Source organism: Mytilus trossulus, chromosome 7 (assembly GCF_036588685.1).
Source record: "Mytilus trossulus isolate FHL-02 chromosome 7, PNRI_Mtr1.1.1.hap1, whole genome shotgun sequence".
NCBI lineage: Eukaryota > Metazoa > Mollusca > Bivalvia > Mytilida > Mytilidae > Mytilus > Mytilus trossulus.
This window is the reverse complement of record NC_086379.1, coordinates 59,808,903-59,953,081: the sequence shown is the minus strand read 5'-3', so window position 1 is coordinate 59,953,081 and position 144,179 is coordinate 59,808,903. Positions and strand designations below refer to the sequence as shown.

The 144,179-nt window shown below is 33.0% G+C and overlaps 4 protein-coding genes across 8 annotated transcripts; 1 reads left to right on the top strand and 3 right to left on the bottom strand.

Moving 5' to 3' along the window:
- Positions 1–53,649: 53,649 nt before the first annotated feature.
- On the bottom strand, positions 53,650–68,622 carry LOC134726559 (uncharacterized). The gene is made up of 7 exons (XM_063590965.1): positions 68,493–68,622; positions 66,773–66,882; positions 66,129–66,264; positions 63,563–63,715; positions 55,742–55,849; positions 54,964–55,029; positions 53,650–53,735 (listed from the first exon to the last, which is right to left on the bottom strand). The coding sequence occupies exons 1-7, from the start codon at positions 68,620–68,622 to the stop codon at positions 53,656–53,658; spliced, it is 783 nt and encodes a 260-aa protein (XP_063447035.1). The 3' UTR covers positions 53,650–53,655.
- A 1,746-nt stretch (positions 68,623–70,368) lies between these two features.
- LOC134726558 (short-chain collagen C4-like) lies at positions 70,369–75,459 on the bottom strand. The gene is made up of 3 exons (XM_063590964.1): positions 75,285–75,459; positions 74,990–75,064; positions 70,369–70,857 (listed from the first exon to the last, which is right to left on the bottom strand). Exons 1-3 carry the CDS (start codon positions 75,457–75,459, stop codon positions 70,382–70,384), a joined length of 726 nt encoding a protein of 241 aa, XP_063447034.1. The 3' UTR covers positions 70,369–70,381.
- A 2,305-nt stretch (positions 75,460–77,764) lies between these two features.
- Positions 77,765–91,339, bottom strand: LOC134725449 (methylthioribulose-1-phosphate dehydratase-like). 4 transcript variants are annotated; one of them, XM_063589269.1, is made up of 8 exons: positions 91,203–91,339; positions 86,844–86,938; positions 81,815–81,863; positions 81,184–81,304; positions 80,569–80,691; positions 79,280–79,353; positions 78,692–78,798; positions 77,765–77,884 (listed from the first exon to the last, which is right to left on the bottom strand). In XM_063589269.1, exons 2-8 carry the CDS (start codon positions 86,879–86,881, stop codon positions 77,803–77,805), a joined length of 594 nt encoding a protein of 197 aa, XP_063445339.1. In that variant the 5' UTR covers positions 86,882–86,938; positions 91,203–91,339; the 3' UTR covers positions 77,765–77,802. The 4 variants fall into 4 exon arrangements, with proteins under 4 accessions (XP_063445339.1, XP_063445337.1, XP_063445338.1 ...); XM_063589267.1 differs by lacking the exon at positions 91,203–91,339 and adding an exon at positions 87,796–87,912; XM_063589268.1 differs by lacking the exon at positions 91,203–91,339 and adding an exon at positions 87,796–87,883 and having other exon boundaries at positions 86,844–86,949.
- Positions 87,642–125,016, top strand: LOC134725447 (bone morphogenetic protein 2-B-like). Of its 2 annotated transcripts, none has more exons than XM_063589266.1 (5): positions 87,642–87,706; positions 114,384–114,529; positions 116,359–116,518; positions 118,646–118,810; positions 122,696–125,016. In XM_063589266.1, the coding sequence occupies exons 2-5, from the start codon at positions 114,398–114,400 to the stop codon at positions 123,376–123,378; spliced, it is 1,140 nt and encodes a 379-aa protein (XP_063445336.1). In that variant the 5' UTR covers positions 87,642–87,706; positions 114,384–114,397; the 3' UTR covers positions 123,379–125,016. The 2 variants fall into 2 exon arrangements, with proteins under 2 accessions (XP_063445336.1, XP_063445335.1); XM_063589265.1 differs by lacking the exon at positions 87,642–87,706 and adding an exon at positions 105,398–106,450.
- The last annotated feature ends 19,163 nt before the right edge of the window (positions 125,017–144,179 follow it).

The following is a 144,179-nucleotide window of genomic DNA, read 5'->3' as shown; positions in this document are numbered from 1 at the left end:
GTAAAATCATCTAAATATAAAATATAATTTATATTCATAACGTTTCTATAAAGGATCAATAATCCACGGAAGCTTTTAGATAAATATTGATGCACCCGGTGCAACTTAGTTTGACTCTCGGTGCCAATGCAATAAAAGAATGGTTTCTTTTTAATAGAAACACTCAAATAAATATACCTAACAAGGCATAATTATATTTGTAACGAATCGAAAAATGCAAGTGTACAATTAAGGTATGTCCAGGATAAGTATAACGACGAGATGCCAGTGATATAGCATACAAGACGACGAATACAAGTGATGCACCTTCGAAACAGGATTTCCCAATGGATAAAAACTGGTAGCGCCTCCTTAAAGGAAATCCTAGTTACAAGAACAAGGAATACAATAAGTATATCCTTGAAAAATACGGGATCCTTGTGTGGTCTCAATAAACTAGATTGCAGATAAAGACACAAAGTCGCTGATAAATTTCAATACTGTATTAAAAACACATGTAAAGTATATACAACAACATAGTAGATATAACGAACAACCACTAATCGGACTCTCTATTTCTCTCCCTCTCGCACTAACTCTCTCTTTCCTTTTATACCATACTCTGCCCAGTTACATAACTAACATAAAGATATGCCTTACTAGGGCATATTATTGCTGAGTAATCATTTTAGTAGGGCTCTAGGGCACCATTATATAAACTTTACTAGGGCAAATAATTGCTGACTAAGCAGTTACAGGGCAACCGGGCACAATAATAAGGGCTCAGTTGCACCAGCAATTTAGGTTAATAGGTCAACATGTGGTTTAACTTATCATGTTTCCTTGAGAACAAAGAGATCAATCTAAATATAGCAATTACTACTTAATATATCAAATCTAGAATAATTCTGATGAAATTTCACTAGCACTGAATGAGCTTAACACAATTACTATAAAACTGTATAAAAATGAGTATTTCAAATCTATGATAGGGCAAAAACATTACACAGCCCCCCTCTTAACACTGAACCTCCACTGTTCAGTACTTAACACCAAAAATATCATATAAAGCACCTTATAAATCTCATAAAAAAACAAAAACAATATAAAACTTGGTTCACATGCATGTAAATAAAATAAACAACATTTTAATAAATCCTAACTCATGTAGGTAATATTATGCATAGATATACGTAATAAAAAAAAAAAAAAAAAACCTCCATACAGTCATACTTTTAAATGCACATTTAAGATAAATGACCAAAAAGGGCTTTAGTTTTTAGACACCAATAATATTAAGGGTCTTAAACACCAACATTATTAAATTATCAATTAAAATAATACATATAACAATAAGAAAACTGATTGTCCCCAAGGTCAATACAAAATCAATAAAAATAAAACAAAATATAATACTGACTTGTGTATTTTATGACTAGAATCCCATTTAAAAAACTACATATAACATAATGCTACTCTTCATTAACAAGGTACCAAAATGGCACATTTGGGACTCTGAACAAAATTATGGTCCAGGACGGAGCAATATAATATATACATCTGTACGAAAATAAAAGGGCTTGAGATCTCCAAAATTATCAGGGATCAAAGCGTTAAATACCTCCATATTTACCGTTACTAAACAAACTATAAAATAAGAGAAGGGTCTAGCAACACCAAAAATGAAAGGGTTACAGGACACCAAATTCAATAAAAATACATGCCCGAACATATCAAACACTTCTTATAAAATAGAGTATGGAAACAAAAAGAATAATAAAAAAATTACAAACAAACAAACAAAAATTGTCTACATAAAAGTACATTGCAATTCGAAAAGTGTCTTTCTCCTCCCTTGGTAATCCTGTTCTGTGTTACTCGGCCTCAGCATTGTCATCTGATAGTTCCTCCACCTCTGCTTCTCTACGATGATCCTCTTGAGCGTGTTTAATTATTTCCTCTTGCACATCTCCAAAGAAGCGGTCCCAGTCTAAATCTCTTGGGTCGTGATGTAATGACGACCCAAACCTATGCTCTCTTCTTTCTGAAAGTAAATTGCCGGTACTTCCTGGAAAGTGTTTTGTTGTGATTAAGATTATAGATATTGTCTCTACAGTTTCAAAATAGTCACTAATTTCCTCGACCTCTTCATTGTTATCAGCTTCATCTTCACTTTCTGACTGGTACACTTCTCCATATGATAACCCAGACGAGCCAGCAACTTGTTCATCTTCTGGGTGAATACGTACAGATGTGGACGGCCCTGAAGTTATAGGGGTCTCATCAACAGGGTCAGATGTCACGTGACTACTTGAACTGACAATTCCTTTAAACTGTCCAAAAGTTCTAAAAATGTCTCACCCTCTTGTTCAACAGAGTTTACTGACTTTGATTGTTCATCGTCGAATTCAGAACTGTCAGCATGTACTTCAAGAAAATCAACACACTGGACTGATTCAACTGTCACCTTTGACTGTGCTGGCTGTTCACCTCCCACGGCTCCTTCTGTATTGTCGATAGAACTGGGCCCATCAACAGACACCCCTAGTGTTGGGCTAGTGCAAGTAGCGCTCATCTTCCGAACTTTGCGGCGTGGTTCAAGTTCACTCCTGTTGCCTTTCTCCATCTTGGCTTGCTTCACTTTTTCCTTAGCTCCATTGTGGCCGAAACCATGGGCACACTCTAAATGAAGGGCTAGGTATTCTTTTCGGTAATAGAACTTGTTACATCTGAGTTCTGGGCACTTCACATAACTGACCTGTTCGTCATGCACCTGATTCCTGTGCCTCCTTAAATTCCACTTGTTTGCATACTGTTGCCCACAGTCCTCACAAATATGCTTTTCATTATTATTGTTCTCCATCTTTGCTTCGCTTTCCTCTACCAAGTGTATAAAATCTTTGAATCTCGCTGGTATTTTAACTGCTCTTCCTTTGCGTGTTTGTTGTTTATGTTCTGGTTCAGTAATTTCCCCGCGCAAAGGTTTACATAAGTATCGGACACGTGTCCGGAGCACGCCCGGACTCCGGATTGTACTAGGGCTGGTGCCCGAATCGTTTGGACTTATTGCATAATCAACATCTGGAGAATTATTTAACTCAGACTTTTCTTTGTTTTCAATTAATGGACTGGTCGGAATTTCACCTCCTACTTTTTTTTCCGTGTGTTGTTTTCCCGTTTGGTCTACTTTATCCTCGATGAAACGAGATAGGGTTGGAAAAACTGCCGGGACGGGCTTTCTCGGAATTTTTGCAACCCAATCGAGTTTCTTATTTCCTCTATATGGTTTTAAATTGTCTCCATGTATAATAACCGGCGGTGATTTCTGTGAATGTTTAATTTTAAAAATAACTTCGCTAAATTTATCAACAACTGCCCATGGGCCAGTCCATTGTCTAGAAATTTTTAATTTAAGTCCTGGTGTATTCTTTTTCTGGTTCCTCCAAACTAAATCACCTACCTCATAATTTTTAGGTTTCACACGGGCATTGTATAATAATTTCTGTCTTTCTGCCGCAATTTTCAAATGTTGCCTCGCATAGTCATGCGCCTTTCTCAATCTTTCTTCAAGTTCTTGGACGTAATCAGACGCAAATTGGGGTTCTTCCGTATTTTCGTCTATAGGTTCCGTGATTATTTCTAAAGAAAGGCGTTTCTCTTGACCGTAAACTAATTTATGCGGGCTAATCCCGGTGCTCTCATGTGGAGTAGAGTTGTAAGCCATAGTGAGAAAGTCCAAATATAAATCCCAGTCTCTTTGGCATGATTTTATGTATTTGGAGAGCATATCATTGAAACTTCTGTTCATCCGTTCTATCATCCCATCTGAACGAGGATGTAAAGGAGTCGTTCGGGTCTTATTTTTTCCTAGTAGTTGGCACACTTCTTTGAACATTGCACTCTCGTATTGCCTGCCTTGATCGGAATGTATCTCCAATGGACAACCATATCTCTTAACCCAAGTTCGGATGTTCACTAGGATGTCCGCGATAGTTGCGGTTAGCGTATCGGGTATTGCATATGCCTCTGTTAGCTTGGAGAAATAGTCCCCTATGACTAAAATGTATTTGTTCTTATGGTCAGTTATAGGAAAAGGTCCTGCAATATCTGTAGCGATTCTCTCAAAGGGGGAACCGACTACATATGATTTCATGAAATGCCGCTTCTTATTAGGCGGATTTTTGCGTTCTCCACATATCTCACATTTGTTTACATAGTTCCTCACGGACTCTTGCATATTTTGCCAATAAAACTTGCCAAGACAATCCAACTTTTGTCCATTAGCTGCAACATAATTCCCACCCACTGGGTGAATGCTGGCTTATCAACCATCATATCGTAAGTATTCTTAGATATAAAGGTGCTTTTAGCTCCTGTATCAATTTTCCATATAACAAGGGCTCCTTCTATCTGCCCCCGTATCAGCATACATCCAACACCTTTTACACGGACATCTGATGCAACGACCGCCGGATTATCCGAGGCTCCAATTTTAGGGCCAAGTGTTCCAGACGTATTATTATCACTACTACTACTACTACTATTTAAAAGAGGCTTACCCTCTTTAAGCCTCCTCCTCTTCTGTTTTCTCCTTTTACGTTTACCATTAAATCCACCATTCCCATTAGGCCGCTCACGAGTGACCGACACCTGGCCTCCGGTGTCGGCCCCTTCTAGTTTAACGGTCTGGCATCAAAATCTCTACGAGGTTCTTCTCGTCCCCGGAAATTCTGTGAACGGTTATCGTATCTACGGTATCTCCCTCTTCCGCGTGCATTACCTCGGCTGTAGGGTCGCCCTCGGTACCCCCTGCCGGAATCATACGGGTAACTATGGGGGGACTTTTCTATACTTCTATTATTCGCCTCGTGATCTGTTGAACCTATAGTTCGGGAATTCCCATTAGTAGCTACATCTTGTATGTCTCCCCCATCATCTACTTCATAAATTTGTCGATTTACTATCTTGCCGTCCTTAGCAAGATCTTTTTCTCCGGCCCGCAAACACTCTTCCTGCATTGCACTCAAAACGGCATCTTGCAGGGTTTTAGGTCTAGTCCGCTTAACGGCTAGACGAAAATCTTCTGCCTGACCACATTTGTCTAGAAAAGATTTTATAGCGCTTTCTTCTACTATTTCAGGACTACTAGTGTACGCCCTCCTATACAAATCCTCAATTGCCTGGCCAAAGTCTCTTAACGACTCATTAGGTTGCCTTATTCTCAGCTTGGCCTCAGTTACATAGCGTTCTTTCATAGCTGTGTGTCCGAATCTCTCTCCCATCTTTTCTTTTAGTCTATTGTAATCTCTTTGTATCACTAATGGAATTCCATAGGCATAAGTCTCAGCTTGTCCTCTTAGTGTACTTAAAAGGACCCTTCTGGACTTTTCGGCATTCCACCTGTTTAAACCAGCCAGGTTTTCAAAATATTGAAGGAAGTCATTCCACACGTCTGTACTCGTCCCAGAAAAGGTTCTTCGAACAGAGTACTCTTCTGTATGAGGAATATTTTCCAAAACAGGTTCCTTACCCTGGTTACAATACCTATTATCAACCTCTGCAGTTTCAGGTTGGTTAAATAATTGCATCGTTCCACGTCCTTCGTCCTCATGCATGGCTGTGTTCTCCATTTTAGGTTTTATCATGGGCGAGATATAGGTCCGGTTAGAAAAACCTGACTCATCTGTTGCCCTGTGCGAGTTATTACATTGTCCAAAGTTTTGTCCGGGAAGCCCAACAGGAGGTTGCCTGTGCCCGTTCGTGGTGCATCTTGCATTCCATTCCGTCGGACCCTCGGACGTTATCTTAGGACTATATAGTTGCCCACGTATCGAGGAGTTTGCCAGTTCATCTTCCCCAACATTATCCGGGTAACCGCTAAACCCATAATTAGGATCTCGCATGTTCTGGGACCGTGCTGTAGGGGTATCATATATATCATGAGTGCCAAAAACATAATGCCAAATAAGTTTAAAAACAATAGTAAAGACAATAAGTCCAATGATTACTAATAAGCCGGACATCACATATTCTTGTGATCTCTGGACTACTTTATTATTAGGAAAATAGACCCAGGCTACTGCTACCAGCCCACTACAAACAGAGAGCAGACCAACCCAAATTAACCAAAATTTTCTCCAGCTATTCCTTTTATCTATAACTGTCTCCGTCATATGATTATCCTCCTGGACGTCTCTACCTGGAGCATCCCTCGGTGAACTTTGCCCGGCTCTCCGTCTATACGGCATGCCTCGCATTGTTTCCGTGTGGATGTCCCTGGGAGTACCAGTGGCAGGGGATCTGCCAAACCCAGAGTCATCTGGGGAGAATAATCTATTTCTATAATGATAATGTCTTACCTCCGAATTTATTGGAGTCCGAGTAGGTGTTCTTCCTCTAACAATCCTAGGTGTTTCCATTGCAATATCCACAAGAATGAATGTATCTTCTTATTTACAATAAAGTTTTTGAAGTCACACTTATTGAATCCCACCGCTGCCACCAATGTAACGAATCGAAAAATGCAAGTGTACAATTAAGGTATGTCCAGGATAAGTATAACGACGAGATGCCAGTGATATAGCATACAAGACGACGAATACAAGTGATGCACCTTCGAAACAGGATTTCCCAATGGATAAAAACTGGTAGCGCCTCCTTAAAGGAAATCCTGGTTACAAGAACAAGGAATACAATAAGTATATCCTTGAAAAATACGGGATCCTTGTGTAGTCTCAATAAACTAGATTGCAGATAAAGACACAAAGTCGCTGATAAATTTCAATACTGTATTAAAAACACATGTAAAGTATATACAACTACATAGTAGATATAACGAACAACCACTAATCGGACTCTCTATTTCTCTCCCTCTCGCACTAACTCTCTCTTTCCTTTTATACCATACTCTGCCCAGTTACATAACTAACATACTATTGCTGAGTAATCATTTTAGTAGGGCTCTAGGGCACCATTATATAAACTTTACTAGGGCAAATAATTGCTGACTAAGCAGTTACAGGGCAACCGGGCACCATAATAAGGGCTCAGTTGCACCAGCAATTTAGGTTAATAGGTCAACATGTGGTTTAACTTATCATGTTTCCTTGAGAACAAAGAGATCAATCTAAATATAGCAATTACTACTAAATATATCAAATCTAGAATAATTCTGATGAAATTTCACTAGCACTGAATGAGCTTAACACAATTACTATAAAACTATATAAAAAAGAGTATTTCAAATCTATGATAGGGCAAAAACATTACATATTAAACTATTACGCGAACGTACCATAGCTACATCTGATGCAATATTCTGCTGCGACATAATGAGAAATACTTTAAAAGTTAAACTTCAAGCGAATACATTATGAACGTGTCTCAAGAAAGTGAACTGAGAAGAATGACGTCACGAGTACGCTGACGTCGCTTTATATATAGAATAATATTAACCAATCAAATAATTCGGTTGACGATCTCCGGGCAAACGTGCTCATTTGCGCAAAGATGGTGGTTCTAAGTATCCTCCGGGCACTTAAGCACAATATTACAAATAATTCAGACTTCACAAAGGATTCACACCTAACTAGATGGATAAATAAATGTATTAAAAAGTTAGTTATGCAGGATAAAAGTCATGACATAACATAAAGTAAGTGAAATTCCATACTGAAGTGGTTCGGGTCCCGACAAAAATGGACATTCTGAACGACAAGTTAAAAGTGAAAGTAGACTAAAAATAACAGTATGAGAGCTATTACATATATAAATAAGTGTGTAAACTATATAGAAGGACACAATTCTATGATTCCTACAACATCAAGTCATAATTATTACATAACAAGCGTAAACTAATAATTTTGGGGGCCCTTCAACATGTATCAACGACATGTAAACAATCAATTTCCGGTGACATTCCAGAAATGTACTTTAACATCAGAAGTAAACAAACAGCTAACTTACAATGGAACCAGATGGGATTTAACAGGGATGTGAATAACGAAATATCTTAACAACAATAAATAATAACAATATAACATTTAAGACCATTTTAACTCATGAATGGATCATAAAAAGGACATATATGTACATATTGTGATGTACATGTAAAAAGGAACCAATTTCTGGCCGGCACAACACACTACCTTATATGGAAATGCATAAATAAGCATACTTATGTTATCGCACATGTAATTGTTTATTTACATGTGACGCAATTTATTTTTACCTAGGTTTTTGACCAATCCACTAAATGAGTCGCAATGCATGATGGACTACTACGTGTTTACAATCAACCAAGAACACGTGTTATTTACTGAAATACAACACATTTTTTCGTGCAATGCGGGATTCACAATTTCGCTTAGTTTTTCATTTTGTGTATCTTCATTTATCGTTCGTGATATAGAGTATTACTTCCATGCTCAGATTAGCGAAGAGTTGTTTCTATGCGAAGAAAAAGGGGTTTGAATTACCCGATATATAGCCATTAACATGTTTGATGATGGCACAGAGATTTCATGTATTTGTCCACCAGACAGCAACGAAACAACAGAGAAAAAAACACAATTACCCATGAGCAAACTTACTGGTATAAAGTAAGCCGTCGCTGATATTCACGAGTACAGCAATGTTCGAAAAGATAATTAATGTGGGATCCTTGTATTTTGTGTTCGTAAAAAAGGCGAAGAAATATTTACAGACATGGCAGTGTTAACAAAATACATAAGTATTTTTTTGGTCACATTTCAGTATATGGGACTTCCAAACTGTTCCCTTTGTTTTAAAGGTAGTGAAGTCAGCAACTGTAGTTTCAGTTTGTTCGTTTTTTAACGGGCTCGGACATTTGCCAAACTGAATAAAATCATTACAGCTGATTTCTTATACCTGCAAAGTAAAACTTTGGTTGGCTTGCTTGCTTTGTTTGTATAGTTGTTTATACAAGCTTTGAAAATAAGATTGACATCTTTAAACAATGTATATAAAGGCATAGTTTAACTTGTATATTTTATAGTTTGTACAATATACAAACAAAGCAAGCAAGCTAACCAAAGTTTTGCTCTGCATGCATTAGGTAATAAGCTGTAATGATTTTATCCATATGTATGTGCGACAAGGTGGAAAATTTGATATGTTTTGTGAAAATTGCAGAGTTGGACCTATAATAAAAAAGAAGATGTGGTATGATTGCCAATGAGACAGCTGTCCACAAGAGACCAAAATGACACAGAAATTAACATTTATGTATCACCGTACGGCCTTCAACAATGAGCAAAGCCCATATCGCATAGTCAGCTATAAAAGACCCCAATATGAAAATGTAAAACAATTCAAACGAGAAAACTAACGGCCTTAATTATATATAAAAAAATGAACGAAAAACAAATATGTAACACATAAACAAACGACAACTACTGAAATACATGCTCCTATATATACAATATATATTTTTTTGATGGGATACATTTCTTGTTCTTTTATATATCTAATTGGGCCGGGGTTTTTTTGTTTAATTTTGTTTGGATTGTTTTACACAAGTAATTTTTGGGTCATTAATAGCTTACTTTTCAGCATTGAACCTATGACTGCTTACTTTACTAAATTATGTCTTTGTTGGAAAGATGTCTTATTTGGCACTCATTCCTCATCTTCTTATTTCTATATACAAAGCGAGTTTTAGAAAAAAAAAATAATAGGTAATATGGCACCCACTATGATCCAGAGACTTATAATGTTGGAGATATTTTACATATGTCAACAGGACAGTAGACGAACGATAAAAAAAAAACTCTGAGGTATATGTTGTGATAAAATTAGCAACAAACGGATATTATCGATGGATGAAACTATAAAAAAAATGTATTGAGCTATATACCGTACCCGCTCAGTGGCGGATCCAGGAGGCGGGGGATGGACCCCTTTTTTGGACGATAAGTGCATTTGGATTGGCACATGTAGATGTAACCCCCTCCCCTTTTGTCCAGGGTTAGGACCCCCTTTTTAAAATGGATGGATCCGCCCCTGCCGCTTTCATAACACTTATTTTTAGCATACTGAATATTATGATGTTCTTACATATAGTTCAGGTCCTGGTAAAAAAAAATTACACAATCAGTACAGAAAGAAGTGTTTCAATGAAAGTTTTCGTGTTTTTCTAGACAGAAATGATTTTGGAATCACATTATACAGTTTAAACGAGCTCAAATGATTTCTTACTGGACAGTGGTCACTTCATTGGATATCTCACTGTGTCATGTCGAAAAATTAATGCAGGTTCAATTCATAACAAAGCACAAAACCGGTTCAACTACTTTTGCAAGGCGAAAAAGAAAGTCGAGTCGTGAAGCCAATAAACCATTTTTTTTCAATCTGATCATGCAAATTGAAGATTACGTTATATATTTTACATTAAATATGTTTGCAGAATAAAAACTTTGGTAATGAGAGTCCCAGACAATATATTAGTTGACTGTTTTCCCACTAATTCCACGTGTTTTAAGTAGTAGTTTACTCGTAGTAGCCCACAATGCATTGTGGTTCATTTAGTCGATTGGTCGGTTTTTGCAAGGTCATATTGGCCTTGTGTTTTGGAAATTACTATGCAAATATATTCTGACGTCAGAAAATCTAGAGTTCTCGACCTGTTCAATGGTTGTCGACAATAAAGAATTCATGCAATTACAGTAATGATATACATAATTACTATTTAAAACTTGTCCATTCATAATATTTTCTTTTTTGCATTAAAATTTACATGAATTTGTTTTGAACATTTGTATAAACTGAAAGGAACAAAAGTTTCTTATGAAAGATTAAGTATTTTCAGAGGTCATACCTCACAAAGTAATAAACAAAAGTAAGATTTTTTTCTGGCAATAAATGAAAAATTAAGTTGTGTGCCAGTTATATATACAGTCTATGTAGTCAATCACACATTGCAAATAGTTTAGTGAATTGGTCAGTCGCCAAAATAAAACAAACAAGAATGTGTCCATAGTATAAGGATGCCCCATCCGCACTACCATTTTCTATGTTCAATGGACCGTGATAATGGGGGAAATCTCTAATTTGGCATTTGCCATAGGGAACATGTATACTAAGTTTCAAGTTGATTTGACTTCAACTTCATCATTAACTATCTTGACCAAAATCTTTGACCTGCAGCGGGACAGACGGACGAACGGACGCACAGACCAGTAAACATAATGCCCTTAAATTGGAAATCAACATGTATTTGTAAACAAACATTATTTCATGCATTGACGTCATGTTGAAGTATGCTAATTAAGAAATAATTCATGGAAGCCATAGATTATTGGAAATTTACACATGGCCTGGGCCGTGATATTCAAATTTTATCCTGAGCGTTAGCGAGGGATAAAATCAACGAATATCACGGCCCAGGCCATGTGTAAATTTCCAATAATCTATGGCTTCCATGAATTATTTCGATTCTAATAGGACAAATACGATCATTAAAAAAACTGAATCGAGGGTGGGTAAATCTGTGTGTATGGCTGTTCTTTTTTACTCCCTGTTAGATAAAGCTCGTCATTTTAATAGATCCGTAGCTTGCACGGATTATTTCGTGAACAACCGCTGAAAAAAAATATGTTTCATTCTCAAAACCAACAATTGTCATGTTGATTTATATGTTTTTCCCGTGAGCTACCGTCAAATCCAAAGTTGACATTTCGTAACCAATGAGCCGCCATGTTGACTTGCTGAAATCAGTACATATGCGAATAATGCAATAGAATAGAAAATCAAACATAACCTACCTTGATAATCAATTTTAATACAATAGTAAACGACATGTCAATAGTTAACGTAACAGAAAACGTTCAACTCTAGAGTTTTCATTTGTATGACGTCATGTTTTGAAATGACTTAAATGCGCCAAAAACATTAATAGACTTTCGCGGAATTTTATTTTATTTTTATTTTGTTGGTTTCTCCGAGCTCTTATGCATGACTTCTTTTTATTATGCATCCGAATAAGAATAAAAGTGATTTTGTCTTTTCTGAATTGCAATTTTTAAAACAATTAAATCGACAAAGGGTTTGCAAATAGGTTTCAATACATGTGGATTTACGTGGGAAGTATATTGTAACAGCCATTGTTATGTACACCACGGAGTCTGCGCTAAGTATAGATATATCGAGAATTTTATCACAGTGTTGTTTACAAAGCGAAAGAAGCACGTCATATTAGAATGGGTAATAAATACCCGCATAAGAAAATGTGCTCGACCTGGTGTGGATTATAGGCATTTAATTTAGAATTGACATATTTTTCAATTTTATTTGTGCTATAATACGCTCTGAATTAAATATGTTTACAATACGTGAATACTAATCGAGTGTGTCCAGTTTAAAGGTTATTATTACACTGTTACTGTTATGTTGACATAATAGCCTGTAAAATTATCTAGTGTAAGAATTAACCCGTCTAGTCTTGTGCACAAGATTCATAATTCTAAAAAGATGCATTGTAAACATATAATTACATTCATGGATATATATTATATATTGAAACACAAAAACCTAAAAAGAAGTGAGTACAATTTCAAATTTTATGACATGAACATTCATTGTTTTAAATAGTTGACATCTGCTTCTTACATTAAAAAAAAATAGAACAATGTATTTATTTCAATTACCTAAAATCTTTTATTTTCATTTACCTTAAAAAATAAAGATATAGATCCGCAGATACTCATGTAACAATATCGAACCCATATCATACAATGGACCGGGTAAGTGCCGGTCTATAATAAAGGAGGTTGGTTATGCAAGAGGCTCTTGAAATCAGAATGAAAATCAAATGCAAATTAACGTTACTGCAAAATGTGTCCTCAAATAACAACAACAAAATAGTTGAGTAAGACGAAGTTCATCGAAATTACCTGCTTAATTTGTAGTACAACAATAATCATCCGGTAACTTTGGTTACACATGTTCAAGTATAACAAAATCTAAATTAAGGATGTACTTAGGTGAGGTTTAGGAATTTGTGTCAAATGTTCGGACACCTTGGTGTTTTTCCATACAATACAATGTAAAATATTTTGCCCCATAACACCCATTTATTTTTTCATATAAGACTTAAAAGCTTATGAAAGGTCATTTACCAAAATTTCAGAAGATTCTTAATTTTCTTTCTTTTGTTTTAAGACCTAATAATACCAATGCAAATATAAGGTAAAAGTTCGAGTCCGCCTTTTCCCGCCATATTTTAAATCTCAAATATCTCGAAAAGAAGGTCCATGACCTATCAATATTTTTAGCTTATTTTTATCCTTAATTAATGCTCTACCAGCTAACAGTATCAATTCTAACTTCTTAATTTATTATTTTTCACCTTACCTCACCTTAGTACATCCTTAAATATCGATGTTTCTACAAAAGCTACTCTTGACTCCAAAATTCGTACAAGACCGGATTGATATGCTTCTTAATATTTTTACGAGTTTTTTTGTTTTTTGTTTATTTGTAAGAATTATATTTAAATGTTCACGAACAACTGATTGTTACAGTCTTCTAAAGGAATTCAAATTTGTTCCGTGCTTACAATTATGCAGCTCAGGTGACTAAAAGGATTTTTAAAAAGGTCCTGGGTATTTATTACTAACAAAAATAAGTATGAAATATATCGTCGGTTACTCAACATCACATCTTACGAATAACTATATTCTTATTTTTTTTAAGAAACCACAGAAGGTTTGTACAAGAAGAAACTTAGCGTTTCTTTTCCTGAATTACTTGGTGATATCCTTGAATATACTCATTCTGTCAAAAAAAAAATTGTTGTGTTGTGAGTATATAAATATATTCAAAACAAATTTCAACTAACTTTCATACGATTGATGAATGAACATGTGTAAATATAAAAATTATGTATATTTTCATTGATAGATCTGTGACATACTTTAATATCGTGTAGTCTTTGTTGTCGATAGCCAGACATACTAAAAAATTTAATTATTTTCTTAAATGACTTTGTTCATCCGAAAAAAAATCTTTTATGTACTTTTGGCTTCTTATTCTCTGATGACATCCTAATATTAGACCTTTTCAACATCTCTCGACACCTACAGCTGAGAACGACTACGACAGGTAAAATGCGAGGGCTCGTCTCAAAAATAAAAACTGAAATCCTTATTGATTTTATTGCTTTCATTGACAGTGACAGAACTTTCCTACAGAGACCAAATGACATGGATTTTTTTTTTAGATTTATCATAAAAAATATGATAAACTTTAAGTCACATTTCATCTTTTTAGACAAGGAACTTTTACCTAGCTTGGTGGGATTTGGAAAATGAAAAGAACAAAGCAAGTTTGATTGTAGTTGATATTTAATTAAACAATGTTTTATGTCTGTTGATAAGGGCGGCACATATTTCCAACATGTCTGTTAGTTTTGGCTTTGTGTGCCTCCATAATGTACTGACTACTTTGTATATTTTCAATTCACCAATTTGGTGTTCCATTTGAATTCTGTATTCACCAAACACGCGATTAAGGTTTTTGCTCTTTCTCTCAAATGTTTTGGTTTACGATTTATTTGAGGTATTGTAAATGGTGTAACTAAAGGATGACGATTTGGATCAACTTTGTCTCTAAGGAGAACACAGTCCTCCGGGAAATGCAGCGGATTATTTCTCCCTATTGTGATTCGAAACCTCTCTTATATATGGGGATAGATGAGATATAAAAAGATCTTAAATACGAAAAAAACTTGGAAAAAAGTACAAAACTTTGTTCTGGAAATTGCATATAGAGAAATAATTTTGACCCGATGTAAACAAAACAAAATATAGCAAATATGCCATTGTATAAATAAAATTAACGAAATTTGATCCCTTTCTTGTAAGAAACCCATAGGTCATTTTCAGGAACGGGGAAAGGACACTATGACGAAGGGACAAGGTATGTTGTTTTCGGGACACCAAACCCCTGCTTAGCAAAGTCCATATTGATTTTGCAATGGCAATAAGTTCTATAGAATTAACTAACAACTTGAAATATAAATTCCATACGCAGGTACATGTAATACACTGCTTAAGAGTTAACATTAAAACGAGAAATCAATTATATTTTGTTTTCCAAAATTTATCATGAAAAACATCAACGCTAACAAAATATCTTAAAGCGCAGAAGTCCAAAAAAATATAGATTTAATATTTTCCTTAGACCAAACAAAATCAATAAGTGATTATCCCTTCAGAATTTGAATATGTACATCAACTAAGGTGACGATCGATTAAAAATATACCAGTTTCGTCATATTCACAAGTGTGATACGGACAGTCTAGTAATTCTTTTTCATAAATTTTGGAAAATTTCATAAAAGCGTCATGTCATGTCATGCGGCAAACATTTGGTAAAGGACTCACATAATCATAAAATTGAAGAGAAAGCGGATCAGGATGCAGGATGGTTGCTATATTTGTTTTAATCAATTCAACATGAAATGTCGTGTAAAAAAAGGCAGCAGTAGTATACCGCTGTTCAAAACTCATAAATCCATGGACAAAAACCAAAACCGAGGGAAACGCATTAAATATAAAAGGAGAACAACGACACAACACCGAAACGCAACACACACAGAAACGGACCAAGCATCAGACAAAACACCACGAGAATAACAAATATAACATGAAAACCAAATACATGAATTTGGGATAGACAAGTACCGTGCCACGTCTTATCTCAATATCTCAAAAATAAGAGAAAACACAAACGACTCAACGTTAAAATGCAACACACACAGAAACGAACGATAATATAACAATGGCCATCTTCCTGACTTGGTACAGGACACTTTTTAAATACATACAAAATAAGAATATTATATGACAGAAAAATATATTTATTTGTTTATTGATTCATATATATTCTGAAGCTGTAAAGTCAATACGATATATAACCGCCAATCCAATATGTTACGTATTGATAATCATGATGGTTTTTGTCTTTGAGACGACCGATCCATTTTACCTGTAAACTGTAGGTGTCATTTGTCGGTATCGAGAGATGTTGAAAAGGTCCAATACCAACCACGAAAAATAATACGTACGTCTCAAATAGAAACATTCAAATGAAACAAGGTTACAAGTTTCCAAAGACAGATTTTCAATTCTTTGCGTGCATTTCTTCGAATTCCCGTCAATGATAAACATTCAGACATTAACTAATCTATATCTGGGAAAACCTTCAAAAATAATTGGTCCTTGCTGCTCTTCGAATTCGTTCTTTATTTTGGCCTTTTTAACTTTTTTTATTCGAGAATCACTGATGTGTCTTTTGTAACCTAACGCACGTCTGACGTACAAAATGATGATATTGTCTAATACCGGCGTCATACATCAGTGTTAAGCACAGAAGTACGCTGTGCATGGTCAAAAAACATGTACACGCTTCCAATACGCTAGTAATTTTGAACACATTCATCTTGACAATTATATTTGTATCGTGTCAACAACTATAGCTTTAAGCGTGTTCTAAGGTCAAATCTACATTTTCTTTGTCTGATATCTCAGAGGATTCATCTTTGACGCCTTTTTGTTATGGCAGCTGGTCATACAAATCAAATTATCGTTTTGAAATCCCTTGCCGTACATGCTTGTTATTAAATTGCTTCAGCAACCTATTGAATTTATGATGAATTACAAGTTTGACCTTTAAACTCGATTTTGCTAAGATGCGACTACTCTGGGTTTCTACGACCAAAATTTTCTTATTGTACATATTACCCCCTTACCATAAATAGTGTTATGTGTACCTCCGGTAAATTAAAGATTTAAAAAATAAACTCTGGTTGCAGTACTATTAAGACTTGTTGATCTGTTGTTGACTGCCTAGGAATGAATAAAATATGAACCAGATGTTCAAGGCTGGTGATTTCTTTTTTTAACAACGTAATAATTTTATTCATCAAATATTGCTTGTTACATAAAGCATGAAGATTCCAAGCTTCTCTTGACGTACCCTGATACAGTCCATTGACTACCCAGGAAAAGATCAGCTGATTATATTAATTGATTTACTTTACTTTGAATATAATTTTCTTGTTTAACTATGTCAATCCAATTTTGTGGAATAAATTGTTTTAATTTATGAAATTCAGCAACGCAGTTTACTGCCCAATTTAATTTTGTTCAAATTATGTTTTTCTGATAAAGACATAGTATTACTGGTAAATTATTAAACCAGGGATATCGTTACCATAAATTACTTAAAACCTTTTACTAATTTTTTCCATAGATATAAAGATTTGGTTTTGAAGTTTGGTTGTACCTGTAGAAAACTTATTTCAAACGGGATAGCACATCCTCATTTTTACGGAAATGTTGGTAATCGTGCCCGGAAATTTAGAAATGATACATGTTAACTTGTTGCTCCTTTAAATAAACTTATTCTAAAAGATTACCTATTCAACACTGTAATAAGATCATTGAATATTATTTTTATTGGTATAAATATTGATTTTGTTATTAGTAGATTAAAAGCTAGTATGTTATATACATATTCATTTTCATTGATCTACAATCTGTCGATACATGTAACTTGGCATTGCACAAGGTCATGTTTTTCTCTTGCTGTTTATGACGTCTTTACACTAAATCCATTGTATGTTGGATGTGTACGGATTGATTGTTAAGTCTTAGATGCATGATTTTTTAATTAGTTGTTAGCGGCTTTGAACTAGCTGTCAGATAACTGCGAGTAATTTCAGATCTGTTCATTGTGTCTTTTTGTGTCGGGATGTATAAGTACCCGACCACGTCCACTTGTATTTTTTGTCTATCTGATGAGTTAAGCCCTTTTCAACTGATTTTTATAGTTCGTTCTTATGTTGTACTGTTATTCCATTGTCCCAGGTTAGGGGGAGGGTTGGGATCCCGCTAATATGTTTAACCCCGCCACATTATTTGTTACATATTTGTTTTTCGTTTATACTTTACATAAATAAGGCCGTTAGTTTTCTCGTTTGAATTGTTTCACATTGTCTTATCGGGGCCTTTTAAAGCTGACTATGCGGTGTGGGCTTTGCTCATTGATGAAGGCCGTACGGTAACCTTATGTTGTTAATGTTTGTGTCATTTTGGTCGTTTGTGGATAGTTGTCTCATTGACAATTATACCGCATCTTCTTTTTTATATAGTGACATCTAGAATGTCATTTTAGTATATTATATCACTCTTAATCCAGTTTTCAAAGATAATTGGTTTAATATAAAATGCAATAAATTTATTCCCCCATATTGTTTGCTTTCTTACATCAGATATGTGACAGGTTTGTTTTGTTTGCCCATCCCAGTCAAAATCTAGGACTTAATTACTTTTCTATAAAATTCTGGAACACATTTAAAATATTCTAAATGTTTTATATCATCTATATTAATATCAAATTTTAATAAATATTTATTATTAGACACCTTTAGATATTAAAAAGGTATCAGCTTCCAGTTGGCAATCCATTCTCAATTTTAAATTTACCATTACGTCTATATACCCATGATGCATTTAGCGATATAAAATAACTTTTAGAATCGATCATTTGTAAGCCTCCTTTTTTCATATGAACGTGTTATCAGATTTCCTTTTACTTTGTATGGCTTCCTATCCGAAATATCTTAATGCTGTGACTTTTCCCATCTAACTAAATAGTGATTCTTTTTACTTCGTTGCCATTCCTTAACGTTAGAGCTTTAATTTCAACAGCAAAAACAAACAATAATGCCGATAAAGAACAGTCTTTTCGGATTCCCCGTGAATTTTTAAAATTTTCTGATACCCGTCCATTGTTCATGGCACATTTTTGAACGTCTGTATACGTAGTTTTCACCTACTAAGTAAATGATTCATTAAACCTAAAATGTTTCAAAATTCCAAGCATAAAATCTCATTCAAACGAATAAAATGCTTTCGTAAAATCCACAATAACAACTACTTCCTCAATTGTGTATTTTTCTGAGTAGTCTGACTCTATTACATCTTCAGATTAAACTCAATTAATCTTTTTTTAGAATAACCGGTTTAATCCTCATTTATAAATTCTGGAAGTAATCTTTTAACGTGTGCGTAAGAACATATGACAAAATTTTAAAATAAATTAAGAAGGAATATTAGACGATAGTTTTCCAAAAGTAAAGGATCCCCTTTTTGAATATCAAAGTTATATATACTAGTACGTTGTGAATATGAAAGACTGTTTCTGTCGTATCCTGTATTTAAGACATTTACCAGCAGTGATTTCAGTTTATTCCAAAAAACAATCTATAAAATTCTTCCTTAAGTCCGTCAAGACCTAGAGATTTGTTTGATTTCATTCTAAAGATACCATGTGTGCATTCCTCAACTGTGTTTTTCCAATCGCATATTAGTTTATCATTTTCCTCAACTCTATTTTCTAATTCTGTATCGTTAATATAGTTTCTGTTAAATCTTTTTTTAAACTTTTTTAATTATAAAAAATTTCATAATAATCTTTTATTTTGTTTAAAAATTTCTCTTGATTCGAAATTATTTCCCCATTATCTCTCATAATCTTACTTATCGATTGGGTATTCTTCTTTTGTATGGAATTGGGATAATTTCCTTTGCTTAGAAAGCATAGAAATATCATAAAAGGCATGAATAACATAATCTTATCCTGGCAAAGAAGTATACTGGCTTCAGAAACCTGGCATAACTTGACAGCTGAAACAATTGCAAATTTTACAAATATATTTATGTGAAAAAATGAATTATACATGGGCAACAATATCAATGTCATCGAACACTAATAGTTTACAAACAACGAACAAATGCAAGTTTAATTTTGTTCTCAACAAACGAAAATAGAATATTAATATTAAGGTATCAATAGGGGAAATTGAACTCACCATAGGAACCCCATCTGTCTACATACGACCATGGCAGCATTCACATCAAACTTATCATCACATACTGTTCCCCATTTTCTATTTAGAAAAATTTCTAAACGACCATGATCATAATTAGATAGCCGAGCGGCTCCTATAAAATAGCCAATAAATCTGCAAACAATAGTTACATTATATGTCAACACAAATGCACTGATGAAAAGTACATTTAATAAGTATAACAGTATATAATGTCAGCAATGATGTAAATTTATAAAGAAAATATTATGAATAGGTTTAAATCTTTTATATTGGTAAAATGCACTTATGTCTTCCTTTTTGTCTAAAAAAAGGGCATACTAAAATATGTCTATAAAAAACTTTTGTTACAACATAAGTCATGCAAAGTTTGAACATAAATCTAGTTTGAAAAGGTGCGTATTTCGTGTACCCCCAGTTTTTGATGGGCTTCGTATTGATAAGACTTATTTTTCTATGTTGTATTTTGTGTACTATTTTTCATATTTTTGTCTTTTTCTATTTTATCCTTGACGTTGTCGGTTTATTTTCGATTTATTAGTTGGAATGTCCATTTGGGTATCTGATGAATCTACCCTCTTGTTTGATCATTATGTTGATTAGAGGTTGACAAATTATTTACAGAAAATACAATCAAAGTATTGAGTGATCCATACCAATTATTCAAACTTTATAGGAAATATAAAATTCTGGGTACAAAGTTTATCTGGTAGTGATGGAACTTTTTTTCTCCATATAACACATTCTTAATTCGCAGTTTTTTTTCACACAAAAACAAATTGTATTTGCTAATTTAAAATTAAGCTGAATAAAATAATTTAAGACAACAGATAATATAATTCTGTGATACTCGTTTAGTGCTGATAATTAGGCATCAATTGAACAATTTATATATTTATTTACTGTTAATCTATGATGTCTGAGACTCTAGTCTCTTCAACTTGTCCTATCTGATGCAACGAATAATTGTTGAAATGAGATATCTTGTTTTCACGTGCAGAGAAATTTCACTTGACCAGTGAATAACTAGATCATATCTTATATCTTGTATTGGTCAGCACAAGTTAACGTGTAAGTGCATTGTGGTCACTTCCTTTTATCATCTGCATTTGATGTGTTAACTTGTAATTCTTATCAAACTATTTGTGAAAAATTCCCACCCGCCTACATGTACCTTCATTGCATTTATCTTTATAAAAAGATATGTATCTAATTTTAAGCAGATTTTTCTCCGCACGTTTGCTTTTATTTGTCATTAATTTCAAATGATATGATTTTTTTAAATTATATTATAATTTCATATTTAACATGAACTTTCTGTCAAATTTTTACCTGCAAAATATATTTTTTTTTGCATTTCATGATTTTAAATACAATGACCTTTTTTCAACAATTTAGTTTTTATATCGAAAAGCAAAACAAGCTAAGAATCTGGCCTGTGTATACAGAATATGTTTATGGTATCTAGCTGGCTGTCTTTAATAAACTTTACACGTCTGATTTCATGACAAATATATTTATTTTTTTTATTTGTTAACTGCAACTATATGCACAGAATTATTTTTTTACGCAGTTTGATTTTTAATAGAAACCGACATGGTGAGGAAATACAATTATTACACCATTACTAACACAGTTTTCTATTAATATTATTGTTATGGTTAGAACATACGTCAAATAACACCATTGTAGATTTATCTCAATGTTCATAATAATCTATTTTGTGAAATTTACATGTGGCGTCATTTTTTGTGGCGTTGATGCATTCGTGTGACCCACAGATCATTATTATATTATGCTGTATTTCTGCACTGTCTTAAACTAAATTTTGGTGTTCATTGGTAATTTTTATATTGAAATGTACTTGTGTGAGCCAAGGCTCCGTGTTGAAGGCCGTACTTTAACCTATAATGGTTTAATTTTTAAATTGTTATTTGGATGGAGAGTTGTCTCGTTGTCTCGTTGGCACTCACACCACATCTTCCTATATCTATTTTATATTATTCATATACGTATTTGTCTATTCTTAGTGTTCTACTGTATTCTTGTCACATAATGTTGTCGGGTAAGCGGTATTTCTATAAAAATTGCTTTAAAAGCGGGAGAGTTGACCAACCATAAAACTAGGTTGAACGCACTATTTATTTTACAAGCAAGGCATATTATAGTTTTATGAAAGAGTCAGTTTCTATCATAATTTTTGCTGTGCTTATATATATTTTTTATTTATATTTTTGTGTGTGTAACAGCTCAGTGTCTTTGTTTTTACAGGATTTTCCTGTTAAAATCATATGTTTGTCTCAGGTTTGGTTTGTGACCCGTATTATTATCAGTTAATTGATTTATAACTATTGAACAGCTGTACACTGATGTTGCCTTTATAAGCAGGGGACTAAAACAATCGAACAGCTAATGACTCGAAAAATGTTCTTTTTTTATTACTGGCACAAAACCGTTTCGGTAGCATCACTCAAATAAGAAGCCAAAAAATGCTGACATTATTCAAAACGGTCTTATCTAAATATACTGTAATCACAGAATACGATAATATTCAGACAATACTCTGCAACTCCCTCGGGCCTAGTTAAGGTTGGATATAAGATAGGCGAAAGGTACCAGAGAAACATTAAAACTCGTAAGTCGAAAATAAACTGACAACGCATGGTTTAAAGGGAACAAGATAACTGAAAAACAATTGTACATAGAACACAACATTGAAAAGTATAGATTGAGCAACAAAAAAAAACACCAACACTGGGAGTGATCTCAGGTGCTCCAAAAGGGTAGCAGATTCTGCTTCACATGTATCTATTAAATTTTCTAGTTATAAATTACTAGAAGGTTCTAATCTAATTGGATAGCTGCATACTATTCTCCTTTTTAAACCTTGCAATTTAAATTCTTCATCAATTAAAACGCTAAAAATAAACTGTCATTTCGATGTCCCTTCCCATCACTATATAATCACAAGAAACCTTCTTACTAAAAAGGATATCTTGCCAATAAATTTCGTATGCAAGTGACGTTGTATTTCAACTAACTAATGGATATAACACCACCGGTTTTATTTGTCAAATTTATGAAATATTACCTTTACAATTTACACGGATGTCAGCGGCAAAGTGAGTATACGTAATCTCATTCATGCGACATTTTAACACGTTGTCCTCACTGCCATTACATCTGATGTTTTCTAGGTAAATTGATGTCCTCCTAGAGTTGCGACTTCTGACACGTTTGTAGACAATTTCTTCGGCATTTTGCCTAAAACAAGATGTTTGATTTATGCTACAGAGACCATAATAAAGAATACATGATCACCTTGAGTTTATGTTGTAATACCATGGATTGTATTATCAAGACGTCAGTAGTTTACTGATGTTTAAATTATATGGGATGAGTAAATAAATTGATCATGCAATAAAGACAATTCTAAAAAATCTCTGTACAGTCTTATCCTGAATTGATTCTGCATTGTATGCGATAAAATTGCCTGTCCTATTCCGTGATTATAAAAGTTTATAAGCATTTCAATGTGTACCATTAGTCACCTAAATTGAGACATACACTGCACAATATAGACACAATTTTAACTCTAAGACATAGTGTGCTGGAATAAAAGTTAAAAAAAAAAAAAAAAAAAAAAAGAATACGAATTTCGAAGGGAAATTTAAAGCGGAAATTCCTTTATAAGATTGAACTAGAGGCTCTAAAGAGCCTGTGTCGCTCACCTTGGTCTATGTGAATATTAAACAAAGGAAGCAGATGGATTCGTGACAAATTGTGTTGTATGTTCAATTAAAGTGTTGAAATATTATGATTTCATCATATGAATATCAAGCTGTATACCGATGTTCAGTTTATGTTTAATAAATATAGGTGTACAGATAACCGGGCTTGTATCTTACGTTATCGCGTGTTTCATCTACATAATCCTCATATATGCATTTTAGATAAAATATAAAACTGTTGGAACTAAAGGCTATCTTGTATTATTTGTGAAATAACCCTGAATCTTTTCCATTAGTCCTTAACAAAATACCAAAACAATCAACTGAAGAAGTGAAAAACAAATAACCTCAGGCAAACTGAATTTGGGCTCTTAGCACGTAACTTTATCTGCATAACAACGACTTCCGAATTGTGTTCTTTTGATATTCAGGAAACATGAAAATGTTGACACAAAGTCCAAGCAACATATTTTTTTGTCGGTACATTAAGTAATATTCGAAACGTTTTGTTTAGGTCTTAAATTCATAAAAAAAAAAGCAACCTCGTCAAAAGATTAAAAGAATGGAGGTTCTAAATAATCGAGAAATATGATGATCATGTTTCAGTCTGATGTATCCTTTATTTAAATTGAAAGAAAAAAAAACAAATCCCCTTTTTTGGGATACATGAGAATATCATTAAAGGATAACTCATAATACGATTTCCAGTCAAACAAGTATACTCTTATTGAGAAGGTAACCAAACGACAACTTGACAGGTTGACAATGGAAATAATAAGAAGTAAATGTATCTTGCAAAACTGAATTATGTTTTGAACAAACATCATAAAAGTATATATATATGTATCACCGTCAACAAAAAGCTAACCAGCGTCGAAGTAAATTGGCATCTGTTCTTGTATATTTCGAAACAACACAAGCCAATTAATACGAATTTATGCTGTTTGTGAAACAGTCGGTTAAAAAGATACCTCACCATAAAAATCCAAGCTGTCTACAAACTACCATGGCAGCATTAACATCAAATGTGTCGGAAGATACTGTTCTCCAACTTTCATGGATCCATATTATTAATTGACCATGAGGATCGTTAGACAGTCGAATCGGTATGCCGCCTATAAAAAGAGCCAGATCGATATCAAAACAAATTTAATGGTATATGAGAGCACTAATAAATATGCCAGGATTTAGTAATAGAAAGATTTTAAAAGTTTCACCATCAAAAACTTTGAAATTACTTCTTTAATATTGTTTAGTGCTAGAATAACGATAACTTTTTCTGAAAAGACGTTTTTATAACAATACGTTTTCCAAATATTTCTTTGTTACTAATTTTACTATGGGTTTCTTTTAACGGTTTGAGTATTGACACTAAGTATATAAGTCTAGACATAACACCCCAAATATCATACATTTATAACCGGAGTTTGATTCGTTCGTCAATGACTTCAACTTTACTATTATTGCCAGTCAAAACAATTCAGTAAGTTTCGATAGCTTTATTTGTCATGTTAAATTATTCAAGGTTCTATTTTTATACAATGAAACACAAGTATCTTATATATACACAACTAAATCCGAAAACAATCATACTGCCATAACTATTGATCGGTACTACACTGTTTATCTTTCCCATGTTCGCCATTGTATCGAATTAACTAACTGATATTTAGAGAGAAAAATGAAATTTGCCAAAAAAGAGAAGCAACGATTAGACAAATAACATTCACTAAAATAGAAATCTGAAGACTGACCATTTGGAAAATTTTCGCCAAAGATAACACTAGCCTGAGTTGGTTGCACTTTGTAAATACAGCTGTTTCTCAAACTACACCTCTTTTGGGGAGAAATATAATATTCATAGATAATTTATTTTGTTTACATACTGGTTCCCAGTTCTCATCTGTAGTTTTTGTAACTTTGACTTATATTCAAAGTTTAATTAAATGTTTAATATAAATCAAAATTAAACTACATGGGGAATTATTCAGGGTAATCCAACTAAGTTGCACCAAAAAGGGTATCTTACTTTACCGAACTGATCCTTTATTCTTCAAAGTTTAGTTAAGCCATAATACAAAGGAGTAAATAACAGCAATACAATGTCATAAACAGTGCAGAATTGGTCTGTTCACATTTCAGGCAAAATGTATACTGTTGAGATAGTGTCAAGACATATTCGGACATTATTTAGAATGTCAAGAATATGTCAAGACAGATCGAGACAAATTTAAGACAGTCAAGAATTGGTCGAGACTAATCCAGACTCTTATCGAAGATACAGGAAGTGTCGAGAAATGTTAAGACAATGTTCATACTGTCAAGACACTTGTCAAGAAAAATCAAGAACATACTAGACAAATTCAAATTCAAAATGTCAAAAAATTTCAAAATCATTTAGACAAATTAAGAATGTCGGGTAAAAATTCATGCAAATTCCGACAAAAACTGGTCTTTTCAGACTTTGACTTTTGTAGTGAACGTCCTAGGTAGACAGATACAGATGAACATTTAGGTTTTTTGCATTTGTCTTTAAGCTAAATTTTCTGCACACTGTCAGGCGAGCTAATCCATACTGAGGTGTTGAGTTTATTTTGTAAATAATTTATGTACGCTTGAAGTTATGAATTAGAACATAATGTTGACTTTTACAGATACAGTTAGGTCGGCTTCATATCTTGACTTACATCTAGAAATTGACAATGAGGGTCGGTTGAAGACAAAACTTTACGACAAAAGAGCTTTCCAATTGTGAACTTTCTATTTCTAAGTAGCAACATTCCAGCAGCACCTGCATATGGGGTATATATCTCCCAATTGATACGATATTCCCGTGTTTGCATTTCCTATCATGATTTTCTTGATAGAGGGTTACTGCTCACAAGGAAGCTATTAAACCAAGAGTTCCAAATGGTGAAGTTGAAATCATCCCTTCGTAAATTTTACGGACGCCATCACGAGTTGGTTGACCGTTATGGAATAACCGTTTCACAAATGATTTCGGATATGTTCCTTACGTTGTAACTACAATCCCCTTCCCTTTCATGAATTTGACCTACCGAATAAGACTATTTACCGGATTTGTAATCACATAAGCAACACGACGGGTGCCGCATGTGGAGCAGGATCTGCTTACCCTTCCGGAGCACCTGAGATTACCCCTAGTTTTTGGTGGGGTTCGTGTTGTTTATTCTTTAGTTTTCTTTGTTGTGTCATGTGTACTATTGTTTTTCTGTTTGTCTTTTTCATTTTTAGCCATGGCGTTGTCAGTTTGTTTTATATTTAAGAGTTTGACTGTCCCTTTGGTATCTTTCGTCCCTCTTTTATGTGTACGACGATTTTTTAAGTATATATGCATACATTATTTCAGATTTCAAATAGAACAACGGTGATCTATCATACAATGTTTCTCATCATTGATATATTGTGTACCAGGATTAAATTTGTGTATCTTAGACGCGTATTTCATGCACAAAAGTGACGCTCTTAAAGAAGTTAGAAGGTTAAAAAAAAAGTAAGAACCCTGATTTTCTAAATGTTTTGACATAAATATTTTTATGTATTTCTAGGGGAAAACATTCGTAGCATTTCGTGAAATTAAAAAACTAAAATAATTAAAGTTTATGAAACTTCAATTTCACACATGACATCAATTATAATTCAAGTAAATTCAGGTGTATTTACTTCTGATGATAACCTTAGGCGGTATCGACACAGTAGATGTTAATACACTCATCATGTATATCATTGCATTATTTTAACTTTAGACACCAGTTTCGGCTAGGAATGACTCATCAGAAATGCACTAACGAGAGAGGCTTTTTTGATTAAGTTAAGTCTGCCAATTGATATTTTATCGTATGTTTTTTCTATGTTGTGATGTTATGCTATTGTTTCAGAAAAAGGGAGAAGGTTTGGATCCATTAAAACGTTTAATCCCGCTGCAAATGTTTGCACCTGTTCTAAGTCAGGAATCTGATGTACAGTAGTTGTCGTTTGTTTGTGTAATATATACGTGTTTCTCGTTTCTCGTTTTGTTTATATAGATTAGACCGTTGGTTTTCCCGTTTGAATGGTTTCACACAAGTAATTTTGGGGCCCTTTATAGCTTGTTGTTCGGTGTGAGCCAAGGCAGCGTGTTGAAGGCCGTACTTTAACCTATAATGGTTTACTTTTTAAATTGTTATTTGGATGGAGAGTTGTCTCATTGGCACTCACACCACATCTTCCTATATCTATTAAAGGGCTAAAAGTTAAAAGGCCAAGTGTATGAAGTAGAAAGTATTTTCGCAAATTCGGTTTATAGACAGTTAATTTATAGTTTTTATAATATCATGATAACTCGTGTCATCACAGAAGCAATTTGTGTTATCTTGATCATGTTTTGATACTGATAAATAATCAGGAAATACTATTTTGTGTTATGTTCATTAATGTCACTGATTCGTAACAAAAAAAACCTTTGAATAGGAAGAAATAACTTATAGTATCACATAAAGGTTCGAAATGCCTGTGGTGTAAAAACACTGAATCTATAATACATACTGTTATCACAAATAACACCTGCTTCGTATGCACTTTTTTTTCGACGGATACTGTATTTGCAATCATCTATCGAGTCTTCATGACCTGAACATTTCAATTCATAAATGCATGGTTGACTCTCTTCGGGACCGAAAACGTAGCCGGTTACTGGAAGACCTATATTGCTACAAGGAAAAAAATAGTTTTCTTCAATTTAGCACTGCACTGACAGCTTAAAACTATCATGTTAATCAATATACATAATAAGGTTCATGTTTCTGCACGTCAAACATGCAACAATAAATGGCAACGGAACAACTATTAGTAATAAATAAGTATTGGTATTGATAGTATTGATATCGTTGTCATTGGAGTGATTCCATTTACAGGGCTAAATGTAGACATGCTTTGGATAGCTTGCTACAAAAGTGAGGTCTTCCGATGAACTCCATATACCACTTTGTGGACATATTTGTTTGTTGTTAGTTTAATTTAAACATATTTTATTGTTCAAAACAAATGGATTAGACACAAGTTTTTCAACTTAGTCCCGTCTTCTCCATAATATACATGAATATACATTATATTTATATATCACATTACATAAATTTGTATTTTTCTATTAAGCATGAAGGCATGAAAAATAATTAAATAAATCACAAGTATTGTTATTATAATATTTTTACACATAAAATAATAGAAACGGCTCAATAGATATCAAACGTTCTTATTTTGGACAATCAAACACACCCAAACGATCTGTCTATAAGGGAAAACACCTACTGTAACTAGTGTGTTTTTCAAAGACTTTCTATTAAATTTACCTGTATAAGTTGTAAAAGTAACATGCAATCTTGTGAATATATATAATTGTGAAACGGATATTAAATTCTGACGTTAAAAATGCGGATAAAGGGATGACAGGAACATAAATATAATGTAAGTATCGTTTTTTGTATTAATTAACTTCAATAGTTGAAATCCATTGAGGCGAAACATTATATTAACCGTTATGAACAACAAATCGATCATTCGAACTATGCATCGTCTGTACTGTAGACTAATAAATAAAACAATAACCAGCAAGGTTGTTATCAGATTGAGAAACGTTGAGTTTCTTTTATATATTTATGTACTGCAGAAAATATTACAGAATTGGCTTTTGTATCTAAGTTGTCATTACCAAACAATAACAATTCAGTTGTAACAGGAATGTCTAAGTGGGTCAGTTCAGTAAGCAAAACATTTCTTTGCGATGCAAAGTTATTACAATATAATAGATAGTGCTCAACACTTTCACTAGTGTACCCACATGCACAATATGCATCATGTACTATATTTGCCTTGTTTAAATCTGCGTTAAGTGCACTGCACTTGTTGCGTAGCCTAGCATGTAATATAGATAGCAGTTTATCTCCATAGAAATAGTACCTAGGAGGTTTTACATTATGAGAATACAGTTCTTGCAATTGTAGCTTAAAAATAGAAACAGTAGGAATTTGACGAATATTCAAATCTAATTCATTCCACAATATAATAGAAGATGGAAAAAAAGACTGTTGGTAAACTGATAGACGATTCAATGGGATATTAATGTTATGTCTATTTCGCAGGTTATAATTATTAGTATCTGATACATACGGAGGAACTAATACTTGTAAATAATCCGGTGTTTGGTTATTTACAATTTTATAAAACATGGTCAGTTTTTTAACTTCCCTTCTAACACTTAATTTCTCCCATCCCGTCTCTCTATAAATAGAGTTGATACTAGCATAACATGGTAAACCGGTCACTATACGTGCAGCTTCAATCTAAATCTTTTCTAACCTTTCGGAATTAATTTGCCCACAGTTGTCCCAAACTTCAGATGAATATTCCAAAATTGGACGAATAAAAATCATATAAATCTTTTCAAGATATTCCCTTTTTAGTCTAAATTTTAGTTTCCTCAGTACATTTACTTGTTTTGACGTCTTCTCTATCAGTTTATCAGCATGTTTATTCCATTTACAGTCACTACTAAAAATAATACCTAAATGTGTATGTGTATCTACAGGAGCTATTGAGACTCCACCAAAATCAAAAGTAAAGACGTTCTGCATATTCCTAGTATTAAAAATCATAATATCTGTTTTATTAGGATTAAATTTTAGCATCCACTTTTCAGACCAATTTTGCAAATTATCTAAATCAATGTTTATTAAAGTGTTGAGACTTGTAACATCGGGTGCAGTATGGCCAATAGATGTGTCATCAGCAAAAAGTCTACTGAACCCACTTAGATCATCTGCAATGTCATTTATGTAGATCAAAAATAATAATGGACCAAGTACCGACCCCTGGGGCACACCAGCTCTTAAACAGCCCAATGAGGATAGTGAATCTTTCATAACCACTCTTTGTGACCGTCCCGTTAAGTAACTTTTCAACCAACATAATAAATCCCCTTTTATGCCATATTTTTCGAGCTTATATAAAAGACCTTTGATTCAAACTGTATCAAAAGCTTTACTTATGTCCACAAATGTTATACTAGTAAGTTGTTTGTCGTTAAGCGACTTTATAATATGATTATACAACTCAATTAATTGGTGGGTAGTAGAATATCCAGGAATGAATCCTGATTGAAACTTGTATAATAGTTTATGTGATTGCAAATGATTAAAAATATTTTTAAAAACTATTTTTTCCAGAAGTTTGCTCACACAAGATAATAAAGAGAGGTCTATAATTAGAGGGCAAAGATTTATCACCACTTTTAAATAATGAAATAACATGTGCAATTTTCCACTGGTTTGGGAATATTTTATCCCGTAATGACCTATTGAATAACAAACATAATGGTTTTGAAATTTGATTTCTGACAGCAAGTAACATTCTGTTGCTTATAATATCAGGCCCCACCGCTTTATCAACAGCAAGTGTGGAAATCATATCGTGCACTTCTTGTTCACTAACTACAATCGATGACAGGAAATCAGCACAACGATCGTTTAAGGCCGGTAAATCCTTGTCTGGATTCTACTAATTAGCTATAGAACAGAAATATTTGTTCAAAATTTCAGACTTTTCAGAGCTCTCATGTGCAAAATTATAATTTTGATTCGGATCCTTCAAAGGTGGTACGTCATGAACAGGCTTGTCGCTTTTGATGTGCATATTAATAATCTTCCAATACTGTTTCGGATTCGCTTGTCTGGTTTCGTCTAAATTTTCATTTAAACTGGCGTAAAAGTGTTTTTTAGCCTGCTTTTTCATGTTATTTACTTTGTTTCGCTGTTGCTTAAACTTAAGTTCAGCGAAAGATGATTTCAAACGTAGAAATAATTTACGAAATCTGTCGCGCTTGCGCATTTCGCGACGCAAGTTAGAATTATACCAAATTTTGTCATCACTTCGCACTACAACTTCTCGTGTAGGTATACACTCTGATGCTATGTCAAGGAGTGAATTAGTGAAATTAGTGCAAGCAACATTCATGTTATCTGCGTCAGAAATTAAATGCTCCCAATTGGTCCTCGACACCTTTTGATTCATGAGGTCAAAATCCCCATGTTTATAATCCCAAATCTTACGCTTATAAGTACGACTACTTGTAAATCCGCAATTAATTGTGACATATGTTCCATCGTGATCACTGATCCCTCTATCAATAGGTACCGTGTCTTTATCGACAACAGGTATCGAATCTGTCACTAAAATAGGATCAAGCAACGAAGTGTTACCTGTACGTGTATCAAAGTGCGTCGGCTTATCTATAATGTTAATGAGGCCGTTAATGAGAACAATATCTCTTATATTTGTCGATATATCTGACATGAAATTTTTGTTCAGATCACCCAAACAAATTATACTATTATTTTCATCTAAGGCCCTTTTCAACATCATATCAAAATATTGCCAGAAACAAACTGAAGACTGTCGCTCTGATCTATAATTAAAGTCATAAGAAACGAGTGACCGGTGAAAAACTCAATTTTGATCATTCGAAGTGCTATTGTTTGTTTTCTTTAAAGTCATAAGAAACGAGTGACCGGTGAAAAAAAATGTTCTTCCAATTCTTAAACCAATGCATACACACATCATAAACTTAGTCTTTTGTGCTCGAATTTATCATTTTTTTCGTGTAAATTTCGTTTAATCGTCAATTTTTTTGTTCAATCGGTCAGTGTTGTTGTGAAAATATGGCAGGTAATTAAAGTTTGTGTTTTGAAGCCGAAGTTTAACGATTGTCACCTGTTTGTCAACAATTGACGAAAAATAAACAAAAAGCATGGAAATTGAGCACGTGTTTAACATGTAAATTCAGATAATAGTTTATTTTAAGGACATCCATGCGTATTGTGGTCACCGGATTTTTACGAGATGGGTCACACTGAGGTCACCTTGCATACGGAAAATATGTCGGGGGAATTGCTTGCTGGAAGGAAGCAATTCAACTAAAGTAAACTTCTTCTTACCAGCACACTTGGTACAATTGAACACCTTATAATAAATTGTTCAAATAAGGCCTTCGAAAATAGTGGAATAAATTACTTTTGGAGTGTCAAGAACTCGTTGGAAGTACTTGATAAATTGCATGCTCATATTGGTGATTTTGAATCTGTTAAAAGTTTTGATTTTTCTACCCTGTATACCACATTGCCTCACATTCTCATTAAGAAAAAATTCACACACCTAATTAAATGGGCATTCAAAAAATCAGAATGTGAATATATATGTTCAAACTCTTTTAGGTAATTTTTTAGTAGCAATAAACAAAAAAAATATGTTAATTGGACATGCTTTGATACTATATATGCCCTTGAATTTTTACTAGATAACATTTGTGTTCGCTTTGGGGATTCCGTATATCGTCAGATTATCGGAATTCCAATGGGGACTAACTGTGCACCACTTATTGCGGACCTCTTTTTGTATTGTTATGAGTTACAATTTATGACAAAAATAAGCAAAGACCCATCAAAACAACATCTGATAAACAAATTTAATAATACTTTTAGATATTTGGATGATATTTTGGCTCTCAATAATGACGACCTCAGTATGTATATTAATGAAATTTATCCTGCTGAACTTACTTTAAATAAAGCTAATAATAATAATGACCACTGCCCTTTCCTCGATCTTGATATCTATATCACTAACGGAAAGCTGAATACTAAAATTTATGATAAAAGGGATGATTTTTCATTTCCTATCGTTAATTATCCGTTTTTAGATGGTGACGTTCCCTTGTCACCATCTTACGGTGTTTATATATATCAACTTGTACGATTCGCTCGTGTTTGTAACAATGTTTTAGATTTTAACGAGAGAAATTTATGTATTACTGAAAAATTATTACACCAGGGTTTTCGATATCACAAACTAGTCAAAACTTTTACTAAATTTTATCATCGGTATAAAGACATCATTCGTAAATATAGCTCAACATGCAGACTTTTTATACGTTCAGGTATTTCACATCCAATTTTTTATGGAAATATTCTTTATAAAGCACAAAGGTGTCAGTATTCACCTCAGAAACTTACAAAACCTTTAAATAGACTGATTAAGAAGGGATATAATTACGATACTGTTGTCAAGTCATTAAAGATTGCATATTTTGGCGTTAATATTGAGTCACTGATAAGGTCTTTGCGTCGGAACTAAAGACATTTATTTTAAAAACAGTTGTTGGCATGACACGGGTTATGTTCTTCTCATATATGTTATGATGGTATGATACTAAACCCCTAACGGGAAGGATTGTGCCTGATGTTTATATGATGAAATCATAATCTTTCAGTCAGTTTAATTGAAGTCTGGAGCTGGCATGTCAGTTAACTGCTAGTAGTCTGTTGTTATTTATGTATTATTGTCATTTTGTTTATTTTCTTTAGTTACTTCTTCTGACATCAGACTCGGACTTCTCTTGAACTGAATTTTAGTGTGCGTATTGTTATGCGTTAATTTTTCTACATTGGTTAGAGGTATAGGGGGGGGGGGGTTGAGATCTCACAAACATGTTTAATCCCGCCGCATTTTTGCGCCTGTCCCAAGTCAGGAGCCTCTGGCCTTTGTTAGTCTTGTATTATTTTTATATTAGTTTCTTGTGTACAATTTGGAAATTACTATGGCGTTCATTATCACTGAACTAGTATATATTTGTTTAGGGGCCAGCTGAAGGACGCCTCCGGGTGCGGGAATTCTCGCTACATTGAAGACCTGTTGGTGACCTTCTGCTGTTGTTTTTTATTTGGTCGGGTTGTTGTCTCTTTGACACATTCCCCATTTCCATTCTCAATTTTATTTTTTACAGAGTTTGTCTTTAGTGCCGTGTGGAGGCAGTAGAGTGCCTCCCCGTTCTTCAGGTTTATGCTCTTATAATATACTAGATTATGGAGTGTGTGTCCGAGCGAGAACTGCTCTAGTTCATTACTTTAGAAATGTTTATCAAAAAATAGTATTTCAATATTCAGCCCCATTCTACTATTTAGTCAGCCATCAGTCCTACCCTGATAAACACTATCTTTTTCGGGTAATTTATACTGATAGCGTTTGACATTTTCAGCCGAACAAAAATTTATCAATTTTACATAACTTTAATTATTGTATGCTGGTTCATATTCTGGACACCAATCTTTGCTCCTTTATTGTGTAATTCACTAACAAAACAATTATGAAGCTTAGAAACGAAAAAATACTAAAAACTAAACTTGTTCAAAGGGTATCTACACGTCTCAATCTTCAAAATCGGTTATCTAAAAATACTACCATCGCTAACATTTTTAACAATAAAAATCGTGGTTACCCTTCTATCGATAAGTGTCATGCCAAAAAATGACTTACATGTCCCCGTCTTTCCACCAACAATACGGTAAGGTCCACGTTTAATGGTCGCACATTTTCTTTAAATTTTGAAACTGATATAACTTGAAAAACAAACAGTATTATTTATTTACTCACATGAAACAAACCGGGGTGTGGTATTCAGTACGTAGGAGAAACTGGACGATATTTATCTAAACGCACTCAAGAACATCTGTATCGTTTTAAAAGACCAAATAAATTCAAAAGTATCATTTACCAACACCTAAAGAAGCACAACCATCCGTTTAAATATTTAGCAGTTCAATCTTTAGAAGTAGTTAAGAAGCAGCCTGGTGAATCGCATTCAAAGTTTGTACGATCACGGAAAATAATTGAATTAAATTGGATTAACAAATTACAGACAGTTTACCCTCTCGGTCTAAATGATAATATCATGGGAATTGGTAATATATCTAGAACCAATTCCGTTAACATTTTGGATATAGTTTCTAAAACTGTTCGTAAAAACCGTTCTCACGGTCGTAGAACAAATCGCAATCAAAGAATATTTCGGGCCAATCATACCAATATTTTGGACCTAATTTCTATTTCAAAAAACAACGGCAGACATTATGTGTTAACAAAACTCTGTTCGTTACCGGTTAATAAGTTAAATAAAATTTTGGAGGATTGCAACACAATTTCATATAGTAGCCCTAAGTATGAAATTGTTCAAATTATTATGGCATATTGTTATTCTAAATTATTTCCCAAAATTGATCGCCCTGAAGATCATAAAAAACATTTTATTAAAATTAAGTATGTCAATAAAGGCTTTGATTTTGTAAATATTGCCGGTATATTTAACGACCATTCTGTTAAAGAACAAATTCCTGGTTATTTTGACAATACTGAGCTACCTCTTATTTGTTATATTTACAAGAAATCTACCCGGAAATTTGTGTTTAATTATAGTCAATTGTGTAAAGATGTTAATATCAGTGATAATACACCTACTTCGTGTAATTGCAGTAATTCCGCATATATTTATGGACCCATTTCCCATGTTATAACAGGAGATCTTAACATCGTTCAAGACCGAGAGTTAAAATCATTCCTCAGTAAAGGACCTAAATATCGTCCCCCGTCAATTATTAATTGGAATGAGTGTCGTAATATCATCCACGACTCACTCCATACTTACTGTATGAAATGGATAAAACGGGAAAAAGCTGACAAAAAATCTTTGGACTCTTTTTTTAATTCAGTAATGAAGATAGTTGATATACGTATTCAACATTTTAAAGAACATTTTACTATTAACAATAACCACAATAAACCTATTTCTCGTATCAAACATAAACTAAAAGAACTAGCCAAGGAATTTGTTTTTGTCCCGGCCGATAAAGCTGCTAATAATATTATTATTGTTTGACGTAAATTTTACATTGAGGTTCTGAAAAAGGAAATCACCAATTCACCAACATTCCAACTGACTCCATTTTCAGAAAACGAAATCTGTAACAAACATAAACTTTTAGCCACCGCTTTACAAGTAGAGCCAAATACAATGAAAGTCCCAACTATGTATTGGCTTCCGAAGCTACACAAAACCCCTTACAAATATAGATTTATTTCGTCTTCAAGCCATTGTTCAACTACTAAATTGTCTATTCTTCTTACCAGCACACTTGGTACAATTAAACACCTTATAATAAATTGTTCAAATAAGGCCTTCGAAAATAGTGGAATAAATTACTTTTGGAGTGTCAAGAACTCGTTGGAAGTACTTGATAAATTGCATGCTCATATTGGTGATTTTGAATCTGTTCAAAGTTTTGATTTTTCTACCCTGTATACCACATTGCCTCACATTCTCATTAAGAAAAAACTCACACACCTAATTAAATGGGCATTCAAAAAATCAGAATGTGAATATATATGTTCAAACTCTTTTAGGTCATTTTTTAGTAGCAATAAACAAAAAAAATATGTTAATTGGACATGCTTTGATACTATATATGCCCTTGAATTTTTACTAGATAACATTTGTGTTCGCTTTGGGGATTCCGTATATCGTCAGATTATCTGAATTCCAATGGGGACTAACTGTGCACCACTTATTGCGGACCTCTTTTTGTATTGTTATGAGTTACAATTTATGACAAAAATAAGCAAAGACCCATCAAAACAACATCTGATAAACAAATTTAATAATACTTTTAGATATTTGGATGATATTTTGGCTCTCAATAATGACGACTTCAGTATGTATATTAATGAAATTTATCCTGCTGAACTTACTTTAAATAAAGCTAATAATAATAATGACCACTGCCCTTTCCTCGATCTTGATATCTATATCACTAACGGAAAGCTGAATACTAAAATTTATGATAAAAGGGATGATTTTTCATTTCCTATCGTTAATTATCCGTTTTTAGATGGTGACGTTCCCTTGTCACCATCTTACGGTGTTTATATATCTCAACTTGTACGATTCGCTCGTGTTTGTAACAATGTTTTAGATTTTAACGAGAGAAATTTATGTATTACTGAAAAATTATTACACCAGGGTTTTCGATATCACAAACTAGTCAAAACTTTTACTAAATTTTATCATCGGTATAAAGACATCATTCGTAAATATAGCTCAACATGCAGACTTTTTATACGTTCAGGTATTTCACATCCAATTTTTTATGGAAATATTCTTTATAAAGCACAAAGGTGTCAGTATTCACCTCAGAAACTTACAAAACCTTTAAATAGACTGATTAAGAAGGGATATAATTACGATACTGTTGTCAAGTCATTAAAGATTGCATATTTTGGCGTTAATATTGAGTCACTGATAAGGTCTTTGCGTCGGAACTAAAGACATTTATTTTAAAAACAGTTGTTGGCATGACACGGGTTATGTTCTTCTCATATATGTTATGATGGTATGATACTAAACCCCTAACGGGAAGGATTGTGTCTGATGTTCATATGATGAAATCATAATCTTTCAGTCAGTTTAATGGCATTGAAGTCTGGAGCTGGCATGTCAGTTAACTGCTAGTAGTCTGTTGTTATTTATGTATTATTGTCATTTTGTTTATTTTCTTTAGTTACTTCTTCTGACATCAGACTCGGACTTCTCTTGAACTGAATTTTAATGTGCGTATTGTTATGCGTTTATTTTTCTACATTGGTTAGAGGTATAGGGGGAGGGTTGAGATCTCACAATAGATATAGGAAGATGTGGTGTGAGTGCCAATGAGACAACTCTCCATCCAAATAACAATTTAAAAATTAAACCATTATAGGTTAAAGTACGGCCTTCAACACGGAGCCTTAGCTCACACCGAACAACAAGCTATAAAGGGCCCCAAAATTACTAGTGTAAAACCATTCAAACGGGAAAACCAACGGTCTAATCTATATAAACAAAACGAACATGTTTAATCCCGCGGCATTTTTGCGCCTGTCCCAATTCAGGAGCCTCTGGCCTTTGTTAGTCTTGTATTATTTTTATATTAGTTTCTTGTGTACAATTTGGAAATTAGTATGGCGTTCATTATCACTGAACTAGTATATATTTGTATAGGGGCCAGCTGAAGGACGCCTCCGGGTGCGGGAATTCTCGCTACATTGAAGACCTGTTGGTGACCTTCTGCTGTTGTTTTTTATTTGGTCGGGTTGTTGTCTCTTTGACACATTCCCCATTTCCATTCTCAATTTTATTCTTCTAAATATGAATAAATTGAAGAATTTTCTTCAGAAAAAAGTATATGTACATAAGTTTTATAATCAAAACTATCCATTGAAGTATAAAAAACATATGCATTATTGTTTTTTGATTTGAGGTTTCTTATGACTTTAATATTAATCAGTACTGACCGAAGTTTCGTCTTTAATTCGAACCACATACTTTCAATTTCATCATGTTCTAAATCAACACGACAAGCAATATGAATTAAACTTTTATAATACATAATTATGCCTCCGCCGTTGGCATTGCGGTCTTTTTGAACTGGTGTCTCAAAACCAAATAATGATACATCGAAATCAGTAACTTTAACATCTAAATGTGATTCGGTAAAAAATACTATATCGAAATCTTCAATTATGTCAGTAATATAATTCAGTTTGTTTCTTAGACTTCTAATATAACCGTGGAAAATTGACAATGTTCTTTCGGGCGGGTCTGGTGTGCCACTTGGACCGGGATTACTTTCTATATCGCCACATATTAACAATAAGCTATATAACAACATATAAAATGATACAATATCGGAATATGATTTTGTGTTTACTTAGTATCCACAACTTACATTTTTCCAAATTAACACATATTTCAAAAAGTACATCATTAAAACTAACAGTATGTTTAACAACTGTTTTTACACAACCAGAGCTCAGTTTGCAATAAAACAGTCCTATTGATATTCTGTGTGCAACAATATCACTACCCATTATCGAATACAAAGTATTCTAATATTAAAAAATAGGACTGTTTTAAGACATTTAAAGTCATAAGAAACCTCAAATCAAAAAAAATAATGCATATGTTTTTTATAACTCAATGGATAGTTTTCATTGTAAAACTTATGTACATATACTTTTTTCTGAAGAAAATTCTTTAATTTATTCATATTTAGAAGAAGTTTACTTTATTTGAATTGCTTCCTTCCAGCAAGCAATTTCCCCGACATATTTTCCGTATGCAAGGTGACCTCAGTGTGACCCATATCGTAAAAATCCGGTGACCACAATACGCATGGATGTCCTTAAAATAAACTATTATCTGAATTTACATGTTAAACACGTGCTCAATTTCCACGCTTTTTTGTTTATTTTTCGTCAATTGTTGACAAACAGGTGACAATCGTTAAACTTCGGCTTCAAAACACGAACTTTAATTACCTGCCATATTTTCACAACAACACTGACCGATTGAAAAATAAATTGACGATTATACGAAATTTACACGAACAAAATGATAAATTCGAGCACAAAAGACTAAGTTTATGATGTGTGTATGCATTGGTTTAAGAATTGGAAGAACATTTTTTTTCACCGGTCACTCGTTTCTTATGACTTTAAAGAAAACAAACAATAGCACTTCGAATGATCAAAATTGAGTTTTTCAACGGCATTACATGCTGTAACAATTATGTACAAATTGAGGTATAACAACGTAAAAGTTGAACTCATTGAAAAAGGGGGGGGTTGCGAAATTGAACGAGAGAAGTTTGTAATAATCTGATAAATATCATTTCTATTGAAGAGATAAAAAAAAAAGTTATGTTATGTATTATTGATGTCTAGGTGCAAAGAACAAAAAACAAAAATTAATGTATTTCCAAATATTATTATCGATAAAATGAATAAGAGGCATAGTCTAATTGGGTTTAATATTAAGGCCATATGTTTAAACTACTATTCACGCTAGAGTGAGCATGACACTTGAATGTTAATTAAACAACACAAAATTATTTGTATATATGTTTTGAAACTGAGAACTCTACTTATACATTTACCACAGTATTTACAAACTCAACAGTGTATGTAAACAAAACCACGTGCTATGTCATATAGTAACAATAACAAAACACAGGATACTACAGTTCAAAACGGCAAGAAAAATAGCAATAGACACATTTGTATGAATTTTCTAAGTACAACCCAATATTATACAAAATTTGTCAGTACAAGAATTGTACAGTACAGTTTGTTGTTACTAGTAAAGTTATTAAGATCATAACACGATGTTGACTGCTGTTATTCTATAGTTGACGTTTTAACGTTATACATCCATTTTGTATCCTCATTGTGCCAATATTATGAAATTTTAAGTGAGAGGTTTAGTAGCAATAAAACAAGGTTCTTGTCTACATAAGAAAATGCCTATACCAGTCAGGAATAGGACAGTTATTATCCATTTGTTTGATGTATTTCAGCTTTTTGTTTTGACATTAGCTTAGGGACTTTCTGTTTGGAATATTTCTTGGAGTTCTTCCAGTATATGATGTAGCGAAATCGCTCTGTCTTAAATCCTCAGGAAGTGTTTTAATTGTATGTGACACGGTTTCGGCTTTTGCAGGTAAAGGCAAAAAGTCAACATAGTAGGGATGAAATGCGTTCAAAGTAGCTACTAGTTTTCAAGCATATTAGTCTTCCAGTCGATAGTGTGACAAACGCTCAAAATGCCGTGGAATCCATGGTATCTTATTATTACCGATATGATCACTCTCATAAGGCAAATGAAGCATGCCTGCACTCATTTTGCTATTTAAAGAAATCAATTTTAGAAGCTGAAAGATTGTTCTGCCAATTTTATCAAAAACTTAAAACAGTTACTGTAAACTGAATTGTTTAGGACACTGCATGAGTTTTCATTCAGGGTGGTGCTGCACTGCAGTGTACAGCTGTAATTGTTTTGAAGGTATTTAGAATACGAGGTAATATTATAGAACCAACACATGGATAAGGCATAAAAGTGGGACAAAAGATACCAGAGGCCTCATAAATCAAAAATAAACTTACAACACCATGGCTAGAAATGACATGGCAAAACATGGCTAATAACTATTTGTTTTAACAGATGTTGCACAATTGTCATTGATTTGGTTATATTTATAAATTTACTGTTTACAAATTTTTGAATTATTTGAAAACCTAAGTCTTTTCTACCTCAGGCATAGATTACCTTAGCTGTATTTGGCAAAACTCTTCAACTCTTCAACTTCGTACTTTGTTTGGCCTTTTAACGTTTTTGGATTCGAGCGTCACTGATTGGTCTTTTGTATACGAAACGCGTGTCTGGCGTATATTCTTAATTTAGTCCTGGTATCTATGATGAGTTTATTTAAATACATTAAATCCATTTATTGAGACTGAATACTCCAAAACAATACCTATATACTTAAGTTAAAAATGACATTAGATAAGAAAGGCCAGAGGCTCCTGACTTGGGACAGATGCAAAAATGAGGCAGGATCTCAACCCTCCCTCTATAGCTCTAGCAAATGTTGAAAAAAAGAAACAGACAGCAATACGCACAGTAATACTCTCTTTAAAAGAAGTTCATGTCCAGTTTCAGAACAAGCAACAAAAGAAACTTAGCAAAATGAAAATGAAACAAACATTAACAAAGGACTAATAGCAGTTACTGACGTACAAGCTCCAGACCTCAATTAAACTGATTGAAAAATCATGTCTAAATCCCTCTCGTTCGAAATTTTGTATCATACAACCTCAAACTATAATTAAGGACATACCCCGTTTCATGGCAACAAATGCTTTTGGAATACATGTGTTTATTTCCGATGCAAAGACCCTGTGAGCAAATAGATATTTATAACAAACTTTTGTGTAATTTCCTCGACAACAAAGGAATTCCCATCAATACTTATAATACAAGCCATCCAAAACTTTACCGGTATTAAAATGCTTACCTTCTTCTATAACCCGCCATTCTGCACACAACTTTGGCACCTTTCAAAGTTAAATGGCCAGAACATATTGTTATAGATTGACCATTTTTCTGGACTAGTATTTTCCCAAAACCATTTCCCGATAAACGCACTTGTGTTGCAGAAACTGAAAAAAAATTACGTTTTTAAGATTTTCAAGTTTCAATTAAAGAGCAACTTTAATGAAAATTCAATTGATGAAAAACCAACTCAACCCAACCAATTTAGGTAGCAGATAAAGTACACAATACAAAAACATAAACCTCAATGCAAAATATAAATTGTCTACACTCGTCTTGAGACATCAAAATGTTTAAGATTATAATTCTGTATAACGCGACGGTTGAAACCTTGAATCGTAAATTAAGCTCTGGTTTGGTATTATTCACATGAGACTAAAGTATGAAACTCTTATTCAAGAAACCAATATTGAAATCATTTAATTTCAGGCATTCATGTGTTAAGCAGTCGTCGATAATCTGTTAATAAAGTATGTCTCAGTATGGAAGAGACAGACATTGTTGTTATTTTGATATTACAAAACCAAATGTTTAAATAATCATCAATACAACTTAGCTCATTACATTTATTTTAATAAAATATGTTTCCTAACTCAATAAAGATTTTCTCGTGGTGTTTTGTCTGATGCTTGGTCCGTTTCTGTGTGTGATGCGTTTCGGTGTTGTGTCGTTGTTCTCCTCTTATATTTAATGCGTTTCCCTCGGTTTTGGTTTGTTACCCCGATTTTGTTTTTTGTCAATGGATTTATGAGTTTTGAACAGCCTTTATTTAAGTCAGTATTACTTACTGACGGTGGTTGAATATTGCTTTTTTCGATTATATGTAAGCGTTTGTTTAGATATAAAACTGAGCTAGTAATTGAAGCATGAGAAAGAAAGAAGTAAAACTGACTTTCGAGCTAACTTTTTTAATTAATTTATTTGAATCTTTCAATGTATAGTTTCATAGCTATCCTTTTGTTTGGTGGGGAGATATTTCAAAAGACGCCAATTCTTTGCGGTGTTGTTGACCTACTATAAAGATGTGAATTTTTAAAAAATTTATGATATAAACACTTTCTCGGATAGTTGCTATGTCATAAAAAGTTATTAATTTTTTTTATAAATATCAGTGTGGATAATAGTTTTCAAAATGCTGTTTACATGACCATTAGAAATGGTGTGTCTTTTGATATTTATTCAATCAAGCTCATTATTTAAAGTTAATGTAATTGGTGAAAAAGATATCAAAAATCGATGATCAGCATTACAGTCTACGATGTGAACTATTTATATCGGCTTCAATATTATATTTATAATCCTACACAGATTTTGCAAAACAAAAATCGGAAATAACAAATTTCTAGGGACTTATATATGTGGACATTTTAAGAACATTCATGTCGGTCATTTTAAAAAAGGAGATATGCTAAAAGCTTTTTTTGCCGCTGAAATCGAAAAAATAGAACAGGTTGGTATAAAAAAAAAGCTCACAGGTCATTAGCAATGTCAATATTAGTCCAGTCAAACTAAGATTTAACCTTAAACTAATTGCAACAGAAAATGTTTAAGATCTAAGATCTACAGCATAATGCCCTTTATCTATTTCCCATGTGATTATGGACTTTCCGCAATGATTTTCCTCTAAGTTCAGTATTTTTGTGGTTTTACTTTTTTCTTTATACACAGAAAAGAGTCCCATAAAATCTAACTGGGGGAAATCTCAAAATCAGCATTTTTAATTTCCTATATGGAAATTAACACTGGTAGGGGAGATGACTCCGCAAAAATGAGTAATTTTTTGTCAGTTTTGGGTTGATTTTCTAGAAATTTATGTAAAGTATGATAGTCTGATTGGGTTATAAGTTTGTATATGACTAAATTGTATAATCTTCTGCTCATGAAATGAACAAAACCAAATCGTTATGGGTAGTTTTTTTTTTTTTTTTTTTTTTTTTTTGTATTTTCATTTTAAGAAATTACAAAGTTAAAGCTTTGTTACCATTTTGAAAAAAATAATGTGAACATTTGGTATTTTTTTTATCTGTATATCAATTTTTTCATCTTTTTACTTATCGAAAGAAAATTCAAACCACCAAAAAAAAGAAGAATACATGCTGAATTATTTATATTAAATTTGACATTCTTTACTTTCACATGTTGAAAAATTCAATTAATGGTCAACTAATGAATTATAAAATCTAGATTATAGCTTGATAAAAGATATGAAAACATCTTAAGAGTTGTTTGTTTTACTGTTAAGACCGCTAAAAAATCAAGGATCAATACATTCTGATGAAAAGAAGCGGTAAAATTATAGATTTGTATCAATTTTTATTGATATTTTTTATTTTTTAGGCAAGAGTTATCTCCCTTTTCAATGCAAATCTCCATAAGAATTTTAAATGGTGTCTGTTTTAGTCTTCCGCAAATTATATTTTATGGGACTTTTTTCTGTGTATGTTTGGGGTATAATGCTAAAGATTAAAACTTGCAAATCTTCTGTTGCAATTACTTTCTGTTAAGGGTCAAATGTATGCTAGATTGACTGGAAAATATGACATTTGATGAAATAAAGTATTTGTTCAAAAATTGCCTTTTCAGGTTAAAATATATATGAAACAAATAAATAAAAAAAATATAGAACTCCAATGGAAATTTAAAACGGAAAGCCCTTGATAAAATCGCAATTCATGAGAAACAGTTTTGCATACATTCACATCTTTGTAAACTCGTATTTTGTTTAGGTTAAAACTGTTGTTAATATCTGAATCGCAAAATGGAAGAAGTTTGAAGCTGTAAAGCAGAAATGTAAGATAAGATTCAAAGTTTTAAATACTGGCAGACAAATTTAAGAGGCCTTAACATACTTCAAAAAAATGTCGAGTTTTCAGTACACCCATGCTAAAAAAAAAATTATTTCTATTAGAAATTTCAGTTGTAATGGTTTGAATAAAAGCTTATCGGATTTATGATTCAGAACATTGATAATAAACACGAACTACATGTCTATACTGCTACTATGGTTGTCTATCCTGTTACTATGGTTGCTATCCTGTTACTATGGTTGTCTATCTTGTTACAATGGTTGATATTGTTACAGTAACAGGATAGACAATTGCAGACAGAAAAGTCGTTAATTTTTTATCTTAACATAAAGTTGCTGAACGAATGAAATATTTCGTTGTTTGGACAAATCTTAAAGTTATACATCTCATTCTACCCAATAAACATTTACAGGTGCAATACTGATATCGGTCACAGGATAGACAAAAAGGTAACAGGATAGACTGTTATAGAGTGATATATCATAAACGTATGTTCCTGATACCAATGAAATAAGGGAAAAGTGAATTAACTTATGAGGGATTAACTTGATGCTGGTTTTTTTTGAAAGAGAGAAACAATGCCGTACAATATGAATTGCTATCTTAGAATTGCATTACAGCGGGTAATTTTTACAACCTTTGAAAAACAGTTTTTAGAGGCCTTTTTCAGTACAGCCTGGAAAATTGGCAAATAATCTTTTATTTTACAGGATGAATATCTATAGAAATTTATTCTCTTGAAAGCTATCTAATTGGCTACGTAAAACAAGCTTAAAATTTTATCGAAACATTTTCTTAATAACACAAAATTTCTTTTGAAAAAAGAGACAAAATTTTGTTCCATCTATCAAAAAATGTTTCAAGATATTCTTTTTTGTTATTATTAAGATTGGAATAAGTATCTTTTTATATATTTTCAATTTCAAAATGTTTTGAAAATAACCATTGGCACTCACACCACATCTTCCTATATCTATCTACCTTTTTGCAAATATGTTTTTATCGTTTTTATATTTTTTCCTTAGCTGCTTGAGTTCCCTTGGGATCTTTTGTGTCCCTAAGGAAGTTCGTGACACCTATTTACTGGAGGTACTCGAACAAGAAAATGAGTTTTATGAAAAATAAATTATGACTTCTTCTCGGGCGTATGCCATTTAAAAAGTTTCGATCTTTCATTTGCGCTGATTAGATTCTTTCATTTGCCCGATTGTACATAGTTAAATTATAAGTGAATGTATTTTTTGTTTATATATCAACGAAACATTTTCAGTAAGTCAGTTATACATATGTCAGGAACTGTCAATCATATAGATACATGTATAAGAAGTTGTAGTATGAGTGCTAAAAGAGGGACGAAAGACACCAAAGGGACAGTCAAACTCGTAAATCTAAAACAAACTGACAACGCCATGGCTAAAAATGAAAAAAACAAACAGAAAAAACAATAGTACACATGACACAACATAGAAAACTAAAGAATAAACAACACGAACCCCACCAAAAACTAGGGGTGATCTCAGGTGCTCCGGAAGGGTAAGCAGATCCTGCTCCACATGCGGCACCCGTCGTGTTGCTTATGTGATTACAAATCCGGTAAATAGTCTAATTCGGTAGGTCAAATTCATGAAAGGGAAGGGGATTGTAGTTACGACGTTAGGAACATATCCGTTTAAATATATATCCGTGCTAACATATACATAACTGTTGTCCACTGCAAATAAATTGTTTTCGTTTTTATCTGACTCAGAACTTGTGGAAGAAATTCAGTCTGTTAGGGTAGGAACAGATTTCAAAAAGTAAAATCTCAAAAATAGAGTATAATACAAGTGACGTTGATAAATTGCTATCGCAATGTTTTGGGGTACCATTCCTCCCCCAGATGAAATCGAGGACTGCTTCGCATTTGACATTTTGAATCACACTTGTTCTGATTACCAGAAGACGTGTTTAAAAAATAAATAAAAAATAACAATCACTTGCACGCAATCGATGAAAGTAAAAATAAAAATCGGCGCAAGTGAAATAAAAATCGGTGCAAAAAAAAAATGAAATGCAGATCGGCGCCAATGCAAACCGCTGTTCTACTCATTCTGTAAATTTGGTAATTTAAACCTTATAACTCATGTAACTGCTGTCAAAATATCTTTTGAGTACAAACGGTCTTTGAATATCCTTCTAATGAGTCTTTATCACATAAAAGAAGTCGGGTATGGATTAACACTGAATTGTTGGTTAGGGGACGACCATCTCGGCAGGTTTTTAAGCTATTTTATAAATGCTATACAAAAGTATGAGATGAGATTCTTCACAAATACTTCTTTTTATCAAACCCAAATTCGGGAAACACTTCCCAGATCTATAGGTTAATTATTATATTGTCTTTGTAACACTTACCTCACTTTTATTAGAGAGCTGTAACTACATTGAGACAGTTGCCTCATGTAGGAAATTTCCAAAAGCTTCTCTTCATACCAATTAGTTTTCACGGCGAGTGTCTTACAACAAGATTATTCTGTTCTTTGATGTAGCCCGTTTTTTTCGTGGTTCATGTTTCTTGTTTATTCTTAGTTTTCAGTGTTAGTTGTCTTATTGTTTGTTTTATCTGTTCCAAAATTTGTCTTTTGTTCATTGATTGTCCTTCTGTATTCTCTAAGTGCTGCATTCCTTTTGTAATTTTGTAATTTTGTATTAAACTTGATCATGAGATTTATTTCATTTAAGACTTATTAGCTTATTTTTAAAACAAAAAATATTCATCAAAACTTAAAGTGACCAAAAACATAGTATTGCTTACTGTTTTGATTGAAAATCTGGTTATATCTTTTGTACTGTATTAAACAGAGCGTAGACTAAAAATGGTTAAAACGACAGTCATGATGGCCTTCAGGCTGGTTACCAGATTTTCATAATCATTAATTTTGAAATTTAAGGAACAAATATATATCAAATATGTTCAATTTGCGAGTGAGAAGAAATTGTGTTGGAAGAATGGACCACCTCATTTAATAAACAGGAAATTAACAATATTTGACGAAATTTAAAAGCTCATTTTCCTTTAGCCTTTTAAATGGGAATACAGTGTGTGTATTGTTACATCAGTTACTATAGCTGATGGAAATGCTAAGACACATAAATTAAAATTTCATTTTTAGTTAATTTGATTTTGAAGGGCATATGTTGTTTATCCTCAGTACAACTGCATATAGCAAAGTGAATTGTACTAGAGCATAGTTTTTGAATTATTAACTGTAGGTGTTAAGCCTACTCTCCATGCAGAAAACATTAAATATTTTTTACAAGAGAGGTTGTTTTGGGAATTATTTTAATATTTTGTCTGAAAAAGGATTATGTGATTTGATACAGTTCCTCATTCAGAAGGAACAATACTATGTATCACCAATGTCCACTCGTCTTTACTAAACTGTTCATCATATTATTTTTTTTATCTGTTTATATTAGAGATGGAACCTTTATTAACAGAGAACAATCTGGCGAGATATATAATTGTAAATATGGTAATAAACGAAATACAATATGTTTGATTGTATTATAAAAGCAAAGCGGTCTGTATATTACGAAGGCCCATTTCTAAATAAACTCAACATAGATATCAGGACAAAATTTTGTATTTACGCCAGTAAAATGTTGATATAATTGATGAACGGATATATCTAATTCAGGTTTAAGATTACAGTCATATCAACTTCTATATTGGATTGATCAAGTAAATGACATTTTTAAATTTGGATTACAGTTTACAAAAAAGTAAAATTACAAAACATACTGAACTCCGAGGAAAATTCAAAAAGGAAAGTCCCTAATTCAATGGAAACATTGGACTGCCTGCTATGTAACAGTGTGCGGGGCATATTTCTTAAGACTTATTTATATATGTAGACATTCCTGTTAATCATTCTTAAATTTAAATCCGTATTCTTAATTGTTAATGAAAACAAAATTGCTTACATAGGAATCACAATGAAACATAACCAAATTTCACTTAACCACAAGGTAAAGTTAGAATCAAGGTATTTTTAGAGACCGATAACTATGTAGTTTTACACAATGTTGCCAATGTAGTTATTGTTTTGGTTTTGTTATAAAATGAGACAGTCCTTGTAATCATTCTTATTACTTCGTTGAACGTGTGTCTAATTTTGATTGCTTAATCTGACCCAATTTATCTCCATTATTACAAAGTATATTTCCGAACAGAAAATTTGTTGTTTGTTTTGGAATCCTATTTGTTAATGTGAATATAAAATGTATTTGTATAGTTCATAATAAAATATTGTTTACATCAACATGGTGTTCGGCATCAATTAGTCGATAAACGAGTTAACAGGAAGTCACCTGACATCGTCCAACGCTATGTTCATATAGTTGACCTGAGGCGATTTAGTTTGTTAAACATTTACAGAATCTCCCCATTTTTTTATCTTAATGTGAGGAATGCCTTCTTGTTATTGTTCTCGAATAGATACTAAAACTAACAGAAATATAAGTAACTAGAGTTCGTGATACGTATATACGTGCAACAATAGACGAGGAATGACTAAAAATATCAGCAATGATGACCATGTTTTCTTATTTACACGTAGACCTTGATATGATATTTTACAATGACTGAATACTATTTAACCTTCAGTGGCAAAATGAATGCATCGTCATGGCGAGAACATGATAGCTAAGTTGATATGCATATAATTCCAGTTTTGAATACTAAGCTGATACGCTAGGCAGGATTCCGTATGTAATAGTTCACAAGGAACTTTTGACAGTCACCTGCTATAAATTATCATCGCCTCTTAACCGAAATGATAAGTCAAAAAGTCCGGTGTCAATATTTGGAAAGGAACTTCTGACCTATGCGGAGCAACTGAGTTCACCCCTTTTTAACTTGGGTTAGTTATGATTAATCTTATTTGTCTTGTGTAGTGTGTTATTGTTTGCTGTATGCTCATGATAATTATATTTTTACTTACTTAACTGCAGATTACAGCTATTGCAAGTTTAAGAGCATTTAAGATTATTTTGTGTAGATAAACAGCAGAACTTACCACAAAAAGAAATATAATGTATCAAAACAGCTAGTTGTATAGCCAGGTTCATTTCTAGAGTAAAACATTGACGTTTTATTATGCCTTTTCAAAAATTTCTATATAAAAAAGCACTTTTGAACATTTAGAAGATGTATTTCCTTTTTTCACGATTCATTGGAGCCGTTGTATTTTTAAAACTATTAATGACTACATTCGGAAATTATTGTTTTACCTCAATGCTAACTATGATAAGTGCAAAAAAGATTTAACGAGTGTTTCCATACACGTTTGAAGTGTATCAAAGTTAGATATCAGGATTTCCTTATTGGCATATTGTTTTCAATGTACATTTATAATCATGTTCCGCGATGTTCTATTTGGCATGTACATTGACAAAACAATTGTTTAGGCAATAATTTTGTTTGTTTAAATCATCTTTAACTAAGCACATCTATAGATAATACTAATTAACGCTGAAACTATTTAGTTTCAGATTAGCAAAATAAAACTAGAAAACAATACCTTTTTAAGTTTATTTGTGGAATAAAAAAAAATAATCATCAAAATTCAGTCAAGATTTCAACTTTTTAAAACATAAAATGCTACACCGTAAAATTATTCCAGATGCACAGTTTTGTTTGTACTCACAGTAAATTGTATGGTGTAAACAAGATTATTTTTACTAAAGGTCCACGATTACCTTAAGTAGTATTCGATGTACAAAATATGTGGATCTGCAATAATATTGGTTTTGGAGTCAAATTTAATTGTAGTACATATCTTAACTTATCAAATTAATAAAACACAAATTATAATTTCCCTCTTAAATATAACAGAATTTAGATTCAAATTCCAGTTTGAACATGTGTGGTGGTTCTAGTGACTGTCTATTTAGAAAATAAAAGTTAACCATTTCGTTGGGTTTTTTGTATTTAGTTAACAAAACATTAATTTCAGTACCTTAAACTAAATATACTGGTGGCAGATTATGTATGTTATTTGTTAAATAATTGTCTATGTCAAGTTGTTCTTTCGGCAGACGAATTTATACAGGTTTTTCAAAACGTATTCCTTAATCCTTTTATTGACTGCAATTTAAAATTGTACTTCTATATTTGTTTTTAATAATAATTTATTTACTCTTTAAACTAGTTAAGAAACGTATGCGTGTATCGTTGTGTCATTTTATGTCTAAAAGATGATTAACTAAAATTTCCAAAATTATCAATAATTATCAACGGTACCGGGATAATAAATTGATACGCCAAACGCGTGTTTCGTCTACATAAGACTCATCAGTGACGCTTAGATCAAAATAGTAATAAAGCCAAACAAGAACAAAGTTGAAGAGCATTGAGGACCAAAATTCCCCGAGGTTGTGCCGAATACGGTTTAGGTAATCTATGCATTGAATAAGAATATCCTTAGTTTTTCAAAACATTTAAATTTTGGTAATCAGGAAATTTATTAAAAAAATTACCATAAAATTTTAAGTCAGTCCTTACTGAAGACACCTTTATTCTCTTAAACAAAATAACAAAAGTACATAGAAGAACACATAAAGATACAACATACATGTACAATGATTAAGGTTTAGTGTTCATGGAGTAAGTTTAAACCAAAACAACGGTTCCGAAATAAATAAAAAAACTAAATACAGTGTAACACAAAAATGAAAAAATATATAAAAACGCAAAACAAACACAATCAACAAAGAACTAAACGAAACCCAAGTATATGATATTAATAACAATTAAAAGATAGAAATAGATTTTTGATTTGATTATAAATGTCCTTTAGACAGAATGACTGTCTTTTCATCTGTTACTTTAATCAATTTACACAATGTCCGGTAGTTTGTCTTATGATTATTAAGAGTGCATTTCTTTCTAACACAGCTAAGCGCGCACATGTTTTGATCATTTGTTTCTAACATACGTTTGCAAAATTTATGACAAACTATGCACTCGCTAGAAATGCGTCTACAGTTTGTCGTTCATCATTATGAGGTAGTTTAATAGTTAATTATATATGTGTATATGCTTCTTTAATTTTTATTCAGCAGTTGAGGTTTTGTCTCCTTATTTCTTCAACTTCTATATATCCTTACAAAAAAGCACAAAACTATCAAGATGACGCTCATATATAACCCAAATGATGTATGTATTTTTTTGTTATACACCAGTCTCAGCGTAATGTAAGTTTTCTTGGATGGTCTGATAATGTTGTTCAGGTACCAAGTAACCTTGGTGATCGAGCTGGTCTCTTGGTGTATGCGCATGACGTATTGTTGAACGCTGTTGCATATTAGGAGACAGTTCTCTATAACCGGATTCGTTTCCCTCTACATTGGTTACATCTAAAGCAGTGTATTCTGAAACCTCTGTACCTTGTTACCTTTCATTTACTTTTTGTAACTTTTCTTTATAGAATCTCAATTTATAAAATATGTAAAGACATATTTGTTTATACATGTTCTCGTCAATCTAGATTTTTGATCGTATTACTGTGTTGATTGTTTTATATGAATTAACTCACGCCTTTGAATTATTATTTATTTAAGTACGTCGACAATTTTGTGTTGTCTTAAAAGGGAAATAGTAGCATAGGTTTCTTAGTTCAGCAAAGTAAATCTTCTACATGTCTGGGGTAGATTATCTCATCATAAATACCAGGATTAATTTCTAGGGTAATTTATAGTTAAAGCTGTGAATGCATCATATTATATCATGTTATTGATAATGTGAGAAATATGAATCAGGTCCTAACCATGAATTCCTGAATGATATTTGTTTTCTGCAATATCTTACTTTTCGGCAACTAGATTTTCTTTGCTGTAAGTTGTTATGTAAAGTCTTCAGTTACAAATGTGTGGGAAATCGTATGCTGAACCTTCCGTTGTGTTTTACGAAAATATTTCTATGTTGTCGGTGCCATGATATCAACGTTCTTTCATTGCATTAGTAACATAGACCCAAATCAACCCCATCTACCATACATGCTCCTTTCGGGGGCAAATAGATATGAGGTAGGTGCTACCTGAAGAGCCTCCGAAGGTAATTGGTTCATATTCTATTCATTTATCGTCATACTAATATACAAGTATTTCTTGCATGCTTATGTTGGTGATATGATCGAAAATAAAGTAGAAAGCCCAATGCACATTTTCAAATTATTCTTAATCTGGAATGTTAGCGTAACCAAAATGATTGGCAATATCCACTTAACTTACCTTCCTTATGCTCTAGAGCTGATCATTATCATCAGAAATATCAATGAAATGATAAGCAAAGTCCACTGAATTTACCTTCTAAATGCTCTAGAGCTGATAATTTTCATCAGAAATATCAATAAAATAAAAAGCTAAGCCCTGAACTTACCTTCTAAATGCTCTAGAGCTGATCATTATCATCAGAAATATCAATAAAATGATTATCAAAGCAGCTGCTATTATTACTTAAATAGATAAAATGAATAAATAAACATCGATAAGTATAGTTTTTTTACACTTATGTATTTTTTTAAAGGAAACATTATAATCCGTAATTTCGGGTCTAATATCTCCTCGGCTTTCAAATATTTGACTTGAGAGTTCGTGACGAAGGGATATCAAGTCATGTGTTTCGAATCACAATTGGTCATTTTCATTCTTGATAATGATAGTAAACAAAACATTTATGTTTCTTTAGAAGTTCAGAGTTTAAATAAATGCAAGTTTATTTGATGTGAAGCGTGTTTGATGATTTTTATGCATTTTGGTACAATCATTCAAATACATTAATAAAAGAATAAAATATAATTTTGTGTTTGCGCTTTTGATTTAGCCGTATGATTAAGGACTTTCCGTTTTAAATTATCTTTGAATATCAGTATTTTTGTGGTTTTACTTTTTAGACGATAGAAAAATCAATCTATTCGAAATCCCATGTTTAATTTAAGCAATATACTTAAACCAATGAGAGTTAACAATAGTATCAATGTGATTCATCAGAAGAAAAATTATTTCAGATTTTATTAGACAGGGTTTTCATGTAAAAGCTGTATTTTGGTCATAAGTTTCAAAATATTTTCTTGTTGAAAATGGCAAATGAATCAGAACTCTAAAACAGTAAAAAAAAATACAAACATTAATTAAAAAACACATAAAAAAATGTCAACCTTAGAAAAAATTTAAGTATAGAGACAAGAAAACAGAAGGAAACTTGTTGAAACGAAAAAATATCAATGGATTTTAATCAAGTCATTTAGGAGTTTTGTAGTTAGTTTTCATACAAATGAGAGGTTAAGCTAACTAAATAAACAGGTTTAGTCCTTCATTTCCTGCATTAATCAGGACTATGGCAGTTGTTTTCCATTGATGTGTGGGAGCTTTTGATTATGCATTTTGATAATGGATTTTCCACTATAAATTTTCCTTGGAGTTATTTTTGGGGAACTTTTTTTATGTTTTTTCTTCGGATTTACACTTTTAATGAAAAGTTCAAATCTTTTCTTTTTTCAATCCAATGTTACACCGTGCAAAAAAGTAAAATTACAAAAATACTGCACTTTGAGAAAAATCCAAGTGGAAAATTCCTAATGGCAAAATCAAAAGATAAAACACATCAAACTATAATTAAACCAAACGATGTTTAACATTAAATAAGCCTACATTTACTTATGATAAGCTTAGCAGAAAACTTACCTGATGTAAGAATTGCCATCTCATAAAGGTGCTTTATGTCCGATTCACTGGCATTCTTTGGTCTTTCTAAATATGAAAGTGATATTTGTTATTTATCAATTATAGACGTTATATATGGACGTGTTTGGATTATATTGACTGAGGACAAAGTCCGAGTGTCAATATAGTCTAACAGGTCCATATATAACGTGAATACCAAGTGAAAGTCCTTAATCTTTATATTACATATGTAAATAATGTATTAGGAAAATGACGTTTAATGTTCTTTCTGTGTATTTTTCAATTGTATTTTGCAAGAATTCGGGCAAGAATTATAACATGTAATTGAAAATATCAATATTCTTTAACAACTTCATAGCTTGTTGCATTAGCTTTCTTGCATTCTTGGCGTCTGCGTTTAACAATTTTTTTTTAAAATATCTAGTGATAAACTTGCAATTTTTCTTATTGTATGCCGCGGCGCTTCCTCTGTGGCTATTATGTGTGATGTTATGACGTCATAAATCTAAATTTAACACATATTGACCACAAATATACATATAAATAGAAATATAGCGTGAATATACGTAAAAATAGAAACAAGGCTACGGATACATAAAATAACTGAAACACGTGATTTCATTATCCAATGAAAATAGTAGAACGCTACACCATATGTAATAACAATTCATATGCATATACAATACACTACCCGATAGAGTCTTCATTGTGTGCATTGGATAATTTTATAATTAAACGATGGGAAAACATAACCAAGAAATGAAATATCGACACTTACTTGATTTTGTACACAGAAAAGGCAAATGAGATGAACAATTTTCTATTGTGAAATGTCTGGGCTCAGCATTTGGCAATGCCATACAAAAATCTTTCCCTTTAGCAATTTCTGCAAATTAAGTAAGTTCAAATCCATCATTCGAAACTCACTTTAGAAATTATTAAACTTCGTCACATAATTATAAAAAGATTTTAAAGTACTGAAAATTGAAATTAAAATCCCTGGGATGTGTTTTAGTTGATTTAAGTCTCTAATGCATGATTATTTATTATTAATTGTTTTTGGCTTTGGCTTTTAACTAGCTGTCAGTAACTGCGAGTACCCTCAAATCGTATTTTCTTTTAATTCGACCTGTTGATACTGTTTATAATGCTTTTTTGTTATCTTATATTAATATGGATCTAGTCAATATACCAGCTTTGATTATTTGGAATATCTTCTAGTTTTCGCTTCTTCTTACTACATTTGTATAAACTACAAGATTTACCTGCATTTTTAAAAGCATTTCTTTTCAAAAGTGATTATTGTCGAAGGGTGAAATTTTTCGCATTTTTAATTGAGTTAAGCCTGCCAATTGATATTTTATCGTGTGTTTTTCTATGTTGTGATGTTATGCTATTGTTTCAGAAAAAGGGAGAAGATTTGGTACCATTAAAACGTTTGATCCCGCTGGAAATGATTGCACCTGTCCTAAGTCAGGAATCTGATGTACAGTAGTTGTCCTTTGTTTATGTACTTTATACGTGTTTCTCGTTTCTCGTTTTTTTATATAGATTAGACCGTTGGTTTTCCCGTTTGAATGGTTGTACACTAGTTATTTTGGGGCCTCTTATTGCTAGTTGTTCGGTGTATGCCAAGACTCCGTGTTGAAGGCCGTACATAGACCTGTAATGGTTTAATTTTAAAATTGTGATTTGGATGGAGAGTTGTCTCATTGACACTCACACCACATCTTCCTATATCTATAAAAAAAATGTATAATTAGAAATTTTTAATTGATGTTTATATTAATGTTTCATGTTCTGTCCGACTCGGCTTCTGTTAAAAATCATTATTTATTTAGGTGGACGATAAACATTTTATTACTAGATTTATTATGTCTGTGGTAGAGACGGCAATGTTTTCTTAACCGTCTCATGACTTGGTGCACGTGTTAAATTTTCAATCTCTGTCAGGTTTATTCAGTCAGTTGCATTGATAAGAAAGTAACAGTATAGAAGTGCAAACAATTCAAATCAAAAATACTGTGCCTGAGCTAGCCACATATCTTTGAAATCAATATTACTAGTATTTGGTTATTTCATAACTTTTAACTACTTCTTAAAAATGCCGCCAGTTCGTAAAAAGCGTGTTTCCAGTAAGAAAAGTAAGAAAAGTGACACACCAGTTATACAGAATTCTAATACAGAATTGACACTTGACGAAGTTAAAGGAAAACTAAGAAAGCAAGGCATCAAGGCTCCATCAACTTTCACAAAAGAGCAGTTATTGGAACTATTAAATGAGAATTCAGGACAGGATAATACAGTTATGCCCGAAATTCCAGCATTAACTCAACTTACCACCAGTTTAAACAACATGGAGCAAACTGTTCAAAATCAAGGAACTTTAATTCAGTCGCTATTAGTTAGAGAATCAAATATCATTAGTCAACCTGCATTCGTGAGTGATATAAATAATGGAGTACATCATGATACAGGATCTTATCACACTACCAAGGTTTCCTCAGGCATGTTTCCGCATGTTCAAGCAGTGGCACCGAACGTTCGGAAGCAGATTTTAGAAGGCAAGTACATTAATCTGGCTACCCTTCTTAACAATCAAGAAAACGTACAAGATTACAAAACCGTTGATGAATCTGACGGGTCCGTATTGTTAATCAAACATCGCGATCCCCGCCTTCAAAGAAACTTGTCTATACAAGAGTTTCTAGAAGCTTTTAATATTTACAAAAATATTATCTGTGAAAAGCAAGACCGACGAATCGAATTCGATATGTATATTCAAGATATCATTGATATCTCTGCAAGATATAAAGGTCCCGTTTTCTACGAGTATCACAAGGCTTTCGCAAATAAGGTAGCTGCTATCAAACTGACCCATGGTAAAGTTGTAGATTGGTCCATCAGAGACGAAAAACTCTATTCATCCATCACAAGTGGACAAATAATTAAAGAATGTGAAACATGCGGTAGTCTTGGGCATCTCACAGCTGTTTGTCAAACGTTACCAAGCTTTGGTCAATCGAATAATCGACCGAAACCAACTTATAATCAAACTCATTTTCAGAAATCACAAGTTGGGAGTAACGATCGTGTTGATTCCAATACAGATATACGAGGACGCCCTGTTCTTTTCTTTCGTGGTCGGGAAGTGTGTAACAATTTCTTATCAGGAAAATGTTTCAAGGGGACAAAATGTTCATTCGCCCATGTTAATACTAGATCATCTACTGGTGCTCCCCTACAACGAACAATGGGCCGTCACAAGAACAAGCGCAGGCCAAGAATTGACTAGTGTCTACGCCTATTGATATCGATCAACTTGAATTTGAACTTACACATTATCCAGATAAAAATTTTGTTTTTAATTTAATTAATGGACTTCGATATGGTTTTGACACAGGCATAAACGTACTACCAAGTAAATCTTTGGAATGTAAGAATTTATTGTCTACCAAGAAATTTCCCGATGATGTTACGAAACTGGTAGATGACGAACTTCGTAAAGGATACCTTATTGGACCATTTACAAAACCTCCGTTTGATACTTATAGAATAAGTCCGATAGGTATTGTTGAAGGAAAATATTCAAAAAAGAAAAGATTAATTCTAGACCTCTCGGCTCCTCACAACAATGATGAGCATCACAGCATCAACGATTTGATAAATAAGGAAGACTATTCATTAACCTATGTAAGAATTGACGACGCTATAAATATAATTAAGTCATTAGGAATTAAAAGTCAATTATGTAAGTGTGACGTAACCGATGCATTCAAATTAATACCTGTACATAATTCTTTATGGCGATTTTATGGATTAAAATGGAATGACATGTACTATTTTTATACTCGTTTAGCATTTGGTTGCCGTTCAAGTCCCAAGATATTCGACACATTATCAGTGGCAATATGTTGGATCTTACAAAATAATTACGGTTTGCGGCACGTGTTACATTTGTTAGACGATTTTCTCCTGATTAACAATCCTTACGTAGATGCTACAAGGAATATGAACACAATGTTATATGTATTTAATAGTTTAAAGATTCCTCTCAGCGCTCATAAAACAGTTGGTCCATCTACTGCATTAGAATATCTCGGCATAATTCTCGATTCAATGCATATGATTGCTAAATTACCTGATGAGAAGCTTGTTAGAATTAAGGATATTTTATACAGCTATCTTAATAGACGTTCATGTACTAAGCGTGAAATGTTAAGTTTATTGGGTCATCTCAATTATGCATGTAAAGTAATTATACCAGGGAGATCGTTTGTGTCGTATTTATTGACATTAGCACACTCCGTTAAAGAACTTTATCATCACGTTACAATTACAAAGGGATGTAGAGATGACATGGCAATGTGGTTTAAATTCCTAAGTCAGTGGAATGGTATATCATTTTTTATCAGCGATAACGTTATTAATGCGTCCGATTTTCATTTATTTACGGATGCTTCATCAACAATCGGATACGGAGGTTATTTTAGGAAAAGGTGGTTTCAAGGCAGTTGGCCCGACGATTTTATTCGGCCCGATGAGGAGTCTTTCTCAATGGCTTACTTAGAATTGTATCCGATTGTTATATCTGCTATTTTATGGGGGCATGAATGGTCTACTAAACGCATTCTTTTTCATTGTGATAATATGTCTAGTGTGTACATTATTAATAAGGGTCGTTCAAAGTGTAACGTAATTATGAATCTTGTTCGCCGTTTAACTTGGTGTGCGGCTAAATTTAATTTTGTTGTACATGCTGTACATGTACCAGGGAAAGAAAATAACATAGCAGATGCTCTTTCTCGTTACCAGATGAAGCGGTTTCGACAATTGGCTCCAGAAGCTTCGCCAAATCCATGCACCTGCCCTCCTCATTCCGAAATTGTGTGGAGTTAGACCAAGCAGTCGACAGCTTATGGAATAAAAGTATCAACGTGAATACCCGCAATGTTTATTCAACAGGATATAAATGTTTTATTCAATTTTGTGGCAATCATATCACTGGATTCAACTCAAGGACTTTCAATATGTCTAAAGTTTCGGAAGATTTATTGATCTATTTCGTGGCCCATTGCCAATCAGTGTTAAAACTGAAATATTCAACAATCAAATTATATCTCGCTGGAGTTCGTTTTCATGGAGTTAATTTTGATAATGTGAACCCACTTTGTGATAAATTTGGTCATACATACCAACGCTTGCAAAATGTGTTAAATGGAGTTAAAAAATCTGAGAGTAAGCCATTACGACAAAAGTTACCAATAACGTTTAAAATTTTACAGGAAATAGTAACTTGTTTGCAATGTGGATTTTTCAATCATAATTATATGGATTTAACATTTCAAACAGCGTGTGTTCTGGCATTTTATGGTTTTCTGAGATGCAATGAGTTTACATGTAGAACTGTGTTTGATCCAGATTCAAATTTATGCGTTTCTGACATAAATTTCGTTTCAGAATGCGAAGTAACTGTTAATTTAAAAGCTACAAAGACAGATATATTCCGACAAGGTATTATAATTTCCTTGTTCAAGATAGAGGGCGTCGTTTGTCCGTATAAATTGCTATCCCAGCTGATGAGTGTAAGATTAAACCTAAACGCAAAGCAGAATGATTCGTTTCTCGTTGAAGAAACCGGAAAACCACTTTCCCGGAACTATTTTATAAGCAAGCTGAAAACAATACTCATAGCATTAGGATATAGTGACAAGGATTATAGCGGACATTCTTTTCGATCAGGTGCGGCCACAAGTGCTAGTTCTCAAGGTATTGAGGACAGCATGATACAAACACTGGGACGTTGGAAATCAGATTGTTTTAAACGTTACATTAGAACTTCCAAATTGGATATTAAATCCGCGCTGGAAAAGATTAAATGACAAGATACAATGCCGAAAACGTTTTTTACCATCGGTTATAACTCCATCCTAGCCTTGTGTCTTTTCTTCTCACGTTGATCTCAATATTGTGGTTAAGGATTTTTATATTGACATTAATTTTTCTCTAGATCAACTTTAATTTTAACAAGACACAAGGCTTCATCAGGCACAACATCTTCAATCTTTTGGGGTTACTCAATATGCAACTTGGGCAGGCAACATAACGTTACATATTTCGTTTTGGGCTATGATATTTTATTTTGGCCAAATATAATATCGTTTCCCCAAAACATTTCTGAGTAGTTAGGGTGCCTACGTGCCTTAACGAGGAATAGTCTCATCTTGATTGCTCAACAGCTCTATTTCACGTCGGTCTATGCCCACAAAGATTTACTCTTATGCGGTACCACGTGGAAAATCAAGTAAGGCTATACCGCTCGGGAACGGCTTGCTAAAGTACTCTGAGACAAGTAGACTGGTAGTCGTACACACACGTGTATGCAAATACCCCTATGGTGACGCATTTCTGTCAAAGATATGTGGCTAGCTCAGGCACAGTATTTTAGCGGCAAATTATCCTTAATTATCTGAGAACACACTATCATTTTATGTACATACTGTGTGTTTTGTGTCAACTGCAGGTAGCATGTAATTTGTTTTGTTCTTGATTTACAATATGACAGAACTGAGTGAATTACATGATACTAGAGAAAAAATATCCTCAAGCATTCACACAGTGTGCCGCGCACACTGCTCGGATAGTTAAGTATAATGTTGGCGTCAGTTAGTTTACATTCATCGCTTTTTATTCACTGACGCCAAGGAAGTTTTCTGTAACATAACGTGTTGCCCTTAAGCCCAAATATTTGTATAATAAAAATAATTATTTTATTATGTTTTATATTCTTTCAGTACTCAAACAATCAGACTGGGTATCTTGAAATACTTCCTGCTGGACGTTTACAGGCTTTATATCAACAATAACTACTTTCGTAATTATGGTATATTGTCTGTGATCGTTCTTATAGACGGTCATTAAAAGCTATCAATTATCTGCGGTCAAGGTTAATTTATATGTATTTGTACATATCTCTAATCATTGTTCACGCCTGTAATTCTCTTATCAAAGGTCTATTAAGGTCAACGCATTGAGGTTTTATTAGTTAATTGGCTTTGGTCTGCTGTGTCGGTATTAACTTTGGATCATACGCTTGATGTGTATTTATTATGTTTGAAACATGTTGTATAAATTAGAAATTTTTAATTGATGTTTATATTAATGTTTCATGTTCTGTCCGACTCGGCTTCTGTTAAAAATCATTATTTATTTAGGTGGACGATAAACATTTTATTACTAGATTTATTATGTCTGTGGTAGAGACGGCAATGTTTTCTTAACCGTCTCATGACTTGGTGCACGTGTTAAATTTTCAATCTTTGTCAGGTTTATTCAGTCAGTTGCATTGATAAGATAGTAACAGTATAGAAGTGCAAACAATTCAAATCAACCCTCCAGCCGCCCCAACACCGCCGATTATTATGAAGATGTTGTGCCTTTATGGTTCACGTTATGTTACTATAATAAATGATCAGGCCAGACATTTATGAACATTTTCTGAGTAGTTAGGGTGCCTACGTGCCTTAACGAGGAATAGTCTCATCTTGATTGCTCAACAGCTCTATTTCACGTCGGTCTATGCCCACAAAGATTTACTCTTATGCGGTACCACGTGGAAAATCAAGTAAGGCTATACCGCTCGGGAACGGCTTGCTAAAGTACTCTGAGACAAGTAGACTGGTAGTCGTACACACACGTGTATGCAAATACCCCTATGGTGACGCATTTCTGTCAAAGATATGTGGCTAGCTCAGGCACAGTATTTTAGCGGCAAATTATCCTTAATTATCTGAGAACACACTATCATTTTATGTACATACTGTGTGTTTTGTGTCAACTGCAGGTAGCATGTAATTTGTTTTGTTCTTGATTTACAATATGACAGAACTGAGTGAATTACATGATACTAGAGAAAAAATATCCTCAAGCATTCACACAGTGTGCCGCGCACACTGCTCGGATAGTTAAGTATAATGTTGGCGTCAGTTAGTTTACATTCATCGCTTTTTATTCACTGACGCCAAGGAAGTTTTCTGTAACATAACGTGTTGCCCTTAAGCCCAAATATTTGTATAATAAAAATAATTATTTTATTATGTTTTATATTCTTTCAGTACTCAAACAATCAGACTGGGTATCTTGAAATACTTCCTGCTGGACGTTTACAGGCTTTATATCAACAATAACTACTTTCGTAATTATGGTATATTGTCTGTGATCGTTCTTATAGACGGTCATTAAAAGCTATCAATTATCTGCGGTCAAGGTTAATTTATATGTATTTGTACATATCTCTAATCATTGTTCACGCCTGTAATTCTCTTATCAAAGGTCTATTAAGGTCAACGCATTGAGGTTTTATTAGTTAATTGGCTTTGGTCTGCTGTGTCGGTATTAACTTTGGATCATACGCTTGATGTGTATTTATTATGGTTGAAACATGTTGTATAAACGAATAATATGTAAAACAAATAGTTCTATCACATAAATGATCAAAAAATATTCAGCCTAGTTAACAGGGTAAAGAAAATATCAGATCAGGAATAACTTTTAAAATTCTATGAATTTAAAACATTGCAAATAACAATATATTAAATACCAGACGACAAGGTATGGGACCTAAAAACTGGAGTCCAGTATATTTCATTTGATGGAGTGAGGCTACTGAGAATATCTCTGTTATACAGTACAAAGTGTCCTTGTTTCAAACAGTCCTCTTGGTAATCATACCATGTTTTTCTTGTTAACTCCCCTGCAAATATAAGGAAAATATTTTTATCACAACATAGAAATAATTATATATGGTATGGTGAGACAAATATCCAGGATGAAAGCACATGCAGGCCACTTTTTTATAATGCAACAGATTTTTCACAAAATTTGTTTTGATTCGGATTCGGCTGTAAACGTTACTGATGAAAACAAGCGGTTAGAGAAACATATACAGAAATATTACGGATCATGTGTCTTAGATATCAATGATAACTGATTTTGACAAGCGGTAAATTCATGCTATGACATGTGTTACAATATTTTTTTCATAATTGTGAAAAAAAATCTTAGAGCGCAAAAGAAATTTCAGACAATACACCCAAGTACTTTTAAAAATGTATTATCATTGTTAAGAAATATGCAATTAAGAAATATGCAATTAACAAATACAATGTTCATTCTGCAATACATCGTGTTATTGTAAAGTATTAATTCAGTAAAGCATACACTACAAACTGATTTTGATATATTTTTTTTGTCGTTTTGGCAGAGATATATAAATACAGAGATTGACAACTGGTCGCTACAACTATTACCCAGCGGACAACTTCACGCGTGTGCACGAGATTTCTCGAGTGAAAAAAATCCGCCAAACTATCCGCAATATTGATTATTTACAAACAGCTTTATGTACAGAAAACAACAAAATTGTAATTGAATACAACCTAAATCATCATCATTCAGGTAAGACTCACTTAATTTATATAGAGGCATAATTCATTTGTTATCTTTAGCTTTTTTAAGTAACATTTAATCAAATCATAGGCGAATTTGCATCCAGATTCCAGAAGCCCAAATTTAAGGTTCAGTATGCAATAAGACTCCCGACTGTTTTTAACCAAAAAAAAAGAAAACTGAGCAAATATTTTTAGGTTGTACTTGCTTATACAATGACACATTAGGTTTATAAAACGGTTAGTCCTATTATACTTGAACTGGGATTATTCCGAATTTTATGATCGTTGGATAAAAAAACGACTTTAGTGGTCTCAAAATGGTTTCTCGGTGTCACTATTTAGCACAATGTCTACCTACTGAATTCTTATTCTATATGAAATATTACATTAAAACATTGTTTATATGGAATACTTGATATCATACATTGTGACAAAGACAGATATGTCTCTGAAAAATATATAAATCATGGTACTTTACTCCCTCTCCTTTTGTATTCACTTTTACTTTTCCACATCTGCTATTGCCTCAAGATCCAACATTCATATCAGGAATGCATGTTGTATATCATAATTGTATTTTTGTTTTATTGTTTTGCACATAAATATGTTTAATGATGCATCAATTTATCTTGAATTGGTTCCTACATATGAATTGGTCATTTTTTTGTCTTATCAAGCTTGAGGACATATACATTTGTAACTAACATATTTTATACACCCTTGCTAAGCAGCATGGGTTTTGCTCAGTGTTGAAGGTGATGTGGCAACTTGCTGTCAATTGCTAATTCATTTGGTCTTTGGGGGAGAGGTATCTCATTCCCAAACATACAACATCTTATTACATTCATTTGGTATACATGTCTCTGATTTCGGTTATATTGCAAAATTTAACTATTTCGGTTTTTAAACATCATTGTCTCTCGTTTGTTCGGCTTTGAGCGTTCTTGTAGAAGGCAAGTCTATAAAAGCATTTCGGACGCGTTAATTGATCACTTATACTTTAACGACTTTACTGATTGATTTACCAAATAACAGCCGTCATTACAAACGCGTGGTTAGGTAGTATACGAGTAAGCAGTTTTTGTCAAGGAAATGGCGATAACGAAATGGAAACTCTGGAATATCATTTCAAATATGAATGATTCTTCAATGTTCTACATTAATTGTTCACATTGAGAAAGTTGAAATCATCTCTTTTATATCGTGACGATTCTACAAAATATAGGTGTAAGTGAGGAACCTTAATAAAAGCCATGAGGTCGTCAATATAAAGATCCTGGGTTTTTTTTGTATCTCGGAGTAGTAGATATTTTATTATTATTGAAGATGATTATAACAGTTTTGATCTTTGAATTAGACCTTGTAGATTTGACTTAGTAACATTTTCAAAGTCTTTGATCAGCTTTATACAAGACGATAGGTTAGCTTCATGTCTATGTCTGTGTTGATTGAAGTTATAAATAGTAAATGAAATTAAAACTAACATGATGTGTTTCTGCATCCATATAGATGTTTTTCATTGCAGTCTCTTACAGTTAAATATTGGTTGTGGTTGTCTGTTGAAATGCATTCCTTTTCAATATACCGAGATGGCAACTTTATATTGGAATCTGCATAATAAAAAAAACCAGATATTATGTAATATATTATGCACAACAATCAATGGAAAGTAATAAAAGTTGCAATATATACATTGTAACGACTTATAACTTTTACCTTCAACAAATGCAAACACTAAAGCTGAATTTCCATAACGACATGGTGTGTTGGAAGAGTTTGTACATATCGCTCGACAGTCATTGATGTCATCATAAGTTTCAGGTTTGTCAGACAAACAACTGCATATGGAACTCTTAAAGAAGAATATTATTATCATATTAGTATACAAAATTTAATCCTCGTATATATGATGAGTTTATATACATAATTGTTATTTCCCTTTACTTTGCAATAATCAACTGAAGTAAATGGCAGTTCACTAATAAAGTTTAAAAAATATAAGGATATTGAAGGAACGTGTGTGTTCATATCAAATTGACTGTTTATATGTGCAATGGTTGATAAGATTTGTTCTGTTATTACCTGCGATATTCAGTTATTATTACTGCATGTAGACACACACCGTTCGGATTGTCGGTTGCTAGATTCATTAAAGTCATTTAGATTTTAACATAGATTTGTTTATTGGGTGTATTCTTTGAAGATTTTTTATCTTTTTATTTTTGTGTAAGTTATTAAGACCCATCTTGATGATAAGAAAGAGTTAATGCCAGATAAATCGATGACGTATGTGTCGTTATAATACTTTTCTAGTTTTTTTTTTTTTTTTTTTTTTTTATCATTTATGCTTATTGACTTACCTTGATAACAAAGTATAAAGAGGATGAATAACCAGAACAATATTGTAAACAATCTTCATTTGTTTGGATACTTCTCCCAGAACCAAAGGATGAATATCTGCTTCCGCAACCTATTATCAAGCATGTACACAAAGAATATTGATTTGTGATGAATAAAGATGATGAAACGGCAGATCTGAAAAGTGCTCACACGTTACTTATTTACAAAAACATAACGGTTGTCAATCTGTCGACCAAACATGAATTTATTCTGTTAATTCTGTAAATTCGAAGAAAAGTATATCGGAAATGTTTGTTTTGAAAGAACGAGTGAATCGACGAAGGGAAAAATAAAATGTAATAAAGGCCCCACTTGTAGAGTAGGGATGTAATTAAGAATACAAAAAACATATTGTACATTGTGGTTAATTGTATTGTAATCATCATATTGTTCATTAACCTTGCCAATGTTTTACTCTAAAAGTCTATTTTTTTTCATTTTTTTAGTTGAGTGATTCACAATTTGCAAAACATTTTGACGGGTAAACAACAAAAGATATTAAAACAGAAACCAACAGCCATCATAAGTGGATTTGATAATGTTGTCAACAGATAACTATGAGAAACCAAAGATCAAATTATCAATGAAACAACTATCAATCAAAGTCTAACACTGGGTCGATGCAACTACGTGCAGAGGTTGTTCCCAGGTAGTATCGCCATTCGAGTACTTAGCACCTCTGACACGACATAAATTAATATGGTCATAATTACTAATTAACATAATAATAAATTTAATTCGAAACTAGTATACTAAGGATTCTCTACCCAAAGAATAGATTACATCACATGATTTTAGCAAAATCTTCCGAATTTTGTTATTTATTCGATATTTTCATTTTTTTTATTCGAGCGTCACTGAGGAGTCTTTTGTAGTCAAAACGCGAGTCAGGATTACAAACTTGTATGTAAGGAAATATGTGAACAATGGTGTGTCGACGTATGATTTAACTAAATATAAAAATCAATACCACACAAAAAGCCACTGCGTAATAAAATTTGAATAATTCAACTTAGAAAATCAACGGCCTGATTTATGCTACAACCATAAACAAAACGGTTATGAAGGATGGTAGATTGCACCCCTAAACCACATTCCATGAGGTTAACATAAAATAATCGTGAGTCCTCAACCCTCTTTATCTTCCAATTAGGACAGTGGAGTAACACCGCATATGAAAAACAACAAAATGCAGTTGAAAAGGGTTTTCCTTGTCAGATTGGCATTGAGCACACAAAAAGATGAGTGACAATATCTAATTGAGATTAAGAGGGAGATATCAGAGGAGTGATTTATAACACTATCTACATCTATAGACCTTTAGGGAAAATAAGCATAATTTTTCCCAAAATTGACTTGAATCGGCTTTTTTCTCTATAAAAAATCGGTGACAATGGAAAATATATCTGAACGATAAAATAGCTTGAGCTACGAGTTTAATTGAAATATTTTGTGTAGCTTGTGGTGTTCAAAATGTATTGTTCCGTATTTTTTTTTTTAATCTTTTCATCAATAATTAAGCCATGTGTGTGAAGCTCTCGTTCATTTGATTTTCGTATCCCAATATTGAAACAAAGTAATCAAATAAAGTAAGGCAAAAATTAAGTAGTCCGTAACAAAAATGAATTAAGCATGTATAAAATGGTTTAAGACTTTTTGTGTTTGAGATATAAGTCAAACCTATAAACGCTGCCCATTTTGTGTATTTAAAAGCTGTTCCTGTCCAAGCTTTTCCCACTTTATGTATCACCGATGATTCATTAAATATATCAATGGTGTTGATTTCGTCTATCCCCGCAAGTGAACACATCTGGAAACTCCTTGTCCAATTACTTTCAGGAAGTCCAATGAAGAAAGACCCTGATTTAAAGTGTAGCTTGACTTAATAAATTCAGAATACGCACAAATTAATAGACAGTTTCTCGTTTTCCTTTTTATATACATATGACCGTTGATTTTCCCGTTTGAATGGGTTTATACTAGTATTTTGGGGGCCCTTTATAGCTTGCTGTTTTGTGTGAGCCACGGCTCCACGTTGAAGAACGTGCCTCGACCTATACTGTTTTACTTTTATAAAGTGTGACTTGGTTGGAGAGTTGTCTTATTGGCACTCATACCACTTCAATCTATATCTGTGATACTTTGTTGTACATGTGTATTTGTTATTTTGTTAGTAAAATGAATGATAATTCTAGAATAACTATATCTATTTCGGTTTGAAATATTTTTTAAGAGTTATGTTCCTCTTGTCATAGAAAGCTGATAAAATAAGTCAAGGTGGTTGGTCATTTGTTGGTGTGTAATGCCACTTGCAGCATTCTTATATATTTTATGGTGCCATATTTCAATGCAGGAAGACGTCGGGGTACCAAATGAGAAATATCGACATTCGACAGAATAACTCGGATTCATGCATAATGAATCATGTACGTAGAATAAACTCAGGCAGTTAATTCAGTTAAAACACTTAAAACTTTGAGGCAATTAACTCTATCAATCTATAATTATAAGTATTTTTAGTTCGAAAACTTATCTATAAGGAAACATTTTTACTTTTATCTGACCTACATATGATTGTATCTTTTCCTTTAATAAAGCTTCCTTGAACATATGCCAATATATAGGTTTTAAGCTATGTTTTTTTGTAACAAACCCTTTTCACCATATACTGTTCAAGCATAGACATACCTTTAATTAAGGTGTAATTGATGGCAAAATGCAACAGTGTCGTAAATATCGTGTTTTTGCATTATTTTTAAGAAACAACTTGCCAAACCTGATCATTTCATTATTGTTATTTATTAACAATCAGATCCACTCGTTTCTCTTTGTTTTCCATATATTTCTTAAAGAATGCATTTGATATTTGTCAAATTTAATTCAATATGTTAGTCCATGCTGATCTTATATAGCTTTTAATGTTGCTTTAGAACATTTCAAATCTATCTAATAAAAAAGTATTATAGTTTTGGATTTTCGTTTTAATTTTTCGCGTCTTTTAAATATTCTAAGTCTCGAAAAGTATAATATATCAAACAGATATTACTGAAAAAATAGAACAACTTACCAGAAAAAGACACAAAAAGGCTCAATACAACAAAACGCATGGCAATGTTCATCTGTTCCCTAGAGAAATATTGTCTGTTATTGTATTACTAAATTTAAATCATTTCCTTGGAGGAATTAATTGCCCTATATTCAAACCAATTAACGACTATATTTGGTTTTGAGAAAGTCAAACTAAGTTGGTTTACAGTAAGTGGGCATAGATTAATAATGCTTGAGACAATAGAAATATAACAAGAGTATAAGTCTATATAGGACAACGCCTCGCTTGCACTGTCATGTTTCAATGTTCAGTGAATTTGAAATTAGGGATTAAAACCCAATTTGGCATTTAACGTGAATATTCAAATCAAAATGAACATTTACACTAAGTGGACTTCCAATTTGATGAGACCTCAACTTTTTTGTAAATTACTTCAACCGAAAACTTGAAAAAATTGATATGGGGAAAATAGAAAACATAAAACCTCTATACTAAATAAGAATAATAAACACATACATTTTTATTTAGAACAAACTACGCAATTGATAGCTTTGTCATTAGTGTAGGGAGGGCATGGTAAAGAACCACATTTAGTTGTAGTTACATAGAGTAAACTACCATCATTATTCACATGTCCGCCAGGAACATATTCTGGATCTTTGTCCAAACATAGGTACGATGAAGCACTGTATGCAAGATGACCAGAAACAACTAGACCTTGATATTCCTTTTGCCATCCAGAATAGCAAGACTTTCTACCAGGAATCATTAATGTGTTTTGGGTCTTTGTGTTTCTGCAGACTGCACATGGAACATCTTCGTCGTGAGCATCCGGTTTAAGTATATTTTCCTGATACTCTGCGCCATATAATAAGCTGGTACCATTCCCGGAAATATTTGTTAGTTCCGGATCACCTGGCATGCACAGTAAATTTGAAGGACCCCCGTGTCGATTAGTGAATGATGTGTGTAAATAGAGCTGTCCTGCAGCATAACCTGAAACAAACATTAGGTATTAGGTTTATAATAAATTTCAATATTCACGTACTGCTATAAAAGCTCTTTCATTCTAACATGCATGATGTTAAAATACTCAAACAGCGACATCTCCATATTATAACTCTCACGTAAGCGTAATTTATGTAGACGAAACGCGCGTCTGACGTACTAAGTTAGAATTCTGGTACCTTTGACAACTATTTACGTCACTGGGTCGATGTCACTGCTGGTGGACATTTCGTCCTCGAGAGTATCATCAGCCCAGTATATTGTCATCACTTCGGTTTTGACATGAATATCAATTAAGAGGTCATTTTTATAAATGTCCTGTTTTCAAAACTTTGAATTAATCGAAAAACTAGGATTTTCTTATCTCAGGCATTGATTACCTTAGTCGTATTTGGCACAATTTTTGGAATTTTGGATCCTCAATGCTCTTCAACTTTGTACTTGTTTGGCTTTATAACTATTTTGATATGATATGTATTGAATAAGAATGGAAATACAAGTTAGAGTTATTATTTTAACATAGACATATACTTTTATTGTGTCTATGCATTAATTGTGAAGTTGTATTTCTTTTTCTCGCCGTTCATATCTTATACATCCACACGATGCAGATCTTTAAATTATGGTGGCCGGTTAAGGCCATTTCGCGTTTTCGCGTTTTCGCGTTTTCGCCCATCATATTATATAGGGCGAAAACGCGAAATCGCGAAGTCGAAAACGCGAAAACGCGAAGTCGAAAACGCGAAAACGCGAAAACGCGAAGTCGAAAACGCGAAAACGCGAAGTCGAAAACGCGAAAACGCGAAATATTTTTTCTTTCCGATTTCGCGTTTTCGACTTCGCGTTTTCGCGTTTTCGACTTCGCGTTTTCGCGTTTTCGACTTCGCGATTTCGTTTTTTCGCCTTTTCGCGTTTTCGCCTTTTCGCGTTTTCGCGATTTCGCGTTTTCGCCTTTTCGCGTTTTCGCGATTTCGCGTTTTCGCCTTTTCGCCTTTTCGCCTTTTCGCGTTTTCGCGATTTCGCGTTTTCGCCTTTTCGCCTTAAATTATAGGTATATTGATCCAATATCCACCCGTTTATAGTATGGATCACATTTCCGACCTTACATTGATTACGTGCTACGTGTACAATGTTTCGAGTTCTTTCGGAATTATATTCCAGGTAACTCTCTTCAGAGGTCGTCCGTTTTATTTTTATTTTTTATTTTTATTATTATTATTATTTTTATTTTTTATTTTTTATTTTTATTTTTATTTTTATTTTTAAATGTTTGTTTGTTTATTATTTTGTACATTTCATTTATTATTGTACCTTTTATTTATTATTGTTCGTTTTATCAACGTATGGATAACTGGTTTTGGTTATTGTTTAAGATACGTTTCAATATGCATTTTTCATTGTCAACGCACCTTCCTTTGGTTTTAGTATAAATGTCTAATTAATTTCTATTGGGAGACATTGATTTATTTCAAGTGTTTCTTAACGATTTCCCCAATGTTCCTGTTTCTTTTGAATGCTATTGTGGGTTTTTTATCAAAGAGATTTTTGAACTGTGGGTTGTCTTGAATTAAATGCCAATGTTTTCTTATAATGGTTTGTAAATTTTCCGCATTAGCGTGGTATTGTGTTATGAAAGATATATTATAGTTATCTGTGTTTTTGTTTATTCTTGTTTCTTTGTTTGTTAATTTGTTTAATCTTTCTGTATGGGAAATATTTCTTAATATTTTATTTACAAAAGCGATTTTGTAACCTCTTTGTATTAATTTTTCTGTAAATAAGTTTATTCTTTCATTAAAATTGTCAGGATCAGAGGTATTTCTAAGAATCCGTATTCCTTCACCTTTAATAAAGGATTTAAAACAACTTTTAGCGTGGTTAGAATTTTGGTGTAGATATTGGAATTTTTCAGTTGGTTTTGTGAAACATCTAATATCTAAGATATTTTCTTTTTGAAATCTCTGTCCTTTATACGTTTCTAAGTCTAGAAATTTCAAACTTTGTCTGTCAATTTCATAAGTAAATTGCAGTAGGTTGTGGTTTGTGTTTGCTATTTCGAAAAGAAGTTTAACTTCTTCCGTAGTACCTTGAAATAAAATATATCCATCATCCTTCATACGTTTATGAAATAATATTTTGTTTTTGTGTGGAAAGATGTTTAGAATTTTATTTATATGTTGGTATATAGCTATATAAAATAAAAATAAAACGGACGACCTCTGAAGAGAGTTACCTGGAATATAATTCCGAAAGAACTCGAAACATTGTACACGTAGCACGTAATCAATGTAAGGTCGGAAATGTGATCCATACTATAAACGGGTGGATATTGGATCAATATACCTATAATTTAAGGCGAAAAGGCGAAAACGCGAAATCGCGAAAACGCGAAAAGGCGAAATCGCGAAATCGCGAAAACGCGAAAAGGCGAAAAGGCGAAAACGCGAAATCGCGAAAACGCGAAAAGGCGAAAACGCGAAATCGCGAAGTCGAAAACGCGAAAACGCGAAAACGCGAAATCGGAAAGAAAAAATATTTCGCGTTTTCGCGTTTTCGACTTCGCGTTTTCGCGTTTTCGACTTCGCGATTTCGCGTTTTCGCGTTTTCGCCCTATATAATATGATGGGCGAAAACGCGAAAACGCGAAAACGCGAAATGGCCTTAACCGGCCACCATATTAAATGGTGTTTTTTCCTAATTTATAAGAGGCAAATATGAGTATTTTTCTTCTTTTAACACTACTTTAACGTGTGCATTTCAATCAGATCGGCGAGTGTAACTAATGACATAATTAATACTTGATATCTCTCCCGTTACTGTTGATATCCAACGGAAAAACTCCGTGTTGCTTTATTTCCCAGTATACATATGTAAATCCATTCCATACCCGAGTATTCTCTAGAACAGATTGATCTTTCAATCGTACATATGCAGACCCAGCACATACATGAATATACTAACTACAAAATTGAATTGTTATCTCCGGAACACACTGACCTACCCCATTGTACATATGTTGATCCAGCACATCCATGAGTGCATTAACTCTCTGTTATCTGCAGAACATATTATCGAGGATTCATTATTATTCGTTTGATACTACATGTAGTTTATGTATGTGTCCTTGGTACAAGTGAATCACAAATTCTATTGTTCAACTAATTGAAATTTCTCTGTAGGCTTTGCATTCAGATTTTGGAAAAACTAAGAAATCAAATACCCACGATAAAGCACGTTTTCCTTAATCAACGAACATTACTATCCATAAAAATAGATGAATCCACAGAAAACTCCCAAGCGTACATATGCAGATTCAGCACAAAACTGAGTACTAGTACACAAACTCTGTGTTACCTCCAGAACAAACTGACCTTTCCCAGCGTCGTGTGTTTATACAATATATACACGAGTAAACTAATTCTGTATTATCTTCAGAATAGGTTTATCTTCCCCATCTCACATATGAAGATCCATCACCGACCTGAGTATCCTAACTTTGTGGGGTTTTTTTTCAGAACATATTGACCTTCCCCAGCGGACATATGTAAATCAAGCAGCCTTCCTGAGTACACTAATTATGTGTGATATCCAGACCCTCCCCAGCGTACATACATGTATGTAAATATTGCACCTACCTTAGTACCCTATGCTCACTCGGAGTTATCTCCAGAACTGATTGGCCGTCCCAGCGTACATGTTATGTTAATCAAGCACCTACCTGAATACACTAGTTCTGTGTTATCTTCGGAACAGATTTGCCTTCCCAAGTGTACATATGCAGATCCAGCACATACATGCATACACTGTGTTTTCTCTAGAAAAAGGTTGACCTTCCCCTGTGTACATATGTAAATCAAGCACCTACATTTGTACACTAGTTCCGTGTTATCCCAAGAACAGATTGGCAGTCCCCAGTGTACATATAGAGATCAAGCATCTGCCTTAGTACACTAACTCTGTATTATCTCCAGAACATATTGACCTACCTACCTGGGTACACTTACTCTGTATTGTCTCCAGAACAGATTGGCAGCCGCAATCTCCAGCGACATATGCAGATAAAGCATCTACCTGATTACACTAACTCTGTGTTATCCCCAGAACAGATTGACCTACCTACCTGAGTACACTAGCTCTGTGTTATCACCAGAACATATTGACCTTCCCCAGCGGACATATGTAGATCCAGCAGCACCTACAATTTAATTTTATATGATTCAGCATTTATCAACGTCTCTATCAAATTGTATTGTGTTGACTTATTTCTTTTTAATGTTATAGTGCCTTTGCTTCATATCATAAAAGAAAATGGTTGTACACTTTTAGTCCTTCAAATATATATAACTGCATACTATTAAAAAAATTAGGAGATGCATATCATTGCCAATGATAACATGTAATAAGTGAAGGATTACCTGCGTTATTTTCTAGTTGAGAAAGCTGTTGAGTTAGTTTTTGAATCGTAATTTCCATTTGAGCGAATCGTGTTGCCACATCTGGGTCATCTAGTAAAAGTCTTTTTGAATTTTCCACTATAACAACCGAATTTATCAACCAAATTAGATAAAATGCTTGTTTCATCGCTTCCATCTTAATATGCTAGTCTGTATGACCATGTAAATATTAAAGTACGTTATAAGTTTAATATGAAGATAAGAATCTTATTCAACGTTCATGTACATGTGAACCAGAAGGTAAAATAAAGTTCACTAATTTCCAGACCATACTTTGACCTATTATGGTTTTTCTTTTACCAATTATGACTTGACTGGACAGTTGTCTCATTGGCACTCATACCACATCTTCTTACATTATCAGATTGTGTAAAGAATCACTGAAGCATGACCGAAGAGGGCAGTCAGTAGGCCTTCACTTAAAAAAAATCTGTATCCGCAACTGTTTAAAATCATTAAAAATACATTTTCGAAAACTGAAAAACGTGCAGTGATGGTAAAAATTATTATTATAGCATCTAATACATATTATAGATTTTTCTGGATTACCTTAATAAGGAATTCTCAAATTCAAACATTTTTTAATAAAAAAAACCAACAGGGATGTATAATAAAAACATGCATAGAAACGTATGCAGCTATAAGCATGTCAGCATAAAAGCACATACTAATGTATAGGTGATAATATGTGGAAGTTGATTTATTTGACAATATATGATATTTTTTCTCTTCACAATATGATGTGATTTTTATTGACAATATCCTACCTTAATTGACAAATAAATACAACGAAAGGATACCGGTATTGCTGATTTTTTTTAAAGAAATATTTCCTTGACAAAGGGCTTTAAATAAAAACTTCTGAATGGGAACCAAAGGAAAGTATAATATTATACTCGCTTATACATGTTGAGATTGAAACTTATATCGAGTCCACAACTGAAGGTTTAAACCAATTTCATCAGAAAACAATGAGAAAATCAATCCAAATTTGAAATACTACAAATACTTGTCTATACCTCAACACAATCGTCTGCCGTTTTCCTCATTGAAGTAAGTAGTCATTCCGTTGATAGTTTAACTGTGTAGACTTTATCTTGTCCGTTATAATTTTACAACATAGAGTCCAAATAGGTTAAGTAAAATTGAGAATGGAAATGGGGAATATGTCAAAGAGACAACAACCTGACCCAAGAGCAGACCAAAGGCCACCAATGGGTCTTCAACGAAGCTAGAAAATCCGGCACCTGAAGGTGGGCTCAAGCTGGCCCCTAGATTAAAAAAGAACTTAACCGACCCCCATTTTCTTTTTTCCTCTACTTTTATATTTATACTTTTTGTTTTATTTTCTTTAACATTTCAGCTGTTTCACTATTAATATGTTATGTGTTTATGCTCTTATCCATGCAATTTTTTACTTTATTTATGCTACCCGTCTACCCAAATTTCCATGAAAATAGCGGGGTAGCTGGTATAAAATAAGTATAGTAAGATTTGGATAAGAGGAAGACGATTAACAATAATAAAGTTGCGAGTTAAAGAAAATTAAATGGAAATAATAAAAAAAAAAACAAGAGAAAAGGAGAAACAAAAAATCACTGGTATTTATTTATTCATTTAAACAGTTTGTTCTTATGTTGTACTGTTACACCGCTGTTCCTGGTTTAAAGGGGGTTTAGAGACAGCAATAATGTTAACCTCCCCTCTTTACATTCTCTGCAATGTCATGTGCCTGTACGAAACCAGTATCCCGTAATTTAGTGACATTATTTGTTGCTGAATATCATTTTTATAAATGCTCTATACATAAATAGTTTACTCGTTTGAATGATTTTACCTTTTTTTCATTTCGGGGACTTTTTTAAAGCTTAATATGCGGTATGGGCTTGCTCATTAACGTAGGCCGCAAGGTGACCTACAGTTATTACCTTCTACGTCATTTGGTCTGAGTTAACTAATTGGCAGTCATTCCAAATATTATTTTTATACTTTAGTAAAACTGCTGTCCGGATATCTTGACCAAGTATAATTATTCGTTGTTGTTTGTACCATTAATGTTTTTTGGGAATTTGGTTGTATGTGGTTGGTCGGTTCATATGATTACCCTTTCGGGGCACCTGACCATATAAAGCCTGCACGTCCGAAAATTACTTCCTTGTTTTATTTATACGATAGATTGCCTCATCCATATTAGGCACAAATTTTCGGTCTGTTATGCTCTATGCTCTTTAACATTGTAATATTTGATTTGGCTTTGCAGCTGGTTTGATTAAAAGGTCGCAGACAGAGGGATTGACATAATCCAAACAGACAACTGTGATCAGTTTATGATTTTTTCAATTTTTTTCAATTTTGGAATTGTCAATGAACATTCCGATGTTATAGAACAAGTAATGATGGTCATAAAAGAATGTAACTAATAATAATTATAAGTCATGGAAATTTAGTCAGAGTATTTTTTATTTCAGCTTTTATTGGACTATGTAGGCGGCTGAGTAGGATCAAGTCCATAGAGCTTCATCTGCATTGCTATATGAAACAAGTAATCAAAACTTTCTAACCTGCAAAGATAAAAACATACAGTTATACAAAAAAAATTATTATAGTTCATTTCCCAAAAGCTAGTTTAACGTACCGGTTTCTCAAAAGTCGTCTAGTTCTCAAACATTTTGATTTTTTTTAAATCAACATATACTGGTGTTGCAGTAAAAAAGTAACAGGAATGACATTTTACATCAAATATCTGAACTGAATATTAACTAATGAGGCTTAAACGTATAAAGTATATTTTTTTAAGTGAATTACGATTAATGAAAGTCTTGTTATATTCTCCAATAAAATTTGCAAAATACAGCTATTCAAAGCTGTAAGACTATTTTTCAGGAGAAATATGCAGGGGGAGAGAATTCAGCTGACTATCGTTGGAATAAAAAAATCCAGACCAGTGGATCTTCCGAATATCGCATTCACTAATTATCCCAGTTGGGTAGACATTTTTGTTATCAGTCAAAATCTGAGGTATAGGGGGAGGGTTGGGACCACAAAAAACATGTTTAATCCCGCCGCATTTTTGCGCCAGTCCCAAGTCAGGAGCCTCTGGCATTTGTTAGTCTTGTATAATTTTAATTTTAGTTTCTAGTGTATAATTTGGAGTAAAGTATGACGTCCATTAAAACTGAATTAGTATACATATTTGTTTAGGGGGCAGCTGAAGGACTCCTCGTCATGGTTCGGGAGTTTTTCTCTGTATTGAAGACTCATTGCATGGTGGCCTTCGGCTGTTGACTGCTCTATGGTCGGGTTGTTGTCTCTTTGACACATTCCCCATTTCCATTCTCAATTTTATATTATTCAAATAAAGAGCTTACATCAATTTAGTTTTCTCCCATGTAGGACCTACAACATACATTCCATGTCTACGGATGATAACACATGATGTGTCTGGATAGTCCTCTAATGCTTTAGCAACATATGGCTGAAATGATACATTTAAGAGTTATTTAAAAGAGGTGCGCTTACAAAGATTATAGCTATAAATACATATGTAACACAACCTACTATTTTCAACAGATCAATATCAAATATTTGACCCTATATAGTGTTTCTCAATTTCGCATTGATCGGTTTGCATAGCTGCTGACGACACTGATATCAATCTGGTTAACATTTTTTTTTATTTTGGTCGTATGACATGCCTTCCAAAATAATATAACTGAGCTTCCAATCAAACATTTGAGGAATTGGAAATTTTTGGAAAAATCTTAACCAATGATTGTAACTGGTAAATTTTCCTATTTTTTTAAGACATGTAATACATGTAGCGCCAAAAAGACACACAAATTATGAACGAACAGAATAAAAACTATTAGGCTTCTGGAATTTAGATTGACCATATCAATTCTTGACACTAAACATAAAATATTCGTGAGTGATAACATTGTAAAATTAATACTCACTGCAAGATCAATTTCCTCGGGTTGACCTTCAACAATCGGTACAACTAATTCATCAAAATATTTATTATTTTTCCCTGAAAATAAATACTTTAAAGAGTAAGTATACATGTGTGCAAACAATATTGTCAAACGCTGTTGAGTTACTATGTAAACAAAAATCAGCTAATGTACAGAGAAAATAAGTATGCCTATGGCCTGCCACAAAAAAAAATATTTTGTTGTCAACTTATTATCATTATTTTATAACATTATTATGAGAAAATTATATTACATTTCCCTAGACGTGGACAAACTTTCTTACTTCTATTTTCTCAAACGACTCGATAATGCAACGGAATATCCAGAACTATATATTATAGCAAATACTTTGTTTTGAATACTTGAATACGAATAAAAAATTATAAATATTACAGTATAACACATTTAACGTATCTATCTTTTCAAAATTAAATGTAAAATAGCCCTGAAAACAAGTAAAACATGAATTACATAGGGGTTCACTTTATTTGTAATAACGGTCTTTTATTTTTTTAGTTAGTCGATCCTGGATATCGATACGAAATACACCCTAATGTCAAGAAGAAAATATTCCTTACAATGGACAGTATGATGTCCAAAAGGTGTTGCAAACTATTTTTCACATACAGCATGACAGGCTCCCCACATCGTAATTCCGTCCTGCCGCGGCTGTGTATTTATACATCTGTTATATTAAAACTACTATATGAATTGCCAAAGACCAACTTTTTATATAACACATCCTAGACAGCCAAACGCGTGCATCCCTTTTCAAAGTTTTTACTTCCAGACAAATAAAGCCCACATCGAAAACTATATTTGTAAAAAAGGTTTATAAATTTTAAAAGTAAATGTGCGTACTGTTATGCGTTTACTTTTCTACATAGGCTAGAGGTATATGGGAAGGGTTGAGATCTCATAAACATGTTTAACCCCGCCGCATTTTTTCGCCTGTCCCAAATCAGGAGCCTCTGGCCTTTGTTAGTCTTATATTATTTTAATTTTAGTTTTTTGTGTACAATCTGGAAATTAGTATGGTGTTCATTATCACTGAACTAGTATATATTTGTTTAGGGGCCAGCTGAAGTACGCCTCCGGGTGCGGGAATTTCTCGCTACATTGAAGACCTGTTCGTGACCTTCTGTTGTACTTTTATCTATGGTCGGGTTGTTGTCTCTTTGAAACATTCCCAATTTCCATTCTCAATATATAAATTGTCAATAACTTGCTAAAAATACTATCTTAATAGCACTTTATGCAATATAAATTACCTAGCTTCCAGTTATATGTACATTTTATCATTTGTTGGTGAGTTATTCTAAATTCTTTCCCAGGATATAGTAAAGATATTAATACTGCGTTTGGATTGTGAGCATGGACAACTGCTCCTGCACCTGTCAAAAGTATGAAGAATCACGTGTGAAGAATACACAATATTGATCTGCCAAATAACCAAACTATTTCTTAAAATGCAACAAACAAACAAAAAATTGAGCAAATATAAAAAAAAGATATGGTATGATTGCTGATGAGACAACTATCCACAAAAGACCAAAATGACACAGACATTAACAACTATAGGTCACCGTACGTAGCATGTTCAGAAACTTTATTGACCAACAGTTTGAAGTCGCAAAAGGATATATTTCATGTTGTGGTTTCGTTACAAATCAATTTAAGTTCTCGTCGGTTGACACATCTTAGTTGTCATTATTTTTTTAAATAAATCAATTAAGCTGATTTTGCTATAGAAAATCAGAAGGCTCTAGATTACCAATTGAACGCTGTTGAAGAGCTAAGTAAAGAAGACCATTGAAAATAACTCATCCCTTAGTCATTGTGTCCTTCTCTTTGGTACTATTACGATAGTTTTTAATATTACTTGCCTTTTCGTTTTAAAAATGAATTAATAATGAGTGGTGTACACGAGCTTTGAGTTAGCTTCTTGAAGGCTGGTGGAGTCGCAATAGACTTTCCATCTATTGTTTGAACAAAGAGGTCTTCTGGCTAAAAATATATTAAGTTACGTAAATAGTTCTTTGTTGATATTGATGAAGAATCAAAGAAATATCCCAAAGAACAAACAACTGTGAAAGTCAAGCTGTACTTATTCTTAAGTTAACTATATGATAAAACAAATTATATTAGTGTATATTTATGTATTGTTAGAATTTTCTAAGCTTGGTTGAATCAGCGTGGCATGAATCTAACTTTAAAAAAGTATCTACTTTTCTGTTGTGACTAAAACATTGGAACAAGAAAATCTGCATTACAAAATAAAATAACAATCTGGTGCATCCGAAAAGACTTTCAGAATTGACCTCACCAGGAACGCTTAAATCTAAAAAAAAATTTAAAAAGCTGTTATAGTCAGTTATAAAGCCAGACCATTTTTAAGATGCTGTATGCAACAATATTGTCATATTTATAGGTAATGAAGTAAAATATGTTAACCCGTAGAACTTTAAACATGTTTATAATTAACTACTAGTAGTTTATACTGTTTAAATATCTTACTTCCATCAATTCTTTTTGAACACCAGACGGGGTAATGTATATTTCCTCCCTGGAAAGAAAATAAATACAAGTATTGCATCATCAGCAATTAGTTACAGAAAGCTGATTTACAGCGAGGTGCAAATAGTGCAGAATTTATCAGGCCAATGTTTAAGAGGCATGCGCAGAAATGTGTTTAATCTCCATTCCTCATACATTGAAATTGCACTAGCTTCTTTATTCAAATACATCTTTAAATTTCTTACTTACGAAAGCGAACACATTTTAATGTCTTTACTTTAAAAGAAAAATACAAAAGGGATATTCGAAACATTTTACTGCCTTTCCTAAAAAAAAAGAGGCGAAAGGTAACGGTATAAAAAGGATCTTCAAACGTATTAGTCGAAGGCAAAATGACTATACCATGACCAAACATAAAACACGACGAAAAGACAAACTGACTGTACCATGGCCAAACGTAAAACACGACGAAAAGACAAACTGACTGTACTATGGCCAAACATAAAACACGACGAAAGACAAACTGACTATACCATGGACAAACATAAAACACGACGAAAGACAAACTGACTATACCATGGACAAACATAAAACACCACGAAGGACAAACTGACTATACCATGGACAAACACAAACACGAAGAAAGTCAAACTGACTATACCATGGCCAAACATAAAACACGAAGAAAGACAAACTGACTATACCATGGCCAAACGTAAAACACGACGAAAGACAAACTGACTATACCATGGCCAAACATAAAACACGAAGAAAGACAAACTGACTATACCATGGCCAAACATAAAACAGGACGAAAAGACAAACTGACTATACCATGGCCAAACATAAAACACGACGAAAGATAAACTGACTATACCATGGCCAAACATAAAACACGAAGAAAGACAAACTGACTATACCATGGCCAAACATAAAACACGAAGAAAGACAAACTGACTATACCATGGACAAACATAAAACACGACGAAAGACAAACTGACTATACCATGGCCAAACATAAAACACGAAGAAAGACAAACTGACTATACCATGGCCAAACATAAAACAGGACGAAAAGACAAACTGACTATACCATGGCCAAACATAAAACACGACGAAAGATAAACTGACTATACCATGGCCAAACATAAAACACGAAGAAAGACAAACTGACTATACCATGGCCAAACATAAAACACGAAGAAAGACAAACTGACTATACCATGGACAAACATAAAACACGACGAAAGACAAACTGACTATACCATGGCCAAACATAAAACACGACGAAATGACAAACTGACTATACCATGGCCAAACCATAAAACAAGACGAAAAACAAACTGACTATACCATGGCCAAACTTTAAACACGACGAAAGACAAACTGACTATACCATGGCCAAACATAAAACACGACGAAAGATAAACTGACTATACCATGGCCAAACATAAAACACGACGAAAGACAAACTGACTATACCATGGCTAAACATAAAACACGAAGAAAGACAAACTGACTATACCATGGCCAAACATAAAACACGACGAAAGACAAACTGACTATGCCATGGCCAAACCATAAAACACGACGAAAGACAAACTGAATGTACCATGGCCAAACATAAAACACGACGAAAGACAAACTGACTATACCATGGACAAACATAAAACACGAAGAAAGACAAACTGACTATACCATGGTCAAACATAAAACACGACGAAAGACAAACTGACTATGCTATGGCCAAACCATAAAACACGACGAAAGACAAACTGAATGTACCATGGCCAAACATAAAACACGACGAAAGACAAACTGACTATACCATGGACAAACATAAAACACGAAGAAAGACAAACTGACTATACCATGGTCAAACATAAAACACGACGAAAGACAAACTGACTATACCATGGCCAAACATAAAACACGACGAAAGACAAACTGCATCTGCATGGCCAAACCATAAAACACGACGAAAGACAAACTGACTGTACCATTTCCAAACATAAAACACGAAGAAAGACAAACTGACTATACCATGGCCAAACATAAAACACGACGAAAGACAAACTGACTATACCATGGCCAAACATAAAACACGACGAAAGACAAACTGACTATACCATGGACAAACATAAAACACGAAGAAAGATAAACTGACTATACCATGGACAAACATAAAACACGAAGAAAGACAAACTGACTATACCATGGCCAAGCATAAAACACGACGAAAGACAAACTGACTATGCCATGGCCAAACCATAAAACACGACGAAAGACAAACTGACTGTACCATGGCCAAACATAAAACACGAAGAAAGACAAACTGACTATACCATGGCCAAACATAAAACACGACGAAAGACAAACTGACTATACCATGGATAAACATAAAACACGAAGAAAGACAAACTGACTATACCATGGCCAAACATAAAACACGACGAAAGACAAACTGACTATACCATGGCCAAACATAAAACACGACGAAAGACAAACTGACTATGCCATGGCCAAACCATAAAACACGACGAAAGACAAACTGACTGTACCATGGCCAAACATAAAACACGAAGAAAAACAAACTGACTATACCATGGCCAAACATAAAACACGACGAAAGACAAACTGACTATACCATGGCCAAACATAAAACACGACGAAAGACAAACTGACTATACCATGGCCAAACATAAAACACGACGAAAGACAAACTGACTATGCCATGACCAAACCATAAAACACGACGAAAGACAAACTGACTGTATCATGGCCAAACATAAAACACGAAGAAAGACAAACTGACTATACCATGGCCAAACATAAAACACGACGAAAGACAAACTGACTATACAATGGCCAAACATAAAACACGACGAAAGACAAACTGCATCTGCATGGCCAAACCATAAAACACGACGAAAGACAAACTGACTGTACCATTTCCAAACATAAAACACGAAGAAAGACAAACTGACTATACCATGGCCAAACATAAAACACGACGAAAGACAAACTGACTATACCATGGCCAAACATAAAACACGACGAAAGACAAACTGACTATACCATGGACAAACATAAAACACGAAGAAAGATAAACTGACTATACCATGGACAAACATAAAACACGAAGAAAGACAAACTGACTATACCATGGCCAAGCATAAAACACGACGAAAGACAAACTGACTATGCCATGGCCAAACCATAAAACACGACGAAAGACAAACTGACTGTACCATGGCCAAACATAAAACACGAAGAAATACAAACTGACTATACCATGGCCAAACATAAAACACGACGAAAGACAAACTGACTATACCATGGATAAACATAAAACACAAAGAAAGACAAACTGACTATACCATGGCCAAACATAAAACACGACGAAAGACAAACTGACTATACCATGGCCAAACATAAAACACGACGAAAGACAAACTGACTATGCCATGGCCAAACCATAAAACACGACGAAAGACAAACTGACTGTACCATGGCCAAACATAAAACACGAAGAAAGACAAACTGACTATACCATGGCCAAACATAAAACACGACGAAAGACAAACTGACTATACCATGGCCAAACATAAAACACGACGAAAGACAAACTGACTATACCATGGCCAAACATAAAACACGACGAAAGACAAACTGACTATGCCATGACCAAACCATAAAACACGACGAAAGACAAACTGACTGTATCATGGCCAAACATAAAACACGAAGAAAGACAAACTGACTATACCATGGCCAAACATAAAACACGACGAAAGACAAACTGACTATACAATGGCCAAACATAAAACACGACGAAAGACAAACTGACTATGCCATGACCAAACAGAAAACACGACGAAAGACAAACAACAATACACGAAAGATAACATAGAAAACTAAAGACTGGGCAACACAAACCCCTTCAAAAATTGGGATAATCTCATGTGGTCCGGATTAGATAAGCGGATCCTGCTATTCATATGACACCCGTCGTATTACTCCTGAAAGATAGTTAATAAGTTACATCAAGAGATACGGCAACACTCAATAGCGAATTAAAATAATCGACTCTAACCATACGACATCACCAAATTCGTAAACCATCAGTCATGAACAGTTAAACAAAAAATATGCATGTAACTATATGTAATTGAATTTGTATGTTTAACTAGGAAACTTTGGAAAAAAACAGACAGAAGTTACCAAACTGAGGGCAATCAAACATTTGAATTAGAAGAAGAAAAAAACATCGACAATACCATGTAAAAAAAATTTACAGGAAACGACAAAGAAAAGACTATAAACTGCATAGACAACGTAAGTTTTAGAAACTCGAACACCATTAAAACTGGGTGATCTCTGGAAGGGTAAGCATATCCTGTTACACATGTAGAACCCATGAATACAAGTCACCCTCTAGAAACTGCGCGCTGAACCGTCGGAAAATACAATGACTATTTATGTTGTAATATCTGCAAGTTTGATGACGGTTTTAAAAATAACAAATGCAATAACATTAATAGTACCAATTTTCCTCCACCAGATGCGCATTTCGACAATGCAAATGATTATTGATTTTGGTACTATTAACCAATTTTTTTTATCAATCCTGTCGACAACATTAAAAGTTAACGGTAAACCGTCTATCTCATCAAATATGAACTAGACCGGAACTATTTTAAAATAAAATTGAAAAGGGTTCTGAACAGAACAATGCGGAACTTAAATTTTTGTCGATAGATAAAGTTTGTTCATAAAAGTTCTAAACTTTGGTTGCTGGTTTGTTGTTTTTTCCCTAGCCCACAGGTTAATCTAGTAAAAAGAAGGTCAACGACAAAATAGTTCAAATACAGTCAGTACATTAGCTCGTTTCATTATACTGGAAAATGTCTTATTTTATGAATGGTTTCTGTAATATTTTAATACATGTAAAAAAAGAAGATGTGGTATGATTGCCTATCCCAATGCATGTGCTGTGATTTAAAAATAATTAAACATTCCTATATACCCTCGTCTAACACCTATGGCTCCTCCAGATCCAGTCATCCAACCAAGAGAATGAAAATGTCGGCCTGCTTCTGGGATAACATTTCGAGGGTTTACCTAAAATTAAACTGTCATTATAACGTTACTTTTTAATGAGATTGAATAACACGAAAACGAATGACATCGGCAGCACATTATTTTTAGACAGACGACGAGATATTACCAAGACATATATGTCTTTTTAACAAAAAATCCCAAATCTGATTCAAAAAGACAATGTTTAATACTTAGGAATTGTTGGAAAGTCTTGCTAAAAATATCATGTAACAGTAACTTGAATTTCTGCACATCATCTGCCGCCCGTGTTTAGCCATGTCAGATTTTGTGAAACTCTAATATAATCATTGTTAAGACGATCTGATGGTGGTGGATACGAGATTTACAAAAGGAGCGATTTTCCCAGAAAACTTAAAAGACACTTCCCCGCGGAGCGGCGAGACTAAACATGTCCTACATGTCCTAACAAACATGCAAAATTCATATAAATCGTAGGAAACAACATTGGCTAGCGAAGATGCTGAAACAAGAGATTTTCCAATGTTTTTCTGTAATCTAGAGGTGGGCGTTCGCCTCATCATGAATGCGCTACTGATTATTATTTGCATTCTTTCAATCTAAAACATATAGTTCTGATTTCGAGCACTCGAATAAATGTTGATCCGAATTTTAATCAGATTGCCATTCTCTATCCACGATCTATTTTAAGCCATGACGACGAGTGAGATCACCTGATATTTTTTAAACTCTAGTTACCCAGTAATGTCAATACTGATAGCCTATATATATTGACCCTGTGGAATACCAGGTGAGCGAAAAACATATACTGTACGTATTACGTGAACACGTTCAACAAATAATATTCAGTTCAGATCTGTATTCTATATATATATTGATTTGTTAGTTCCGACACTTACCTCTTGTGTCGGTGTAGAAGAACCATATGAGGCATTTGAAGGAGCACTCATGTTGTTGATCAAACTTTCAAACTGACCAACACCTTTGTTATTATTATAAAGGGGTTAATATCTAGGACGTTATAGTAAACGGAAATAAAATTAAGTAGAATATGGCGCAAAATTTAAATATATATACAACTCACTGGTGGATATTGAAATTATTACATTATATTTTTACTCATCTATATTCGGAAAAGCGTTATCATAACTCTGTTTACTATTTTTTGTTCTTCTCAGTTAAGTTCCCGTCTTCTATACACAAATTTTACTGCTAAGTCCAGATGCGTATTCGACAATTAGTCTCATTATTGATGGTCCAGATATATTATATGCAAAATGTTTGAAACTCCTAATGGACCAAAGGTAAACCATTATTCTGGTAAGGAGTCCGAGCTATGCATGAGGGAGATAACAAGGTCGTAACTACCCTTGAGGCAAGTGAGGCAATTGCCTCACTAAAATTTCGACACTGATTTTTTTTTTATACAAATATATAAATATAATAGTCATTTGTTGTTCTGTCTCAACCTTGATTCTATAACTTGTCATCATTCCTTTTAAACTATTCTTTGGATATAACTCAGCATCTCAACGGGTGATCTTTCTCGATTATATTAACGTGTAGTTAAAAACAGGCTCTTGCAGAAAAAGGAAAAGCGACACTGAAGGTGAATAAGGAATAATTCTAGTAAACTAGTTTTATTGGGAACAGAGTCTGATAATTGCATATAACTTCATTAGTACAATCCAAATATGATAAGTAGACTGACAAATCAAGCAATGGTCTTCGGAAGGGGACAGTCCTGTCTGGGTATTCATTTCTCCGTTTCACCAACTTTTGACAAATCAAGTACTGGGCATCGCAAGGGGCAGTCCTGTCTGCGTATTCATTTCACAGTCACGAACTTTAATCTTTCTCTTTACAGATAAATAAAATATAAATAATATGAAACATGCATGGATTAGTTTTTAGGACGGCCTTGTCTTTAACCTAAAAATTGGAAGAATATCCCATATTGCAAGTTGATATTATTGAGAAATGGTAGAACCTTTAACACAGGATTTTGTCTTTACTTATTCGGGACTATGGAATTTCGTTTCTTTATATTTGGGGTTTCGGAATCGGACACCCCAACCCCTAACCTCTAAATTTAAAGATTCTGGAACTAAAATACCACGAACTATTTCCAGAAATAATTTGAAATTACGGACCTACATGTAAACGTCAAAAACTCCATTCCATTTTCCCCTGTACCCATATCAGATATACTTACTCTATAGATAGAATCATATACCTGTATCTTATCTCATTCTACCCCTGGTTTGTCTACTCTTTGTCAGCATAAAATCGAGTTTAATATTATGTAACTGCGACTGTATGACGGTGCTTACAGGAAAGCTTAATTCCCCTTTGCAAACAAAACTGTTACTACCGAATTTCTGACGGAGAAGGAATTGGAAGAAGACATTGATCATTGTGTTGATGATAATGTGCTACCTTAAGAAACAAAGACTGCCCTGAAACGACTGAAAACTTGGAAAAGAGCATGCATGAGTGGTGAGAGATAATGCGGTCTTGCCATGCTCCATGTTCATCGCGATAAGGATATCAGCAGACCAAAATATGATTCTGAAACGATTTGACTGAACCGGCAATAGAAAAATTTGGCAAACTCTACTGAATCGATGTTTGTTCTATGTTCTGGCAGCAGAATCAAATCAGTGATATTTGGATGATTATCTTACATATAAATTTAAATAAAGTCTTTACAAATTTGGTGTTAGTAAAAGTCTTAAAATATGAAAAAATTATATAAAAAGTGTCCATATTCAAAACATTATCAAACTCTCTAAAAATGCTTAGAATGCAGGATTTTGCACCATTCATTTCATACCCTCCAAAAAAAAAATTCGCCTCGCTTCGCTCGGCTCAATTATTTTGCCTCACTTAAATAAAATGCCTAGTTACGGCATCTAGAATAATTTCGAAATGTATAAATTTGAAAGACGACATTTGAAGAAAAACAAGGAATTTTTAGTTTTAAAAAAAAATGTAGGATGACAATATATGTAAAACAAATCAGGATAAATCAATAAAAAGGGTAGGACCGAATAGAGAGAGAAATAAAACGGCAGGTCAAAGAGATTACATTCTCTGCTCTAGCCCCTCTAAAACTCAAATGTTAGCCCCTAAATCAAAAAATATCTGAGGGTTTTTTTTTCATGCCAATATCGAGATACTGGCTATTGGGCTTGGAGGGCTCTCGGGAACAACATTCAACCAGCAGAGGTATCGAATCAATGGAAGTAAAAACGACGTTAACGGTACCAATTTTGTTGACCAGTTTTAAAACGTCCCCCTCAGAGTAAATTTCATCTAAGAATTGCAAAAAGTATTTAAAAAATGTAATGGTTCTTTTCGTTTAAGGAAAATATTTTATGATAGGGATCTACAATACACATAGAATGTCCAAGTTTATGATACACGAAGGTGTAAATAATGCGCCTCATTTAAATGTCTTGTCATATTTGAAAACATTTTTTTTTTTAAATTATATGATTTTTTTTTAATACGTAATTGATAAATTCTTGAAAAGAGGAATGGATGGGATAATCGCCAAAAAATATAAAACAGATTTAGTTTACAAACACTGAAATAATTCACTTATAATTTTGGGAGGTCCTAAATGACCTTCCGTACGTGTCGACTCGTTTAGAATAAATAAGTGTATTATTTCTAAATGATTTTCTCAAGTTTTTAAGCCAAGACCTATTTCATGATTTCTTAATTGAGTTATTCACCTTTCCTTACTTTTTGTTTAATATAGACGCAAATATAAGTATATTATGGTATATGCGGCAACAATTTGATAGCTTCATATCCTTATAATGCTGTGGCAGATATAGTTTATATACCATCATCTCCTCAAGGAAAGGGCACGTTAATACCAGCAAATCCTCAAGGAAAGGGCACGTTAATACCAGCAAATCCTCAAGGAAACCGTACATAGTCATAGCTATAGTCAACTCCTCTTGAAAAAAGCATGTTCTTGGTTTTAAATTTTCAGCATGCAAGTTCTCGTCTAGATATAGAAATTGATGATTATGCTTCTTATTGATGATAAGGAGCAACTATTGTATATAAATATAACATAGGCAACTATGACAATCAAATCTTATTAATCGTTTCAGTACCGTGAGAACCCTCGTAGTATGATATGGACCGTGAAAACAATCATGTTCAAGATTAATTCACTTTCGTCGTGAAATCTTTTTGTTTTACCTGTTATCTATGTATACTTTGTGTAGTTTACATGTAGTATGCCTATAGTTGTTATGACTTTGGTAGATAAAGATATATATACCTTTCATCGGGAGGCTGTCTATCCCGTGCACGAAGTCCGTTTACGCAGTAACCACCTCTTCGTTCATGTTTGAAAAGTCAACCATTTTTTTAGACCATGCAATGTGTGCATGTTTACAGTCATAATGATCTTCGTTTATACTATATATCGACTTATCAATAATAATCGAACAAGTGACAAGAAATTTAAGTGCTTTTATCTATGCTCGCCGGAAATATGATTTAGTGAAAATGAAAAAAATAATTTCTCCTTGTAAATAAAGTAACTTGACAAAAAAGAAGAAACCAATGAAAGTCTGCTAGAAAAAGATGTTTAACATGCTTTACTCTTTCTCGTTTTTATATAGATTAGACTGTTGGTTTTCCCGTTTGAATGGTTTAACACTAGAAATTTTTGGGGCTCTTTATAGCTCGCTGTTCGGTGTGAGCTAAGGCTCCGTGTTGAAGGACGTACCTTGACCTATAATGGTTTACTTTAATAAATTGTTATTTGGATGTAAAGTTGTCTCATTGACACTCACACCACATCTTCATATATATCTCTTTACCGACCCATTCATATCTGTAAACATGTACTTCCTCTCCATGGAAACTGCAAAAGGTTGACTGGGGTATATGAATATCGTAATCCCTAGACTTTTCCCATTTCGACAGAAAATCCGATGCCATTCGTATGGAAAATGCTTGTCTATTATAGTCACGTTAAAAACCTTGCTACAATTGGCTGAGGGGTCCATAAATGTCCTTAACTATATACTTTCCAGTTACAGTTCTGATTCCCCGCCTTTCATCGCGCTCGACAGTAAAGACCATGCTAAAGGGGCATCAATTGACTGCTTGGGATGTATAAATACGCAGCCACATCTAGTTTAAATGGGATGTTTCGTTTTGACAGAATGGCAAATATTTCATGGACGATATTTATTTGTTTTAAACCTAACATTTAATGGAGTAAAAACAAATGGTAAGACAAATTCTGAAGGACACCATAACAATATGAAGAACTTAATTCGGAGTTAAGCTATGGAAGGGTGCTAAAATATTTTTGCGTTCAAAAACGATTGCAAACATTTGTTAAACCTGTTTTTACGTGGAAAATATCCTCCCCTATATGATATCTTTTTTTTTCACTTCATCTATCGATTTCGACCTAAATTAGTATCTACAAAATGTACTTAATTTGAACCTGGATTAATTAGTTCAGGTTAATACCAGTTTTAAAAGGCATATTGCCGGCATAGTGTGAACTGGGTATACGCTATTCAGGATTATTTGTATAATTACCAGTTTTGGTGGGGTTCGTGTTGCTTGGTCTTTATTTTTCTATGTTGTGTTTTGTATACTATATATATATATAATTTAAAGAACTTACATTGTTGGGTTGATGTTTAGACGAGTTGTATATATATATAGTACAGGAATATATAAAAGTGTTTTTCTGTTGTATCTTCTTTTGTAGCAATGGCGTTTTTAGTTTATTTTATAAAGTTTTCAAACTGTTCTGTCAAATTCAGAATAAAGACCAATTGAAACGCGATATGAATTTATAGTTTAAAGCAAAGATTCTTGTTTTCCTGAATATAAAGTGAGCTTATAGACTATCAGCAACGTATAGAATTTTATAGATTATAAAAGAAATAAGTCCTCATTCGGAAATCAAAATACCAATATATGATTTTGAATGAATATGAGCTTGAGTCTGGTTACATTTCAAGCCGGGTGCATAATTAACCAAAACTTTGGCATAACATCTACCGATAAAAATTACAAAGGACACTAGTTTAGGTATTTCCACTTCAACCGAACAATGCGGTGTCTTATTCCTGAACTAATCTTAATTATTTGCATTCATGAGAAAAAAAAATGTTACTTTCAATAGTATAAACTCATACGATCGAGCTTAGAGTGTCACATTTGTCATTTCAACGATTTTTTTTTATACAATCATCAATTCAACCAATTTATTTGTTCTCGCTAATCCGTGTTCTATAAACGCATATGCTATTTTCCTCCGATGGTAACAAGTCATTGTAGTTTAAGAAAATAATGTCCAATATGAGAGCTGAAAACATCCAAGAACAGATGCGTTATTCCACCAAACGTTTATGTATATTTGCATTAAAGTCTTGATTTTTTACAGGATTCACAAAAATATAAACTATGAAAGTGAAAATAAGTTATTGCTTTTTAAATCTACGATATTAATCTTTAGCTTGAAGTTGATGAATTTAATATTTTATTCAATTATGCACCTATAATTACAAGAGGGTAATTTAAAGTTCTGAAGTCAAGAAGTAGCAATTATAATGAAGAATTATGGTATTGCGAAAGAAAAGAAAAATACTAGCGGAAACGTTTAAGATATACAGTTCAAACAATCTCTGCAAACATGTAAATAGAAAGCGTTAGTATATTGTTCTTTTGAGAATTTAAAGATTTCAATTGCATATTGTTTGGTCTAGTTGTACATTTTTGTAGTTTGGTCATCTTTACCATTGAGAGTCAAACTTGTCCCATGTTTTCGAGTTTCGCTATCACAAGGGATTTCATGTTCGTGATAAGGAATACATAACTAACACACCTTCGTCCAGGTGTCTTTCTACATATACGGCTATACATGTAAAAACAGAAATAATTAAGATTAAATCATAACGAAAAAATACCTTGTATCAGTTCATGACACTTTTCAAATAATATATCAGTACGAAATTTATTATGAGCGTAACAAGTTCGACTCTTTTTAATAGGAAAAAATAATTATTTAACATAAAAAGTCTTTTCACAGTTTTACATTAAAATATAGAAATATAGATGTAATATACATCTGTGCAAAACAAATGTCATGTTTGCAGGTGTGAAAATTTATATGAAATATAAAATTAACAAATTCCTAGTAAAAATATAATTACACATGTCATGAGAAAGGTGAAAACATTTTCGAAATGGCCATGCTTATAATCACGGAGAAATGAATAAATGGTATGGCGACTGCACATTTACAAAATATTGAATTGTTTTACCATCCAGAGCCTCTTTACACAAACTGAACGTCAAGATATGTCAGAAACGGTAGGTAAAGACAGATTTTTCTGCTAGCTTGATCTAATGTCCAGAGATATAAAACATCTTTGAGCTTCCCTCTTTCCATGCAAGAAAGTTCAAGACGCCTGGTATCTTTAGTAAGTTTTAAAGATAGATAGATAGATAGTTTATTAACGTCTCACCATTAATATAAACAATACAATATTTACATGTATCATAAAACATAAATATATATTAATGCCATTCTTAATGCCCGCGTCACACTGTCCCGATTTTTACGCCGAAAGCAACACGATTATGGAAATTTTCAAAATCGGGACTGATCGTATCCAGATCGGGCTATTCGTAATGCCATCTTTAACCATCGTAGAACCATCGGCCACTTTTTCTAGCCTTCGGGGACAACTTCGAGAAGGGTTCTAAATTTTTTAACATGTTATCTTTTGTCAATTTTTCATATCAAGTAACATAATGAAAATCACCAACACTGCATGTACACGTATATAGGGAAACCAACTTTTTCTTCATTATTCTGATTTTTTATGTATCGTCTGAGTTGTTGTCACACGAATGTTTATTCCATAACCATTTTGTTTTCTATATGTCATATTTTGCCGCATTTGTTGCTTTCCCTTCATCCTTTCTTTTGTCTATATTATTATGATATTCTACTGGAAAGAACTCTTTTTGAATAAAAGGGATCAACGAACCCATTACCTTACTTTTAAGATAGATCAGTTAACATGGGCATAAATATGGGTGATTATTCAGACTAGTGCACACATTTTACAGTTCAAACAAGGAAATGCCGAGCGTGGCATCCCCTCGTATGTAACATATTGGGGACAAATATGGACACTATATTTGTATATGACACATGCAGAAAATGGTAAATTGAATATGCATCTTTGATACATAAACTATTCTTTTAGAAATCAACCAAAACATTCAGTAACTGGAAATACCTTTAATATTGTCTTTAGAACCAGCAGGTAAAAAAAAACAGGGAAACCAATTTCCTGTGTATTACTAGTATGCTATTTCAAGGAGAAAAAACAAGTCCATATGCGTAACCGTGACCTTTGGCCTTGAACGTAAAAAATGTCAGATCATTACAAGGAGGAACAATATACAAAATGTGGTTAACATCTTTTGAAGCATATTGGTTTTAGAGTGTCCACAAGGGTGATATTGCCTTGTATGACAACTGCCACTGTGACCTTGACCTTTGTACTATAAAGTTAATAGCGCTTAACGGATATTATTAACGAGTAACACCATACCAAGTTTTGAGCATTTTGTTTCTAGAGTGTCCATAACAATTCTATCTACACGCAACTTCATGTAGTAGGCGAGGGGATAATACACTAAGTTTTATAAGAATCGATTTCCCGCCATGCACGGCAGACTTGTACAGAAACAATATGTTGTCGAAATTCTATTCGTATCATAAAAAAGTTCAAAACAGGAAGAACGCATTTTTAGATCGTTTGTATACTTATCGTCAGCTGTACACGACGTCTTTTATGCATCGTATGCCCATCGCGCCATCATCGTAATCCATCGTGTAGCCTTCGTGATCCATCGTATCGGCTTCGGCTGAGTTATGAAGCTTAAATACCCTTCTTCGGTTAACTTTCGTATGTCCATCTATTGCTTTCGTATATGATTTCGGCACCATCGTATAGACTTCGTTATTCATCGTATTTTCTTCGGTCACTTTTTGGTATTTTAACGAGATCGGGACCAACTTCGTACGAACTTACAATTTTCGTATTCGGGTGTCCGTCGTATATAAAAATCGGGACAGTGTGACGCGGGCATAAAAGAATTATGAGAGACAAAAAGTAAAATTTCACTAAACAATAAAAGGACTTTATAAAAAAACTATGCACATGCACTTATTAAAATTTCTAAAACAAATTACAAAAATTTAACAGTCTAAAAAATTTATCAATTTAAAAACGTCTCCTTCTGTCTAAAATAGATTTGCAGGTTTTGGCACATTTGTAAATAACATTAACGTTTTGGCATCCCAACACAAAAGACAGTTTCTCACCGTTCGTCAACATGTTAAAGTTCTCATCTACACTGTTTATATATATTCATAAAGTTCGTTCCTTAAATCGTCATAAAGCGGACATTCAATTAGTACATATTCCTCAGTTTCAGTTTTATTTTCACACATAAAGCAAGTCCGTTTATGAATTGGTAAACGTTCGAAGCGTCCGGTTTCGATTCGAATAGGTGCAACCCCACATCTGAATTGCGAATATGCTCTACGTTGAGTAGGAGATAATAGTGTTTTTAAATAAAGTTCACAACTAATGTCGGTTTTATTGTTCTATATGTCCTCAATTTGTTACTACCACCATCCATACGTCTTGCAGAAACTCTATGTAGTCTTATTATTCCGTCCACTTATTTCTCAAATCGGTTAAAATGTTATCTTCTATTTTCGCTAACACCGTAGTTTTGTGAATGTTTGTGAATATACCAGTCACTAATATTACACGATTCAAACTGCTGATAAAGTCTATAATTTGAATTTTTTTACATGCTTTATAACGCCTAAAACTATGTTCCGCCCAGTTATGAATTCTTTTATTAAGTCGGTCAGTGTTCATATATCTTAAACGATTCCAATGATTAATAACAGTTCGCCACTGCCTTACACAAGGTGGTTCCAGGCTGAATCTCCATTCACTTCTACATTAGGTGCATACCGTCCGACTCCCATATAAAAACGAATTGCCTCATTTTGTATCGAATTTATACATGAAAATGTTCTATCACCCCACACTGCCGCTCCGTAGCTGATTGATAGATATAGTAAAATGTGGTGTGAGTGCCAACGAGACAACTCTCCATCCAAATAACAATTTAAAAAGTAAACCATTATAGGTTAAAGTACGGCCTTCAACACGGAGCCTTGGCTCACACCGAACAACAAGCTATAAAGGGCCCCAAAATTACTAGTGTAAAACCATTCAAACGGGAAAACCAACGGTCTAATCTATATAAACAAAACGAGAAACGAGAAACACGTATATATTACATAAACAAACGACAACTACTGTACATCAGATTCCTGACTTAGGACAGGTGCAAACATTTGCAGTGGGATTAAACGTTTTAATGGACCCAAACCTTCTCCCTTTTTCTGAAACATCACAACATAGAAAAAAATACGATAAAATATCAATTGGCAGACTTAACTCAATCAAAAAACGTATGATTACACAATGAACGAATAAATTTGATCTGCGATATCTGAATACAAATGCACAGTTAATTAAATATTAGAGACCAACATTCATGACCAAAAAGCTAAAAAACAAATTCAAACAAAGCCATGGCAGGACATCACTGAGAAATATTTAACCAAACAATATTCACTTTAGAAAAAAACCGGTTTTAAAAAAAATAATTATAATCTTGAAGTTTATACAAATGTAGTAAGAATAAGTGAACAATTGAAGATATTACAAATAATCAAGCTGGTGTACAGACAAGATCCATATAAATAAAAAAAAATAACAATAAAGCATTATAAACAGTATCAACAGGTCGAATTAACAAGAAAATACGATTTGAGAGTACTCGCAGTTACTGACAGCTAGTTAAAAGCCAAAACCAATTAATAATAAAAAATCATGCATCAGAGACTAAAATCAACAACACAGCCCAGGGATTTAGTATTTTAACGTCATTAATAGTCAAAGAAGACATTACTTGTGCAATGCCAAAAATAAATGTATCGACAGGTAGTAGGATAGTGAAGAGCGACTTCTATGGAAATCAAAGTTAACGTGGCTGTGTCTCTATACATCTCGCCTCAAAAGATAATGAAATTTAGTTATGTTTTAATTTGATAATGACAAAATCAATATTAGTGCCATATTAAACCTGTATGTCCCAATCCGTCAAGTACTAGTACATCAAAACTACTACTACTAAAGCCCAATTCAGTAAATCTCTATTTATAAAAATAAAAGGGAACTGATGTGTTATGATTTGCCAAAGAAAAAAGTATAACAAAGATACCGAACTCGAAAACAAATTCAAAACGGGGAAGTATTTTAAAATTTACAATTAACAAAATCAAGCGAACAGAACAGGTGAAAAATAAGTGTAATATTATATCTAACTTGGTACAGGACATTTCATGGTGGAGTAAACTTGGTTTTATTGCTAGCTAAAAATCCCACTTGTATGACAGTTAAAAGTTCCGTTATAAAAAGCATACACATTAATCTAACAAAGACAACTTTCCACAAGATTTCAAAAGGACAAATGGCCATCACTTAAACAACTTTATGACAATACAATAAGCTATAAATACATGTATGAACAAACGGGAAACGATTCAAACGAACAATCCAACTGTCTGATTTATGCTAGAGACAATAAATAAAAAACATGACAGACTGCAATGAATACAAACAACCACTGAATTACAGAGGGAAAAATATGAAGATGTGGCATGATTGCCAATGAGACTACTACCCATCAGAGACCAAATGACGTAGATGTAAGCAACTTTAGGTCATTCATTCACCTGACGACCTTCAACAGTGTAAAAAAATACAGTCTGTATCATTGCTGTTGTAACAACGCGACATACAAACAAACTGCAGAAAAATAGAACATCAGATTCAACGATCTCGTAAAACAAATTTTGAACACTACTCACTGTATAATATTCTTTTAATGCATTATTTTGAAGCTATTACACAAGCTGGGTTTGTAAATTTTAGAAATTGGAGTATTCAATTTTTTTTTTTTAAGTTATAAGTGTAGAAAAACTGTTGTAATATGGACTACTATTGACAGTAAAACTTATGCTATAACAGAAAGTTGTCATTTTGTAAATGCGGGATGTAAAAGTACGCAGCTACGTTTAGTGGGAATGAATTATATTTAATAAGGAGAGTTTCACGTTCCCTGGGAAAAGGTCTACGAGGGATCCATAGGTGATCCGCTTGATGGCTAAATGCCTCCCCTTTTCCCAGGTACTCTCATCTACAATGCTCTCTTTCATCTGTTTAAGTTTGTACCTATAGAAAATATAGGAAGTGTATGTACCGAATGATGACAACGCTTGTTATACTACTTGAAAGAGCCGACTAGTTTAACATATCAATTCAAAATACGACAGCATTCATTATTAGTCATACTGTCTAGTGGTCAACGACAAATGGAGCTGTGAATGGAATGCGTCAACGTCGAAATTAGAATGCAGATAGCATTCGTGAAAATTGCCATACTGTCTAGTCAGCAAAGGCAACAAAGAGCTGAAGATGGAATTCGGGCAGAATTCAGGAAAACTGTCCTACTGTTCAGTCATCAAAAGCAACACAGAGCCGAGATAAGAATTCGAACAGAATTCATGAAAGTTTTTATGCTGACGAGTCTTAAAAGACAACATAGTTGAGATTCAGAAAAATTGTCACGCTGTATAGTAATAAAAAGCAACAAAGAGTCAAGATTGGAATTCGGACTAAATTCAGGAAAATTGTCACACTGTTTAGTCATCAAAGGCAACCGAGAGTCGAGATCGGAATTCGGACAGCATTCAGGAAAACTGTTGACTGTATAGCCATCAAAGCAAGAAAGAGTATAGAGATTGGAATTAGAAGGCCGGTCTAACTCTCGAAGATACACTCGCCAAATAACAGTTGATTGTGTGGGGGTGATCAAACTTATTGTGTTCTAACAATACCGAGTGGTACTTTTGCTGTAGCACTTGCATAATGGTTTCATTTTTGTATGAACATTTGTTGAGACACGATTTCTTTCACATTACGTTAAGATGTTTTAGGAAAGTAAAGAGAATGAGTTAGATAAAATGATCATTATCATTAGCAAATTCATTAGTTAAAATAAATGATAAGTTGGAACTTTGATCTTTCATCTGAGATTCTAGAGTGGCTGACCATTTAAAGACACAGTAACTGCCTAAATTCATGTCAATCAAATTGACTTAATCACTATATTTGTTTTCTAACACACTTTAACGTAAATTAGGTTTACAAAAGTTCCATCGGAAACATTGAACAAAAGAATTTAAAATGATTGAACGTTGTTATATTATCTCTTCATTTGTTCATATTAATTATATATTTGAAATAAAATCGACTGCGGTGCACTCGATATGTTTCAACGTGAACCTGTCTTCATATGTTTGTTTCATTCATCTTGTAAGAAATAAAACCCTAAACTCTAAAAAGAGATGGGCCATTGGCTACATTTTAAAATATTATACATATAGAAAACTTGACATTATTATAATTAGCTGCTATTATCATATTCTCTTTGTAATCCACACTGAAATCGAATACATATGAAAACACATTTCATTTTGATCCAAAGTTTGAAACAATACAATCACTATTAACTATATCACTTCTTCGTGCTTTGCATGAAGCATATACTTTCATCGTCTTCATAGTCTTGATCCATTTTGAAACACAAAACGTATGTAAAGTTGTTCACAGAAAATATTTAGAGTAGACCTTGCGCACGCTAAAATCATGATACGTCTTCATCCTAATGTAGCAATACATGTGGTTTACTTTCAGCTGTACTTTCTGTTTGTTAATTATTGTTTAAGTTGAGCTACTGTTTAAAGGCGCCAACATGTAGGATAAATTTTAATGTAAAGAAAGATTATTCACAAAACAATTTTCACACTTGATGAAAATAAATCGTAACAAAAGTTTGTATTTGCTTGCATCTTTTTCACCTTTTGTCGAGTTAAACAATGTTTTTAGTAAGATATCAACCTCTAACAGTCCATTCTGTAAAATATTGAACAGAGCTGCGGCCGCATATTTTACAGAATGGACTGGTATCGACTCTATATCCTTTACCGGTAGTATAAGCGTAATCTGAACGGAAAAAAAATAACTAGTAGGCTCTAAAAGGTTGGTCAAACGTGATGAAAAGCGACCATTTTTACTTCCGCTGGAATGTAAGAGTGTGTTGAATAAGAGAACATATTGTTAGTTTCGGTAGCTTATCTGTGGACGACACAATAATTCGTAATAAAGATTCCTTCCTTACACGAGACATACGATTTTACGTCTCAATTACCATCGGACGTGCATATGTATTCATACATATATCGCAACTAAACGGACCTGCCTAGTGAGTAGTTTGTACCACTTCTACTGGGAACAGTGGATAAATCTCTAAGCACTGGAGAAATATCTGATGCAAAACTCATTTACTTCTGTCATAGATACTGGGAGATATGGTGTGAGTGCCAATGAGACAACTCTCCATCCAAATAAGTAACAATTTTTAAAAATAAACCATTAATGGTCAAGGTACGGCCTTCAACACGGAGCCTAAGCTCACACCGAACAGCAAGCTATAAAGGTTCCAACAAAAACTAGTGTAAAACTATTGAAACGGGAAAACCAACAATCTTATCCATATAAAAATGAGAAACGAGAAACACTTATATAAACCACATAAACAGACGACAATACTTTAATACGTATACCATCAAAATTTGAAAGACTAACGAGAATAAATTAAAAAATTTAAAGCAACATATAGAGAGAAAAAATAGAAAAAAATACCATTCATGAAACAAAATGTTGAACAGCGCCGCAGAAATGAGGAGCGAAATTTGAAAAAGAGAAATTCAAACTCATAATAACGAAGTCGAAAATAAATTAACAAAAGCATGGCATCAAGAAAAATCAATCAAAGATAAACAGCAGTATAAAAAACAAAACAAAGAAAATTAAACAATAGGCAGCACGATCCCCATCAAAAACTTTGGATGATCTCGGGTGCTCCTGATAGGTAAGCAGATTCTACTCCACATATGGTACAGTCGTGTTGCTTCATGTAAGTACCCTGACTCCTCTTGAAAGTTGTAATTCGGTATGTCAATTTCGGGGGGAAAGGGACGGGGTTAGGGTAACGAAGATTGTGGTTGGAACATATTCGTCGTCATCTGTGAAAGAGATATTCCTTAACGGGGTCAACCAAATCGTAATGGCGTTCTTAAATTTTTCGAAGGAATGATTTCAACTTTAACCTTGGAACTCTTTAGTTAGTTTAATATCTTCCTTGTGAGCAGCAACTCTCTATCAAGGAAATCATGATAGGAAACGCAAGCTCTGGAATATCGTATCAACATGGAGATATATACTTCATATGCAACCGCTGCTAGATGGTTGCTACATAGATATATGGAAAGTTCATCATTGTGAAGCTGAAATTATCTGGCTTTTGTTTCAAACCGACCCTCATTGTCGATTTCTAGATGTAAGTCAAGATTTGAGACAGACTTAGCTCCTCATTTATTACACCATACTCATGCAAGTTTCGTCTACATCAGACTCATCAGAGGCGTTCGATTCAAAAACGTTGGTAGCCAAATATAAAATTAAATTAAAGAGAATTGCAAACAAACAAAAAAATGCCGCCCTTTTTTTTCAATAGTGCGAGTATAAAATTTCAAAAAAAAAAGTTGTGAAAAGTACTGTTTATTTGGTAGTAAACTCTTCAGGACTTCTGTAAGTGATTGTTATGTTCTTTTCCCCATTTTAAGGGGGAAAATCGATAAATTGGTCTATTTTTTTCTATGTATCTTTAAAATAAGATTTATTAATGCCCATGTCACACTGTCCCGATTTTTATATACGATGGACACCCGAATGCGAAAATTGTAAGTTCGTACGAAGTTGGTCCCGATCTCGTTAAAATACCAAAAAGTGACCGAAGCAAGTACGATGAATAACGAAGTCTATACGATGGTGCCGAAATTACATGTATATACGATAGCAAAAGATGGACATTCGAAGGTTAACCGAAGACGGGTATTTATGCTTCATATCTCAGCCGAAGCCTACACGATGGATCACGAAGGCTACACGATGGATTACGAAGGCTACACAATGGATCACAATGATAGCGCGATGGCCATAAATAAGGCATCACGCGTTTTAAAGACAATATTAAAGGTATTTCCAGTAACTGAATGTTTTGGTTGATTTCTAAAAAAAAAGTTTATGTATCAAATATGCATATTTAATTTACCATTTTTTGCATGTGTCATATACAAATATAGTGTCCATATTTGTACCCAATATGTTACATACGAGGGGATGCCCCGCTCGGCATTGCTTTGTTTGAACTGTAAAATGTGTGCACTATAGTCTGAATAATCACCCATAATTATGCCCATTTACTGATCTATCTTAAAGGTAAGGTAATGGGTTCGTTGATCCCTTTTATTCAAAAAGAGGTCTTTCCATGAGAATATCATAATAACATAGACATATATATCTTTATTCTCAATAAACCATATACATAGGTATAGAGAAGACATGCAATTATGTACAATATTTACAACAAGACAGAGCAAACAAAATAGTTGCTAATAAAATATCTGAAGTCCATTTTAGCCAGGAGCACATACACCTGTGTTAATAATCTGAACTAGTATATATTTGTTTAGGGGCCAGCTGAAGGACGCCTCCGGGTGCGGGAATTTCTCGCTACATTGAAGACCTGTTGGTGACCTTCTGCTGTTGTTTTTTATTTTGGTCGGGTTGTTGTCTCTTTGACACATTCCCATTTCCATTCTCAATTTTATTTATGAATTTACATAATTTAATCAATACTGATTTGTTTTTTGAAGACATAATCTGTTTGTATTTGACAAAAGGAAGGATGTGGGGAAAGCAATAAATGCGGCAAAATATGAAATATAGAAAACAAAATGGTTATGGAGTAAACATTCGTTTGACAACAACACAGACGATACATTAAAAATCAGAATAATGAAGAAAAAGTTGGTTTCCCTATATACGTGTACCTGCAGTGTTGGTGTACGAGGCGCTTTTATGATTTTCATTATGTTACTTGATATGAAAAATTGACAAAAAATAATATTTTACTTGTAAAAGTAAATCCTCAGCCTGTAATAGTTGCTCTTCTTGTTCAATTTGAATTAATAGAAACAACGCTGTCGCCGTTCTTGTTCTCATAGAATCATATGATATGAGCTCAATATTTTGTGAACGTCTTTCTTAACTGTCGTATTAGACTGACCAGTGCATATCGCGCATGCCACTTCAAATGTATTTTAGCGCGAAAATTAACTTACATTTAGCTGAATTTATTGCCGTCGTAGTTCCATCTTGTCGCCTTCGTACTTTTATTCGATGACAACACGACGGAATTACGAGTTCTTCACGAATTCGTGTTGCCAACGTATGACCTTCGGGTAGCTCCTTGATTCATTCGTGTAGACATTGTAATGTCAAAACTGCCCGATGGAAACGATGAAAACACGAATGCAATACGATGTTCAAAGATGCATTCCCGGTGGCATTACGATGGCTAGGATGGTGATACGAACTCAATACGAACCCTCAACATCGGACGCACCTTCGGGGATTTTTATCTTTTTTTATTTTTATTCTCAAGTTTTATAGGCGCCTTTCCTATGTAACGAACGACAAAAGGTTGCTCAATGGTTAATTTTGCAATGCCTTTAATAGCAATTAGATACACCAAAAAAATCGCTAGAATAGAAGATCCCTATTTTTTCTTTGTTTAAGGTCGTATATGGTAACTTTAAAACAGTCATGTTTCTTTTGTGACAGATATCGTTGTCGCCAACATTTTTCTCTTTATCGATTGGTTTATTTTTCCTGTATCATACCGGAGTCGTACGAGTTGGGTTCATTAGAATTAATATTTCATAGAGACTAAAATATGGCGGAACTAAATTTCAAATAATTATATATTTAAACATCCGGCTCATCTTAAAATTTGTCCCCAGATAAAAACAAAAGCAATTTTACACATGACGCAATGAATATTTCATCGCTAGAATCAACCTGCTTGTCGCATGCATTTAAAAGAAGAAAAGGTTTTTCTGACTCATTAAATATGTACCATCCTACTGGCTGTAATGTTTTATGTTAGAAGATTTATCATGTTAAAACATCTCAGTAACAACAGTAATCACCAATAATTGAATGGCAAAACTCAGTGCGCCGCATTTTCAATTAGAAATTCTTTGTGGAGATAATATATGATACCAGCTATTAAATCATGCTCATTCTATATTCTATAGTTATATTTTGACTGACAAGTTGGCGCTTTTTGTATTCATTGAAAAATTGTTTGTAATTTGATATCTGTGCTTTTGATTGTTGTGAAAAATGTTTTAATGCCTGGCCATTGGTGGCAATTCATGCATGGATGATTTCTTTGCTATTTGTGACAAATCTTTTTAAACCAATGTCTACTATGCGGGAGGAGCAACGTTCTATTTTCATTATCGATATAATTGTGAAATTGACTTTTTACACCTTTTTACTTTAGAAGCGCTTCTGTACATGTTTTCGTAGGATTTTAAAACCAATTGGAACGTATAGCTATTTAAGACTTAATCATAATTATAATTGTGTGGTGATTTTTTTCCTAATATTAAGAATGAAAGTTCTATAAGAAAAACAACAGGTGCCTTCTAAAGGAATTTAAACTCTTTAACTAAATGTGTGGTTTTAGAATTAGATGAATTTTATGAAAGTTAAAAGCATCGAATAGCACAGGTGTGTGGTTTTAACTGGACACTTAAGTGTCACTCGAAAGTTTCTTAAGGTACTACAACAGCTTTGTTAAGAGCTCATAATGTGTAAGAATACTTCTATACGACATTGGAGAAAAAATTCTAAATAATAAAAATCGGATGTCACTTGTTTTCAGGTGTGAATTTCAATGATACAGATTTAATTATGTATTTAAATTTGGATAATAACTCTTCAGCTTTGAAAAATTGTCAAGATTTTCCGTTCAAAGAAAACCTTGGATGAATTAGTTCTATTGGTCTTGTTTTCTTGATTTAGAAGTAAAAACACAGGGAAATGTCGGGTTGTATTCAGTGCCAAATAAGTAAATTTTACAAAATATTAAGAATTGTGTTTTTTATTTTATTATATCTTGGATTATTGACTGAAGCAAAGAAACGAAAAGTGAGCAATGAGACGTACGTTATAGAAAGATTATCTAACTTATTTGGAATTGATAAAGTTCCAGTGCGGATTTTTAATCGGTCTCCTCCCCAATATATGTTGGATTTATATAACAGTATAACTGATAGTGGTGGACTTTTAAAAAGAGATAGTCCTTATCATGCAGATGTGGTCCGTAGCTTTCCAGATAGGCGTAAGTTTATTAATGTTTTTGTTTTATTTTTGGATATATGATATGTACATTGTATCTCTTGCTGACTGCAAACGTAGAAGGGTAAGGGGATATAGACCTGTATATACTTGACAGTGAGAGATCTTTCCGACAGTGTCGAAATGACATGGATTTCAGCAATTTTAGGTCACAGTTTAGCAAATCCAAACAGTATACAGGCCCGTAGCCAGGAATTTCCAAAGGGGGGTTCGTTTGACTCACAAACTCGACTTTAACAGTCACAATTCGAACAGAACATTGACTTTAACAGTGCTTTTTTGTTTTCAAGGGGGGGATGGTCGTCCGAACCCCCCTGGCTACGGGTATGGTATAGTCAGCTATAAAAGACCCTAACAGTTACAATGTACCTTTAATCTTAAGTCCATTCTTTGAAAGTAGGGCTGCACTTTGTGCTATAAATCATACAATTTGCAGAGTTTGAAAAGTTGCTACTGCTGTTGAAATTGCTTAACGAACGTATTTTATAAATTGTACAATTAATAACATAGATAAGAGGGATGTTCTCCTGTTTTTCCATAGTAAACATATCTCGCTTCATATCCTCATTTTCCTTCTTATTATTTCAAGTACATACTACTGTTTTCATAGTTTTTTGTGCTGCATCGTAATGTTTGCCATGAAAAAGATTTTTCGTTGATACGAATAGACCACCTACTTACTACCTTTAAATTTCTGTGTAATTAATTTAATTACCATAACCAATTGTTTTTTGTATGCATGTTTGATAATATTTCGTCAACTTTCATAGCTTACTTTGACAGCTCCACTTATACTTTTTTCTTCAATGCACTTTCTAGACGTTAAATAGATAAAAATCTACATACGATTTATTACGTTTTGTGATGATTTGCCTTGAAATAACTCTTTGCTTCATAACACAAACTGAATAATTAAATAAACGCCTTTTTAACTTTGATCGTGATCATCTTGGGTAAATCATACTGACAATGAGGTATGAAACAATTATAGGGCCATGACGTAACCTCAAAATGACATCTAGTAAAGTGATATCATGATACTTATATTAAATACCCCTGGTTGTCTTTTATAATTTTTACTTTTCAAATGTTTGGCTCCAAGCATTTCTGGTGAAGGCTATCCTATAAATGTGCACCAATATGTACCCAGTAAACAGCCAGTGTTATGACATTAGTTGTGAATCTTCAATCTATTCTTATATTCAGCTAGAATGACCTTTGGTGGGTGGGTCCATCTGCCTTTCGGACCTTTAGGTAGTTCAGAAAAAAAACATGTATTGTTTCCTCAAGTACAAAATGATGTTTATATGTTCGTGTTTAAATTTCCGAAGTGTTACCTATAGTTGTTAATGTCTGTGTCATTTTGGTCTCTTGTGGACAGTTGTCTTATTGGCAATCATACACAATGTACCACATATTCTTTTTTATATTTGAACGTTTAAACGGACAGAAAGGTCTGCGATAACTACTTATATTTCAAACTTCCTTTCGTATAAGTATTAGCGGCGAACAACCGAAATAAAAAAAATAAAAAAGACCATCACAAATTAAGGCGAAAGTTCTACTAAAGTATAAAAATAAAGCCTTAAAAATACTTTCAAATATCTCATTTGATCTTTTTCGAGTGGCTGGATTCACTTTCTATTGGAATTTATCATTCATTTTATGACTGCGCAGATATCATGTCGCTGTTTTATATGTCACATGCACTGCACAGTAAATTTTGTCGTCATGTCATGTTGGAGGGGGGTATGACAAGAAATTTGTTAAATGTCCAAATTTCGCAGGTGTTTGAATTTCCAGGTGTGGGGCATAAATACATTGTAGAGAACCCGTCGTGTTTTCAATTTTAATACTTAAATATGCCAACAAAAAACGACAACAATTAGTGAAAAAGTGTGAATTTTCATGTACAGAGTGCGCTATCACTTTCGTACGGATTACAGTACGTTGTTTATAGGGTATCATTTCTTTAACAGGTGTTAGCAATCGATATGTTCATTAAAATGGCATTTGTATAAGAATTCTCACGTAAACAAAATCTAATTATTTGGTTTGAATGCTACCTTACTAATAAATATAGGTATTACTTTATTTTTCAACAATTTGATTCGTGAGAGAAATTGGCAAAAGAGGAGAGTAAAGAATAGCTGTTCTTATATACATGCGTTCTCATTTTTCAATCAAGTTGGTGTTTGCGTCAATGTGGTCAGTATACAGTGAATACGAATAAGGGAGCTACCATTTGATTTTTAGGGGGGGGGGGGGGGGCTAGGATGAAATTTGAAAAAAATAGGCAGGACAGGAGTTTTGAGTAAAAAAAAAGGCAGGATGAGACACTTGCAAAAAAAAAAGTCAGGATGACAATTTAATATTAAGTCAGGATAAACTAAAAAAAAAAAGAAAAAAAAGGACCGGATAGAGTGAAAAATAAAAAGGCAGGACAGAGATTACAACTAAAAAAAAATGGAGGACAATTTTTTTCATCCTAGCCCCGCCCCCTTTCATAAAAATCAAATGGTAACTCCCTAAAGACATCTGTAACTATCAAAATGGAAAATTGTGAGTTAGGGATAAACTATGCTGGACATCGTTCACAGGACGCAGTTATTATTAATTACAATGTTATAATTATTGATATCCATTTTTTTTACAAAAACATGAACCATACATTTTGAGTATTACTATTTTGAACTTTCAACTAAATCATTTGCGTCGATCTTTCCCTATATCAAAATCAAGGAAACTTTCAAATATATTGTTTGCTTTAATTAAATACATGTAATTAAACTTATTACTTGGAGTAAAGTCAAAAGTGACTAAGAATTCATAATTTACTTTAAAACGGAATCATTCTGTCTAGACCTACTGTAGCATCATACATTTTAATAACCTCTCACCCAACCTTTGTGTATACTGACAATTTGATGTTACATTATAAATAATAACTACCGACATATAAATTGATACTAGATTGGAAATTTATATGAGTTTTATATTTGTTTTGTTACAAAATTAAGAAATACTATAAACATTTTGATAGTCTTCCTTTTTTTACTATTTATTGCAATGTTGTGCTAATATAAACGCCACGGAATGTGATTTACAGCTTTTTTATAACTCATATAGGGCTCGTATCACTCCTGCTTTTATCATCAAGGCAAATTTATAAGTTAGTTTCTGCCGTTTTAGATTCGTGATAAAACCCGTTATTATCAAGATAGCTATTTTAGAATGAAAAATCATCAAGTGCGTTTGAATAAAAGACAACCGCAAAATCTCAGGCATTTGAACCGTGTATGTTTTACAAATTTCTAATGTCAACTAATAAAGTACATGTACATGTAGTATTTATCTATCTTACAAATGAATGACCAGTTATTGTCTATTCAAGTTCAATTGCTTCATTTTAATCGTCATAGACTCAATCTGCAAGCTACTCTTAGATATATTAATTTAAGAACGATTTTGTGCGCATTTTAATTTTAAATTCTTCTTATACTGGTTTTTACCAATTGTGATCCAATTAGACTTGGATCTTTAACAGAGGGAGAAACTCCAAAGCATAGGTGATGCCCTTATGTAATCACTTTGTCTAAAGCTGTGATGTTAACGTTCTTTATTTGGAATCGAATAATAGGTTGGGTGAGATAGACCTAGATTGTATATTCCATGTATTTATAACTATCATATTACTACCGTATATGTCCCTTTAAAACTGATCTATGATTCTCAGTACCACTTACCTCCTACGCTGAAATTTGCCTAAAAAGTGTGAATTCTTTAAAGACTATTGGACATGTTGTCATGACGTCGAAGAGAAACAACAGGTATCGGGAATCATCCTAACTAAACTCTATGGAGTATATTTGTTCTCGAAACATTTTTCGCCATAGACTTTGGACTTATTAAACCTAAATTAACCATCAACGAATTTATGAGATTTTTGCGTTAAACCTTTTTCTGTTTGATTTGTAAACTAAAAACAGCCTGAAAGGTTATTTGGGTTTCAAATATGCTACTTTGTTTATCATAATTGTAACTGCCTCCAATTTTCAGAAAACATTTTGGATATTTTAGCTCCACTTAATACAAATATAAACATTAAGATGCAATTATCATCAGTATTTTTACCCATGTACTGTATCAAAAATATACAATCAATTAAGATCAAATTTATTGAAAATCTTATAGCAAGTCAATTATATGATAAAGAGGTATATATAACCTAAAATAAAGAATTATTTTGATCTAAAACATTAACGCAATCATAAATTAAAACCGTTAGTATAATAGTCGTACATAATTATTAACAAATTTCTGACAAACGGCATGCTTATTTTTAACTTAATTCACAATATGCTTCGAAATCGCTATCCATAATAGAATACAGAGAACACAAAATGCAAACAAGATTTTGTAAATTGAAACATTTTAAAGGTTCTTAGTAACAAGGTGAGTTTTTATTGAGCTGATGTAGTACGAATAACAGAAATATTATTTGCTAATTAAAAAAGCTCAATAACAAAGTTAACAGATATATATCATAGCGAGAATAAATTGCTATATCTGTTGGAAACAAATTTCTGTAGATTTAAATAATTACACCGAGGCTATTGTTAGTTCAACTCTCAGCAATGTTGCCGCCAAGTCCCAAGTACCACAAGATAACTTCAAATCAATAGCAGTCGTAAAATAGAATGTTATTACACACAAATGCACAGCTATCAAAATATGAATATAGGCCAATGGTAGACAATTCCATGCAGCTGACGTTTTTCCTACGTTTCTTTTATTGAACAGTGAAAATTATTTTTTCATTGTAAGCATAGTCTTTTTAATTGTTATGATCAGTGTGTCCCGGGTGAGTCTTGCGCCTAACGTACCTAAAGTTAAGCCTGGTATCTTTGATGAGGGTTTGCTGGATAATTTTAACAAATTTTTAACTTAAAAATTAACATTCCAGCTCTACTGATTGCGTATAAGTAGATTAATTCTTATATGCAGTAATATGATTTTTCTGAAGGAGTGGGGGGTGGGGGGGGGGGGCTTTCTTTTCACATCGCTCTTGCAAAAAGAGAAGAAATATTGAATTATAAAATATTTCAAAGATACCCTCAAATGTTTTAATTTTTTTTTTAAGTGGCTGCTTTTTACTATTGGAAATTAAAAACATATTTGCAAACATATGATATCGACCTTACGAAAAGCTTTTGTCTCTTTCCTAAAAAAAAACACCAGAATATGTCGGCTGGGTTTTCTTTATATGTTGAGTAATGATTGTTTAACTTGTTGGATAATGTTTATGATAACTTTCACTATATAATTGCTTAAAATTTCGCTCGAATTGTTTTGTAAGGTTTATATACAACTTAACCGCAAAGTTAGTGATGGAATTCAGCTTACATATTTTAATGACTATCTCAAAATCATTTAAACCAAATCGCGTGCCAGTTTGTGGTCGCGTGCCCGGCTGATTGTTTTGGTTGTGTTTATCTTTTAAAATCTGTGTATGAATAGATTCAAATTATTGTGAAAACATTTTTGTACATTTATAAAGTTTTTGGTATTTATGATCATAATGATAACTGAAATATAAGAGTGAGGATGGACTTCTAAAACTTCGACCACTTACAAAGAATTTGGAAAATTTTAGCTTGTGTGATATCTTGCCTACATTTTCCTGTTGTTTCCAAAAATGGGGCAGACATTCTTTTTCCTAATTTTTTTTTAACAAACTACAAGGAAATTTCCCAAATCCAAACGCAATACCAAAAAGAACTTAGACTGAAACTGTTCTTATATAAACTTTCAATGGAATGCATATCCATAAGCCCAAAATATTTGGTAAAAATATTTCGTGTCTTTCCTAATTATTTACAATCGTAATAAGTGCAAAGACCACCTTCTACTAAGTACAGCAACTCAAACGCCAAACGGAGTACCGAGTTGGATGTTCCTGTTAAAACTTAAAATTGGCAATTCCTCAACAGGGCATGATATTATTTAGACATGGGTACATACTTTATATACCTTTTCCCTGTATATATTTCAATCAAATTACACGGTAAATAAATCAATTTATAAAGTATTATATCAATCGCATAGCTGTTTTAACGGGTTTTCAATTTTACAATGCAAAAACTGACATTACAGGGTTTAAATGACTTAGAAAAATTTTAATTGACAATTTACGTAAACTTATACTTGACTTATGGAACCCAAATCTTTTTCAAAACTGAAAATTAAATTAAAATATTTGTATTCTCTACCCAAACACGTGTATGTTGCAATCCGTTTGTTTGATTTTTTTGTTTACATATATAATTATTGTAAACACTTCAAAAGAAGAAAAGCTGATCAACAGTGAATGAAATTTTTAAAGTATATAAGATAGGTATAAAAACCGTTGTTAAAATATTTGTGAAGAATCATTTTCGACAGGTGTTAAACTACCTGTGGGAATATACTCTAATTACAGCGTGTTTGCTTAATTTGGTCTTTAAATACATACAAGTATGGGTAAAATGTGAAAATTAACAAAACAAGAAGATTATTGAAATAGCAGATTTATCTACTTTCAGTACAACCTTTAAATATTATATGCTTGATTCAGAAGTTAGGAAAAACTATCCGAATACCTATAATAATTTTGCAAGGAAAAAGCACTTTGTAACAAAAAATATTGTTATTCACTTCAAATCATTAATGCATATTACCAATATTAAATACATGTACCACATAGGATATGTTAAACGTGATGATTTTAATGTCAAAATATGTTTCATTAGTGTATACTTTTTTTTGCAAAAGATGTCAAACTGATACAACTAAAAATTCTTGGAGTAAAACATACCATTTGAATACATTGCATATCAATTAGCATTGTCCCTTGGTGCCTCTTGCAGTTGTGTCACTTTAAATAGTACTAACTCCTCTGCACCAGACACGAGGGTGACATGTATACCAGCTATGTGCAACTTCTTACCATATCTTACCATATCATTTATGTCCCGACACACATTTTAATATGCACCCACCATGCCATATAGCACCGTCCCTTGGTGCCTTTTGTAGTTCAGCTAGATATATTTAGCCTACTCACAGTATTCTTGTTTGTTACTTTTCAGAGGTGTGCCTGAGACAAAGGTTTCATATATATACTAATATGTGAAAACTGTTGTTTCTTATTTGTGTTTGTAACTATGTATACTGTATTGTTTATTATATTTGTAAAATAATAATATTACATTGATATTATATTGTGCTCCTTGCGAGCCCATTTTATGGAAATAAAGCATCTTCTTCTTCTACATTGATTGGTTATTGGGGTTAACGCCACTTTCAGCTCTTGTGCAAGTTTGTGTTCGTGGAGAAAGTCAGTTTACCATGAAAAAAACGACTTCCAGAAGGAAAACTATCTAATTGAGATCACAGTCGAACGAACCTAGACAAGAGCAGGGTTCGAACTCACAAACTCAGAAATTTCAGTCTTGTGACCCATTAAAAAGAACTTCAAAATTTTGAAGTCTTTATTTCATACGCGTGTGATATATCTACACATGTACATCTCACATTTATATTGAACACGTCCTTACTAAAAACTGAGGAAGTCTTCCACTCTTATTATCATAGTCCAGGTTACAATTATTTTCAAACAAAAATAAAACACTATTTATTCATTATATCGAATGTAATTGTGAATGATGTGTTTTTAAATTACTTTGCACCAAATTTTATCAAGCCAACAACGTCCATTTTCATATTTTTTTAGAAGAAAAAAATCCTGAATTGAATTTGGAATCTTAGTTTGACAAAGTATTTTGTACAACTTCATTTTTTACTGTCTAATTGATACGATTTTTTACTGTCTAATTGATACGATTTTTTCATTTTCTATTTTTCTTTTCTTTCAGAATGGACTCAAAAGATGCATTTTTATTACAATGTATCATATTTAACAACGGAAGAAAAAATATTAGCAGCAGAATTCCATGTTTTTAAATTACGACCAAAGCCTTCATCGTCATCAGAAATCATTCCATCATCCCATGTTATAGAGGTAAGTAAGGAAAAACATAAAAACTTATATCGTTGATCATTGCACGTGAGTGCACGTGAGTGCACGTGAGTGCACGTGTGAATGTCTCAGGTGCAATACATTTACACCTCATTAAAAATATATATAGATGAAGTATGAAAAAAATACTGTTTTGGTGTAATGTTTTAAGTGAATTTTTTTTTCAGTGTTGTCCTGGAGCCAAATCGCTGTGAATATTTGTATTGGAAACACATTTATTTAATTGACATCAACTTTGAAATCATTTGATCATGAAGAAATATAAACATGATATACTTTTTCAGTTTCCTTGTTTCTAATAAGCTTTATCGTAAACTTTATTTCCATTCATTTGATAAATATACCAAGCACTATGTGAGATTTCATAAAACATTAAGTATGACATCACAACGGTCATTTACAACTCTGCGTCAGAAGCAAAGAAGCGCTATGAATCCCGATATAGCGTATAATTGAAGAGCAAAGGTGAGCAATACACCACAGATTGTATTAAATGTTCAGACACACCAATCAACATTCTCTACAAATGAAAAATGAAGACGTATTTCTCTCTTGACAAGTAGACTTATACAAATTAATCATAACTGTTATGTTCTTAAACTGTATAGTGAGTATGTTATAAGGTAATGTCCTGGTTATACTCGAAGGAAATCAGGAAATTAAACAAGCCAAACATGTAATTTGGAATATTTCATATTTATGTTTATTATACTTCACGTTAAAATGCCATATTTTGATTGGCTAAGACGAGGGTGTCAATTTACTCTATCACATGGCTGAGCGGGTGACAATTGTTTTTAATGTTACCCTCTCGTCTAACCCAATCAGAAATCGACAATTCAAAGAACAATGAATTGAATTTTAATACATCAAGGAATTAAATGCAATGCTTAAGTTCTCAGTAAGTTTTGGCTCAGATTTTATAATCGACTGTTAAAATAAATAAAATAAAACATCTTGCTTGACTTTTTTTTCTAATGTCCGTAACGTTGTTATGAACGTGACGTCATTGAAAATACTTTTAAAATAAAAGTAATCTGTAATAGCTAATAATGATAGGACACACAATATAATAAATTAAATAACACATAGCTGAGAGGGTGATAGAGCAGATTGGAACCCCTCGAAAAGGCATTGTCAACCTTGGCTTCGCCGCGGTTGACAATGTTTTCTCGGGGTACCAATCTGCTCTATCACCCTCTCAGCTATGTGTTATTTATATATTGTTCTATAGCTGACTATGGATTTTGCTCATTGTTGAAGGACGTAGGGTGACTTGTAATTGTTAATTTCTATGTCATTTTGTCTCTTGTGGAGAATTGTCACATAGGCTATCATACTTATATTTTTATATTTGCATATTTCGTTGTTTTTCCATTTGAGTTTGGTTATAGTAGCTAGTAGTAATCAATAAAGAATTACTATTTTACATAGGTTTGAATATATATGGTTGGTTCTGTTCCTTACCACTAATGGCTAATAGTGATACTACTACATGCAAATTGAGGACTATAACGTGTTTTACATAGTAATATACCCTGCTTAATATCATACAAGAAGAGTCCGATTTAAGCATTATGATCAACACGGTTGCAGTCCTTAGAAAGCCATATCTGATTGGTTGATGTTTGCTCATTGGTCTGATGAATAGGTGCAGATATTTTGTCCTTTTCTATGTTACCATCTGACTTCTCAAAAAGTTTTTGCACGTTATTTTCTTTCTGACTTCTCAAAAAGTTTTTGCACGTTATTTTCTTTAAATGGGGTTTGTATTTTCTTTTTTTAGGATATGACTTCTTTTCTTATTTCAGGTAAAAATATATCAAGTTTTAGATCCAGACAAAATTTATTCAGCTGGAGGTATAAAATTATTAGATGCCAAAAGAATAAGTGTTCATACTCATGGCTGGTTAGTTTTCCAAGTTCAAAAAGCCGTGGAGCAGTGGGTAAATGGCTCGTCGTTTAATCATGGTTAGTATTGTTGAAATATATTGTAATCAAGTATTAAATTTTGATTGGTTGTTGGTAATGGAATCTTTGATCAGCAATGGATTTTATTAAAGTTTGAAACTTAACAACACTCATCGTACAAGAAAAGTTTGTCAAGGTTTTATGGATTTCGATGATATGATATTATCAGTTATGCTTCAATATACATGTGACCGAAATCAATCATATGAAGCTACACAGTACCAGACACCGTATTGGTCTTGTTATTAATAGAAAACATGTATTTTAATGTTACTACACAAAAACGGTTTTTCAGAAAACACTCGTTGATATGTGCAATCATCTGAATATAATATCAAACTAAGATGTGCAACTGTCTTGATTTACAAGATCTGTCTAAATTAAATTCAGTAATTTAATCTATAACCCCATGAGGTTAGTTTGGGGTCCGGAATTACAACTCGTTTAGACAGAATAGAGCATTGGGTGATTTATCACGGAACTAAAGCTTTCTGTAATAGCTATGATTACAAAATTAATAGGTTTACTCTAAGTATTATTTATGAAAGAACATTTCCTACTATGAACATTGTATTATTTCACAATGTACATTTCATAGCCACAGAAATTAACATAGAGTAATCGAAGCATCCCTGCATAATTCCTTTATCCCGCTGTTTTAATGGCACATAAACGACTTTTTAATCAAGCTCCAAAAACTCATTAAATGTTTTTCTTACTGTGATTTGTAAAAGAAAACGTTTAGACTATTGTTGGGTTGAAATTTATCGCTTAATGTAACATGAGGGTTAGGTATATTAAAAAAGACACACTGGAAGGTAACTTTACAACTAATAATAAATGATATATTAAATCGAAAAGCCATATCTTTTTATATCTAAATTTTCAATTTCACACATCTTTAATCAGTGTTTGTATCTATATCATGCTTCATGTTATCCACTTATGATCTTTCTTTCAAGAATTCAATTACAGCTTCAACAGAATTTTATAGCAAGTCATTACATTGTAAGGCAGTGATATCGACCTTTGTAAGATTGCACTGAGTTTTAAAGTTTATATACTGAGCGCACTGCAATTTATTCTTACACACCAACCAAATAGATGCCATAGTTGACATCGGCAGGTTGATAAAGGTTGAACAGCAGTATACTACTGTTGCCTTAATTTAGGGGTAAATTATTTGAATGGTCAGTTTTTGTCAACATGGTCAATGTCGTGTCATCTTTTAAATAAGTTTTTTTTTTTTTTTTTTGCAACAACTTCTTTTAACTTCTGGAGAGTATTTTATATGCAATATGGTTCAGTTGGCTTATCCGTCGTTGAGAACAGCACCAACGTCCTAAAATGTAGAATTGCTTTGCAGAAATGCAGTCGTATTGGCGTCTTAAGGAGATACGCTACTCAGTTTCAAAATAACCAGCTTTTCATAAAACTAATATATATTGATAGGGGATGAATGACGGAACCAAAAGTGAGAAAACATATAGGTCATTGTGCTTGTTTTCGAGATATTGGCCAATGCAATTTTGGCTGGAAAATGTTCTCTCTTGATTCTTCATATCTTTTCCATTGACCAAAAATGTTCTAAAAAACTATCAAAAAATAACAAAATTTTTATGAGACTTTGACTTAATGTTATGTCTAAAAATTATTTTCTACAAAACTTTCAGTTTGGATTGTAATACTATGAATGAATCTGACGAACATATCAAATATTGAATTTATTCTGTCACATGTGACCTACCGAATTGGACATTTTACCGGATGTGTAATAACATGAGCAACACGATTGGTGCCACATATGGAGCCAGATCTGCTAACCGTCCCGGAGCACCTGAAATTACCTCTGTTATTGATGGGGATTCATGTTGCTCAGTATATAGATTTCTATGTTGTGTCTTGTGTACTGTTGTTTTTCTGTTGGTCTTTTTTTTCTATTTAAGACATGGCGTTGTCAGTTTATTTTTAGCTTATGAGTTTGAATTTGCCTTTGGTATCATTCGCCTGTCTTTTAGTTAAATGTATTCCTCGAGCATCTCATCTCCAAAAAAGACATCATGTATTTTCTACTTATTTTCAGTATTTTTATATCATACGATATTAACTTTGTACTTTAAATTTCAGGCTTTTTGGTGACCACAACATCACTGAGCGGCCAGCATGTTAACGGAAGTTATGTCCGATTTGCCCAAAGGCGTGAACATCACGAAAGTAAACAACCTATCCTTGTTGTCTATACAGATGATGGACAGTTGCGGCATCCAAATTATATATCACCAAATGATGAAGGTAAATCACCTTAAATATCATCAACGTATTCTAGCAACTTCTGTTCTCCGTTTTTGGAACCAAATCTTTAATTTTCGATATAATATCGCATGCCCTGATAAAGGTTGCTATATTGCCCGTGTTATTCTCAATATAATTGGACAACAAATCAAATGTTCTTACAATTATGTTTGAATAGGATGTAAAGATAGTAATGGATAGGACTTCGTCAGTGATTGTTAAATTTCTTCGGTAACTTTCTTCTAATTGCGATACCCCGCCCCGAAATTGCAAGGAACAGCTTCCAAAAACTAATTTTGTTTTCATGTTCAACATGAAATGCTATGTTCAAATACTTCGCCCATCAACTTCCTGTTTACTGTTTGCTATGAATATATTGTTCGTGCAATGACCTTGCATGATATTCTCATGATCTACAAATCAGATCATCCAACAATTTAGTATCAATATTTACGTGAGCATGCCATAGCGTGTGATGCATTGTCACAACCATTGCTCTTCGATCGCCTGTTTGCCGAACTCATAAAGCGGGTTATCATTAGTTAGCAATACCTCACAGTTCAATATGCAGAACAGTTTAAACCAGCTCAATTTGACACATACCACATACGGGTAGCTAATTTATTACGAAGTAAGACTTTTCAATAGACAAACACTTAGAAATAATAGCAAACATCGTGTAACTTAAACATAATGTTACTATTTCTTTATATGTCATAATACTGGGTTAAAACATGTTTTATAGTGAAGACGATAGGACCCATTCCAAAAATTATTATGCAGTAGCTAATAGTACATGCATGTAAATATTAATCAATAGATGATAAATTGACACATCAATTCGGGTTTTCAACGTTTTTCACCAAATAAAGGCAGCAGTGATATGCCGCTGTTCGAAATTCAAAAATCGATTGAGAAAAAAAACAAATCCAGGTTAGAAACTAAAACTGCGTGAAACACTTCATATGACAGTTCTTGTCTATTCGTTTTTGATGCGTTTTGTTATTTGATTTTGCCATGGGATTATGGACTTTCCGAATTGATTTTCCTCTAAGTTCAGTATTTTTGTGATTTTACTTTTTTCAAATATAAGAGGAGAACTACGACACAACAGAAACACAACACTTAATGTAACACACACAGAAACGAACTATAATATAACAATGGCCATTTTCTTGACTTGGTACAGGACATTTCAAGAAAAAAGGTGGGTTGAACCTGGTTTTGCGGCTAGCCAAACCTCACACTTGCATGTCAAAAAAACTGTCTACACACTTCACAAAGTCTGTGTTCTTTATCGTAAATAACGTAAATGACGCAGATGAAACGACCAAATATTTTTAAGTCTTGGTTTTCTACCTTGTTGGAGACCGAAGCTACTATCGGAAGGTCTTCATGTTCATGGCCTGCACACTACCACCTAGTCCCATCGGAGTGGACTTAAGAGTTGGAGAGGGGTAAACTTACGAAATACAAAAGGTAGCTTGTTTATAAAACAAAAATGCAATTTTCCTTATTTATAATTGACAACATACGATTAGACAGGATTCTTAATCATATTATTAATGATGATCATATCTAAAATTTCTCACGCAAAAAAAAAATAAAATAAAACTTAAACATTTCTTAAGAGACTAGACTAAAAGATAATTGTTTTCACTTTCTTGTGCCAATGAAGCTGTTTATAACAGGTTTAAATGAAGAAATTCCCACTGTGTTGAAGTCACATTTAAGTGTTAGGGAAGAGCATCTTCAGCTTAAATTGAAATCGATAGTGCATCTATCATCCTAAGTAAAATCATTTTGCTGTTACTTAACAGGTTACGTGTGGGTTTTAACGGAAGTTGAATTTAACTATCACTCACAGAATACATTTTGCCGATTTTGACAGACTTTGCCAAAACGTTTGCTAAATAATGAAATTTTGACAAAAACCAAAAACATTTGTCTATATTATGAGTCTAATTCAGTCTGCATAAACTTTTAAAGATGACTGACGCCACTTATCAACGCTTCTGGTTGCGTTATAATTCCTTTGATTTCTAACGTTTACTTTGAAAATAAATAAACTACACGTGCAATACGGAATTAATTGTCTATATCTACATGATATTTGCGTGAAATCTGCTCTGAATCTAATGAAAGGCTACCCATTATCCCATAGCAAACTATTTTATTAATATTTCTTTACTTTTAAATTTATTAATTGCCTTTGCGTTTGTAAGTTAGTTATTGCATGTGATTTAATATATAGGAGCTGACGCGTAATTTTTGTGTGACTTAATGCTACATTTGATGTTTAAGACATATAATTCAAGCTATTACCAAAGATTTAATGAACGCAAAGTTTATTAGTGAATAAATTTGAGAGTTTGGTGCAGCTTGAACTAAAACAGGAATGTCACACTTAGACCTGAATCTATTGTCTCATCGTTATTCATAACTAAACCATATTCCTAGTAATACTAAAACTGTAAAAACGGAAATAAAGCAAAGTTATATGAAATGATCTTTTTAACCATATGTGAGTTGAAGACCATGCGATGTATGTGTTGCCTACTTGAATCTTTTTCAGTGAGTCTCATATTATATTACTTACATAATCTTATGAAAATTTCCCCCCCCCTTCTCCTCTTTTTTATTCTGAATGTACATATATGTACGAACATGTTCAACTGCAGTGTGCTTGAGGTATTTTTTTATAAAATGATTTTTTTCATGTAACATATGATTAGTACATGAACTTGTATTAATATGTCGAAATTTGCATATAGACTGCAGCTAGCATGGTTGTAATTGAAATTTTATGATATGGGGTAAATATGGCTTTTTCTAAATCCATAGCCCACATAGCGTATAAACTTATCTTTATCCTTGAATAAAGTTTGCCACATGAGACGTTTTAATAATCGATAAGATCGCCGTTTTATTACTTGAAAATTATTATAAATTAGAAATATGTTAACCCTTTTCTTATAACTCCATTAAATGAATGATATTTGACCTCGCATTCTGAACGAAAGTGATTCACCTTATTTTTACAATGGTTTTCATTTATTTTCTAAATTGAAGGTTATTATCTTGTATTATTTACTATCTTTCGTTTTATTATAGGTAATTGCGAGTTCATAACAACTGCCAGAGATATTTTTTCCTCACCTCATTGATATAATAAAAAAAAATAACCATTGTTACATATTTAAGGTTCACTTATTTACAGTATGCTCTTAAATCTTATTTTTGTCGTTCGTTTTTTGTAGTAATAAAATAACCTCTATAAAAAGAAAAGTATTTTTGAACAGCGGTATACTAATGTTGCCTTGATTTCCTCTAAATGTATTCCACATTTGATTTAACTTTAGAGAGAGCTTGATGTATTTACTTTTTAAGGTTCTAACCAAAGTATGGCTGTCTTCTAGATGTATGACAAAATCATATGCCTAGAGATAACTAAAAGCTCCAGTTTTGATAGATTTTGGGACATTTTGATATTTATCTTTTTATCCTAAAAAAATTGTTATGAGGACTAACATTATCAAACCAACTTTTTATTGAGAGTAAATATCCAAATTATCCTTTATTCATTTTGGTTTTAAAGACTTATTGGATGCAAAATATGACAAATTGTAGCTTTGTTTTAGGATTGTTTTGTAAAATGGTTTAAACCGTATTATAAAGTCAATGTATAGGAATATTCAAATATAAATTTCCACTCCGTTTAAACATCTTTCCTATTTTGACCCTGTTAAGGATACATATACATTGTTTACATTTTTTATACAAGGTAAATTGGACCTTCCTCTTTACATGAAGAATTTGTATACTCTTATATAAATTTATTTATAAGTCGTAGGGTCTCAATGCATCAGTTTGTGCTTTTTTCAGATTACCTTGAAATAAAGATGGATATAGAAAGACAGGAGAAGAAAAGGAAGAAACAAATGAAAGAAGCAATAAGATTATTAAACGAAAAAGATCGTGAAGAATTTGAAAATGTACATTTAAATAAATTACTTGGTATGTCAAAAAGAACACGACGTAGTGCTGACACAGAATCTAAGGATAGTAAAAAATCGAAACGTAAAGGAAAAGGAAGGAAGAAAAAGAATAAATTGTCCAAAGCAGAGAGAAGAGAAAGGAGGAAGAGAATGCGAGAACAAAAGAGAGCAGAAAAGAGACGTTTAAAGAATGAAGGAAAATTGAATAAAGAAAAACGTGGGTTAGATTATATATTATATGACAGAAGACGACGGAATTGTGGAAAAAGAGAAATGTATGTAGATTTTGATGAAATTGGGTGGTCTGGTTGGATTATTTCACCTAAAGGTTATAACGCTTATCATTGCAAAGGAGAATGCCCATTCCCACTGGGACAAAGTCAAAAACCAACCAATCATGCAACAGTTCAAAGTATTGTGCATGCGTTGAAGGTTGGAAAAGATGTCTCCACGCCATGTTGCGTTCCAAATAAATTATATTCAATAAGTTTGTTGTATTTTGATGATGACGAGAATGTAATTTTAAAACAATATGATGACATGGTGGCTGCAAGTTGTGGATGTCACTGATACTCATCTATATATAAATACTCAGTGTGTTTAATAGCCAGCCGTCGCTTCCGTTATCATGGCTATGGCTTAGAATCACGATGTTTTCGATGGAGTGACGTCAGAAAAAAATCAAATATGCCGATTTTAAGAACACGTTTTTGCCGGCACATTTTTAGTGTGAAGTCGATGAATTGTCGCTCAAATGGGATCATATAAGCCAAGAGTTATTTGTTGAAATACAGCTGAAGAGTGAACCTAGATATAGTTCAGACTTTTCGGCAGACAATAAAAACTACAATGGAGTACAAAATGTATCTGGCTAGCAGATACATATACTACATCAACCAATGTTGACGACATGTCGGCTAGAAACAGAAAATAGATTATTTGTGGTAAATGCTTTTAGGTCTTACCTTTTGAAATATGATAGCACGTGTCTTTGATGTAAAACTTATTATACATCAGATAAAAACTGAAAGTGCTCATTTTAATGTGATAGTGAACGTTATAAATCAAGCTATACGTGTTAAATGTATAGAGAGAACAGACAGAGGTTCTACCCCTTTCTTTAATGGTCAATCAATGCCTCACTGGGTCGAAAAAAGACCTATCATTGTTGAATTCATCAAAGATTTTAGTTGTGTAAAGTAATGAGTTTATGTAAATAGATATATGTAATTCACTTGATAAAGAAGAAGAAAACCATATTCGTTTCGTTTATTTGAACAGGAGAGTTCAAATAATGATAAAACTTTGGTTAGCTAGTATGCTTATCTGTTAATTGTTTTTATTCATTTATAGTCGCTCAGAAAGTTTGCAGACACGGAAGTCTGGTTCGTATACTTAATCTGACGAATAATACATTTCCTAAACTTTCCACCAATCATCTCACTTTAGTCGATCTTTTTAGTCTTTTCTGTCAATGTATAAAACTGCTGTTTAGTCGATTGAACAATAATATTATCAAAAGAATGAAGTTCAGGATTTATAGGTTTGAAATGTAACAGGCAAAAAATCACCCTAATTTACCACCATGTCTTGTCGATCGAAGTTATTTATTGATATCAACTAGTATAAAACATAATCTGGCTATACCTTTATGTCCCTTTGGTTTTATTTGCTTTTCTTTTATACATTTTGATAGAGTTCTTGGTAAAATAAAGTAAACAGCCGAACTTCTATTTCCTCTTGTTACTTTCTTTAATGATAATTGTTTAAATTGATATTATTTTGTATTTCCGTCGATTTCTTAAAACGTAAACATGTGATACGAAGTCCTTGTTGTTAAAGTTTTACATCTTTAAAGTGTGAATGTGGCTTGAATGAATTTGCAATTTCAAAGCTTTGTAGAAATGGAGAATGATGGTAAATAACCCTGTTTTCTTTTACAAAGAAAACTACGTTAAATTCATTGATAAAAAACGAAATTAAACGCTATCTGTGAAAGCGAACCGTTTTTTAAATTAAAAATAAAGTATGTATTGTTAGTGTATAGATTTAGTATAAATGTGGGAAGCTGTGCCAGTAAATTGTATGTATCCAGTTCAGTATATGTTAGAATTTGTTGTTATATGTTATATTGTTTACTGATGCTTTGTATAAGTTTGTTTTGTTATGTCAGTTATAATTTAAAATGAATTAAAACGTCAGAACTAATTATTTAGTAATTAATGTAAATTAATATCGTCTTCTTGTTTTCGTATAAAGTTCCACTAGAGGTGAATTGTCAAACTAAAATAGGTAATTTGACTGTAATGCTTTCTGTGCAGGATTTTATCGCTGTGTTGCAATTGAAGACCCATTGGTGACTTTCGGCTGTTGTCTGCATTTGGTCGAGTTATTGTCTCTTTGACATATTCCCGATATCCATTCTCAATTTTATTTGGTATATGAGGATAAGTGAGCTGTAGTTAATGTGGATGCACATACGGTGTATATCTAATTTAGTTTTTTGGCTTCTTAAAGGTAATAGTTTGATGCAAACTAAAAGACAAATTAAAAGAGTTGGTATTACTTTGCTTCATAAAAAAGAATGGCCAACGTAGGTACAAGTATCTTGTCTTAGGGAGGGATAAATCCTACTTTGTAAAGAATCACTCTGATTCAAACAAAAAATTCTCTGAAACCGATATTATCAAGATGCTTGATTTCTTGATTGACAACATATTTGTTACGTTCGGAGGACGTGTTTTTCAACAGACTGTCAGCATCCCAATGGGAACAAACTGTGCCCCTCTACTTGCTGACTTGTTTCTTAATTATTATGAGGCTGACTTCATGCAGGAACTACGGAAGAAAGATAAGAAGTTATCTATATCCCTAAACACTACTTTCGTTATATAGATGACGTTCTTTCACTAAACAATTCAAAATTCGGTGACTATGTGGAACGCATCTATCCCATCGAATTGGAGATAAAGGATACTACAGATACAGCTAAGTCGGCTTCATATCTTGACTTACATCTAGAAATTGACAATGGGGGTCGGTTGAAGAAAACACTTTACGACAAAAGAGATGATTTCAGCTTTCCAATTGTGAACTTTCCATTTCTAAGTAGCAACATTCCAGCAGCACCTGCATACGGGGTATATATCTCCCAATTGATACGATATTCCCGTGCTTTCATTTCCTATCATGATTTTCTTGATAGAGGGTTACTGCTCACAAGGAAGCTATTAAACCAAGAGTTCCAAATGGTGAAGTAAAAATCATCCCTTCGTAAATTTTACGGACGCCATCATGATTTGGTTGACCGTTATGGAATAACCGTTTCACAAATGATATCGGATATGTTCCTTACGTCGTAACTACAATCCCCTTCCCTTTCATGAATTTGACCTACCGAATAAGACTATTTACCGGATTTGTAATCACATAAGCAACACTACGGGTGCCGCATGTGGAGCAGGATCTGCTTACCCTTCCGGAGCACCTGAGATCACCCCTAGTTTTTGGTGGGGTTCGTGTTGTTTATTCTTTATTTTTCTATGTTGTGTCATGTGTACTATTGTGTTTCTGTTTGTTTTTTTCCATTTTTAGCCATGGCGTTGTCAGTTTGTTTTAGATTTATGAATTTTACTGTCCCTTTGGTATCTTTCGTCCCTCTTTGATGATGACAGGTTTGTGTAGCTCTAATAGTTCTAAACTGTTGCGTTTCTGATGAGACTAAATCCAGAAAAGCGCATCGGATGTACGAAATTAAAAGAAGTGTTATTTTCATTAAGAATTAGTAAATGAGTTATAATGAGTTCCGTCTAGAAATCGACTATCAGAAACCAAGATACAATCATGCAATAAAACAAGTAAGATAGAAAGGGTGTTGAAGATGAAGTTAAGATTATGTGATATTTTGCTCCTGCAGAAATACAAATCAGATTCGACATATGCATAGGTTCCGTTTCGCGTAGATTATTCTGATTTTCAAAATAAATTATCTTAACACTTGAAAATTCACATGAAAATCAGTTTGAACTTTCGTCATAAAACTGTAATTAAAACTTAATATCAATAGACAAACGTTAGGAAGCCGAGAAATCTGCCGCCCTATACCTGCGTCATAGACTCTAAAGTATGATCAATTACTACGATAGAATTATTTTTGAAACAAGCCACTGACTAGATCAAGTATTCGGGTACTAATGAGATTATGAATTCAGATTATTTAATTCTGTTTTAAGATAACAGTACCATATTTTGTAAAGAAACGCAAATATTTTTTAAAGAAACGCAAATATTTTTAATATTGTATTTTTAGCTGCTGTATTTAACAAACTTTTAAAACATTTTTGGAAGCTAAAAATATCAACGGAACAATTGTTCTACCATGTAGACAATGTCAGTAATTTGTCATTCGGAAATGTCCAGAATCAGACTAATTAATGAGCCAATTCAAACTGTTTCAGACGGACATGAAGCAAGTTGTCTTGCATCGCTAAGACATTCAATTTGCGTTATTAAAAGGTTAAAACCATGAACCAATCTTCACTAAGCAATATATCATGAAGTTTAGAAACCCCCTCCGTTTGATTGCTGTGTGTCAGAAGTTTTATAAGTAAGTTTCCTGTTAGCATTTCTGTGACACAAAAATCAAATAAAGAAAATGGACGGACGAAACCAAAGGGACAATTTGAAATAGAACTCGCAAACAGCAGTTCCCAAAAAACCTTAAAACTAAATTAAAAAAAACTAATTATTGACCAAAACGAATCCCCTTCCAACACAGGCATGCAGTTAGGTGCTCAGTGAGATAAACAGTTTCTGCTCCTAGGGACATTTGAAATGTTACACTGGACAAGTAAGACTTCATTTATAAGTCATATACGAGAATGTGAGAATCGAGAAAAAAGAAGACGGTATTGTAGTTTAGAAATAAAAGTATAACAAAACACCGAACTCGCATGCAAATTCAAAAAAGGGGGTTTATAAAAACTGTCAAATGCAAATGATAACACATAACTGTCAATCGAAAGATGATACATATCAGGGTTGTAGTATATTTTTCTAAAATACTGCAATTATTTAGCAGACAATTAATAAAATTGAGAATGGAAATGAGGAATGTGTCAAGGAGACAACAACCCGACCAAATAAAAAAAACAACAGCAGAAGGTCACCAACAGGTCTACAATGTATCGAGAAATTCCCGCACTCGGAGGCGTCCTTCAGCTGGCCCCTAAACAAATATATACTAGTTCATTGATAATAAACGCCATACTAATTTCCAAATTGTACACAAGAAACTAAAATTAAAATAATACAAGACTAACAAAGGCCAGAGGCTCCTTCCCTATACCTCTAACCAATGTAGAAAAGTAAACGTAACAACGTAAACGTAAATTGTTTATCCACAAAATAGGTTTTCATGGTTTTGTGGGACTGTTTTCGGAATAGCTGTAAAACCATAATCTGTAATGATCCACTTGTGTTTCAAAATTATAAATATATGTGCCTCGTTTCAATGATTAAATTATATTTATCACTCTACAGGATCGCATATTTGTTTTTGTCTTTAAATGATGTAAAATAAAAAGAACTGCCAACGGGAAAACCACCAGAGAACCAAGTCCAATAAGGAAAATAGGTACAGTACTAGATGGCATTCAACAACGTACAAAAGCCATACAGTATGACTTCAAATTTTCCAAGTTTACGTAATTATTGTTAATTGTACGATTTTTCATGTTCGTACGTGTACTTTTCTTATTGCTTTCGATTTGTTTCGTCAGTGCTGTGTTTTCTTGTTGTTTTTTTGGGGTTTTTTTTAATACTTGGTTTGATTCTTTTACAATTTATTTTCTAAATAATAATAAAAAAGAGCCGAAAGTTTCAGACTAATAGTCAAAGACAAACTGACAATGGCGTATAAAAAGTAAAACTACAAAAATCTCGAACTCCAAGGAAGATTTTATATGGAAGGTCACAAAGCAAACAACAAAATCAAAAGCTGAAACACATCTAACGAATTGATAAATGCTGTCATATTCCTTACTTGGTACAAACATTTTCTTTGTATACAATGGTAGATTAAACCTGGTTTTAAAGCTACTTAATAAAGATTGCTTGTAAATTTTCTCTGAAAAATCACTTTCCTAATGTTTAAGGGATACGAGAAAATCCCTATGAATTAACAAAAAAATGTTTGCCTCTCATATTTAAAACTTGTTGCTGGTTACCCTTTATATAGCAAAAAATCTAAAATACCACACTCTAAGAAAAATAAATCAACACGTAAAGACCCTTATCTAATAGCAAAATCAAAAGATCAAACACATCTAATGAATCAAATAAATTATTTAGATTTTTCATTAAGTGTTAACCAAACAGCACCAATATTTGTCAAAAGCATGCACATCTCAATTATATATCTTGGCATAATTTTTTAATAAAGGGTAGAAAACCAAGTGGTCAATAACAAAAAGAGTCAACAAAACACTACACAACGGAAACTACAGATGGAGAAACAGGGAAAAAAAACACTCTAAGACTGGTGAATTGAAGTGATCGGTAAGGAAAGCAGTTTGTGACAGCCGTTGTGACAAAGTCAAAATTCAGCAATGGCACACTCGGAATACCGATAAACTTATCATTGATACAAGGACTAGAAGGAATGTATGCGACTAACATAGTCACCAAACTTTAACTTAATTAGTGTTTCCGAGATAAAACTACAATTTTAACAGATCATCATGTATAGGCTACTGTCGTTTCTTTTCTACTTAGTTTACATTATGAACATAAAGAAAATTCTCGGCAAAAAGGTTTGCATAGTTGGTCCTAACTGGAATGAAAAACAGTAATACTCTTCAACTTCGTGCTTTATTTGGCCTTTTAGACAATTTGGATTCTAGCGTCACTGATGAGTCTTTTTTAGACTAAACGCGCGTCTGACGTATACTAAATTTAGTCCTGGTATCTATGATGAGTTTATTTACCACCACTGAGTCGATGCCACTGCTGGTGGAGATTTAATTCCCCGAGGGTACCACAAGCCCAGTAGTCAGCACTTTTTGTGCTGACATGAATTGTCATTGATATGGTCATATATAAAATTGAGTGTTTACAAATTTTTGATTTTTTTAAAATACTTTTCTACTTCAGGCACATATTACCTTAGCTGTATCTGGCCAAACTTTTAGGAATTTTGGTCCTCAATACTCTTCAACTTCGTACTTTATTTGACCTTTTTAACGTTTATGGACTCGAGCGTCACTGATGAGTATTTTGTAGTCGAAACGGGCGTCTGGCGTATACTAAATTTAGTCCTGGTATCTATGATGAGTTTATTTCTAAATATTATATGTTCCTGCATTAATTAAGATATTTATTTTCACATTGGTAATTCTTTTATATAAATTTATTCTTTTAATCTGTTTTGTTGTGTAGAAATAGGAATATTTGTTAAGGAAGTTACAAAAAGTTAAGCAAAATGTAATATATAGCACGATTAGCAAGCTCAGAATCATAAAAAGAACCAATCAAAATACTGGGTAAGGTGTTTCGAGCACCAATTTTGTACTACGAGTGTACTGAGTAATGTTTTACGACAAAACAAATTACACATGTCTCGCTCTTTTTAAGATTCATGCGATTCCCTCAGTTTCTGTTTGATACCTTGATTTTACTTCTTAATCGATTTACGAAATTTTAAACCAACAATTGATTTACGAAATATTAAATCAATAAGCTACGACTGTCTTAATTTTTTTCCCTTTCTTAAACAAGATATTTGTATCTATGTTGGCTCTATTTTATATACAAAGTTGGACTCATTCTTCCACTTTGGCTAATATAATTAATTAAGGCATACTTTAATGGTAACGCAAACAATGTCTTACACATTACACCGAACGGAATACTTTGATTGGTTTTTTTTTTATAGTTATTAAGATTATAATTGAATGTTGACTACTGTACCTCTGTTTTTGACATTTGTTCATATTATGTCGGTATGTTTTGTTTACATTGTTGTCAATGTAATGAAATTTTATGCAACGGTTATGCAGTTGAGAGGTTCAGCTACTTGTAAAACAAGATTTAATTCACTTTTTTTCTAGGTAAGACAATGCATGAACCAAGTGAGGAATATGACAGTTGACATCTATTCGTAAGATGTGTTGGAGTTTTTGAGTATGCCAGTTGCCAATGAATTTCTGTTTAGATTTTTCCTCGGAGTTCGGTATTTTTTTTTTTTTTTACTTTACCATTTTTTTTTTAAATTTTTAGTATCCCTATCCCGTTCAAAATGCCCTAACAGAAAACAGCCACCATCAAGACTATTTTTTTTTGCTGTTGTTATAGAGGTTAATAATTTTGGAAAGAGGAGAATTTGGTAAAATGCAGTACTTTGTAAGGACAGTTATGTCTGGTTGAAATTAAAAAAAAACGCAAAAAAATAATTGTTCCGGTATTTTATTTGGAGTCAGTGGGAGTATATGTTGGGAATGAATATGGCTTGTCAGTATCTAATTCTCCTTGCTCTGCATCCCAGGCATACTGGAGTAATTTCAACTGCCCCATAAAGGCCAGCATTTCTTGGTGATTGACTACTGACGCCAATCAATTTTACTTTCATATAATATATATGTTGAAAGTACCATCCAGTGATTTCCCTAAGATACAATCAAATTCATAAACCATCGATATTAGTAAATAATTTGACATTTAATCTTGGTCGAATGCAAAAGTTTCAAAATAAAACAGAACATAGGCTATAAAAGGCTATTCAATATTCATTGATCCATGAAATAGTATAAGATGCAACACTTAAAACTAAAACAATAGCAACACAGATAAGACTTAGGGCAAATTCTAGTACCAAGGAAGAGAAAACAGTTACTGTATCCTGGTACCTTTGATAACTATTTACACCACTGGGTCGATGCCACTGCTGGTGGACGTTTCGTCCCCGAGGGTATCACAAGCCCAGTAGTCAACACTTCGGTGTTGACATGAATACCAATAATGTGGTCATTTTTATAAATTTCCTGTATAAACAACTTGGAACTTTTTGAAAAACTAAGTATTTTCTTATCCCAGGCATAGATTACCTTAGCCGTATTTGGCACAACTTTTTGGAATTTTGGATCCTCAATGCTCTTCAACTTTGTACTTGTTTGGGTTTATAAACATTTTTGATGTGAGCGTCACTGATGAGTCTCATGTAGGCGAAACGCGCGTCTGGCGTACTAAATTATAATCCTGGTACCTTTGATAACTACTATCAATGGTGGTATCCTGTGAATATGATAAGTAGAAATCCGACGTAAAGTGACCTACTGTCATGCCATAATGATATTCCTTGTTAATGTTGCCCCTGATCGAAATGGTTTAACATTCAATACCATTTGACTTCGTATTTGAACTGCTATCTAAACTCTTTATTCGAGCGACACTGGTGATTCTTTAGTAGAAACATGCGCGTTTGACGTGCCAAATTATAAGTCTTGTAAAATATCCTTGTAAAGTATATCAGACAAATAAAATTACTTGCAGGCAAAATTGTTAAAGATGCTATAAATATTTGTCGATGGTTAAGTTATATCTTATCGGTAGTTTTAACATTTTTTTGTCATTTATTGCATACTAGTTGTCTGCATACAAGTTAGAGCTTGTCATACGGTGGAAATACGTGTTTATTGATGACATCTAGATGTTGTGGTTATTTTGTCGTTGATGGACAATACTTGTAGTGCTGCGTTCTGTAAAAGTACAAATGCAATTTAGAAGTAGTCTACCAATGGACAACCCTATTAACTCCACCGACTGCAAATTATCAATTGTAGAAATATTTTGATATAATTTGATTTTTTTTCAGTTCTACATGTAATTGCATGATAAAGGTAGATGAAAGGAACGCACGAAATTATATTGTTATCTACAACAAATAAACTTACGTAATTATAGTATATTTGGATTTAAATATAAATTCTATTATGTTATAAGAATTATATTGTAGTTCGTTTTTATCACGATTTCTATTTCATTTTAATCTAAAATACACCAAGACAGCGTGTAGTACATCAGATAAAGACAAACAATATTTTCCGGTTCTTACGTGCTTTCTTTAGGGGAATTATGAACACAATGAACGGAAACTACGGATTGAAAGCCTATCAAAAGTGTGACTTTAATAGTGCACTTCGCATGGAACGAACCCAAAGATTTTCAGGTGATATCGTTATATTGGTGATAGTATAACATCAAGGTCAAAGATAAAAACGTTTAAAATGTCGTAAATTGTGTACCGTTTATTTTATTACTGTCATTGAATCGATACCCATGCTGATAGACTGACATTCTCCAAATAGAGACAACAGTAGAATAGAGCTGTTCGATAGTCATAATAAAATTGAGAATGGAAATGGGGAATGTGTCAAAGAGACAACAACCCGACCAAATAAAAAAAACAACAGCAGAAGGTCACCAACAGGTCTTCAATATAGCGAGAAATTCCCGCACTCGGAGGCTTCCTTCAGCTGACCCCTAAACAAATATATACTAGTTCAGTGATAATGAACGCCATACTAATTTCCAAATTGTACACAAGAAACTAAAATTAAAATAATACAAGACTAACAAAGGCCAGAGGCTCCTGACTTGGGACAGGCGCAAAAATGCGGCGGGGTTAAACATGTTTGTGAGATCTCAACCCTCCCCCTATACCTCTAACCAATGTAGAAAAGTAAACGCATAACAATACGCACATTAAAATTCAGTTCAAGAGAAGTCCGAGTCTGATGTCAGAAGACGTAACCAAAGAAAATAAACAAAATGACAATAAGTCTATTTAGCTTGAACAAATCCCGGTCACAAACCAAAAGATAGGTATCTCAAGTCATGGACATCACGGAAGAGACATTGATTGTCAAAGTGTAGTAAAATTGTTATCAATTATGTAATACTACCGCTGGGTCTATAAATAAGCTTGTATACTGTTAGACCACGAAGGTGTCACCAGCCAAGTAGCCAGCAGTGCAGTAAAGATTGTGCCGTTAATTTAACAAATATGACTCGATTGATACGATATTTCAAAGTACGATAAACGATAAAAAGTGCCTATTGTACACGTTCAAGACATAACATCGAAATTTTCCTTGTTAACGATGAGATGTTTGACTCTTATGGAGTATCAATGCCAAATATCATCACGTATATTTTTTAATTTTCTTACTCCCACTCCAGTCTTTCTTTCCTGGTTCCTTTATTAATCTCGAATTCAACTTTGACTTGTTTTCAATTATCATGTGCATTACGATGGCTATTGATAACATAGTATAATCAGCAGATTGTCTTGCCAACTGTTTTTTTTTTCTTTTTCGTTTGGTTCTATTGTGAAGTGTTATATGAACTTTCCTCTTTTGTTCATGATGTTTATTTACTTTTTTCTAAAAGTCCATGATATCCATTTTTTCTTCTTTTTGGTGTAATGTAACTAAATTATAATTTTTTTCGACCATAGCAAAAAAGTCATAATAGCCCAAGGATTTTGAAGTTTCAACTGAGAGACTCTTCCTCAATATGCAGACGCTTCTCGGATGTTCCCACACAGAAATGGAAAATTCACAATCGGAAAATGGAAAAATCAATTCTGTCATAAGGCTAAGTTCTTAACCTTTCATTATTTATAAGTTTTTAGATTGAAGTTAAGATATAATTTAACTTTATATGTGATATCTTTCATTTCCCGTTTAATGCTGGACCAGAATAGTCTTCACACTTGGATTTGACATAAATGGACATCTAAGAGGTCAGGATACAGTGTAATATTAGCTTTTTTTTCTTATTTACAATTTACAAGGCCATTGATGAAGACCTCCTTATTTGCTTAAATGACAAGTTTCACAAAACAGGAACACAGTTAGTTAAAAAGGGTTAAAAAGGGACTGGCCGTTGAAAAAGACCACCGCCGAAGTTGTGCTATTAAAATTTGCTGTTATAATTTTTTGAAATTATATAGCATTAAGAGTGTGTACTTCCCTCATGGGCGGATTGGCTATATTTTTGTTCTTTTTGATTTACAGCTCTTCATCCTTCTGATAAGCTTTGAATTTTCAAATATTTTGGCCTCGAGTACCATTGACATTGACTGTCGATATAAACATCTATTGCAGAAAAATAAAAACCGTTTATGTTATTCCAAACGTAACAAATATCTTTACAATATGGCTTATATTATAAATTTTAAGAAATCGATGCGATGGAATGTTTCCCTTATTTACAAATGCATATTCATAAATTAACTGATTACAAAACTTTATAATTCTTTAAATACTAAGGTTTTTCTACCTCAACTGATGAGTCTTTTGTAGAAGAAACGCGCATCTGGTGTCAATACAAAATTTAATCCTGGTATGTATGATGAATTTATTACATACTTTGAGGCCTGGACCGATAGCACTGCAAGAAGACTGTTTATCCCCGACGGTATCATCAAGTCAGAAGTCCCCCTAGGGGTTCCATGCTGACATGATTTGTATTATACATTAACAATTATAAAATTCCTCATTGATAAAAAAAAAAAAAAAAAAAAAAAGAGGTTAAAATACCCTCAAATAAAGGCTATTCTGTCTAGGTTTCTTTTTTGGTCATAAAGATCTTAGTGTTAACTCACATTCATACGCCCTTGACTTTTTACGCGCTCCTGATAGAAATAAATCCAGAAGAACGCGTTTAACAGACACAATTTATAAACTGTTGTGTGTTTCCATTTATAGAGGGAATACGTGTATCACAACAAGAAAATGTATCTGTTTAAATAGTTTGATTTCATTTATTTTATATATTCTATGTTTCGTGTAAATTTTCAATTTTATCTGTGATATCAAACATTGCACAATATTTATTTCGCCTATTTCTGTTGAATGCCTAATTCATACGCACTCAATTTACATAATCATCACGAATCAACTTTTGGTTTTTGATTTTAAATGTCTGTATTTATAGCTTTTTTTATCATATCAAACATCAATTTAATCATTAAATAGTTCTATGACATATTATTACTCTATAAATATGAACTATTAAAATATTATCTTCCAGCTATAATATTGAAGAAAATAAAAGGTCGGCACTTATTATGTCTAATTTATCAATGTGTTAAATTTCGTCGAAATAAATTCCACTAATTGAAATGAGTCTGCATTTTTTGTACAATGTAAACGTTCAAAAGTACTGTTGATACAAATGATAAACGGGTATAAAAGCTGCTATCATAAATTTATTTTCTAGATATGTTTTAAATGGGCATTAGCTGTAAAATTAATGTTCATCGAAAAATTATCAAAGTTAACTTATAAAATACTGAAAAATTGATATAAGTCTACAATAAACAGTTAACAATACATCTACTCGATAATATAAATCTAAATTTCGTGTGTATTTTAGTTTAGACGCTATCCAATATACTATCGAGATTACCTCCGAAAACTGTCGACGTTCACATAACCCGATATAGATTAAAACATAAATATAAATAGATAGCGACCTTGTGCAATTGAATTTTTCTAGGTCTGTTTGATTGCATGATATAGGTTGACAAAATATGTTGATTAAGGTTTTAACTTATATAAGAATGGTTTTCTGGGGATCGTATCAGTTAACAAAATTGTTTACCTTTTGATTCACTTTCCATGTTGACATTCTTTCCCATTTAATATAAAAAAAAAAAGAAGATGTGGTATTATTGCCAATGAGACAACTATCCACAAAAGACCAAAATGACACAAACATTAACAATTATAGGTCACCGTACGGCCTTCAACAATGAGCAAAGCCCATACCGCATATAGTCAGCTATAAAAGGCCGCGATAAGACAATGTGAAACAATTCAAGCCTAACGGCCTTATTTATGTAAAAAAAATGAACGATAAACAAATATGTAACACATAAACAAACGACAACCACTGAATTACAGACTCCTGACTTGGGACAGGCACATACATAAATAATGTGGCGGGGTTAAACATGTTAGCGGGATCCCAATCCTCCCCCTAACCTGGGACAGTGGTATAATAGTACAACATAAGAACGAACTATAAAAATCAGTTGAAAAAGGCTTAACTCATCAGATAGACAAAAAATAAAAGTGACTGACCACGACTAATGCATGTGTAACTAATTTCTAGCTAATTTTCAAATTGGAGGCCATATGAATACGGATTCAATAAATTTAAATTATTTACTACAATGAAATTGTGACAAACTTGAACCAAATTAGCTGCTAAAAGCGAATGATTATTTCATTATTTCACTTTAAATAATGATTGAACCAAACACAATCATATTCTATTTGTTTTTCATATCCCGTAGCTAATACCCCTTTAAAGAGAATGCGTGTGTTTACAAATACAAATGCATGAAAAGGTCTGCTGTTATAAGTCAGTTTTCTAGAGCACAGAGTACCATATCCTTAAATGTTTGCAAGGCATAATGCTGATGTATATCAGCAGTGTTATTTATTTTTGTTTGTTGTCTAAAATGTTTATTTTAGCCCTTTTATAATAATTATTATTGCAAGAAATAACAAAACTGCGTTAGAATGACATTTCTATTCAAAATTACATAAAAATGTGGTGCTTACTGCATTACCCGTGTAACGAGTTAATTTTAAATTATGCACCATATTTTCATGTAGTTTCGAATAGACAGAAACAATTTTACAGTCACTCCTCATAATTTAATTCTAAATTCCATTTCAAGCAGGCACAAATCAAGAAAAAAATTATGGCTATTAGCTGATAAAAAAAAACACACTGTAAGCCAATCAGAAGATGCGGTATATCCAAAATTATTGTTCTTTAATTCGAGCGAAATTGGAAAATAATAATTCGCTCTAAGGTACACTTTGCTGATTTTACTGGTTTTGTTTTCAAAAATAAGATTAAAAGCATGAAACAGCGTGCTATTTTTCAAGCTACAGGTCATATTAAATTATATTAATTGGCATATACTGTTCATGAAATATCACATATTTGTGAATAATAAGAAATCTATGGGAATATATTTTAAATAAATTATGAGACGATAGGTTTTATATGCATTAAGAAAAAAGAGATGAAATGGCGTCAATGAACATGTTTTCTTCCTACAATAAAAAAAAAATAAAAAAAATCACAATTATTCCATTAAAAAATTCAAAAAAACCATATCATTTCATTATAAAAACAAGAATGTGTCCAAAGTACACGAATGCCCCACTCGCACTATCATTTTCCATGTTCAATGGACCGTGAAATTGGGTAAATAATCTAATTTGGCATTAAAATTCGAAAGATCATGTCACAAGCAAAATGTGTACTAAGTTTCAAGTTGATTGGACTTCAGCTTCATCAAAAACTACCTTGACCAAAAACTTTAACCTGAAACTTGCACTTTCATTTTCTATGTTCAGTGGACCGTGAAATTGGAGTCAAAAGTCTAATTTGGTCTCAAAATTAGAAAGATTATATCATAAGCAACAAGTGTACTAAGTTTCAAGTTGATTAAACTTCAACTTCATCAAAAACTACCTTGACCATAAACTTTAACCTGAAGCGGGACAGACGGACGAACGGACGCAAAGACCAGAAAACATAATGCCCCTCTACTATCGTAGTCGGGGTATAATAATTAATATAAAAGTAACACCCCTTAAATAAACTCATCATAGATACCAGGACAAAATGTTGTATATACTCCAGACGCGCGTTTCGTCTACAAAAGACTCATAAGGTACGTTCGAATCCAAAATAGTTAAAAATGACAAATAAAGTACAAAGTTGAAGAGCATTGAGGACCAAATAAAAATTCTATTATAAGAGTAACACCCCTTAAATGGGTACATTGGAAAATTGCTACTTACAACACATATATATGGTACTTTTTTTTTAAACATTTCCGATGCATATAATTTCTTAGTTTTTCTTTGTACAAATAAAACGTAAATTAGAATCTGTCTCAAAATTTGTAGTTATGTAGTCGAAGAACTAGACCGATTACGTACTGATATTGTACACTAAAAAATGTCGGTATACAACGAATCTACCTTAAGCCGGAATTTTGATCAATTTTGACAATTTAGCCAAGAAACATCGCTGATGACGTTTTCACTTGCAAGTGAATATTGTGAATATTTTGACCTTATTGACGTATATGACCTTCAATTTAACCCCTTAGACGAAGATGGATTAGTCACGTAGTCAGCTTTTAAATAATATGTACATTGAAGGTAAAACAAGGATGAACACTCTTGTTGTCAGGTTCTATTCACAAAAAAATCATTATAGTAAGAGAAAAATTATGATGAACATATGTTAAGCCTACAAAATTAAATCAAACAAACCTAGAAAAATCTAATTGTACGTAGTCGCTATCTTTTTCTATTTCTGTTTATATCGGCTTATTTAACCGTTGGTAGTCTTTGTAGGTCATCTCAATTGTTAATTAGATGACATTTAGACAAGAATAGACACAAAACGTTGATACCTATTATCGAGTCAATACATTGTTGATTGTTTATTTTAGACATTTTGTCATTTGGATCTTAGTTTTAGTATGTTATAGATCAAATATGAGAATTTGAGTCCGATCGGCGACCGTAAGCTGACAGTTAATGCCTCTTTAAAACTGTGACAAAAAGTAAAATCAAAAAAATACTGAACTCAGAGGAAAATCAATTTGGAAAGTCCACAATCACATGGCAAAATCAAAAAACAAAAAACACCGTTTTGGTAAATTGTAAGTATTTGTCCAAAATAGGAATGTGCTGAACATTCTGAAAAACCACAAATCGAGATGTATATGGATGATCTTTTAGATACAAATTTGTTTATTTGGTTAGTAATGTCAATTCTTCTGTAAACATGTGTAAATGAGAAGGGGTAATACACTCAAATATTTGGCCGAAGAAAATTTTGTTTTAATAATTCGTAATAATCATCAATACTGCCAAATTTTACTAAGTTTTAAAAATCTCCTGATGCATGGTCAAAGTATAAAATAATATTGAAATTAGTACATGTCTTGAAAATATAGCCAAATGAATCATACTATATTTTTGAATTGATAGAATTTATGAGTAATCCATTTATCATGACAAAGTCTCTATAGTTGACACATTGTGGTACTGCTTGATTATCTATAAATCTTGAGAGTATTATTCACATAAACTAGGAAATAGTTTTTGCCCGTGTGTTTGATAAACTCTCGCTGTTTCTAGATCAGATATGGTTCCTGCGTATTTCTATCCGACATTGATTTACTTGTCTATAATTTTAGCTATTTGTTATGTCTATCTAATTTTCGATAGAATATTAGTTTTTCAGTGATCTCAACAAAGATCAGATAAAACGCCAACTGATGCATTTTGGAAGCATTAGTTCCGATACAAAACAGTCATACATTGTGAACGGATTACACACGTACAACATCTAGTGAAAAACATTGTTGATTTTCTAACTGTTGGTATGAAACAAGGGCGAAAGGGAAAGAAGAAACAAAAGGGTGTGAAAAAATGACCTTTAAAAAACAAATTCAGATCATTGATAAAGTTCCTTTCACAAGTAACACTATCCAGTAATTTAGGAGTCTTGAAGTGGCACTATCTAATATTACGTTTGGTATCGTTGATTTACATCACCTGATCAGGGCTTGCTTCTAAACAGCTGCGTAATTGAAGGATGTTATATATCACCAAAATTGGATATGACCGGATAAGCAATGAACGAACGATCTAAAGAATAACTAATTCCATCAATTACACTGGGTGTTTATTGAGCATTTTGCCTGCATCGGTTTCTGGAAAACCTGAAATCTACTTTTTTTCATTTGGATACTTATATTAAGCTTGCCTTATCCTACATGGCTATTTTTTCGATCCGGCATTATCGATTTCACCCCATTTGACAGTTTTAAGAATTTGCCACTATTTTTATCAAAATTGAGTTGTGTTTCTTCTGATTATATCGCAACTGGCGTCTTTATACTACCTCATCTTGAGCGATGTTTAAAGATGTCAAAACATATCGTTACAGCGTCGGACTTTAAAAAAAAAAAAGAAGAAAAAAATATATAACATTGAGGCAATTAAAATTCAGGAGACCAATATAAATATATTACCTGGACCAAAACGAGAAACCCATTTTTACACACTTTTATTTGTTGAAACTTCATTTCTTATATTCAATTCCAAATAATTCTATTTTTTTGTTCAAGTGTTGGTATTATCTTTAAATCTTGGTGACAGCTTTGTTTCGTTTGTCTCTATGCCACCAAAGTTTTCTTTAAAGATAAATAAATTAAGACAACGGTAGTTTCCCTATGGTCATAAATAATAATTCGATTAAGAAGACTAATCAAAGAAACGAACAAAATAAAGGCAATCGCATTAACCCCAAAAAGTGTCGGACCTGCTGAACACGCATCTCTCGTCTGCGAATCCAAAATCAGTGCAATGTCACAATCGGGGAAAAACACGATCTGAAAAATTACAGTTCTTACAACGTATGCTTCTGCTTGTTCATACTATAGTGACTTCAAATACAGGATTGTGCTCCTTACGCAGAAACTGCTCCAAAAGAGTTATGTGATGGAAAGATTTTAAATTACATTCCGTATATTTCATAAACACCTTCATGATTTGGTTGATCCATACTATGTGTCTGGGTCTAAACTAACTAATTACCACGTCTAATATTGTGGTTTAAATAGTTATCAAAGGAACCAGGCTTATAATTTAATACGCCAGACGCTTCATAAGACCAAAACAATTGTAAAAAGTTCTTTGATAACTTTGACCATAGTAAAGGGTTATAAAGATAAAGGCATCAGTAGTATACCACTGTTCGAAATTCATAAATCGATTGCGGAAAAAAATCCGGGTTACAAACTAAAAGTGAGGGACAAACATCAAATATAAGAGGAGAACAACGACACAACACAAACACAACACAAATTAAATGCAAAATACACAGAAACGAACTATAATATAACAATGCAATAATAATAAATATGAATACAGAAGTATTGACTATTGGGCTGGTGATACTCTCGATGAGAAATCCTGAGTGTGGTGGGTTAAAAAGAATTTGAACAAATATCCCTCCAATTAGGACAGTGATGTTAAAGCACAAAATATGAACACTCTGGGGAGGGAAGGAAATCATCAAATGGAAATAGGTTAATTAGTGCTATGCACAACTAATATAAAGACGACGAAAGACACAAATTATCGATATTATCAGTTACAAAATGCTAGTTCACAACCAATAACAAAATAAATGTAAATAATTTTCTTGAAGACAAAAGTATCTTTAAATACATATCAACGAATATTTTAAAACGGGTCATAATGAAAGGACCCATTTACATGTATTACTGCTTTTATAAAACAATTTGTATTTGATGTGTGGTTTTTAACTGTTTTGATTCATCTATTTGACTTGCTCCTGACGTACTAAGTAATAAAGCCGATATCTTTTTTTATTATACCGGTTTTTGAAAGTTCATTTGAGCTTTCCATAAATAATTTCATATTAACTTGGAATTTAGAACGCTTATTTTTTTTCCTAAATCACTGCATAACTCGTCCCGCTTTACCGGAAGATCAAATTCATATATTAATAATCATATCCTTTATTTGAAATGACATAAAAATGATATTTTCTTTGTTCAAAAGCACATACTCGGTTCGATTTAGAGATAACCTTATGAAATGAATACGGGTTAAGATATAGGCGTGGTACATCAATAAAAGGATATCTTTATCTATAAATCAATTGGGTTTCAATATATAAAAAAGGAAGATATAAACGAAACCATATTCCATGTAAAAAATGATTTTGTTTATATTTTAGGTTGTGCATTGAAAACTAGAAAGATAAACATTAATGGCACAATAAGATTTGTGTATTATATTGTCTTATATCTATGATATGATAATCCCTTACTGAACCACATTATCAATTTCAGACGATCGAAATAAGGTGTAACGACTCAGGTTTTGATTATCGTCTGCCTGAAATATCAAAAGATTAATGACGTTTGCTGTCAACAATCGAAAGTCAATACTGTTAAAAGTCATTAATTTTCATTCAACATTAATTACATTGTTGAAAATTAAAATGCAATTAAAAAATTGTTACAAAGTTTTATTAAAAACAACGAAGCAGAAAACTGATAGTCATTTAACTAAAAGTGTTTAATCAGGCGATCGTTTGTAAATAACGACTTTGTCAAAATCATATAATTGATATCCTCCTATATTATTGTAGATCTGGTCCTGTTTTTCGTTCCTTAAATAAATTAAAGGAACGAGAAAAAACGTAATTAAAACTTTCGGAAGAAACTGCCATAATACCAAAGCCGAATAACTTTGATAACGTTTAGGACAATGACAAACATTTTTTCACCAAAGTAAATAAATGGTCATGTCTGTAAAACAAATGGTATAAGTTCATGCCTAGCTCATTGTGGTTTGTTATAAACAAGAGTAAACTGATTGCTTCTTTTACAACAAGTGAGTAAGTAACCAATGTTAGGCACATTTACTGGATGGAATTTGTGAACTTCAATTTAGACTTAATTAACTACTAGAGATTATTGGCAATTCTAATATGACGTCCTTCAAACGCTTTGAATACACACCCGTGGTAAAATATGAATATATTGGTTTGGCTGTTCCGATTGTACTCCCACGTCATATGATTGTTTATGGTTGAAGTACACGACGTCATAGAAAGATGACGTAATAATTCAAGCATTTTACGGGAAAATACACGCTTCTGATACCGAAAATCATCACAACAAGGAAACGTAAACAAACGATGCTAAAATGTGGTATAAACCCTTTTTTGATATACATAGAAGAAATATAAGTAAATTATCATTAAAATTAATCCAAATCTATCTAAACATGTTATTGTAAATAGTTTTAGCATGTCACTTATTCTGTTTGCTCCGTTTTTTACTGCCAGTCTAAAAGTGCGTTAATTTATGGGAACGGCAAATGTTTGCCTCCACCTAGAGCGCTTCGATTCAAAAGAATTGCCGTATTTGTCTTATTAGAATCGAAATAATTCATGGGGGCTTGAATATATCTAGATTTTACCACGGGTTGTCCCTTTATGCCGATATTTTACCCCTCGCTATCGCTCAGGGTAAAATATTTGTCATAAAGGGCCAACCCGTGGTAAAATCACGATATATTCAAGCCCCCATGAATTATTTCTTAAATAGAAATTTCAGAAAGAGAACCAGAGGGTAATTGCAAGATCGATTCAAAAGACACATTTCAATTTCGATAAATATTGAATTGGAAAACTTCTGTTCTACAAAAGCATTC

Bases quoted from the DNA above. Each gene is read 5' to 3' on its own strand.
- LOC134725447 (XM_063589265.1), top strand. From the start codon at position 106,150: ATGTCGGGTTGTATTCAGTGCCAAATAAGTAAATTTTACAAAATATTA. The intron at 106,451-114,383 runs GTAAGTTTATTA...CTTTTCTTTCAG, and splicing joins CCGTAGCTTTCCAGATAGGC to AATGGACTCAAAAGATGCAT. The intron at 118,811-122,695 runs GTAAATCACCTT...TGCTTTTTTCAG, and splicing joins TATATCACCAAATGATGAAG to ATTACCTTGAAATAAAGATG.
- LOC134726559 (XM_063590965.1), bottom strand. From the start codon at position 68,622: ATGTGTTCACTTGCGGGGATAGACGAAATCAACACCATTGATATATTT. The intron at 66,883-68,492 runs GTTTGACTTATA...GCTTGATAATAG, and splicing joins AAAATGGGCAGCGTTTATAG to GTTGCGGAAGCAGATATTCA. The intron at 53,736-54,963 runs GTAAGTTTTCTG...TATCTATTTAAG, and splicing joins GATGGCAATTCTTACATCAG to TAATAATAGCAGCTGCTTTG.
- LOC134726558 (XM_063590964.1), bottom strand. From the start codon at position 75,459: ATGGAAGCGATGAAACAAGCATTTTATCTAATTTGGTTGATAAATTCG. The intron at 75,065-75,284 runs GTAATCCTTCAC...ATTAAATTGTAG, and splicing joins TCAACTAGAAAATAACGCAG to GTGCTGCTGGATCTACATAT. The intron at 70,858-74,989 runs GTAGGTAGGTCA...TGTTTGTTTCAG, and splicing joins CACAGAGCTAGTGTACTCAG to GTTATGCTGCAGGACAGCTC.
- LOC134725449 (XM_063589267.1), bottom strand. From the start codon at position 87,846: ATGAGTGCTCCTTCAAATGCCTCATATGGTTCTTCTACACCGACACAA. The intron at 81,305-81,814 runs GTAAGATATTTA...ATATATTTTTAG, and splicing joins TTCAAAAAGAATTGATGGAA to CCAGAAGACCTCTTTGTTCA. The intron at 78,799-79,279 runs GTGAGTATTAAT...GTATCATTTCAG, and splicing joins CCGAGGAAATTGATCTTGCA to CCATATGTTGCTAAAGCATT.